Source organism: Carettochelys insculpta, chromosome 2 (genome assembly GCF_033958435.1).
Source record: "Carettochelys insculpta isolate YL-2023 chromosome 2, ASM3395843v1, whole genome shotgun sequence".
In the NCBI taxonomy this organism is placed as follows: Eukaryota; Metazoa; Chordata; order Testudines; family Carettochelyidae; genus Carettochelys; species Carettochelys insculpta.
This window is the reverse complement of record NC_134138.1, coordinates 116,303,512-116,447,690: the sequence shown is the minus strand read 5'-3', so window position 1 is coordinate 116,447,690 and position 144,179 is coordinate 116,303,512. Positions and strand designations below refer to the sequence as shown.

The following is a 144,179-nucleotide window of genomic DNA, read 5'->3' as shown; positions in this document are numbered from 1 at the left end:
GGCTTCAGACCTTGTGCCTGATTCAGCCCCCCGTATCAGTGTAACTTTGCTCCTGGCTTCACATTAAGCCCCAGCCTCAGTCATTGGGCACGGCTCCATTTCTAACCTAGGGCTGAGAATGGGGGCAAGGCTGGGAAAAGAGCTGCACCTGGCCTCAGGCCCTCTCTGGTCTCAATGCAGACCAGGTGTGGCTCTGCTCCTGGCCCGGGGCTTGGCTCCCAGCCTTGTTTTCTCCTGGGCCTCATACCCACCCTCAGCTGTGGCCTTGGTCCCCTTTCTCCTCTTTGCATTCTCTCTAGCCGCTGGAGCCATGGCTCCAGTGCCAGCCCCAGCTCTGATGGGTGGTGGGCATGGGCAGAAGTAAGGGAGTACACAGCCTTCACAAATTTGGGGACCAGTGTGTTAAACTCTCTAGCAAGTTTCTACTGGGCATGCATGAGTTGTGCTTTTTTTTTTTTAAGTCTTATAAGTTGGACAAATTGGTGTGAATTGGCACTGGAAAGGCAAAAGGTACATTCCTAACACAAGCAACAAGTTCTGTGGCACCTTATAGACTTAACAGATATTTTGGAGCATAAGCTTTCGTCATGAGTGGGGGTGAGGTTCAGAGGAGGATTTAAAGAGGGGGACTCAGTAAAGGGAAGGGCCAGAGCTGAACAAGGTCTGTTCAGTCAGGGTGGATGTTGCCCATTATTGGCAGCTAATGTGGAATTGTGAACATCAAGAGAGGAAAAAACCAAGTCAGTTCATCGGGGGTGTGGCCCATTGTCAGGTGCTAATAGGGAGGTGTGAACATCAAGAGCAGAGAAACTGCTTTTGTAATGGGCCAACCATTTTCTGTTCAATCCTTGGTTGATGGAGTCAAATTTGCAAATGAATTGCAGCTCAGAAATTTCACTTTGCATTTTATTTTTGAAATTTTTTTGTTGTAGGACTGCTACTTTTAAATCTGTTACTGAGTGTCCAGGGAGATTGAAATGTTTTCCTACAGGTTTTTGTATGTCACCATTCCTGATGTCTGATTTATGTCCATTTATTCTTCTACGTAGAGACTGTCCAGTTTGGGCAATGTAAATTGCAGTGGGGCATTGCTGGCACATGATGGCATATATTATATTAGTAGATGTGCAGATGAAAGAGCCTCTGATGGTATGGTTGACGTTAGGTCCAGTGATGATATCCCGGCGTAGATATGTGAGCAGAGTTGGCTGACAGGTTTGTTGCAGGGATTGGTTCCAGGTTTAGAGTTACTGCGTTGTGATCTATAGTTGCTGGCAAGAATTTGTTTAAGGTTGGCAGGCTGTCTGTAGAAGAGGACAGGCGTGCCTCCCAAGGTCTGTGAGAATGAAGGATCGTTGTTCAGATCACTGATGATGTGCTGGAGAGTCTTAGCTGGGAGGGCAGTATGTGGTGGTCGGTGGTATTCCTAACACAAAGGTCACCCTTTGCCAAAATTCAAGATGCTGCTCCAAAGCATGGGGGGGCGCTAAAGCTCACTAGCTGTTTTTAAACATTGTACTACAATGTACTTTCCTCTGGTTTTGTTCTTGCAAATAGATGAACTATTTTGCCAATATTTTCCAGAACAATTCAGCCTGAGGGAGATGCCTGACTTGTTAAGTTTCAGCCCCAGCAGTTAACACTGGCCAAGTATAAAAAAACTAAAACCAGGGTTTTACTGGGAAGTGTTGGTCATCTTTATATTCTAGGTGATGTTATAGTCAAAAGCCTGCAAACCCTTCTTGTTCAGTTTGAGTAGTTTGTTTCAGAATAACTTACATTAATCAGAACCAGGTGTTCAGCTAAACCAAAATAAATATTTATAAAAATGGACTAAGTGCATACCTGTAAGGGTTTGAACTGGTTTCATGAAATCCATATGTAGACGAAGCCAAAGAAACATTTGCATAGTTGTATCAGATCAGACTTTTGGTGACTCTAACTGGGCATCCTGTCTCTGGTGATACCCCACACTTCAGACACAATGAATTCCTGCTTAGTAATGCATCTGACCAACTGTGTAGTGCTTTAACTGGAAAAGAGTTTCCTTCCTGGCCTCTGTTCAAATGGTCACTTATTCCACAAACCATTAAGGATGTGTTGACTCTGCCCATGACAATGTGCCTCCCAATCTGGGCAGGTAGACTTATGAGTATGCTAGAAAGAGCACTGGCAATAGCCCAGGCTAGCTACCTCAGCTTGGTCTCAGGAAGTTGTGTGGGCTTGAGGCCATGAGTTGCTGCCCAAACTACCTCATCTAGACTGCTGTTTTTAGTTAGCATAAATGTATTGGCTACTTTGGGATGAGAAGCATTGTCCCACCAGCAGTTGTTCTGATCGTAAATTCACCCATCTCTTCCTTCACATCCTCCAGTTTAATTTTCATAAGCACTGAGATTTCTCACATGTGGTGATAGCTTGGGCTGGTTGGCTCTGAGAAGAGGTTATGTGTTTTGTAAATTATATGTAATTCAATTAATCATACCATCTTTTCATTAGACAGCCAATCAGAGGCCTGAAACCATACTGGACTAGGGAATGCTCGGGGTGAAGATTCCAAAGGGAGGAAAGTAGCTGGCCTGAGTAAATGGTAACCATTAGCTCTCCCCTTCATTTGGGAAGTTCTGACATTGTTTGCATTGTTGGAATGTTTATTTTAGATCACAGTTTGGTTCCTCTGTTTAGTGACTGCCTGATAGTTTCAACTAGCACGCTTGCTGAATCATCTTGTATATCAACATCATAGAATGGCATGTGTTCTCTGGATGATTTGGTTCCCCTGGTCTGAAAAACTGTTGGATTGGTCTTTAATACACTATTGCACACCCCAAGAGTGGCCTAATTCTCTTCCCAATTTGATTTTACATTAGTGTAACTCCACTAACTTCAGTGACTGATTTGCCAAGCTATAAAAGAGAAGAAAATCTATCCCACTGATGTTAAGAAGGCCCCTACCTTCTGTACATCTAACTGGCGCCAAAGAGCCCATTCTAAGAGAATCAAGGCAATATATTTGCCGATATGCCTTGAGGCTCTTAAAGAGGAATCATGGAATTACGGGCCTGATTGTTCAAGCCATCCACGATAGTCCTATAATCAAACATGCAGGATGAGGCCTTTTACTTGATAAATATGATAAAGATTTACATTAGAACAGAGATTCTCAACCTTTTTCTTCCTGAGCCTCCTACCCTCCCTGTCAACATGGTCTATAAATTCCGTGGCCTTCCTGTCCCACAATAACTGGTTTTCTGCACAGAAAAGCCATGGCCATCAGTAGGGTGAGGCAAGCAGGACATTTGCCTGGGGCCCCATAAATATCTAGTGCTCAGGGCTGGCTTCAGCCCCCAGTTGAAAATCAATGCATTAGGACATGCTAGAGAAAGTCAAAACATCAAATCAAAAGGAATATCTCACATGCATTTTCTTTTTCTGGTTGGAAACAACAATAAAACTTTTTATGTATTAGAGCACAACAAGGGACGAAACAGCAGAAGAACAACCAATTAAAACAATAAAACACCCCCTCATTGAGACAAGTTTTTAGGTTTAACAACTTGCCAATGTTGTATATCAGAGTTGATTGCCAAATTGTCTTCTTGTGGTAATGGGTCTTCTGTATAGCCATTAGTGGTTACAGATAGCAGATGTTAGTGCTTTGGGTCTATGAAATACAGACATACTGTATTTAAAATATACAAGCAGAACATGAAATTTCATGTTATAGATAAAAAAATGTATTCCAGGCTCATTCATTACCAATTTAAAAGGCTGATTCTGCAAACTTATGTTTTGAGTCAGCAAAATTCTGGCATAGTTAATTTAGACACATGGGTAACATCACCTTTAAGCTAGTGACCTGCCTTAAATACTTTGCTGAGTTGCAGCTTTGTTCTTCCCAAATGAGGAATGATGCTATGTTGGTGCTGTAAGTTTGCCATTCTCACTGTAAAAGAGCAAATGTCTGATTTTTTAAAAACCCTACTAATGTCATTTGTCAGTCTATAGTTATTTTAATCAGCAAGTGGTGACAAATATCTGCAAGCTCTGCCTTTAGTTACTCCGGGTACAATGTTCTTCGGCTGCTGACCACATTATATTTGTGAACATTTTTCTGAAACAGCATAAAAATGTTTTGTGCTTTTTCTACCTATTTTGAGGTCTTACCCCTTATTGTTTAACACAGATCTCACCACTTTCCTCTGTGCCATGGGAACTGTAAACAATGAATGGGATTTTCAGCTGCTAGCTTTACTTCTTGAAGCCAGGGCATTATTACATTGTTGTCTCATAAAGAGAAGTGGTTTGCGGGTAAGAAGCCATTTTTTCTTTAATAAGAGAGAAGCATTGCTATTGGTTTCTTGTTGGCAGCTGTTGGCTAAAGACTTTGCATCTTACTGGAGCTATTATGGCCATGTAACAGCTGACATCTCTTCTAGTAATTTGATTCAAAACTTGATCTCAAGTTTTCTTGGGGGTTCAAATTAAATCAGTTGTAAAAGGTACTTGTTTGGCATCTCCCATGAATTAAAGTTCAGCAGCAAAATATATGCCCCAAGAATGTATTTTCCTAAAAACATTTGACTCTTACATAACTTTTACAAAACAAAACAGCAGTCATGTAACACTTTAAAGACTAACAGGATAATTTATTAGGTGATGAGCTTCTGCGGGGCAGACCCACTTCAGATATTTCCGGATCTGAAGAAGTGGGTCTGCCCCACGAAAGCTCATCACCTACTAAATTATTTTATTAGTCTTCAAAGTGCTACAGGACTGCTGGTTTGTTTTGTGAAGATACAGACTAACTCAGCTACCTCTCTGTGACTATGTAATTTTTATTTACTCTTAAATATCAAAGTAGTTTACAAAGGAAAGAACCATTATTCTAATTTTACGGGACGGTGGGGGTGAATGAAAGGAAGGGAACTGAGGCATACAAAGGTGAGGTGGCATCTCCAAGGTCATGTGGTGCTCTAGGAACAGAACGGCACTGCATGGAATTTGTTGAAGAATATTGGAGACGCTTGTGCCCTCTGTCCGCCTTTTCTGGAATGGACAGACTTCTGCAGGAGTGTCTGCCTGCTTTATAGTTTTATGCCACTGACTCTCTGTATGCTCCTGTGCAAGTAATTGAGAACCCAAGTTTGATTTTGTTGAAATTCGATGACAAAACTTCCACAGATTTCTCAAGAAACAAGATTTCATTGTTTAACAAAAAAAAAAAAAAGTATATAATAGCTTTTTCAGAGGACTGTTGTGAAATTTAGCTAAAGCTTTACACACCTGGAAGTAAACTGATATAAAAGTGCTATTTATTATTACCATCTCCTTCATCAAACCTTCTGTACTTGTTATCAGGAGACTGCTTACTTCAGAAATGGCACAAAGTTATCTTGATTTAGCAAGTAGGCAAACAAATACCAAATTATTTAGGAAGTAGAAATTACCTTTGAAATTTGATTCCTTATATGTACCCAAAATGTTTTTTCAAATTTGGGGTTGAGATTTGCGACAGTATCAAGGTTAGTCCAAGCCGGAAAGCTGGTTTCTAGCTTGTGCCAATATCAGTTAAAATCTTTATAGCTATCGAAAGCGCAATGAACAAATCAGAGATCCTTCTGGCATCCCACCTGTCTTGTCTTTGTTGTTGGTTTAGGATCCTTCCTTTTTGTTCATATGGAAGTCAAGCAGATTTCTCCATCTCGGAGAGATGCCTTTTCAGAACATAATATGTGTCAGGTTGTTTATAAGTGACCCAATATCTTCCTTGGATTTCCTGCAGATATAATGAAGTTAAACCTATGTGACAGGGTCAGGCCAAAGAACTACTGGAGAGTGTTAAATGGGAAGTACATTAGCCCAAAATTAAATTTGTCCTTTTTCCCAGGGTAAACTAACAAGGACTAAACCTGAGCCAGCAGGATTTTTCTAGAATAAATGTGGGCAATCAGGCCAATTAAGCCACCTAAAATCAGTTAGGATGTTTCCAGATTCAACTGAGCTAAACTGTTTAGGACACCTGGAGCCAATGAAGAACCAGTTGAGACTGGTTAAAAAGGACTCCCCTTCTATTAGTGGTGAGAAGCTGGGGGAGAGAGGGTGCTGATGAAGGTGTGGGAGAGACAAGCAGGAGTAGCTACTGTGAGGAAGAGCTTGCAAATAAGGAAGGTGCTGGGGAGGACAGTGGGGAAGTGGCCCAGGGAATCATAGCTGTCCCACAGCTAATACTGGACACATTGCAGGCAGCTGCTATCACAAGGCCCCTGGGCTGGAACCCAGAGTAGAGGGTGGGTCTGGTTTCCCATTATGAACTCTCTATCCAGCACAAGAGTTAATATTGGTGAAGAGTTGTGTCCTGCTCTGAATCCCTTGAAGGGGCGGCAGAGATTATGGAGGCTGGTCTGCTCTCCTTTCCTCATGCTGGCCAGTGATGAAGGTGGCTCAAGAAATGGTAAGGTGGTGCCTTATAGAAAATATCTAAACTGAGGGCTGCTGTGAAAACTCTGAGGTGAGCTATGCATCTGAAAGCACAGGACACACATAGGCTGAGCGGGGAGTTTTTGTCTTGTAGTTTTATAAGATAGAGTCAAATTGTTTTGATTTTTGTTTTGCCTTGTGGGACACTACATTTAAGTCATGATGACTATTGCATGGCTGACTTAAATAATGAGTAGGTGGCAAGACAGAACTGGAGCATATGGGATAGGATTCACACTGTACTGAGATTTAGGCAGGAGTACATGTATCTAAAGGGGAAGAGACATACAGCTCTCAGAGAAGAGGGAGCTGGCTGCCCTACTCATGACCCTTCCTTGAGAAGAATATGTAGCTTATATAGCCTACCTTCATAGCTCAAAGGAGTTGGGTTGCAACCAGTAATGGAACAGAAGGAGAAAGGGAGGGAAAACCAGGAGTTAAAAAATGGACCCAAATATACAGTGTGTTTTGGACCTTGCTTGTGGGAACTGGTTTTAGTGCATTGGTTAGGCGAATCATGAAGTTGTCTTTATATATTCCCTCTGAGGCATTCAGACTCTTAAAAATTCTTGGCAGAATTCCAGTTTTTCTACAGAAGTCTGTTCCACTCAGCCTCTAGGATTTCAGCATGGGATTTGCTGTCAGATTTTTAGGGCCTGATTCATAACAAATTTTCACATCGTTTTTATGGGACTTTTTAAGAATTTACCCAGAGAGAGAGTCTGTATATATGCTACGTGGAGGTAGAGACAGAGCAGTTTGCCAGCTTTGTGAAGGAAAGGTACTTTCATAAAATTCTGTAATGATTTCATGCATACATTTCTGCTTCAGTACGATTCAGTACCTGCACCAAGTCCTCACTTTTTTTCTGTTTGCAATGGTCATGCTGTGCTTTAATTGCCTTGTAAAAGGGGAGGGGGAGGGAGAAGGAGAGGGAGAAATCCCTCTACAGCTGAAATGAATAAAAGCTTGCAGGCATTTTTTTTGTTGTTTTAAAGAAATTGGGCCCCTTAGTGCTGTAATTATTTGCTTCTGCTCCCTTGTTCACAAAGAGCTTTTTCATAGATAACCCAGCCCTTCATTTCTTTAAACCTCATGTCAAGTTCTGACATGGATGGCATGAACTTGCAGTCAAACATCTGCCTTGAAAAGCTGTCAGTCTTGGTTTCAAATATCACAGCTGTATGTTCATCCATCTTGTCAGAGTTCGAAAGAGCACCACTTTTCTCCTCTCTTTAAAACCCCATGCCTTGTAAATTCACTTGAATTCTTGCCTCCCTGACATGGTGCCTCAAGACACAGGCAGTACAGTATTGCGCTCTGCTCTATTTCCCAGTGTCATGGGGAAAAGAAGAAACCTGAAAGTATCAATTTTTTAAAATCCCAAACCAGCTACTGTACCTGTCACTTCAGGCGTCTGAATTTCATTAGTGCTGACAGATGTACGACAAGTCCTAATTGAGGGCTTGCACCTGCGGTACTAAAGCAACTGCTGCTTTCTGGATTGGGGAAAAGGTCCCTTTTTCAGCCTTTTCTGTTTAGAGGAACTATATTCTATTGGAAGCACATGGTGAATTGGGATTTTTAGAGCCTTAAGGGGATACAAAGCTCTGAAAATCTAGCTACCTAAGGAAGATGTCTCTCTTTTATGATGTGAAAATGTCTCTCAGCATGTAAACCTCATGCAAGACTGAGTAAAGTTGAGAAGAACCCTTGGGGCTTCTTAGGAGACTATAAAATCTTTCATTTATCCACTTAGAATATGTTCACTGGGTGTAAAACACACTTACAACCTCATACATTCTTCACCTTCTAATCTTTTGTATCTACCTGCTTTAAGATACCTGCAGATTAATCTCCTGCTCTCCAAAATGAATATAACAACTCTAACTTGCGATAATTCTACCTTGGCAATAGGAAGAGTGTTATCACACTGCAGATAATCCCACTCCCACTCATTTGCAATGTGCAGGATAGTGTCTGTAGACCAATGGTGTTACATTGAACTTATCCCACAATCTGCTCTGGAGGTGACACTGACAGAAATCTAGTATCTTATTTTGACTGTGAATTCAAATGGGTCTGGTGGCTTGTGGGTAGCAATTAAACTGGATGAGAGGGCAGTGTAAACCAAGAACGTTTTAAGCCTTCCAGTACATTACAGACCACCAGTGAGCTACTGACCATTGGGTTGTCATCCTCGCCACACCACAGACCATACATACTATCATGCTTCACAGGCAGAAATGAGGGCATGAGGGTCCCCGAAAACTGTTACTTTCCATGTACTGTAGCTGCACAAGGCATGTCCGTGATATACCAGTGTTCCTAACTTCTGCTGTAAAAATTCAGTGTTCAAAGATCTATTACAATATAATATCTTTTAAAATGTAAGAAAAATATAAATTAAATACAGGTTGAATCCCTCTAATCCAGAGCTCTCTTGTCCGGCAACATCTGTAATCCGGCATGGTTTCAGTTAGCCAGATATCCACTTATCATGAGGGTGATTAAGTTTCCTGTGGTCCCTTAAAGCTTGTTTACAGCTACCAGTCCTGGCTCTCAGTGTTCTGTGCTATTTAGCTCCAATCTACCTCTTAATGTCTTCAAAGAGCCCAGTAAGTAATGGACATAAGAATGGCCATACTGGCTCAGACCAAAGGTCCATCTAGCTCAGTATCCTGTCTGCTGACAGTGACCAATGCCAGGTGCCCCAGAGGGAGTGAACTGAACAGGTAATGATCTCTCTCTTGCTATCCATCTCCAGCTTCTGACAGAGGCTAGAGATACCATTCCTTACCCATCCTGGCTAATAGACATTAATGGACCTAATGTCCATGAATTTATCTAGCTCTTTTTTAAACCCTGTTGTAGTCTTAGCCTTAACAGCTTCCTCTGGCAAGGAATTCCACATTTTGTCTGTGTGCTGTGTGAAGAATTTCCTTTTATTTGTTTTACACCTGCCGCCCACTAATTTCGTTTGGTGTCCTCTAGTTCTTATATTATGGGAACAAGTAAATAATTTTTCCTTGTTCACTTTCTCCATACCACTCATAATTTTATATACCTCTACCATATCCCACTTTAGTCTCCTCCTTTCTAAGCTCAAAGGTCCTAGTCTCTTTAATCTCTGTCCATATGGGACCCATTCCAAAACCCTAATTGCTTTAGTTGCCTTTTTCGGAACCTTTTCTTATGTCAGTGTTTTTTTTTTTTTGAGATGAGGTGACCACAGCTGTACACAGTATTGAAGATGTGGCTGTATGATGGTTCTATGTAAGGGCAATAGGATATTCTCTCTCTTATTCTCTATCCCTTTTTTAATGATTCCTAATATCCTGTTTGCTTTTCTAACTACCGCTGCACACTGTGTGGATGTTTGCAGGGAACTATCCACGATGACTCCAAGATCTCTTTCCTGATTAGCTGTAGTTAAAATAGCCCCCATCATAATGTATGTATAGTCTGGGTTATTTTTTCCAATGGGCATTAGTTTACATTTATCCACATTAAATTTCATTTGCCATTTTCTTGCCCAATCACTCAGTTTTGTGAGATCCTTTTGAGGTTCTTCACAGTCTGCTTTGGTCTTAACTATCTTGCACAGTGTAGTGTCATGTACAGACTTTGCCGCCTCACAGTTTACCCCTTTCTACAGATCATTTATGAATAAATTGAATAAGATTGGTCCTAGGACTGACCCTTGGGGAACATCACTAGTTACCCCTCTCCATTCTGAAAAATTACCATTTATTCCTACCTCTTTCCAGTCTTTTAATCAATTCTCAGTCCATGAAAGGATCTTCTGTCTTATCCCATGACAACTTAATTTACTTAAGAGCCTTTGGTGAAGGATCTTGTCAAAGGCTTTCTGGAAATCTAAGTATACTATGCCCATGTCTACACTTGAGAGAAACTTTGAAATAGCCATGCGAATGGCCAAATCAGAGAATACTAATGAGGCACTGAAATGAGCTGATTGGAATAAGGGTATTTCAATGTTTGCAGGGTCCTTTAGAAAAGGATCCCCATGTAGATGAGCCAAGCACGAGCAAAATGCAGCACTTTCAAAGTGCTGTGGCTGGTAGCATGCTAATGAGGCACTGAATATTCATTTCAGTACCTCATTAGTGTTCTCCAATTTGGCCAGTGGTATGGCCAAGTTGAAGTTTTTCCCAAGTGTAGACGCAGCCTATATCTACTGGACCCTGTTGTCAACGTATTTGTTGGCCCCTTCGAAGAACACTAATAGATTAATAAGACATGATTTCCCTTTACGGAAACCATGTTGACTTTTGCCCAACAAATCATGTTCTTTCATGTGCCTGACAATTTTATTCTTTATTATAGTTTCAATTAGTTTGTCCACTACTGACGTTAGACTTCCTGCTCTGTAATTGCTGGGATTGCCTCTCGAGCCCCTTTTTAATATTGTATGGAAACGCTGACAATGTGCTAGACAACATTGACCTCCCACGGTCCCGCAAATTCTCTCGTCCAGCACCAGTCAGGTCCCAAGGGTGTCAGATGAGAGAGTCTCAACCTGTATGTTAGAAGTCGTATACTGTATACTAGTGTACTGTCTTTCATCCTGAAGGTAACTGGGTTTGGGGATCAGATTGTATACAGCCTTTGTGCAAATCTGCAGGAGAGGACGGTGCAACAAGTCATTTTTCTTATCCCCTTCCGCAGAAAAGGCTGATATAACGACCGCCCTTTGCATTCTGGAAGAGGCTCTAGTCATTCAAATGGGGAGGGGTGGAAGTGGGCATGAGATCTTCCTCGCTCAACAGCTTGCAAAGGTGGCTAGGAACAGGCTGCACGATCCAGTGAGGTCGTGTTATGTGAGCATTGCCCCTTTATGCGCCCAGCGTCCTTGGTACCTTGCCACTGATCTCTGCAAGCACCCTGTTTGTTACCTTTCTCAGAGGTGCCTTGCATGCTAACCCAGGGAAGCATATCTCTCTCCTGCAACTTATGCCTCCATGTCTCTCTTTGCAAATCCTCACTCCAGATAGTTTCCTGGAGTTCTGCACTTCCACATTTCTCTCCCACGCTCCTCAGTCTCTAACAGTGAAAGTCAACTAGTGGTATAAAAAATTACATTAGACGTCCCTCTGTCTGAATTTAAAAGCAGCTCTTTATATAGTTTAAACCTCCCAAAACATTGAGGCAAAGGCTAAAAAACAAACAACAAACAAACAAAAAAACCAGAAGTGTCTTCACCAGAGTTTGACCACTTTCCACTACTTCACTTATGGCACATTCCATTATTTTAACTCGTTTCCCTTAAAGCCCTTACGCCTGGAGTTCTGTGACTATATGAGAATCTGATAGGCTTTATCTTAAAAAAAAAAATGTTCCTAACTTGTGCTCTAAGAGAAAAGCTGGAAAACACAAAACTGGAAGGAAAATAAAAAGAACCAACTGTTTATTATAGTGAGTTAAGCTCATGATTTTTTGGGGCAGTGGGAGGGTTAAGGTGGGGCCTGACTCATGAGTTTTGTGTATTTGGAGTTGGCTTTCACTCTGCTGCTTGGCTATGTGTAACTCCCTTACAGTTTCTTTGTGTCAGTCTGATTCCACCTACCTTCCTTGCTTTTCTTTTGTCTTTCTTACCTGTTCTCTTTAATGTCTTTCTTGCCAAGGTCCTGTCTCCCTCTCTTTGCAGGAAAAATGTGCCCTAGGGTGAGATGCAGCATGCAACCCGTAAGGAAAATTGGTTCCCTTTTGGAAATAAGTTTGAAAATTAGGCTGATAATACAGTTATATGATTTCAACCCCAGCTAGAGAATTATTACAGGTTGAAGCTCTCTAGTCTGGCACAGGAACATCTGTGGTCTGACATGATTTTAGTTAGCCACATGTCCACTTATCATGAAGTATGCAGTGGTCCCATTAATTTGTTTACTGCCACCGGTGCTGGGTCTGTGTTTTGTGCTGTTTATGTAGCTGCAATTTACCCCTGAATGTCTTCTAAGAGCTCTGTTAGCAGTGGAAGTGCTGGTAATGCTGCTGTACAATATTGACCTTCTGTGGTTTGGCAAATTCTCTGGTTTGGCACCGGTCAGGTCCCGAGGGTGCCAGAATGGAGAGGCTCAGCCTGTACTACCATGACACATTTATTTGTGATAGTTAATATTAAGCATAGCTGAAATCCACAAGTCATATGAGGGGTAAATAAAATGAGACTAGGGGCAACAGTAGATGAATATGTGGCTGTGGAGCTCACTTGTGTAGTAATTCATCTGATTTTTATACCAAAATATTGACCCAAAACTTCTTTGAGTATAAAAGAGGTTTGGTTTGCTTTCCTCTTTGATTTATTCTTGGTCTCTTTCACTTTTGTGTGAGCCTGTTTCCATTCTGTCTTGGATCAGAAATGTTGAAATACCTAATGAAAAGCTGCTGATTTTCCGTCTTTCTAGCTCATTGGGGGTACAAAGTCTCATTAGAAAGGCTTTTGTCTGCTCAAATGAGGGACCAGATACATTGTGGCATGGTATTCCACTGAATTCAATAGATGTAGTGGATTTGGCTCTTTTTACAGGCCATGATTTTGGGATGTCTCTGTGAAGCACTGGATGAATGTCCCAATTTTGGCATGCTTTCCTTCACTGAAGGTTAACTTTTTGACTTACCTTACCTTTGGAGAAAGGAAAAAAAAGCATGCATATAGATGGGACACATTAACAAAAGTACAGTGCAGTACCCCAAAGAGACTAGACAAGATGGATCTGATCAATAAGAAAGTTGAAAAGTTACCTCCTCTTGTTTTCTTGTTCCCACTCTCTTTCCTGTGTACTGTTCAAATATGCTCCCACATGGGAAAGTAGTACTAAAGGAACTGTTTGGAAAGACAGCTGTATTTGGTATGTGAACTTTCTTCCTCCATCTCATCTACTATTCCCCTCTTCAGCAACCTCATTGATATTTGAGGATCCCTTCTCTCGTCCTTAGTTCAGATTTTCACAGAAACTCAGACTGTGATATCACTTGACCTGAGACTAGCTGTGACCCTATTCAGCATTTCCAAATTATATCTGCTAGTTTTAAAAAAGTGACCTCATCTATCTCATGCATAACTGAGGAGGGACAATGTCAGAATCATTGTCATGTAAGGTGTCATGGCACTTGACCTAGAGTGAAAGTGAAAAGCTCATGATTTTTCATTGTCAGATTGCCAGACAGTTAGGTATACTTTACTTCAAAGTGACTAATTTTGGAAGAGATATGACAAAGCCCACCTAGCAGATGCCTGACGTAGTAATATTAATTCATAATTATAAACCATCATTCATCTTAGTATAATGGAGGTACTTTGGTGTAATGGAGCTACAGCAGATTTCAGTAAGCGTTTGCCTTTTCAAGCTCTCTGTTAAAGATATCCAGACGACATAGGTGGCTCTTTTATTATTATTTTTAACAAGCTGGAGTTAAAATTATCAGCAAGGTGCTTGTTTAGAAATGTAACACATGGGTGATGGAAGTTGATGTCATGAACTGCTCAGAGGTAGGAACGGACACTTTGAAACAATAATAAGATGAGGAAAGGGTGTGAAGGGGCTTGAGAGTGAATGCAACAATCTTATGCTCGATGTGATAGAAAAGGGGGAGGCAGTGAGACAGAGACAAAGAGAGGGGAGACTTGGTCAAAAAATCAGGGAGTCTTGCTGGGACACGGAGATGAGGAGGTCTGGTTTAGCCATGTTGATCTTGAACTGATGCCTCCATCGCCATAAGAGCCGGGATCAAACTTGAGTTTGGACTGGTGGTGACAGGTGTAGAGATGCGAGGTGCATCTGTGAGCTGTCAGCTTACAGATAGTTGTAGGATTTGTGTTTGTGGATAAGGTTATTCAGAAATAAGCAGTTTCTCCCGTAAGCTGAGCCCTTTGGCTGTCTCCCAGAAGAGATTCAGGCACTGTGCAAATGGTTAGCGGAGCATCCGTAACATGCAACATGTCTTGCTATGGGTGGTGCACATCTGCCCATGCCTTGGTGTACGTAGCAAAATTTATTCTGGACCTAGATGGAAAAAATTAGAGGGAAAATGAAAATAAGGCGCTGAGGGAGAAGGAAAGAGGACCAAGAAGAGAATCCTTCAGTCTCCAACAGAAAGTTGCAGGGTCGTGTGGGAAGGTCCTCCACATCACATGCTGAAGGGGTGATTAGAGAGAAGAAAACCTGGAAAGTAGTCCTGGGCAAAAAGCATGGTGAGCTGTGTCAAAGTCAGAGGACAGCTCCAGGAAGGTGGGAATGGTATGTGTGTGTTGAGCTTTGACTAGGAAAAGTTGATTGCAGATTTAAATGAGAACAGAGTGGAATGCAAGGAGGTGAAAGCTGGATTAGAGATGGTCTAACATGTAGACCAGAAGAAAGGAACTGAAGACAGCAAAGGTAAACTGGTCATTCACTGGACTTAGAGATGAAAGGGAGATGAGATGAGAGAGTCATTGGAACAATAAGTGGGATCAAGCATGGTGTTTGCAAACTGAAGAAACTACACCATTCCTGCATTGTGAAAGGGGAGAGTGAGAAGTTAAGGAGGTTCAGGATAATATGATAACGGATCTGGGTCCCCAGCTGAATTCTGATCTAGAACAACACTGACTGAAAGCTCTATTAGCATCTCTAAATAGAGTGAACTGCTGGTTTCCATTCATGTTCAGATATCAACTCACAAATACTGCCCCCGCCCTTGCAATTTATTCGAACTGACAAACTTATTGGGGGGGGGGTGTGTTCAGAGGAGGTCAGTCTGAATGGGAATGGAACATGAACTCTCTCTCTTTGTCTATAGAGTTAATTCCTCCAGAATACATAGCAGGCATATTAACAAGATGTTATCCAAAAGATTGCAGTTGCATATGCCACACCTCCATGGGCAGTGACTTCTATGGGCCTGTGGTGCCAAGGTACCAGGAATATTCCTGGCCCAGGCCTGGCTCCACCAAAGTTCAGGTCTGGGTCTCTTCCCTATCCTCTCCTGACACCCCTGTGTGCTCACCCTCACCCAGTGCATCCCCCAGCCACATTTGCCACGCCTGGGGGATCTAAAATGGTCTAAGGGCTTCCACTAATGGCAGTGCAGCAGCACTAAAGTGGTTTTCAGCTGCTTGCTCCGCACAGCTGCTAGTCCCTGGGGGAGGGTGTGTCTGCACACCTTCTCCAACTCCTTGAGTGCCCCTGTAGCCAACAGGAAGCTGTGGGGGCAGGAGTGTGCGAAAACCCCTATCCTCCACATGGGAGCCACAGATAGAAGGGGGTTCCCAAAGTAAGTGCTGCAGCCCACATTTCCTTCACTCTGCACCCCAGCCTGTCACAGAACCTGCACTCTCCCCCTTTTGGTACCCCCCATCCCTCCACCTTTTCCAGCTCACAAACTCTCTCACAGAGCCTGCACCACTCACACCCTCCTGCACCCCCATCTCCTGCCGTAGCCCAGAGACTGTACCCAGCACTGAAACTCTATCCCAGAGCCTTAGGCAGGTATGCGGAGGGAAGAACTTTGGATGGGGAAGGGGTGTGGGCTCTGGGAGCCATCAATATTTCTGCAAACCCACCACCCCTCCACACCTCTTCTGTAGATGAATGAAGAATCTGAGCCTCCAGGTCCGTCATTCCAGCACCTTTGAGGAACACTAATTTCACTCAGAGACAAACATGAAAAAGTCAGGCATTGCTTTCAGAGCAGCACGTGCGGGTTTGTATGTGCTGCTCATGGGTAAAACTATTCTGGGTTAGTTGTTTTTCATGGTTAAGCAGGATATGAAAGTGTTTGTTTGCTGTGATTTATAGTTGGGCTGTTTATATATGTATAAAAAGACATGCTATTTCTGTAAAGCTTGATACATTTCCTCTGGGGGGAAGGTTAAATAAGCCCTATTAATTCAGTTAAATAGGAATTTAATGACAAATGAGTGAACTGGGTTCAGATTTGTGAATTCACAGGAAATCTGTCGAGGAAGGGAATGGAATGGGAGTTGTTGGTTCACCTGACACAAGGAAAAATTACTAAAATGGAATAGTCCTTCACAACTATATGCAGGTTGAACCTCTGGAACTCTCTTGCCTGTCAACATCCATAATATGGGATGATTTTAGTTAGCTGGACAACCACTTTTTATGGGAGTAGTCACATCACGGTCCCATAAAGTTTTGTTTACAGCCACCAGTCCTGGCTCTCAGTGTTCTGTGCTGTTGTTTAGCTGTAATTTACCCCTAAATGTCTTCTGAGAGTCTAGTAAGCAGTGGAAGCATTGGTAGACAATATTGACCTCCTGTGGTTCGGCAAAATCTCTCTTCCAGCCTGAGTCAGGTCCTGAGGGTGCTGGATTAGGGAGATTCAACCTGTATTATTCCTTTTTACACAGGCATGTAAGTGAAACAAATAGGAATGTTTTTGGAATGCTTTGTAGGTGTCTAGAAAACATAGACATTGTTTGTGTGACGATGGCACGGTGTCGTGTAAGGTTATGGAAGGACATCTGCGTAAGAGTTACAAGTAAGTCAGTTACGATTAAGGATAAAGCCAAAGAAAGGAGCTGTAGAAAAGGCCCAGAGAATTGCTCTTTATTTTTATAGTTTTGGTGGTTTCATAGCCCATATGATTTTACATTAAGACGTACCTTCACCATGTGATACTACAGAACTGGGAAGAAAATTTTGAACTTCATTAAGTGTTTCTTAAACACACGGCAGCTCAGCCACAGGAATTTCAAAGCCCAAAACAATAAGACCAGTGTAAACTGCTGTAATAAACTGCTTGTCAGCTGCTGATATAAAATGCTTTTTTTGGTCATTATCAAGTATAATTTTGTGTTTCATTTTGTGTAAAAACATGTGTAATCATCAGGATGTTGTTGCAGAAAAGCAGCATTGACATCTGGTAACACAAATATGCATCCCAATTTTTCCTCTTTACCCTGGCCCTGAGCTATGTAACTTACCAGCATTCATCTCAAATCAGGCTTATTAAGCAAATCTTTTTTGTTTTCTGTTGGTAGTGACCCCCAAAAATATTCCTTCATGAAGTGGCTTTTTTTCATTATTTATGTTGAAACTACACTTAACAATGAGCTATTCACGTTACAAATCTATAGCAGTTTGTCATTTTTGCAGCAGACACCGGTGAAAATCTATTTGTGGTGTCTCAGAAAGAATTATAACACAGCACTGGGAATTTGGTCATGCAAACCAAGGCCAGATAGAGTTACTCAGAACAGCTGGAATTTAATTTCAAGCAATGACCAAAAACAGTCAGTGCTTTTAGTGGGCTGAATTTAGCAGCATGTGTTTTTGAAGAAGAAGCTTTTATCAGCTTAAAGGAATGATCTTTGCAATTTCTTGTTACTGTAGCATCATGGTGTATTTATGTGACATTGTACAATTGAGCTGTGCACTGACATGGAGATGGAGTGTTCAGAACAATGATGATACCAAAATGTAAGTGCCTTCTCAATATTGGAAATAAATAAGTAAATGGAAGTATTAAGGGTCACCGTGTGAGCTCTATAACATGTGGCTATTTGGCCGGTTGAGGGTGGCTAGTTGGCTTGAACAATAAATATATTTTCAGACTAATGTGGCTAGTTTTCCATAGCAGTAGTGGCTACTGCTTCAGAATTAGTTGGACACCATGGCTATAGAAGACTGATTCTAATAGGAACTTTCTGATGTCATTAGATGGCTCTGCAAAGTTTTGGTTTGGATTATAGGAAATGTAATGTTTTGTGAGCTGCACTTCATTACGATCATATATTTATGGTAACCGAAATAGTTTTGTTATAGTTCTTTCTGTTTTTGTAGTGCAAGTGAATGTGAATTAGACAACACTTGTTGCTAATCAGAAATACAAGCTGAGCATCCTTTCTTTAGCAGAGAGAAGTTTTTTTTCCCCTCAAAGCACTCATCTGAAGGTCAAGGTGAGGCCAATTCTGAGTCCATTTTTTTTTTTTCTTAAATCTCCGCCTGCGAGTATAGAGCATCCAGTCTGTGGAACTGCAGGATTCAGGATCCAGAGAATTCTAGATACAAGCTGAAAAATATTTGAGGAATTTGAAAGCATGAGATATAGTGTTACATGTTCTGATGTTCTTCATGGAAATGAAGAGTATATCGAATACTGAGACTGAGATTGGGACTTCTGATTCTGTATATGTCAGGCAAGGGAAAACATATGATCTGCACAAGACCAGGTATATTATAAAATATCTTGATGTGGTAATCTGTAAATTAACTGATTATTCTTCTTTTAACCTCCCAATGAGGAGTGCATGAAAAATGGCATATTGACTAGCTGCATGAAGCCTAAATAAATTAGAAATTGCCTCTAGCTGTAAAAATAGGATCTGTGTTTAGAATTTTCCCAGAGTTTGGAGGCTTGGCTCAGACTCATTTTTAAAACAAAATAGAGCTGAACTCTGTATAGATTAAACAGCTGCCTGATCAGCAGCATCTCAGGCAAGGATTGTCTTTGGTGCTAACCCCCTCCATTTGTTAAACTCTTGAAGGCCTTATTTTTTATTGCATTTGTAGCCCATTTTGTGACTCTGACTCTGGATTTGCATGCATGATTTAGCCCAGTCATACAAGATGATAAATTTGTCTGCAAGGATCTGTACAGCTGTATTTATTCATGCCACATATAAGCAAATTAAAGATTTATTTCCTCTAAGATTATATAAACTTTTAAATTTAATTTCAGTGATAAAGTCAAGACATTGAACTGTGCATGAGCACTGGGCACAGTGGTACTAAATAGTGCTACAGTACATGACAGCCTCAGAATGTTGCCCTAGTCCTCTAGTTCAAAGGGTCACTATTCTCACCTTTGCCCTTGTGAACTGAAGCACGGTGTCGGAGAGATCCAGAGACTGGCTAATGGCATTTTCAAGCAATAAAATAACTAGCAATGTCAGGCTCTTGCTGGCCTTCATTGATCAAAGATAGGTTTGAATGATCCCGAGCTTTGAAAAGCTGCTTCGCCACTCTCAGCTCTGACTGGCAGCATGAACAGCATCCCCAAAGCTGTCCACACATTAGGAAAAGTGGTCTTTGATCTCTGCATAACGAATGAACTGGGTAAGGGATGTCATCCAGTTCAACATAGAGGTCTTTATCATTAATGACTGAACCCTCCCCGTGTGTCAGTGTCTGGTGGCAGTCCATACAATTGTCAAGAGCGTTTTCCTGTACTAAGGCCGTAAGTAAAAGGTATTTTTGTGGCGCTTCATTTGCCCAAACCATTCTTCAATTGATATTTGAGCAATGTCAACGAGAGCATAAAGAACTCCTTCTTGACTTTTTCTTCTGAGCTTCACAACTCCTCATTTCTGTTCTCATAACCAAACTGTCTCTTCTTCCTATGAATACGAGCATCCTTAAAGACAGGTTCGATTTCTAAGTTATCCACCATTTCCTTAGCAGCAGTGACAGCATCTTCAAATCCAATGTCTCTGTAGGCCACAATAAAATCAAAACAGTTTCTCAGCAAAGCTGTAGCAGTCATGAGCCATGTCTACACGTGCACGCTACTTCGAAGTAGCGGCACTAACTTCGAAATTAGGCGGCGAGACGTCGAAGTCGCTAGCCCCATGAGGGGATAGGAATAGCGCCCTACTTCAACGTTCAACGTCGAAGTAGGGACCGTGTAGTCGTTGCGCATCCCGCAACTTCGAAATAGCGGGGTCCGCCATGGCGACCATCAGCTGAGGGGTTGAGAGACGCTCTCTCTCGAGCCCCTGCGGGGCTCTATGGTCACCGTGGGCAGCAGCCCTTAGCCCAGGGCTTCTGGCTGCTGCTGCGGCAGCTGGGGATCCATGCTGCAGGCACAGGGTCTGCAACCAGTTGTCAGCTCCGTGTATTTTGTGTTGTTTAGTGCAACTGTGTCTGGGAGGGGCCCTTTAAGGGAGCGGCTTGCTGTTGAGTCCACCCTGTGACCCTGTCTGCAGCTGTGCCTGGCACCCTTATTTCGATGTGTGCTACTTTGGCATGTAGACGTTCCCTCGCAGCGCCTATTTTGATGTGGTGCCACGCAACGTCGAAGTTGAACATCGACGTTGCCAGCCCTGGAGGACGTGTAGACGTTACTCATCGAAATAGCGTATTTCCATGTAGGCTTCACGTGTAGACGTAGCCATGATGTCCATTTACTGAGTTTGTGATGCCTTGCTTACAACATTTACTTGGAACAGGATACTGTGCCAAACCACAGCTGAGACCAGAGATTTGAAGCCTGGATGTGGCCAGGCTTTGTACGTGTCTGATTCTGCCTTAGGCTTTACTCAGCTATACCAGTTTCATCAGGCTGTTGTATGCCTCAACCACTTCATACTTCACTGGTCTTTTGCTGTCAATGTGGCGCTAAAAGAAAGTGTCACTTGGTGACTTCATGGTCAGATTTGTAATCTGAGGATCTTCCACCTGATAACTGAAGTTGAAAACGGGGTGTATTCTTTTCAGTACTCTGTATGGAGATACTGACACTAAAGACAAAACTGCATCTGACATGACCATGTTGAGGGAATGGCAGCCAAATGCATGAAGAAAATTCTTGGATTCAGCACAAAGATCCTTGCTTAGATACCATTGTTACTTCACTTGCTGCTGCTGTTGCAGCTGCACCAGTCCTAAAGCTTTATTTTTTTCTTATTCAAAACATTCATAACCAGTTGTGTTGGCCTTTTCCAGTAGAGCTGTCTACAGACCAGAAATGGTTAAAGTGCTCCCTTCTTTGGATACAGCCATCCTCGCCAACAAATCTTACTATAAATGGCACATTTTCACTGTGGCTAATGTTGAGCGCTCAGTCCATTATTACAGCATGTTACTTTGCTTTGCTGAGCCACATAATATATTAACAAGCATCTGCCTTGCCATAAAGTCAATCAATTAATTTTGAATTGTTTGCTGTGGTAATGATCCATATCTTCTTTACCATCTAGTCAGCTTAGGTGCTCACGCGTGACATCATGGTATTTCCCAAGGAGCTCTACCAAATAGAGAAAATGACCATTATGTTCAGTGAACAGTTTACCCAATGAGCCCCAGACAGCCAAATTTATTCTTTGCAGCATAGAGGGGAATCAAGATCAGACACTTGAGCACATTTCTTTAGTGCTGGGTTTCTTCATTAATAATGGGTTTGTTTTTTTGTGACTCTGAATTTACTCTGCTTGAGTCTGGACTGAGCCTCCATGCACTTGGACTAGGTGATTAAATTGTCATGGTACTTTTCATTTTGCTTCAGAGTATGAGTTAAGTTGTGCCAGTATTTGTACCCAGGAAGCACTGACAACAATTTGGAAGGCTGGCCAAATATTTTGCAACAAAACCAGAACTTCTTGCCAGTTGATTTTGAGTAAACCAGCTCCAGATCAGTTTCTCCCCATTCTCAGACATTCTTCCACCGTGTGACTTTGAGAAGTTTCTCTTCTGCTCATTTTCGAGAAATGTTATAACTTTGATTTTTACGTGGCCTGTTCAAAATCGTAAGCTTAATATTGGCAGCCTTTATGATTGCTGGCAGTAAGGTCTGATACATTGTTTTGTGGTGTGCAATTCTCCCTGCTGCTGTTTCTGCTACTGTGTAAGGCTGATCCTTCCTTTTTTCTTTTTCTTTTTTTGTACTCCATTTAATGCAAACCACATTTTTTTTTTTTTTGCATTACCCTCATTTTCATGTGAGCAACATTTTTCTTTATCACCACTCTCTCTTATACTCCCAGAAAAATTGGATAAATCTCCATCACTTTCCTCACATTTCCATTCCTTATCTTCAGATAAACTTGCTAATTCCACAGTAATAGGACTTCCATTATTTACACTTTTCTATTCAGTTTCTTCTGCATTGAGACTGTGTCTACGACCTAAAACCAAAGCTAAGTTTTCCTGTTTTAGATATTTCCTCATCAGATTTGCCCCTTCCTGAAAAATAGATTGCCATAGACCATTTTGCTTCCAGTATCAAAGCTTCTTTAGGGGCATCTTTCATTTTCTAGAGGGGAAAACCCCAGATGGTTTTTAGGGAGGGCAAAAATCTATCTTCCTCAGTCTTATCAAGTCAAACATTATAGTTGTGTCTACACGAGCATGGCCTTTTGAAAGGCAAATCACAAATGGGGCATTTTTGAAAGTGTGTGGAGCATCTACACACCAAGTGCGCCCTTTCAAAAGGAAATCGAAAGACTGTGGTGCCCCTTTCATAGAGTGGCCCCTTTTGAAAAACAAATGTGTGCAGGTGCACTATGGCTCGGTCTTTCAAAAGAGGATCTCTCCCTGGCATTGGCCAGCTGGTGTGCAGAGACACCCTGGCTGGCAGCAGCAGAGCTCTAGGCTACCTGTGTCAAGCCACGTTTAAAGCTGCAAGGACCCAGAAACCCTGTGGCTGGAAGCTGAGAGCGTGCTGGCAGCAGGGAGAACATGAGCCAGGCACAACACGCCCTCCCATACATCCCTGCAGGCCAGATGCCCCACATGGCCAGCAATCAGCCCTCCCAAGAGCCCCAGGGCCCTCTTCAGAAGCCTTACAGGGCTCACAGGCAGTCGGGCAGTCCCTCAAATGACGGGCCCTCTCCTGGATGGACTGTTAGTTGCAGGACCTCCTCAGCCTGTGGGAGGAGGGGAACATCCTGAGAGAAATGAGCCCCAAGCACAGCAACACGGCTGCTTTTGCCCAGCTCACCAGCAGCCTCATCAACTGGGGAAAACCTGCTTGAAACCCTGAACAAATGAGAAGCAAGGTCAAGGAGTTGTGGCAGGGCTATGCCTGGCCCCGGGCCTGGGACTCCGCTGGCGACTCGGAGACAGGACCCGCATCCTGCCCCTATTACCAGGAGCTCCACAACCTCCTGGGGAGAAGCAGGAGCCAGAAGCCGAGGACCACCCCATGTGCTTGGAGATAGAGCAGGCTTCTGAGGCCTCCAGTGGGGAGGGGGATCACATAATAGACCTGCCGTCCCAAGCCTCGAGCTGGGCAATGGGCAGCCAGATGTCAGCGGGCCTCAGCGAGGGACCTTCTGGTAAGTACCTGGCAGGGCGCACCCCCCAGATTGTGGGGCGGGGGCACCACAGCTGCCAGCAGGCCTCCCACATGCCCAGTCCACCTGGGCCATGCACGACTGAGCCAGCCGTGGCTCCTAGCATGCTGCCACGGCTACTGGGAACACTCAGCACCCATCCCCATGCACAGCGCTGTGAACTGCATGTGCAGGGAGGGGGTGGGTGGGGCTGGACTGAGCCCGGGGACTGCCCCACATGGCTGGGGACCCCCACGGCATGTGCGACACCCTATGGCCGCCCGCCACTGGACAGGGGCTAATTGTCCCTGTACCAGTAACAGGGAACTGACCATCTCGTCGTCCTGTTTCCTGCAGCCAGGCTGCAGGAGGGCTGGGAGAGCCCCAACCCCTCTGTTGTCCCAGACAGCCAGCTGGGAAATGAGGAGCGGTCACCAGCAGCACCACGAGGAGCCTGGAGCAAGAGCGCACAGTGTTGGCCTGTGCCAGATGCCTCGTCCCATTGCCAGGTGAAGGTTGCAGAGAGGCACCACTGCATGGATGAGACCAACCACGCATGGTGGACTACTTGGGACACCCTGATGGGTCACCTGAGCAACAACACAGTGCTCCTGTGGGAGCACATGGGGCTCCTGGCCTGCCTGTTCCCTCCCTGCCACCCTTGCCCCCACTCGTCCCCTGGCCGAGCCCAGCCCAGCTCTGGCCCCCCTCTGAGCCTGCTGTCATTGCCCTCCATCGTCTTACCTCCCCATGTTTCCTGCCCCTTCCCAGCCCCATTGTGTATCCTGTACCAGGGTGGGAGGGGACCCCAGGGCTGATGGGGCTTGCGGCCTTCCACCCCTGACTTGAAGCAGCATCCCCCAAGGTTGAGGCCCCTTCACCCCTCCAGTTTGAGGTCCCCCCTTGCCCGAAGCCGACTTTACGTAGTTTGCCCCTGTTCCCTACTGTAAGTAGTGTTAGTTTGCTGGTTGGACACTTGACACAATTCATAGCATTTGTTAAAATTTTATTTTTGCAGCATCCCTGTGTTGTGTGCTCCTCTTGGGGAGTTGGGGTGTGTGTGTGTGTGTGTGCAGGGAGGGGAGTCGTGGTGGGGGGGACCGTGAGGTATGTCTGTGTGGGAGTTGCCTGTGTGAGGTGTCTGGGTGGGGATCACTGGGGCCCATTCATGAAGCTCTCTCAGAGGTCCTCCCAAATGCAGATCCTGTCCTCTTAGGCCTTGCAGCTTGCAACAGGGACTTGCTGCTCATAGACAGGTCTGGACTTGGCCACCCACATGTGGGGAGGAACACCTGACCCTTTTCCTCAATGTTGTGGTGGACACAGTAGGCACCCACCACCTGGAGGATGTTCTGGAGCCCAACCTCGAGCCATGTGAGCAGGCAGCACCACCACCCCTTCAGGTGCCAAAGGCCCACTCCACCACATTGTGGGCCTGGTTCAGCCTAGCAATAAAGACCTGCTGGCTGGGGTCGGGTGGCCGGTATTGGGCTGCATCAGCCAGGGCTGCAGGGGGTATGCATTGTCAGCCATCATGTAGAAGTGCATGGTCAGGTCTCCAAATCAGGAGCTCCCAGGGGAAACGTGTTCTGGTCCCCATATGGTGGCAGAGGCCAGAATTCTGGAACATGCAGACATTGTGTTCCTGGCCCACCCAGCCCATATATATATGTCCTGGATGCATCCCTCGGGTCCGTCAGCACTTGAAGCACTACCAGGTGGTAGCCTTTGCAGTTGACATAGGTCCCAGTGCTGTGTTCTGGGGTGTGGATGGGTATATGCTTCCCATCCAGGTTGCTGAAACAGTTCGGGAACCTGAGCTCTTTGAAGCCAGCAATGGACGTGTCCAGGTCCACTATACAGACTACCCTCTGGAGCAGCATCATGTTGATGGCCTTCATGACCTGCATGGGATGGAGGGCAGGCACTCCCATGGGCCAGGACCAGGCCAACTCCCTCCAGGCCTCCTCCTCAGGCCCTGTAGCCAGACAGAATCCCCCTGCTCTAGTCTATCTTGCCCCTCATAGGTGCCTCAGAGCACAAAGGAAACAGCACAGACTTAGAATGTCTGAAAGCACAGATGCGCTTATCTCAAGCCCAGTCTTTGATGCTTCAAAACATAGATGTGCTGGCTCATCATGACCCTGGATGGAAGAATGCAGATAAGAGGGCTAACAGGCCAGCTGACGACCACAGGGCCTTAAATTGCCCTTGACTGATACCGATAATTGATATGCCTACACATCGTCCCAGAAGAGGAATCTCCCGCCCATACAAAAAGAATGTCCTGTCTTAATGATTTCGTTATCTCTGTCTGACAAGTGTAAATTAAGTTGCAACTCCCTTGTAAGAACCAGCGTCACAGAGACGAACCAGTACAATTGGTACCTTTAGATAAGGAAGAATGTACGTGACCCAAGGGGTATAAAGAAGGGTCCGGCAGACCACTCTAACTGAGCTCCAATTACCTATACCTGCCAGGAGACACCCTCCTCATACTCTTTTTCCTGAGGGATTGAGTGAAAGACGCTGGCTACGCCGGAGTCGAAGGATGCAGGGGTGAGAATTATACCTGCAATATACTTTTGTGCACATTTAATAGTAAGAGCTCTTTAGGCTGAGGCATCTGGTCCTCAAATGGGTAACTTTTCACTTGTAATCTAATTGACATATCATATGTATCATCCTACTATTGTTAAGAAGATAGAGCAATACCTTATAACCATTAAGATTCTTGTTTCTGCTTTTAATAAATAGCAACCATTTAAGCTTTAAGCCTGACTCCTTCCAGTTACTGTAACTCGGCCAAACACAAAACAAAGAACCTTAGCCGTTTAGCTATATCAGCCTGGTCAGTGGTAAGGTGCAGTAAAAGCTGAGCGCTGAGTCGTGTTGCATTGACGGGGCAGACTCTTGGGGCACCCAACAGCCATCCTGGCTGCCCACTGCAAAGGGACAGTCTGTCCTAGCAGTGAAAGACTCGGGTGGATCTCTGGGGCATCTCTCAGCCATTTTGGCTGCCCGCTGCGAAGGCACTGTCGGTCCTAGCAGTCAAAGACTCAGATGTAACTAGGCTCACAGACCACTCATTACCTGGACTTTGGCTAACAGGCCCCCAAGAGCCCAGAGTCCCCAGTTCCCAGGAGTTCCCTCTCCGCCTCCCCATGGGGGATGCCTTACTTGGGCATGACTTACCTACATGAGGATAGCCCCCATGGTGGTCTTGCGCCCCCCCACCCAAATTGGTGACCCATGGACTGGGTAGCTATCCAGGGTGACCAGCTTTCACACAGTGATTACTACCCTCTTTTCCAATGGGAGGGTGGGCTTCATGCAGGTGTCCCAATGCCTCAGGGCCGGGGTGAGCCAGTGGCAGGGCTCCTACAATGTTGGCCTTCTCACCCAGAAGTTCTGGTCCTATTGTGCCTCATCCTAGTTCCCCAGCATCAAGCGCTCCCACCAATTGGAGCTGCTGGGGTGGCTCCACAGGCACCAGGGCATTTTGTGTGTGGGGGGGGGGGGCTGGCATGGTACCGGCTGGAGGGGCTCTGGAATCCTGGTGGGGAGGAATGCCCTTGGGAGGAAGTCTAGGGTGGCCATGAGGACCGTGGCCAGGTGAGCAACCACAGCCTCAGTGATGGCCAGCTCACAGAGGAGGAGCTGCAGCTGGGGGGGTCTATCCTGCCGGTGCATGGGGTCTGTTGTGCCTTGGGGAAGCTTTGCAGTCCTCAGTGTATGCAGGTTGTGGGTGCTTGGGAGGAACCCTTTAATGGCGTGGATAGCTGCAGGCCCTGGAAAGGCTTGTCATCTGTGTGACCCCATCCATGATGTTTGCTGCTCCACTCTTTTGAAAAAGCACCTCTGGCTGTGTAGACACTCTCCTTCAGAAGAGAAGATAGGAAGAGTAGTCTTTTGCTTGTGTGTGGATGTGATAAGATGAAAAAGTGGGTCGAAAAAGAAATCTGCTATTTTTGTGTGTGGACATGCTCTTTTGAAAAACACTCTTCCGTGGATATCTTCCAGATGATCGTCTTTCAAAAGCCTGGTGTAGCGTAGCTGTGGCTCATATGTTCAGCATGGAAAAAGTAGTTACCGTATTTCATCAGCTATCTTTGGCATCTCATTAAATATGTTCTTTATTACTTACACTCTGCAAGTCTTCAAGCATTCATAATTACACAATAGAACAAGATGCCCAATATTGCAGCTGGGTTTTCACTTTGTCCTTGTATCTCGCTGTCTGACTTCGAGGACATGGCTGACAACATTCCAGGAGGTTCAGGAAAAACGCACTTCTCAGAAAGTCTGGGAAGTTCCACAAGATTCTACAAAGGTCCTAACCGTCTATCTGGTTAATGAAAAATTAATCCATGTATGGAATACCTGAAACGTTTCACTTCAAACACTCTGCTTTCCATTTTGTCACTCACACCAAGAACAACACCCTGAGCCCAGGGCTGTCTCTAGGGCATATGGGTCCCTGGACAACCCCCCTCCCCTCCACAACAGGCCTGGCCCCCTTCCCCAAGCCCTACCACTGCTCCATCCCGGTCTTCTTACTTTCTGCCCTGTTCCACCCTCTCCCCTCCCCTTTGCATCCCTGTCTTGTAAACCCCTCCCTGATGCAGGGAGGCAATAGAAGTTGCCTGACCCAACCCTCCACTCACCACATTAGTGGAACCCGCAGGAAGTGGAGCAGTACAGCAGCCTGCTCCATTCTGTTATCATCTCCCAGCTGGGTAACTCCTCTTCACTGCAGCAAAGGGAATCAGAGTGACTCAGCCCAAGAGGGCTTCCCTGAGTGACACAGGGCCTGGGGAGCAGAAATGGGTTGTTCCACTGCCCACTACTGTGATGAAGGGAGATGGCAGTGGAATGGAGAAGGCTCCTATGTCGCTCTGCTTGCCATGGCTCCCATCACCACCATGTGTGCGGGGAGGCCGGGCCCAACCCCTGCCACCAGTCCACAGTCACCAGGTAATTCCGCAAGCCTCCCTGGGCCTGGCGGCCTGACCTGAATATGGAGGACCTTCCCAGCCACAGGGTGATTTGGGTGACTGCTGCTGGGGCCCCCAAAGTGCAGGGCGTAGGGCGGCTGTCCCAAGCCGTTCCATGGACGGGACAGTTCTGAGACCAGCACGCCAGGTGGTTGCCTGGATTAACTGCCTGTAAATCTGCTGACCCTGCACACAGCTCTACATAGAGGTATGGCTGCTGTGTTCATGCCAACCACAAGCTGAGCTCCAGCTGGTGTGACGTATCTAGCGCAGAGGTGGGCCAAATGCGGCTGGAAGGCTGGTTCCAGCCTATCTAACATTTCTGTCCAGCCCCCAGTGCAGAGGGGCACTCAGACAGCCTGCCTGCCTGCTGTGTGGCTCCATGCAGCTCTTGGAAGCAGGTGGCTGATGCTGCCGTGCTCCTGGTGGGACAGAGCAGCACACCATCGTGTGATGCTGTCCCATCCTGCACCATCCTCGTGGCTCCTGTTGGCTTGGTACAAACTAATGGGAGCTGGGGGTGGGAGTTTGAGGGTACACACAGTTCATGGAGACACAGGTGCTCTGTCCCACCCAGGTGTGCATGGAGAGATGGAAGCAGCAGCTGGCCACTTCTGGCAGCTGCACGGAGCCATGACAGGCAGGCAGGCTGTCTGAGTGCCCCACTTTGCTTCCAGCCAGGAGCTGCCTGTGGTAAATGCCTTGTGGCCAAAGCTTACACCTTCCACACCCCAACTTCATACACCAGGTCAGAATCTCTTCTGCACCCAAACTCCCAGAGCCACATCTCTTGCTTTCCCCAGCACCAGTCTGGAGCTTCCTCCTGCACCCAAATTCACTCCCAGGCTGTGCATCCCCTCCATTAATGTGGGAGAAATGTGTGACCCAGGATGAGCTACTAAAATTCATGGAGTGCCCCTCCTCCCCTGGAAACATTATTGCCCACTTTGATCTGGCATCTAGTGTTTAGGGGCTAAGCTAACTTGCTTCTATATTTTGTTCTTCACTGAAGTCAAATTAAGCCATTTCCTTTTCACCCCGGAGTTTTTTGTTCATTAGTTTTTGTTCACTAGTTAAAAGAAAGCTAAAAACTAAATTAACCATTTTGATATACAACACAAAAAGTTAGAGGTAGAAATATTATTGATTACTAATTAATCAATTAGAAATTGGCAGTATATCTTCAATTGACTACACCTGACTTTCTTACATCAGCAGAGTAAGTTACCGTGACCAATTTGGCATTGTAATGCAATTTGGCCTGTTTTTAAAATGATCAGTTATGTTCCCATAATTCAGAAATAAAATTCTTTGTGCATGAAGACATATTTGTGGGTGTTTCTAAAGTGGTGACTTGTAGATTTGTATTTTCACTGTCCTGGATATAGACTAATAGAAGCCTTTTTGTTAAGTAGGATAAAGGCGAACACAATATCTGCATGGATACATGACCTGAGGCCTGACATCCCAGCCTAGTCCTGGAGAATGTACAGAATTAGAAGCTTGTGTTCTCTGCAAGATTGTAGTACCTGTGAGAACATCAGGAATACAGTAATTAAAACTATATTCAGACCATGCACAGAATCAATTTTTTCTTCAAGTAAAAGCAATATATATTCAGATATTCTAATCATAAGTCCAATCATTTAAAGAGACACCATTTGTACATGAAATCATCTAAAGAGACACCATTTTATACACACACATAGGTAAACAATGGTGTCACTTTAGATGATTGAATTTATGATTACAGCTGTTGCAGAACACATTGGACCAAATTCAGCCTCAATATGAGCATGAATAAATCCATTCTTATTGATGGATTTACATCTGCTTACAGCAGTACTGCATTGCTTCCCATACTCTAGGCCAAATGATCAGATTCAGAGATTTGAAACGCTAAGGACATAAAATAACCAGGCTCTGGAGGAGTTGAACCTAAGCATTATAATATATTACTTGGTAGGTGCTATATTTCCACTCTATTTACAATGGTCAAATGAAAATGAGAGGGCTGAATGTAAAAGGGGTAGAGTAGAGGAAACCAATCTTTCATTGTTTACACACTCAAAACTTCTCCCTGAAATCAGTGGAATGAAATATTTCAGATAACCACATATTTAGACTTTTCCCTGCTTCCTTTCTGCAGGAAATGCTTCGGTTTTTATTCTGAATTCAAATGTATTCATTGAATGATACATTTGAAATACATGAGTAATATACATTAAAAGTATTGAAAAAAATAGTTATCAAACTAGTTGTTGCTGATGTTCACTCCAGCCTCACACCCACTTCCTTCTGTGCATGCAGTAATGTGTCAGGATGTTAAATCCACCCAATAAATCTGGCTGCTGGTCCAGTCTATGGACTGGAAAAGTGATCACAGTTGGTCATGGCCATGAGGGGCACTCATAAATGGAGGTATGGAGCGTCTCTTCAGTTTATCCACAGTGTATCCCAGTGCAGACCATTTCTCTTTGATACTTAGAGTGTGCCCAGGTAGCTCTGTGATTGCTCAGCTATTGAATACACTCCAGTTCCTCTTCACCTTAGCACCTACGAAAGATTTCATTCACCACAAGACCCCATCCCAAGGATATTCTGCATCCCGTGTTTGGACAGTGACGATTAGTGTTGCCAGCTTTTGTGATCTTATTGCAAGACTTGCAGCATTTGGAATTTTTCTTAAAGTTCTAGCTTTTGGAATTGTGTGAATAAACGAGCATCAAAATACTCATATAATTTTAAAAAGCAAGTTTCCAGCCCTGTTGTTTGTTGATAAAAGCCTGACAAAGTGACTTGAGTGCACCCAAATCTAACCCACCCCCATGTATTATTATTGTTAAATCTCAGACCCCCATATAAAAATAGCCACTACTACACAAACTATATTTGACAATTTCTTCGAGGAGACTAAGAGGATGCAGAAACTCAAAAGCCACTTATTTTCAGGTGATCTCATGACATGTATAGTTTGTAGCTCATGGATTTTTTCCCCTGCTGCATTTCCATAAGTATTTATCTGGGGCATAGGCAGAGAAATATGTTCTAAAATAAAATCTCAAATGTTTTAGAATTACTGTTTTGGTGAATTTCTTCGTGGGTCTTCTTAACTTAGTTACTCTTTTATTATAAAAAGAGAGGATGGCAAGGAACAACAGTGATCAAACAGCAAATAAATCATCCTAAAAACCATGTTATCTTTTTTTTCAGAAAATCAGTTGGAAGGCTGCTGTTTTAATTCTAACTAGTTATTATTATTCACTATTAGTCTTCATGGCTAAGATATCCACTTGGGGTTCACCGCAGTCTGGAACGTTAACAACACATTGCCATTTATAGGCAGTTTGTGCAGGAATGCAGCAGCGCGTGTGGATCACATCTTGTAGTAATCCAGTCAGTAAAAGGGTTAATTGTAACATTTATGCCCATGAACTAATTATCTGAAAGTGTATGCACATGGATTCCAGTTTAGTCCGTATCTAGACATGGTGTAATCATAACTAGATGCGTGCTTTACACAATATAATGAAAAACAAAGGAGTTAATTATCTCCATGTTTTCTGCAGTTCTGGTCATCACATATTAGAGTTTTCAGATAACCAGCAATTTCCCAGGCCCAGTAGGAGCATAGACCACAATATTAAAATGTTCTCTATTAGTGCAGAAAGCACTTTATATGCTCTCATATTATAGTAGTCTTAGAACATGGAGTTAATGAAAAAAGACACATTAATAAGCTGTACAAGCCTCTTTAGAACATTCATTATGCAAATGTCTTTTCTTAAATTGCCAAAATGTGTGGATTAGTATGAAAATGGCAAGGTCACTGCTTAAACCAAAATATGATATTTAGACAAATATCTTTTTTCATCCCTGTTGTTAAATATTTAAAGTGTTTCAACATTTTTGCAAGTAAGTATAAAACCCAATGAATTTTTAATTAAAAAAACAACTAAGCTCTGTTGCTAATTAACATTAAAAAAGACATAGCAGGATTATTCCGCCACTGTTTTATCTCTGCATGATGAGTAGCTTCAAATATCCTCCCTTCTCCTATTAACAGTTGGATGTCATTCGAAAACTGAGTAATAGCTGTAACTATTTTCAGCAGAAGTGTTGAAACCTTCCTTCTTGAGTTTGATGTAAAATAAAATATGCACTCTGAATTTAGGCCTTGGACTTACTCAATGGAAAGATTCCCCCCGCATCCCCAAAAGGCTGCAAATTAGCAGGAAAAGTAGCCTCTTGGGGGTGTGTGCTCTGGTTGGAGACGCATCAAAGGTCAGGACCTTCTAAACCTGGCCAACCTTTATTCTTTCAGCATCATTATTTTTGGCCAGTATATTTTCTGCGTATAATTCCATGCATACCTTGTTTCTTATTTCAGAACCAAACAGCTGTCATCACTGCTCACCCCCATCTTACTCTCTTTGGGATAATCAGCTAACCCCAGGGGGGCTCAATTTTGCTTTGTGATTGTAAGGCCATAGAAATTCACAGATACTTGCAGTAGGTGGTAGTGGCGCAATGGTATTAGTTGTTGAGTTTATCTTTATTTATCGCAGATAGATAGTCATGTTTGATTTGCGAAAAGAAAGGAGCTCTGTGGCACCTTAAAGACGATCAGATTTATTTGGGTATCAGCATTGGTGGATAAAATCCACAAAAGTTTATGCTCTGCTAAATCTGTTAGTCTTGAAGTTGGCACAGGATACCTCTTTTTAAAAAAAAAATAATTTATGTAATTATGGGAGCTGAGGCAGTTGAGAAACTGGTTGCTCTGGCTTCCCATCACCCACTCTGCTTCTCCATGTTTCTGAGCTGTCAGGGAGACCGAATGCACTGGTTCTAAGTATTGGTGGGGAAACAGAATTAGAGTGCTTAGCCTGTGCAGACCATCACAAAAGCTCTTGTCAGTTTCACAAAAGTGCAATTGATGAGTCTTCCAAGCAGGCAGCAAGGCAGCTGTCATTTTGATTTTCTAGTTTTTCAGTTTGATTTTCTTGTTTTTCATTTTTTTTTAAATGTTAACCTGAAATTTTTCTCGTGAGGAATTTTGGCTTTGCAAGAAGGGCATTTCTTTTTTTTTCCCCAGAAAAATCTTTCTAAGGAAAAAAAATTTGACCAGCTCTACTAGGTATGTGGCAGACTGTTTCAGTCCAGTGCCTTCGTATTTTTTGAGGGGTGGTGATTGAGTTGAAAATTTGTGAGGAGAGAATTCATTCCAAGTTTGTGTCTTGGTTCCATTCTTATTCACTGTTGTTTTAATGGAAACGTTGTTGTCTTTGTGAATTATGGGTTTTTTTTAGGCGCAATGGTAAAGTAAATAATGGAAGAAAGGTACAGTGAAGATTGGTGCAATAATAGTTCTTGCCATTGCATATGTTCCTTGTTTTTAGGCAAAACAAAAATTTTTAGTAATATTTGTGGGAACAATTTCAAAATGACTCCTAAACTCACTTTTTTTCTTGGAATTACCCCAGATCCCTTAATTCAGATTTGTAAAGAGCTTTACATGTCTGATGACAAGTACAAGTTGTCACCATTTTATGTTTTTTGGGTCTTTTGTTTTGTTTTTTGTTTTGTTTTGTTTTGTTTTTTGTTCTTTGGTAAATGTGACTTCTCTTGTTAATTGAAAGATGAAAGATGTCTCATTTTATGGCCTGCTTCTTCTACAATTGAATTTAATGTCATCGCTCCTTGACTTCAGCGGCAGCAATATGGAAACTCCCCCCACAGCCTGCACCCATCTTTTAACCCCTATAAGGGAATTTTTAACAATGCTGCTTGAAAATACTCTTACCGTACATATTTTAATGAAATGATTAGTAAGAAAACATTTCCAAGCAGTCATTTTCCCTTCTCTTAGTCTACAGTGTGTGTTAGTGATAAGAGCAGTGCTATTGTACTTGGTAGATAATTTACAGTAAACACATGTCCTCTTAATTACATCATAGAAACTTAAACAGATTTGTAAAACCATTAAAAAATCAATACTTAGCTTTTAGGTGATGAATTAATTAATGGAGTGTGAATGTTGAATGTCCGCTTTATCCAGCATGCACTATGACTTTTCATAGCATCATTGTCAGTAGGGAGAGCATGCCAAGTAACATGATGTTAATAGGTGAGAAGGTGCTTATGAAATGTATCAATTTCTGCTTGGCCTAGATAATATTATCGTAAAGCTTACTGTTAATCCAGGAAATGATTGGGGATGGCTAGATATTTTTTTTTCGTCTAATGAATGTATCTTGCAGTTCTTACTTGGGTAAAACTTGTATTGAGGTCACTTCGGCTTTTGCACGAGTAAGGGTTTCTTAAAGTGGAAAGATAACCCGATTAATGTTATCAACTTGATAAGGTAAAAGTGCTTGTGCCAAGTTCAAGGGCTGGCAGAGATGAAAGACATGAGAAATATGTACTGCCTCTGCAAAAAGGAATGGACCAAGTGGTTTAGACAATTGCGGTGACCTAAGAGAGAACTAGAAAAAGTAAAATTTAATTCTTTTGCCTCTACACTTCCTGATTCACTACCAGAACTGGGAGCAAAAGAGCTAAAATACTGGTTATGGGCGGTGCGGGGTGGGGGTGGGGAGGAAAGGCCATTCCCAAGTTATTTCTGAAATGATTATGACTTCATGGCAAATAGTTCACTGCAATTATTTTTGTTTTGACTTGAAATTTTAGTTGTGCTGGTTCATTGTGATTGATCACATGGTATTATTTCTGATTCCTGATTGGACCTGAGGAACCCAAAAACATTTTAGAAAAATTCAAACATGCTAGGATTTGAATTTCCATTATTATCTCAAAAAAATTCACAATGGAAGAGAATTAAAAGGTCTGATTAAAGAAAAATACTAACTGCATTACACATACTAATCTATAATTCTCTATGGCCAAAGTAAATATGGATGTGTGCATGACTCTTGCTGCTAAGTGTGCCAACAGATGCTCGTCTGACTTAATTAGCTTGGTGCCTGGGTTCTAGCAGAATTCAGAAAATTGGGTTCCTTGCTGTGGCAAATAAGGTCCCATCCTATTGATAATATAGTACCACTTCTTGTGGTGTGAGTAAGACTTCAGCTTAGTTCAGGGATGGGAAACCCTCCTTCACCTCAGTGGGCCACAGGAGCACACAGCCCACTGTGGTTTCACTTGAGGCCCCACAGCCACACCGTCTGTTCCCCCTCCCTCATGCACCTCTTGCAAACTGGGGCAACAGAACTCCTTGCTTACCTGCTCCTCCCCCTCCCTCTCAGGTGATTTGCGGCACCTCTGAAAGTGCTATGAGGGAGGGGGAGGCATAGGATGTCCATGACTATAGTGCCCCAGTGCAGGTGAGGTGCACGGGAAAGAGGGTCAGCCAGCGGTACATTGCCTGCAGCTGGAGCACCAGTGGGATGCATGTGGGCCACTGGCAAGAGGTTGCCCACCACTGGTTTAGATGGTCTGACAAAGCCAAAACCATGCACATGTAGCTTAATAACATAAGACTGACAGTTCAGAGCGGTTACTGAATACTGCAGAGGACTCTGTTGGAAGGAGAGAGTGACTATGTAGCACAAATTACAGAGTTCTGAATAGTGGCATTACATTGGTCCAATTACATATATGTGCACATGCTATATTTTTAAATGTATGTATGTGTGTATGTCTATTTGTATACAACAGATACACCACACACAGTGCATATATGAAAATACTTCACCCTCAAAGAGTTGAAAGAGCAGGTTGTTAAGATGGTTACAGCAGCTGAGAATGTCACCTACTTTAACCTGGTTGATAAATAGTGATTATGCAATATAGTTCATTAAACATCTTTGATGTTTATCATCTGGGATCTACATGCTACCTGGTTCTTTAAATGCATGGCTTTAATGTACAGTACATCTACTTCTTAAAAGATCTTTATTATTTAATTGGTAATTTAAGAGGGCTTCACTGTGTACGTGTGGTATTAATATAAATGGTGCAGAGCAGCACCAGGTGCAGTCAATTAAAAGAGCTATGAAAATACATATTTTACCACTTGGTTATATTTTGATAATGTATTCAACATGTTTATTCCAGTGTCAGAATCTCAGTAAGGAGACCCAAAAAGATGCACAGCAGATGTGTCCTTTCTGTTGATCCTCTTATCACCTACAGTCCTCTGACCTGAAGTAGGTCACTGATGTAGTTAAGGCAACCTCTCTATTCAATCATTTTTTATGTACCATGAGAAACAAGGCTAAAGAATGTTCTGGCTATGCAATGCTAAGTGTTTTATTTGTTTTTTAGGAGGCAAGCCTTGCTTTTCTCCTTTGTCTGAAATTGTCAGAATTTGACTGACCAGACAGTGAATAAAACTAAAGTGGTACATGTTTGAGTCACTTATTGTTAGTGTGGCAATGGCAAGATTGGGATGACAATATTATTTGGTTCAAAGTGATGCTGTGGCTTGAAAAACTATTTGTCTTGTTTTGAATCTCTCCTTCTCTGCACTCAGTACAATTATATTGACAGCTGGAGAGCCTTTATCATGAAGGAAGGGAAAAGAGCTGTGTTAGAGAGCAACGCAGGTGAAAGCATGATCTGAAGTCATGTTTCCTTTACAGCTAGCTGGGAGGGGGTGACACCCGCTGTGTGTCTGCGTAAATAAAGCTTGCGCCTGCTTTGCTTCAATTTGCTAGATATTCAACAGATGGAGTGGTATTTTTCTTATTGTAATCAACTTAATTTATGATCCAGCATGAGCCATGTTTGTATTAATTGTAGGGATGGCTGAAAAAGGGTTACTGATGTTTGTAATTTTGTGGGAATACAGAAAAGCAGGACTGTGCTAAATCTGCTGCCAGGGAAGGGCTCACAGTCAGCAGAGAGAACTTTGCTAAGCCTGCGCTCGACTCTCAGAAGAGGGAGTGATGGAAGGTTTTTCTGGCCACAAGGTTACATGTCCTCCCATACCTGGACTGATTTGCCAGTTCTCCCCTTACCCCAAATTGTTCAAAAAGAGAAATAAGTAGGGTTCATTAAATGCCTTTGTCTTATGCACTATCGTTAGTGCTCTGGAAGAGACAAAGACCCGCCAGTACTGAGGAAATGATCATCTGTCAGCAACTCCACTGGTCTTGTCATATTGTCTGAATGCCTGAAACAGGCCCTGGTGTCTCAGCTGAAAGGAGGTTACTGTAACATAGGATGACAATGGATGTGTTATAAGGACTTGCTGAAGGATAACTTAAAAAGTGCAGTATTGACATAGACACTTGGGAGACATTCACCCAGGATTGCTCAAAATGGGGGGAAATAATACACAATGGTCCCCTGAACTTGCCTGCCAATAAGCTGAGGAGGGCAAGAGGTGCAGGAGGAAAGAGAGACTGGTTTTCAGTCATGGTCAGCTGCCTCCTGCCGTATCTGGAAACATCCGTCCTCACTGCAATAGAACTTGTGGTTCAAGGATAGGCCTTATCAGCCACCTGAGGATCTGCAACCCCCATGGAAGACGATCATGCTCAGCAACAAGTGGTTGCCATCCTCGGTCATCAGCAGAGAGGGGCAACTCGCGGCCAGCAGGGTGGCAGCACAGAGGTGCAACAAGCAGCCCGGAAGGCGGTAGGGGAGAGGTGTAATGAGCGGTTAGCCAGGCAGTAGTGGACAAGAGATCAGATTAAATTAAGCACCTAAGCTTTTGGGTGCTTTTCAGAATTGAAATTAGTCTCCAATTATCAGACTGTTGAAAAGTTATGTCTGTATTTCATATGCCACTCAGTCTGCACCGACCTGTGTCTCCATCCTTATGTCTATACAGCTTAAACCTCTCTTGTGCAGCACCTTCAGGACCTGAATGAGAGATTTTGCCAGCTGACAGTAGGTCAATATTGTCTAGCACATTATCAAAACTTCCACTGCTTTCTGGACATTTAGAAGATATTTAGGGGTAAATTACAGATAAATAATAGCACAGAACGCTGAAAGCCAGGACTGGTGACTATAAACAATCTTTATGGGACCACAGGAAGCTTGGCCACACCCATGATAAGTGGTCATCCAGCTAACTAAACTCATGCCAGATTACAAATATTGCCAAGTAAGAGAGTTCTGGAATAGAGAAGTTCAGCCTGCATGAGACAGTTCTCTAGATACACAGGAGTGTGTCACCTTATTATCCCTCTCCATCCAGTGAGAAGACGTGCTTGAGTTTAACTATCTGTCAGCTCCCTAACACCATCAGGCTGTTTGCTGCCCAAATTGTCATTGATAGACGTATCCTTCATGAATTTATCTAATGGTTTTTGAACCCTATTATAATCTTGGTCTTCACAAGGTTGTCTGGCAAGGAGCTCCACATGTTGACTCTGTGTTGTGTGAAGAAGTACTTTCTTTTGTTTGTTTGAAACCCACTACCTATTAATTTCATTTGTGACCCCCAATTTCTTGTGTTGTTGGAAGGAATAAATAACTCTATTTACATTTCCCACACCAGTCATGATTTTCTAGATCTCCATCATATCCCCCCTTCATTGCATCTTTTTCAATCTGAAAAGTCCCAGTCTTATTAATATCTCTTCATATAGCAGCCGTCCTACACCTCAATATTTTTTTTGCCTTTTTTTGAACTTTTTTCAATTTCAGGGTATCTTTTTTGAAACAATGTGGCCCCGCTCTGTGGTATTCAAGATATGGGCTTATCATGGGTTTGTATAAAGGTAGTAACATACTCTGTCTTATTCTCTGTCCCTTTCTTAATGATTCCTATTGTTATCTTTGCTTTTTGACTTCTGCTGCACATTGAATGGCTGTTTTCAAAGACCTATCCCCAATGAGACCAAGACCTCTCTCTTGAATATTGACAGCTAATTTAGTCCTCATCATTTTCTATGTGTTGTTGGGATTATATTTTTCTGGACAGAAGGTTATATGTCGTCCTCTACCTGGACTGGTTTGCCCTGTTCTTCCCTGACCCCACATTATTCGAAAATGGACATAAGTAGGGATCATTAAATGCCAATATTCATTACTTTTCAAATTCATTTGCCATTTTTTCACAGTGGCCGTCTCTACACAGGCCACTTCCTTTGGAAGTGGCATACTAATACACGGAGCAAAAGAGGCTAATGAGGCGCGGATGCCAATTCCCTGTGCCTTATTAGCATAACATCACATGATTTGGAGTCTGGAAGAATGGTCTTGTGGACTCCAAAACGCCGTGTAAAAGCGCAGCCCCCGGTGGGGCTTCCAGAAGGAGCTCTTTCTTCTGGAGGCCCCTTCTTCCCAAAAATTTTTGGGAAGAAGGGGCCTTCGGAAGAAGCACGTCCTTCCGGAAGACCCCCCAGGGGCCGCGCTTCTACACGGCGTTTTGGAGTCCACAAGACCGTTCTTCCAGACTCCAAATCATGTGATGTTATGCTAATAAGGCACAGGGAATTGACATCCGCGCCTCATTAGCCTCTTTTGCTCCGTGTATTAGTATGCCACTTCCAAAGGAAGTGGCCCGTGTAGAAATGGCCAGTCTGTTTGGACTTAACTGTCTTAAGCAGTTTTGCCACCTCACTCTTTATCCCATTGTCCAGATCATTTATGAATATGTTGAATAGGATTAGTCCCAGTATGGACTCCTGGGGGACACCCTTTCCATTCTGAAAACTGACCATTTTTTACTACTCCTTGTTTTCTATCTTTTAATCAGTTATCAGTCCATGAAAGAATCTTTCTTCTTATCCCAAGGCAGTTTACTTCACCTGAGAGCCTTTGGTGAGGGACCTCGTCAAAAGCTTTCTGAAAAAAAATCTAAGTACGCTGTAGTCACGGGATTCCCTCTTGTCCACATGTTGACCCTCCCAAAGAATTCAAGAAAGTTGGTGAGGCATTATTTCAGAGACCCTGTTGGCTTTCCCCCAACAAACTATGTTCATTTATGTATCTGACCATTTAGTTCTTTACAATATTTTTAACCAATTTGCTTGGTGACTTACTGACCTGTAATTGCCAGGATCACCTCTAGAGCCCTTTATCCAAAATTGGTTGTGACCCCATTTTCACGAATATAATTGCGCTGAGTGATTACTTCCTTGGTGGAGAATAAAAGGGTGTCTTGTCTTTCTTGTCTTCTCCTTCTCTTTATTGTGTATACTCAGTCAAAATAACACCTTGTGACTTTCTTCCAGTGTGCTGCCTCCCTGTTGATTTCACATCCCCCATTGTCTATGTATGTAAATAGGTTTTCCATTGTGTAGGCTTACACTGCTTAATGTACATGCCGAGAGAGAGAGAGAAAATCTTTTTCACTTCTGTCCAGTTATAGAATTTAAGATGGTACTTTTACTACATATGCATAACTTCTTGCAGAGTATCCGTACATATGTTCCACACTGATATTAATGACTAGTGCTACCTTGGCTTATCATGTAAGGCCTCACGTGACATTTTGTGATATAGTAGAATTAGGATTGTCTGATGAACCCTCTGTCAGATGACATTCATGGGTCACACTTTGGTGGGGTTGTGTTGTTATACAGGCAGGAGCCAGGAGGACACAAAGGTACACGTGATTATAATGAGGTATTGTTTTATTGATAACTTGGGAGTGACTCAGCACAGTCAGGACAACTTCTATATGTACTCCATCCTTCTTCAATATAACTCCTCCAGTGCATACCAACATCAGTTAATGCCAGTTCCTTCCTGTATCGCTGCTGTTGGTTTATTGCTGGAATTTTGTACTTATTGTCAAGCAGCTTTCAAGGCACATCCACTTTTCTAAGAAGATTACTGAGGTTCTTTTGACAGAGACACGATATTTTGATATGTTACTAATGGAACAAAATTATAAAAATGAAAAATTCCAACTTTTTAAAGACAGAGCTCTTCACTGACTGGCCAATAAGCATCAGTTTGTAAATGTAGCATACAAGGATGTAATACTCTTACAAATTCTTTCAACATGCATGAGCCATTCCACTCTGAATACATGAAGTCAGATGACAGCAATGCATGGTACTTATTTCATTTTCACAAATGCACAGAAGGGGAAATTTCAGTGTTTCTGTTGTGCATACTTTTGGATGAAGACAGAGCTTGTTAATATGTATCTGTTAAAAATAACATGCGAAGGGCTTGTTTATCTGTTTCCTGTCATCACAGGCCTTTTTACTTCACCTACTGGAATCAAATGCTGACTCAGTTACATTGAAGCTCGAGCCTTAATAGAGTTGAGGAGGCTAACATCCATGCCCATGAAATACAAGGACACCAACATAAACAAATGCCAGGTTTTCAGTAAATCCGATATGGGCTGCAATGGAAGCTGCTTCCTTCTGACCATCTGGAAAAATAATACATCTGTTAGAGACAGGCAAAACTCACGTATGAAACTGGAATCATACAATATAGTGAGCAGGCCTTGAAAATGAACAAGGTTGCAGAATACAAATTTATTGTTTTATGTTCTGGGTAATTAAATTGCTCAAATAAAATCCAGGGAATTAACCTGACACAAAGGAATCAATTTACAGTACCGGTTTCTAATGGCTACAGGTGTACCTTGTCACCTGTTACAGATCATCATGCTGGAAGGAACAGTTCATTAGGAAAGAGCAGAACTTTCATATTGACATTATCAGCTTAAACTTTTTTTCTACCAATGGGCTGCAAACTCTTCACTTTTCAACCATTTTTCCACCCATCTTTATTTAAAAGCTACTATCTAAATCCTGTTCCATTTGCAGAGAATGGTTGTCATCCAGCCCGTTCCAGTTCTTCTATGCAGCGAAGACAGGCAGATCACAACAGAAGCATCTCTGCTACTGGTGAGGATGTGCCATCTGTTTCTTTATATCTGTAGTAGGAAGCTAAGCAGGCATGGATTGGGGACATTCTAGACCAAAGCTTTACCATGAAGTAGAAGGAGAAATGGGGCAGCTGTGAGCACAATCACTTTTTCTTAGTTTTAATAAAACGCTGGATCCATGTCAGAAGTAAGTAATGACTTCTTTGATTCTTCACCATTGTCAAATGACCATACACATTATCTTAGCTATTAGAGGTGACAAGTTTGTTTGCAGGGAAGAACCTCCTTAGTCAAAATCATCATCCTGTCTTTCACTGAAATGTAATGAAATATGGTTCAATCACCTTTCCATTATCTCAACTTTTCTTCCTTCCTACATATGACTTCAGATCGCCTTGAAGGGGGAAGACATGACCCATGTAGAGAAGATGACTTGCCCATGGGAGGAGGGAGCCATCTGTGAGAGATCCAGCATGCTTTCCTCTCCCAACTGAAGCATCATGCTCTTGTCTTTGGGCTTCTGGTTACCTTCTCCTCTAACTAGCAACCAATAAGTAAAGTTCCTTTTTCCTCCTAAATCCATTTGGAAATCCATGTCATCCGCACTCCATCTTGGGAGGAGACTCCATTATTCTTGTTGTTTCTTCTTTTCTGTTCTGCAGAGCCTCATTCACAACAGGAGCCCTGGAAACTTTTGTAATGACATTGCCTTGGAGACATAGTGCCAAAGAGAGTTTGAGGGAGGGCAGGGGTTCTCTAGCAGCCACAGCCACAATGAAAAGGTGAAGGCCTCCACATAGACCCCTGAGAACCCACAGGGAATGGGAAAGAGCTTAACAGCAACTCCTATCCCCCTGGCCCATCAACAAGGGGGAAATCTCCACTCTATTGTATTCTGACCTAGGGGACCACTTGAACTCTACTATGCCAGAGTCTGCTACTGGCAGTCCAACTAATGTTCTCCCAGAGCCTCTTCCTGCTGCTCTGCCACTTTCCTTGAAGCTCTTCACATCTGGTGCTTGTCCCTGGCAGCCTGGTCCACTGGCTTTAGCAGGTAGGGAGCCTTGGCTTTGTGCAGTAGACCTCCCCAAAGGAATGCCTTCATGGCATAGCACTGAGCACGGGGCTGCCTGTCTCTGCCCGTCCCCCTGCTGTGCCAAAAAGAATCCTTTTTCATGTCCCTTCTCCAATTGGAGCATTCCCCAGAAGACCTGTTGGGGTGGTACTTCCTAGGTCCAGGGTCGTTCTTGCACTCATAACTTGTGTGTTGGTTTTATGCACCCTGTGACAAGCACATACCTCAGTAACACAATCCAGTCAGCTTGGGTTGCTTTACAGCTGGTGTTGAGATTTGTGGTTTCATCAGAGGGGAAAATAAAACAGGTTACAGGGAATCTATACTGATATTTCTTCTCTGCAGTTAAGTGCTATATCTTTGGGTTAGCACCATTCTGAAAATGTTTTTCCAGGTCTGGCATTGCTCCTAATACCGCAGCCTTCATGTAAGTCTTTTGTGGTGCTGGTTCTCATTTATTTTTTGCTAGAAACTTCATGCAGCTTTTGTTCATAAAATGTTTCACCTCCGCTTGTGACCTTAAACATTAATTGTGCCAAGAAGTTGCTGAGGGGTGTGTGTGTGTGTGTGTGTGTGTGTATATATATATAAATATTTCTCTGTTGTAGAAGCATCATTCACCTGACACCTTGCTGTCTCTGTTCTGTAGTTTTAGGGGCAAAACCTCCTCAATCCTTTACACTCCTGTGTCACAGATTCTCAGCTACACTCAATTACAATTTTATGTCCCTGTGTGTTAGTTATCATTTTGGCTTTTTTCAGATCTCCTTCCCTCATTGCTGCCTTTTCAGCCTATATGCAACTTGTCTTTGATCTTTGGGAGTTGCTGGGTGAATACAGGCACAACTGCTTTAAGAGTCTATGGACTCTGGCAAACAATTCTTCCACTTGTCTGTAAGACGGCTGGTCTTATGTTGGTCTGTCTTTCTCATATAAATTTGAGAAAAAGTATCTAAAACATTTGAATGCTAGTAAACTAGTGTAGCTTATTACCCTATCATGAGACCATTTCTGACTCTTTCAATCTATTTTTAATTTCAGAGCCTAATAACTTAGTGGAAAAATCTGTTTTCCAGAAGGCTAGTAATGACGTGTTTCTTGGGATTGAATACGTCAAGATAACCAACCTTTTTACTTTTCAAACACATTAATTGCCGTCTCCCCTCATTCCCAGTATTGCTTTTTATTTTCAAGTTGAGTTTCCATTTTTGTTCTTTTTTACTGATCTTATCCAGAGTCAACAACCCAGCCCGGACACCTAATTGGTGTAAATCAGAATAGCCTAATTGATTTCAGTAGAGCTAAGCCAACTTATACTAGGTAAGGCACTCTTTTACTAGGAGAGGATCATTTACAACTGCAAAATCTACAATAGCAGACTAGGCTAGAAATAACAATCAAAGATCAGCAGGCTCGTCCTGTGATTTCTTTAGCTAACTGTGCAGTTAGGTCTTTCCACATGGGACAGCTGTAAAATCAAATCTGAGTAGTGTTGCCATTCTCCCTCATACATGCAGAAGTCATACTGCTCACACCTACCTGCCCTTCTTCCTCCTTTGAGATTGCCTTACCTCAAGACTACAGACATGCATTTTTAATCAATGTCAATTGAGTCCAGATCAGAAGTGGCTGGGATGCCCTAGATAAGCAAATGACTTCAGGATGGGAGTCCCTGTACTTGAGTTTCAGCCATGGAGTTTGTTGTCATTTTCACTTGAAATATGGACTAAGGGTTTCTCAACTGAGCAATAAGACGGAATTAACAAAATATGCATGGGCAGAAATGTGGTCAAGACTGTGTTGTTTAGTGAATTTTAGACCCAGTAGCATTGGGGTCATGAAAGAAAATATCAGTGTCAAGAGGTTTACATAGAAATCTATGACATATTTCGATGATGATTTTAAAAGTTTTCTTTACACGCCGTCAGTGGAGTAGTGGATGAAAAGTACAAATCAAATAGTGCATGTAATTTTGAATTATTTTATGCATTTTCACTTCTGGCTCTCTTCTTTGCCAGCCTCTCTCTTAAGTTTCTTTTTATTAATGGCAGACCTTCATGTTACTAATTTTTTGCATAGGAATACATGCATTGGAAAACTTGAGACATTTTATCCAGCACCAAACATCATATTAAATCCCAGCTCTGATGTGATACTTGTGAGAAAACTGGAAATGTCTCAAATCTCTTCTAAAACTGTTTTAAATTGTATGTTTACAGTATTATGTACTCCTAGCTGTTTTATAGAAGAAGTTTTTATAAGTCAGTTAAGATGAACTCAAATTTGACTCATGTACTTCCAATGCACCAGAATTATATCAGGCACAAAATCATGACTTTTACAGTCGCTTCTTTTCACTAAAGAAGAAATTCTGACACTCTTAACCTCGCTGACTTTAAAGGGACTTCTCTGGTGCTATGTTCAGCAAGATAGAGAAACAAGGTGGGTGAAGTGGTATCTTTTATTTCTCTGATTGCTGTTTGTGTGAGACAGAAGCTTTCCCACTTATACAGAGCTCTTCTTCAAGTCTGCAAAACCTACTCAGAGTGTCACAGGAAAATACAAGGTAGAACAGGTCATTTAGCATGAGTAATTATCACACATTTCAGCTGACCTTTCAAGGTGAGGTGACCTGTTAACTTCCCTCCAGTCATAGATAGGAAAGAAGGGGTGTGTGTGGGTTGTTAGTAGGTTATAGACTGTTGCAATAAGCCATAAATCCAGTGTCTCTATTAGTCCATAATTTTAGTATCAGAGTTATGAATAGAAGATCATACACATGTCTTTTTAAGGTGAAATGCAGGTTTCCTTTGAGGATGAGGCCCTATAGGCCAGATATAGAGTGATGGCTTTGTAGTAGGGTGTTTTCATCTCTTATAATTTTCCTGCCCGAGTTTGAGAGCATGGTGATTGTCTGGTTTCTCCTGCATAGTTGCTCTTGGGAACATTTGATATACCAGATGAGATACACCACAATTTGTCATAGGCATGTGGAGGACCCATGGATCTTGAAAGGTGTGCTGTATGTGTGAGGTATTGATCATTGTAACAGCGGAGATATGTCTGGATGTTTTGCAGCTGTCATTCTGGCAGGGTCTAGTGCTGTTTTGAGTCAGTGTGCGGTGAGTTTAGAGAGGTTGGGGATTGTTTGAAGTCCATGACGGGATTTATTTCACTGGTCGAATATCATTCTTTGATGAAGGCAGCTTTGAGTGTGTTAAGGGGTATATTCTTCAGCACTGGGGTGACCATACATCCCCTTTTGTCTGGGACAGTCTCCTTTTTAGGACCTGTCCTGGCTGTCCTGATTTTTTTTTGCCAAAACAAGTGGTGCTCTATTATTAAACCCTCTTGGGCCTGTGTAGAAGTAGCTGGTTTCTGGTTATTCATCTGTTCATCTGTTCCTATCAATTTGGTGTCTTTTTTTTTTTTTTCACTTCTCCCAGTGGCTAATTAAATTTTACAAATGCTTGGTACAGATCTTGAAGTTTTTGGTCTCTCTCAGTAGGAATAGAGCAAAAGTGGTTGTATCTTAGGGCTTGGCTATAAACAATGGCTCGTGTGATGTGTCCTGGATGGAAGCTGGAAGCAGGAGGGTAAGTGTTGCAGTCAGTGGGTTTCTGGTACAGAGTGGTATTGATTTGACCATCAGTGATTTGCACTGCGGCATCCAGGGAATGGATCCCTCATGGGGAATGGTCAAGGCTGAGATTTATGGTGGGGAGCAAGTTGTTGAAACCCCTGTGGAATTCTTCCAGAGTCTCTTTACTATGGGTCCAAATGATAAAGATATCATCAACGTAGCATGAATAAAGGAGGGGAAATAGGGGACGGGATCTGAGGAAACGTAGTTCTAAGTCAGCCATAAACATATTAACACGCTGTGGGGCCATGCGGGTGCCCGTAGCAGTACTGCAGATCTGGAGGTATGAAATGTCCCTGAATCGGAAATAGTTGTGGGTGAGGTCTCCTGAGTTTACCCGCTGTCAGACTATTTAGCTATTTTCACGCCACGGCCAGCTCATCAGCACAACCTTTATTCCAACTTCTCCAGGTGATCTATTCAACACCTCATTAAAAATATATGCTCAGCTCATCTTTTCTTTCACAGCTCTTCCTTTGTCAACAAATACTGTTTTCCCTCATTTCACATGTGGTCCCTCTGGTGCTCAGTGTTTGTCAATCATTACCCTTTATAATGATTTACCCTCCAATATAATTTTTGCATGCCTGTTATTATCTACCTCATCCATACTGTGTGTCACTTCAATTTTAGCCTATATTTCATTCCTGTTGAATTTTTGTCCTTGCTTATATTTAGTATTGAATACTAGTGCAAAAATGTATTACATGGAGAATACTGCCATATCTTCTGTCCTTTTTATTACCTCTATCGATATCTATATTTTTCTTGATCTAGGTTATCAGAAACATTGGCAGAACCCTTCTGTGAAAATTGTTTCTTGCTTTTAGCATTTTTTCCCAAAACATTCATAGTTTTTTCTGGAGGAACCTTAATGGAAATAATTTCAGAAACAGAGATTATAGTGCTCCTTTTATATTGGAGAAATATTTAGAATAAAGTTACCAGGCTAACAGGCAGTTCCTCCCTTTTTACTCCAAGACAAGAAAGAAAAATATGATTATATTACATCAGAAAAGTGATATTTTGACCATATTTCAGCTCACCAATATGATACTTTGGCTGCATCTCAGGTTGACATTGCAACATGCTGGACAGAGAGAGATGTATTTAGGAACCACCTGAAGACTTCTCAAGGCTGGTAGAAAGTGAAATATTTAGCTAATGTACTCTGATAGCTGGGGAATAAAATTTGTCATGCTGGCAACTAAAGGAGAATAGGGTGTTCACCATTTTTTCAAGAAAATTGAGTATTTGCCTTCAGCAGTTTCTCAGGTACCATAATTTCTTCTCAACTTAGAATAGGAACTAACTGTGGTCTAAGACATAGAGTTATGCCATCAATTGTGGCTAAATGCTTACTTTGTAATGGTAACTGCTGTGTTTCTGAAAGGTTGGGAAGAGTGGGAATAAAACTAATGGCATGTCATCAACACCGCAAAACCATGATGGGTTGGTGGTAATAAGATCCTTCCTCAACTAGAGCAATGCTGTTGAAACTCAGGGAAAGCTCTCCTGAGTAGTGGCTATGTAGCCCAATAAGGAAGGAGAGAGGCAGAAGCAACCTTTGGGAGGCAGTGCAAATACACAGCCATCAGAAATGGCCTGTTAGGATCTAATTAGGGCAAGGACAGTAGGCAGCCAATCAGGGTCAAACTGGGCCCATAGAAAAAATCTGCAGAGCTGAGGCGCATTCAGTCTAGCCCTGACCAGCAAGGGTGAAGGACTCACTAGTACCATGTGGAGAGAAGCACCTCAGAGCAGAGCTGGCCTGGCTCAGGGGAGTTGGAGTGAAGCTCCAGCCTCAGAGCTGCCAGCCTGTGGCCCTTGATGACAAAGGCCGAGAAGGTGCAAAGGTTATGGGAAAATAGCCAAGGGTATATTGAAACAAGGGGTGTGAAGGAGGGCAAAGAGAAGCTGCTGCTAGAGTCCCTGGGCCAAGACCCAAAGTAGTGGGTGGGCCTGAGTCCCCCTCTTTCCACCTATGCTGCACTTTGCTACCATGGAGCATGGCTATTATAGACTGCAGCTGAGCTGAGGGGCTAGTCTTTAGATTGCACTTGGCCACACTGGCAGATGTGAGCCTGCGGACTGCTGATGCTCTTGGAAGAGGAGAGAGCAGAGTAGTGGGCACTGCCAGAGGGCAGCTTCTTAAAGGGGACACTGCAGCCCAGAGAGTGGCATTTGGCTTACACAATGGAGACAGTAGAGTGTACCACTGGCAAGACATACCTAGGAGAGTGCCCCCTGCTGAAAAACTGAGCTAATTCCCAGAATAGATAGCAAGCAGGCAGAGCAGTGATGAGACCAGCCTGCTACAAGTGGGATTACAGCCCAGTAAAATGAATGCGACAGCCACACTTCTCTCCACCTGTTTTTTCAGACTAACATCCCTGCTTTGGTTATACTTGGAGTACATTTTAAGGTTTCCTTCACAACCATGAAGGTAACAAATCAGGAGCATCATTTCAAAATAATTTTGGGAAGGGGCCAGGTTGCCTATAGAAACAGGTGAACCATTTGAGGCAGAGTCACTCTTCCTACTTTCTGCACTGCAAAATGTCTGACCATAGCAAAGATGGCATGGCTAGGATGTCCCGATGTCCCCAGCAGCAATTTCAGCTCTATGGGGGTATGGCTACACTACAGATTTATTTTGAAATAAGATATTTAGAAACAGCTGTTTTGAAATATCTTATTTCAAAATGATGCAGCCACACACAATATATAGTTCAAAATAGCAGGTCCAGACACATCATGCGTATTTCAAAATAGTACCCCATGGACGCCATTATGGCTTATTTCAAAATAGCATTATTCCATGCCTTAACAACGCCTATTTCAACCTATTTCAAAACAGCTTATTTCAAAATAGGTGCTGTTCCTCCTGCAATGAGAGTTACCAATTTCAAAATAAAGCACCCACTATTTTGAATGTCTTTAGAAATAGTGGCTACATCTTTCGAAAGAGCCCATGGAGCACCTGCATACAAAAAGTGTTCTTTTGAAAGTAAATCGAAATAATGTGATGCTCCTTTTGAAATCACTCTTCCTTTCCAGTTTCAGGACAAGTGCCCCCTTTTGAAAGCTTCTTTCAAAAGAAAATGCGTGTAGACACTCTGCAGAGCCCTTCTTTCCAAAGAACAGTCTTAATTTTCAATCCCTAGCCTGTTCTTTAGGAGGTAGTGGAGAGGCTGTGTGTACACTTTCTTTCAAAGAAGTTCTTTTGGAAGAGATCTTCCGGAAGAGCTTCTTTTGAAAGATCTCTGTAGTGTAGATGTAGCCAGTGTGTGCATAGTTATTTTGAAATAACTCTGTAGGGTAGGTGTACCTCCAAGCCAGATCAGAGGATCTGACCCTTTATTTCCTTTGGAGCTGGAACTGAACCTGAAAAGGCAGCAAAAAACAAAACAAAACAAAACAAAACAAATAAACAAACAACTCTTCCCTCCCTATATCCCCCATTAAAATTTTTCAGTCTTCTTAGCTTTTTCAGAAATGTATCACTGGCATGAGCCCTGAAAGAGGAGACCTCTAGAACTGGAGGAAGAATAAAAGAAGTGAGTATTTGGTCACCTCCTTTATGTCACCACACTCAAAAGCCTTTTTGGAACTCACCTGGAAGTCTCCCAAGTGCCTGGGAGCTGAGGATGATATTTTGATTATAACGTGCATGTGCCTTTAAATAGATCCCTGTCACAGTTAAAAGGTGAATCCTGATGGAAAGGATGATGGACACTATTCTGACTGCATCCATCATGCCTTGAGCTGTACCTGTCTGTTTATGCATGTCATCAATGTCATAACAACAATTGTCTTCAGAGAAGCTGTGCATAATGAGTCCTTTACTATGCTGATCTGTTGAAATGGATTATTGTTTGTCAGCTTTTTAAAATGAAGTGCATTTCAATTGGCTGATAACTAAAATGCTACACTTTCGGGGCTGTTAGCCATGCCAGCATAAATAACTCATTGCTATAACTGTATCAGTGCCACAACAAAAGAAAAGGAAAAATATTGGTATAGTAAATACATATCTGCAGGACTAAATTATCTGCTTGCTTTTCCCCTACTTGCTCAGAATTGGGAGCTACAAAGTACTCTGTTGTTGCTACTGCCATCACCTCAGTCTAATAGCTCCCATTATTCATAGGAGGGCAGCTGAGGTCACTTCCATGTGCTTTTTGCAAAGAACCCTACTATTCACCCTTTATAGTCCTCTAGATTGTAAGCAGTGCCAAATGGATTAGGGAAGCAGTCTATTCCAACTGTCTGAGAGATAGATTTGACCTTGAGTTGTCCTTGTATTTTCTGGTGTGCTCTTACATACTCTGTGAGCAAGACTTTTCAGCAGCCTTACAAAAGAAAATGACATTTTTTTGTATTCTGGTTAAAACCAAAAGTCAGTTTCAACATCTGAGTGATTGTAAACAGCTTCAAATATTTATTGGAGAGGCTTGGGGCCTCGCATGCTCGGAAGTGTGATAGAGTTTTTCCTAGTAATTAGAAAGAACCCAGCCGCAGTTCAAACCTAGCGAGCTGACATAGAAATGACAGGTCCTCCTCAGCAAACTGACATTGCAGTTTGGCAATAGCTTCTTTTATTGCAGCTGCGTGCTATGTTGTTTTTCTTGTCACGGTCTTTTCAACCTTGATACTCTGATCAGTAAATATATGTATTTTGCAAGCCATGGTAACAAAACACAGTCACTTCCCCTTAGGTTCCTGATGCTTACTAGAGTGCATCAAACATTAGCTGAATTCTGCAGTATCTTCCGCTCAGTTGGAGAACATCCTGAGATCGTTGTGATCCTTGTTGCAGCTTAGCAGTGTGTTGTTCCTCTCCCTGTTTAGGGGTGGGATGGGTAAACTCCTTGCTCTACAGGAAAGGTATTAAAATAAGTCTCTTGACTGGGATCGTTAAGCTGAGGACGCTCTTTGCTCAGCTGGACAGATTTAATAATTGGGTATTAAATAGTATTGGACTTGAGAGCTTATTGGCTTCTTTTTTTAGGGTTATTTTGTATAATTTGCAAATGATGAACAGTCAATATGCAAGTTCAGGTTGTGTCTGTATACTTCCATATATGGAAGAAAGTTAGAGATTAACTCCACTCATCCCTTGCTATATGAGTGCAATTGGTTCCCAATTTTCTGGTCGTAAGCAAAAACTTATAAGAAGGGGACACTAAATTACCATTAAAATAGACGTAAAAGTCTCTGATTGGTTCCTAGTGCTCCTAATTTGGTGAAGGAGTGACAGTATGTGACGCTGCTTGTGAAATGTAAGTGAACCTTGGGTTTGGGGGTTGGGGAGGGTTAAAGGCTGGGGGCAGTTCGCAGCCGTGGGCGGGAGGGAGGGTTAAAACCTGGTGGTGGGTTGGGTCCGTGGGGTGGGAGCGTGGGCGAGGGGTTCAGGCTTCTGCAGTTTGGCTGTGCAGGGCCGGTGGGGTCGGGTGGGGTTAAGTCTGTGGCGATTTGGGTCTGTGGAGCCGGTGGGAGGGTCAGGCTGTGGTGGGTTGGAGCCACGGGGAGGGGGTTAGGCTTGTATTAGTGGGGGGAGTTCACTCCTCTAGTGAACAAAGGTAGGTATATGTGTCCCTTGTTTAAGTGAGTACTTATAAGTAAAACTCACTTGACAAGGGATGAGTGTAATATAATAAAACGAATGAGTCTCATTTTCTGCTCTGATGGTGCAAAAGGGCCTTAATGTGAGTGCAAGTACAATTTATTTTTGATTTATGGATGTTTTTACTTTCATTGCACAGCTAGTCAGATTCTTTGTCATGAGTTCTCATTTACACTAGGGGACATGAAGATCCCTTTCCAAACTGAGAATTCAGGCCACAGAATCTAACTGACTAGTTGTGCAATGGTGTTGTGTAATGGTTATGAGAGTGGGAGATTCTTCCTTGTTCTGTCTGCTGCTCAGTTTATGCCCTGAAATGTGAAAGCTCTCGTTATTTAGTGGTAAGATAGTACTGTGCTAGTTACATTATAAGCATTCTACAAAGACAGATGAGCAGATAGCTAAGCTGATACCAAAAAATGCAATGGGAATTTGTGTATTTTGTTGTACTCCTATTTAAGTCAGGGTGATGTCATTGTTACATGTGTCTTCTTGGTCAGTTTTTTTTTACAGTGTATAATTTAAAAGTTAACTTTTTTCATAAATCTAACTCACAAATCCTGTAGTTGTGACATATTAAAATATGCAGAAGAAAGCTAACAGAGAGCCTTGTGGAAGTATCAGATAACAAGTATATATTTTTATCCTCCTTCACTTTTGCCATGATCCAGCATTTTAGATACCAAAACTGACGCTTAAAGGCACTTGACACTTCGCATTCTGTCAGACTCATTCTGTTAGGTTCAGACAGCATTCACACATTATAGATTAATCAGATTAAGCTGTTACTGGTGAAGGAAGGGCGTGGCTACTGTACTGTAGTGGCGTGTAATATTTTGGTATAAGCCTGTAAATAGATGATCTTTTCAGAATAAGAGTGTCCGCAAGGGGAGTTACTCAAGAATAGCTACTTTGGTAAACTTCCAAATGTAGAGTAGCCCTAACATATCCAAATGCTATGGTGTTATATGAAAATTGAGATTTTCTGATTAATGAGGGACATCATAAGTCTCTATCTTAGAGTCCTTGGAGAGGAAATGACTTGCTCTCTATCTTTATTTGGACCAGGAGATAACATGAGTCACTGAGATTACTGCTTCCTCCTGTTGGATGAAAAGGGGATTCATATATATATTTTTAAACTGCTCTTTACCATATGTGGCCCCATATCAGCTTGCTTTGTTACTGAGCCTGGGAATTCATGCCATTTACAAATACAGACCTCAATTCAAAAAACAGGAAATGCGAGAGTACTGAAAAGGCATTTGTCTGGCAACTCGAGATGACCGTGTCATATTTAGTCATTTTAATGAACAGCCCTTGTACCATGGGAAAATTAAGGCATAATAAAAACTTTATAGTAATCTTTGGCCCCCAGAATGAATTACCGACAGTCCAGTCCCAGTGGTGACATTAAGACTGTTCTAAGATGATAAAATAAAGTTCTGTAATTTTTCCATTTTCTTATGTGGATAATGTGATAATGCTCACCTTATTCTAGCTGCACAAGTGACCTGATCCTTCGTACAAATCTGAATGTTAAATATGTTGTAAGGTAACTTTCTTGGATCATACCAATAAATCACTTTTGAGTCGGCTTTGGGCTTTAACAGCACAGATTGTCCTGGATTCCTGGTACTTTACTGTTTATTAAAAATAACAAATAATTAGCAAAATAAACCATGCAACATCAATGGATTAGCTGCATTCTTTCCCATTTGGAACTTTTTATGTAGGCTATGACCAAAGTCCTTCTCTTTTTTCTCAGCATCTATTCAGGCAAAATTTCCACTCACTCAGCAAATTCCTTCACAGACATGAGTCAACTACATGGGTACAATCAAAGTGCACATTCTCATTCACTCTGGATATTTTGGCTGAGTAAAAGATGTAGTAGGGCATCAAGGTCTGACTCTGGGTGAATGCTATTTTACCAACAATGTCACAGAATAAGACTATACTTCCAGAGAAGCAACGTATTGGTGACTACTGAGAGGAAAAACTCTCAAGATTTACCACACTCTTGTGCAAGAGGTAAATGTAATATGGAACAACTGTGTTTTTGTTACACGACAGGATAATTGACAGATGGTCATGTTGTTTTAATTATCAAACTTGTTTTTAAGGCTGTCTTCTCACTCTATGAATTCCATAAACCAGTTTAAAAAGAAAAACTGGGAAAACAAATTCTCTCATATAAACCTGTGGCTCCCCAGCATGCTAGTCAGCCGCACAACACCTGGCTCCTAGAAATGGCTTGCACCACCTCTCAGTTAATGTATTTGTGAAATTGAGAGACTAGAAATGCAAGACCCTAATTAATATCAGCAGGTATGGAAAAGAAATTTAATCAGCTGTTAGTAAGGGTGAGCTTAGAACTCACAGCTTCTCTGGTCCCCAGGTCAGTACTGCTCCTAGGGGCTCTCTCAGGCTCACTCATTCCCTTTTCTGTCAATGGATATTGCTTGGCTGGGCACAGCAACAGAACAGGGGGGCTGATTCACCCAAAATGCAGAATGGATAGCAAATCCAGCATACCTCAGAAGTTTGGCAGGGAGGAGAAATGGAGATGTCAGCTGATAGGAACTGAAAAAGAAGACCGATTTCATTCAGCTAACCATGGTATGAAATTTGGACACATGGCTGTATCACTGGTTCAATAGCACCATTGTTCCAGTTCTGATTCTGGGAGTTGCAGGGTGCCATTAAAAACACTTAAAAATCAACTTCTCCTCTGAGGTTGGGAGCACTCGGAACCTGTTAGGAGTGGCTGGACTTTGTAATATTGAGCCCTCTTTTTTTTTTTTTTTAAATTTTGTGACAGGGTGCAGCCACAGAAGACCCTTTGAAATGTTCCCACATGTGCTGATCATGCCACTGACACCACCTTCTTTTTTCTCTGGGGCTTCTCACCACCCTATCCTGATGATCCAGGTCCTCTGGCTCCCCGCCCCCCACCATACAAGGCATAGAATTAGGGTTACTGCCCCTGTTGCAGAGCAACACAAACACTGAAGTACATCATCTCTGGAAAGATGCAATTCTAGGGCACAACACCTAGGAAACTAACCCCCAAAAGGGTGTTTATTATCACAGGGATTTTGTTAAACAACATAAATTACTGGCTTATTGGCACACTTAAAGATGCCTGTACAACACCACCTGGGGCTTTTGGTGTAAACATGCTTTCGTCTGGCTTTGTATTTTTACACACATTGTACAGGTTGAACGTCTCTTTTCCAGGACTCTCTGTTCTAGCAACATCCCTAGCAGGACCAAGGCTGGGTGCTGTAACTGAGAATCAGGCTGGGTTGTTGGCAGCTGGAAGAGGAGCTGGAGGCTGGGGATGCAGTGCCCAGTGGCCAGGATTGGCAGCAGGGTCGGGGTCAGCATTGGAGCCTGGAAGGATCCTAGGGTCTGAGGGTGGCATCAAAGTCCAACACGAAGGAAGGAGGCAGGGCTGGCATCAGATCCTGGCCAAGGATGCAGAGCCTGGTGGCTGGCGGCAGGGACCTCAGCCACCAGGGCCGCTCGCTGAGGCTGGCAGCAGAGTCTGCCTGGCAACTAGGAGTGGAGACAGACTGGCAGCCAGATCCTGCAGTGGAGTTGGGACAGGGGCACAGATCCCAGAGAGGAGCCCAGCCCTGTCTGTTGATGTATCCCAGGATAGCTCAGAGTCCGTTAGCACAGGGACCTCTCCTCATCTGGCAAACTCCCTCACTCATTCAGGATCAGCTAGATCTAGCCTGTAGTATTCCTTCTTGATTGTTGGAAAAAGTACAAACAATAATAAAACAAATAGCTCTAGATGATTATATTGTCACTCTACAGAAAGATTTTATTTCATCATACGAATGACTCGACAGAAATGGTTCAGTCAAAGCACAAATTCCATTTGGATGGAGCTAGAGCTGAAAGTCACCTGCCTTGCACACAAGCTGTCTTTGGTAATGTCACTTTTGAAAACGAACAAGTTTAATTACTCCTACAAAAATGCGCGTGCTTGCAGCTACTTGATGAGGGTCTATGTTTGGAGCTAGCTAGCCTTTTACTTGCAGTGTGAATAAATTCAAAGAACAGGCTGTGACTGAGCCCTTAAGACATGAATTCTAGTCTCTTTGAGTTTGTTCAGGTGGTCTATAAATATCTCCAGAGCTGTACTGAGCTCAAATCCAATGCAGATTCAAAACTATGATGAAAAAGCCCCTGGAAGCTGAGTTGGGGAATAAAGGTGGCTTTGTTTTTCATTCCCCTTTTGCTCTTTGGAGCTGAGTTTACTTGATTACTTCATTTAGATGAGAAAAAGGGCCAATGCCGTGGGGTATGGCTGAGTGCGTCCTCTGAGGTGGCATTCCCATTTATGCAGAGGGCAGGCAAAGGGCCTACACACCATTTAAATTCAAATTAAGGCTTATTTTTAGGACTTAAGTGGTGCACACTGATTAGTTGTAGGGAAACTGATCCCTTCCCTTGCATGCCAGGTTTGATTTCATTCTGAAGAACATAGCTGAAACTAGCAGAAAGGCCTGGTTGTTAGTTTATGCATAAAGAGGCCAGGGCGAGGACTGAATTTTTTGTGAGTTAGGGCTAAAAAACAGGAAGTGGGGATAGAAATCCACAAGTGGAATAGTGGAAGGAACAGGAGGGATTTGAAATAACATCCTTTCTAGATCTTCTATGATGTATGGTTTGTATCTATCATAATGTAAGCTTTTTGGTCAATAAACAAGTACAGTATATTATAGGAATGCAAGCCTACAGGTATGCTAGTGAGTTTTTCTGACAAAACTGGTGGAACGTCCACACGCAAAAAGTAGTTTGTCGACAAAACTCTGCACTTTTGCTGGCAGTGTTCTGTGTCTCAGCCATGAGGCAAAATGCTGCTTTCAACAGATTCTTTGTTGACAAAAACAAACCTGGGGAATGATACTCTGCAGGGGTGTTTTCTCGACAGACAGTGCATCCAGAACAGTATGCAGCCCTGTCTGCTGTGCTTCCAGGTGCCTGTTTTGTCAAGAGAGCAGCTGGACAGTCTGGCTGCTCTGTAAACAGAGTGGAGCGCTCTTCCAATTGGCTTTTATATGCGGCCACACTCTGTTGACATAAGTTTTGTCTGGCAATCTCTTCCAATAGTGACTTGTGTTGCCAGATTGCTGTTGTGTAACTATAGCCCAAGAGGTGCTGCATCAGACTAATGGTTTTTAATGCTTATCTGCCTCTGAGGCTATGTTTACACTGCATGCTTAACTTGAAATAAGGTGCGCAATTTGCGCTATACAAATTGCATATCCTATTTTAAATTAATTTTGAAATAGGCTATTTCAACATTTGGCACTGTCTACACAGCACCAAATGTCCATACACTGCACTATTGTGAGGCATCCTTTACTTCTCTTGCAGCAAGGAATAGAAGGATGCTGAAATAACACACCCAATATTTCAAAAAATAAGTCAAAATACCAAGCTCATTTCATAGACGTGGAGTAGCTATCTCGGTATCCTGAAAGAGCTCACATCTTACAGTAGCTTCTCATCTACTGTACTCCTCGGGTCCTATTCTGCAGAACTGCTGCTTAGCCAGTCAGTCTCCAGCCTGTAGAAGTGCATGGAATCCTTCTGTCCCAAGTGAAGGACTTTGCACTTGTCTTTGTTGAAACTCATTAGATTGCTTTTGGCCCAATCTTCTAACTTGTCTAGGTCACTCTGGATCCTGTACCCTACATTTCAGTATATCCTATATGCTCCCTCTGGCCCTAGGTTGGTGTCATCCTCACATTCCTGTTAGCTAGTTTAGCTGGCATTGTGCCTAGCATGTGGGATTGTGGACCCTATTTCCAGGTGCCTATTTTATCTCCTCCATTCAACTTGTTTGTGTGCATTGCAGTGTTGTTCTCTGATTTTTTCTTTCTAGGTGCCCAAAAGTTAAACACCATGAAACTCAGCATGCCAATGCTTAAGTCCTTTTGTGGATCCCACCCTGAATTCTGAGTGACAGCCACTTCCCTATATTAATAACTAATATTTTATGACTGGCCAGTAGCCCCAATATGAGTTAGAGCCGACACAGAACTTAAGCTGCTGGAATGCTCCCCTTAGGTACTCCATTTCCGGCTGCAATCTATCATGATATACTCCCTAAGGGAGGTGAACCATGGCAATGTAACTCTTGCTGTGCATTTTTAATAAAGATATCTGGAGCCTGGTGTAGTTATGAATGGGTAAAAAGTGTCTGTAAGATGCTAGAATTCTTGAAGGAGACAGGTGAAATGTAATTAGCCTCCTTGAAATTTGGCCAGGCACAATGCTAACACTCCTAATTGGGAGGATAAGTAGGATGGAATCATTAATTTTGACAAGGGGCAAAAAGGAGCTCTGAGGCAAAAGGTATCACTTCTAGGAGCCTGGTGCCCCCTAATATGGTGGATCACAGGGGAAGTGATTTTTATATGCCCTCATCAGAGGGAAGGTTACCATAACGGGAGTGCCCAACTTCCTGCAGCAAATGTTTTTTTGCGGGAGGCTGGTCCAAGTCCTCATTTGCTGAGTTTGAGGCATAATGGGAGACATTCCTGTCACATTAAAATTCCACCTTTCTCACAGAAAGGGAGCCTTTTTTTTTTTAATTCCACAGGATGTTATGTTCTTTGTTGCCCTTTAGGACAGGTGGAATTTTAAAGCCCAAAATGGTAAATTGATCCATGTTTCCTGTTTGCCACCATAATTCCAAATCTCCATGGATGCAATTTTTGATGTAGTAAGCTCAGGCTAAAGGACAGCAAATAATTTGTTAGCCAATATACACAACCTGTGTTATTCGTTGTGATGCCTGAATGTAATAAATATGTATGGCCCTTTAACAAAGAGCAACAGCAGTAAATGCATCAAGCTTCAGTAGGAGCAACGAATGGTTTACAGGTTGGCACCCTGAAATATTTATTTTGTGTGATTTAAAATATTCAGATTGGAACATTTTAAGGGATACTTTTCCAAGGTATATACTTGTCCCAAATTACAGCAGCAGTAGACTTCACAGGCCAGCTACCAAGTACACATTCATGCTGTGCATATGTACTGTTCAAAAAATAAGTGCTGTTGGAACTGCAAAAAGTCACAAGTCCTTTGGAAAGAAAAGCGTAAAAAGACCAAATTAAAAACAAAAAGGGCAGGGGGGACTGAGGGGGTGGTACAACAAAAGAAACCCTGTAAGTTTTCCCTGATGGGGGAAGATTCCTTTAAAATCCATCCACAATGGAAATTAACAAAGCAAGTTATAGATGTACACCAGCTGATCAACAAAGGAAAATCTTCTACTGACTAGCCCGGTCCAGCTATAAAATAAGGTATCTCATTTGTGCTTCAACGAGTCCCTGCCCTGAGATTTATCCATCATTTATGTTGTATATTGCTTAATAATAACAGAGCTATTAGCTCAAAATTACCTAACAACCTTGCCCTTTGCAAACAGTGGACATTTAAAAATCAATCTCTGAAAAGATTAGTGGGGGATTTACTGTCTCCAAGAAAAAATAAACCATAGTAAAGGTATAATAAATAATTATAGTTTAATTATGGTGGTAGATTGCAAGAATATGTCAGCAGGTTCTGGAGAGAAAACACATATTATACTTGCCTCTCTCATGAAAATACAGTGCAGTCATTTTTGTCTTTTTCTGCCTTTTTCAGACGTGATGGATCTTAGTGTGGATCAAGACTCACAATAACACAAGTGCAAAAATAAGGCAGAGAGAAAGTGACTTGCATATGATAGCTATCGGAGCCCCCTGGCAACAACTCACTGTGTGCTGGGCATTGGGCCCCTGGTACAGAAGGAACCAGAAACCTTTACTGAGGTCAGTAGCAAAACTTCTGTGGGGGGTAATCTTGCAAGCAGTCAACTGGATCAATGAGAAAATCAGAGCTGCATGGACCCATTGACATAAATGAGAAAGTAGAGGTTCAGTTTTGTTTTGGAAGCCAAGCAAGATAGCACAACTCAGAGAGTCCCTGCTAAACCCCTTCTCTGCTCTCTGATGAGATTACTTGCAAATGCTCTGAGATAATGGTGCCCAAGCTTTTGGGCATCATGCCCTCCTTTTGATTTTTGAGAAACCTTCATGCCCCCACCTCTTCTTTACCATCAGCCAACCCCCCTTTAAAAAATTCAATTTGTAATTTGAAATAAACGCAAAAACTTTATACAAAAATGCTCCTCTCCCCCCAACTCCATCTGTATCAGCAACTGGAGACTTTACTCGGGCAGCTGCCAGCCCCCCAAAATCGTGGCCATCAATGGAGACTTCCCCCTGGAGAGCTAAAAGACCGTAGACTGTAGCCAGCACCTGAATATAGTGAGCACCAAGGGAGACCCACTACCTGTCCCTATTCACAGCGTGCCCAGGCTTGGGTCTGGGTTTGAACCTGGCAAAGTTTTAGAAAAGAAGACCCTTAGAACAAGAATTTGTTTAAGTCATGGGTGTCCAACCTTTTGGCTTGCCTGGGCCGCACTGAGTGACGAGGAATTGTCTTGGGTCGCATATAAAATATATAATATAGTTAATGTATATAAATCACATAATAATGTTAAAAGTTTACGATCTTGTGGGGCCGCATTACTAGCTGTCCAGGGCCGCATGCGGCCCGTGGGCCGCGGGTTGGACACGCCTGGTTTAAGTAGATATGGGCGCTACATTCAGTGCAATGAATCATTGAAACAGTTATGGCTTGCAGCAGCTAAAAGACCCTCGGCTACAGCCAGCACCCAAAAATTGTGGCCACTGAGGGAGACTTCCCTTGGGTGGCTAAAAGACCCACAATTACAGCCAGCACCTGAAAATCGTGACTGCCCAGGGAGACTTCCCCTGTCCGACTACAGGACCCTCACTGTGTGCAAGATGCGTGGCACCTTGTGCAGCGCATCCTTCCATTGGTTTGGGGTCAAGCCACGTGCTGCTGCTGGGTGTGGGAAAATTCCAGACTGTGTGACACCTCCAGAGGCAGGGAAGGGAGGAGATGTGGTGGTCAGGACTAAATGTAAGCGGCTGAAAAGAAGTTTCTCATCCAAGCACGACCCCCACCCCGAGACTAGCTGCCAGGGGATGATGGTGAGGGAAAGGTCCAGAATGCGTGGTGCCATGCAGGGAGGGAAGGGAGAGTAGATGTGGGGGGGAACGGAACAACATGTAAAGGGCTGAAAAGAAGTTTTTCATCGTATCATACAAGCACGACCCCCATCCACAGCCTAGCTGCCATGTGGGGTGTGGGGGTGGAGGGGGCGGGGCAGCAGCTGGCACCAGGCAGAGCAGAAAACAAAGGCAGCTAGGAAGGGTATATACAGAACCACAGACCCCACAGCCGTGCTAATAACAAACACAAAGAAGATTTTTCAGCCTCTCATGACCCTATAGCCATGAGCTTCCAGGTGCCGAATTGAAATGGTATTCCTGTTGCCAAATTCCTCTGCACCTGAGAGCAGTGGAGATGCAGGGGCCCAAGTAGAGAACTGTGGAGCACACACAGGACATCTCTGAAGCTAATCGAATTTGATTTAAGGACATCGTGCTTCCTCACTACCCTTCATTCAGAATTTTACATTTGAACTGAACACTACACTTGTCAGGTTATTACGATATGATATTGATATTATGTCAATTTTAGTGCACCATATATTGAGCTAATGGAATTTACAGTGAAGACAGACACTTGGTAAAACTGGTCTAAATTACTTAAAATCAATATTATCTCGTAGTGTAGACATAGCCTCTGTCTCCACACAGGGCGTCTGTCTATCACCTGCCTGGGCAATGCGTCAGGAAGAGAGCTTGGCTTTGGAGGAATCAGTGAATGTTGGGAGATAGAGAGTTGGTTTATTATTGATTATTAATTACTAGTCTTCTTCCCTAATACAGTTGTCCCTTGAGTTACATGAGGATTGCATTTCCACACAGCCTCACGTAACTTGAATTTCGCTTAAGTCAGGGGAGCAGCTTTTGACCCCTGGCAGAACAAACGTACTACTGTAGCTCCTTTTGAAAGGTAAGTCCAGGGTTGTGGGGGCAGCTGGGGAGGGTTAAGCCTGGCAGTGGGCTGGGGCCATGGGACAGGGGCAGGGAGATTAAGCTTGGGGTGGGTTTGGGCTGCAGGGAGGGCAGTGGGGTGAAGTTGAGCCGGAGTCATGCTTGGAGGGGGGGTTGAACTGGTGCCGGGGGGGGGTGTTGAAGCAGAGCTGCACACAGGGGGTTCGAACTGGAGCTGCAGGGGGCCAGGAGGGTTGAGCCAGGGTTGGATGGGGAGCAGGATTTTGAGTGGTGCTTAACTCATGTTAGCTGTGTCTACACGTGCACGCTACTTCGAAGTAGCGGCACTAACTTCGAAATAGCGCCCGTCGTGGCTACACGCGTCGGGCGCTATTTCGAAGTTAACTTTGACGTTAGGCAGCGAGACGTCGAAGTCGCTAACCTCATGAGGGGATCGGAATAGTGCCCTACTTCGACGTTCAACGTCGAAGTAGGGACCGTGTAGACGATCCGCGTCCTGCAACGTCGAAATTGCCGGGTCCTCCATGGCGGCCATCAGCTGGGGGGTTGAGAGATGCTCTCTCTCCAGCCCCTGCGGGGATCTATGGTCACCGTGGGCAGCAGCCCTTAGCCCAGGGCTTCTGGCTGCTGCTGCGGCAGCTGGGGATCCATGCTGCAGGCACAGGGTCTGCAACCAGTTGTAGGCTCTGTGTATCTTGTGTTGTATAGTGCAACTGTGTCTGGGAGGGGCCCTTTAAGGGAGCGGCTTGCTGTTGAGTCCGCCCTGTGACCCTGTCTGCAGCTGTGCCTGGCACCCTTATTTCGATGTGTGCTACTTTGGCGTGTAGACGTTCCCTCGCAGCGCCTATTTCGATGTGGTGCCGCGCAACGTCGAAGTTGAACATCGACGTTGCCAGCCCTGGAGGACGTGTAGACGTTATTCATCGAAATAGCCTATTTCGATGTTGCTACATCGAAATAAGCTATTTCGATGTAGGCTTCACGTGTAGCCGTAGCCGTTAAGCGCAACTCACAATCATGCATTTTGAGGGTTTACTGTACTCTAATAAATTTGTTAGTATTTAAAGTGCCACTTTTCTGTCCTTGTTTCTATATTCCTGTTCCTGTCTATTTTCCAGTTCCATTGTTATGCTATTATTTTTGATGTCTCATTCCTCTGTTCTTTTTTTAAACTTACCTTTATTGGCCCGTGTAGTTGGTTTTTCACAGCTTTCCTCCTAGCAGTATTAGTACTGATTTCCTCCAGGGACCACACCCATGTGTACTTGAGGCAGTGAGAAGTCACTTCAGGTGGAGGCAGAAGGCATCAGAAAGAACTCGGAACGTGACTACGAGGAGAGGGAGGAACCACACCAAATACTGTTGATAAGAAGCACTGGGCTGACAAAAAGGAAGTGGTTCAGCCACCCCTTTGGAAAGGGACTACATTTTATTAGGTTACATCTACACTATGAGATAACTTCAAGTTTAAGGCAGTTAGCTCAATATTACAATGTGGCTGTCTGCACTGTAAATACCGTTAGCTCAATTTAGGAAGCACTAATATTGATATTGTTGGAATCAGCTGGATGTAGCATCAATTTTGAATTCAAAAGTTTGAATAAAGGCCAGTGTGGAAGCACCATGTCTTAAAACTGAATATATTAGCCTCCAGAAATGTCTTGTATGTAAGCCACAATGCCCCACAGTGCTCTGTTCTGGCAGTTGATCTCCAGGTGTACAGGAATTAGGTAACAGGAAGACCGTGAATTTCAATTCAAGACCCGGAAACCCGTGACTGTGGGCTCATGTTTGTATGAGAGGCTGAGAAACATCTTTCTTTCTTTGCTGTTAGCGCTGTGAGTGCATTTACCCATTTCATATAGCCCCAGCACGGAATTCATGGTTCTGTCTCTACCTCTGCTAGCTGAATGCTTGCTATTTTTTCTGTGCTGCCTGATACCAGCCACTGCCCCACCGCACGATGTGGCAGCAAGGCTGTTGTGGGGATCATGTTCGCATAAGACGCTGAGAAACTTCTCAGAAGTTTACATTTGTGCAAGCCCCCCGCTCCCTTCTCCACAGGCGCCATGCAGTTGGGGTCTTTCCCACACTCACGCACATCATGTAGCTAGACCCTGACCCAATGAAAGAATGAGCCTGATGTTCAGTGCTAACCATGCTGCCAGGCACCACCATATCCTGGCTTGCGCTAGGTTAGGGCTCCACAGGCGTGAAAGATTTTTGGGGCTTCCTGCCACATGGGGAAAGTCTCCTGCAGCGGCTAAGATTTTCAGGGTATTGCTGTTGCTTGCCGAGGCTTGCAGCCACCCAGGGGAGACTACCTCATCTGGCTCCCGCACTGAAACTGCCCCCAAGGCCTCCCCAAGGACTGAGGGGACTAGCTGTTACTGGAAGGAAGTCTCCCCAGCACCTACAAATTGCTGAGCTGCGGGGAGTGGTTCAAGTGGCCCTTGAGCCATGGACCCCGCACCCCACAGCCAAAAAAAATTTTGGGGACCATATCAACTGCACATTCAATCTCCAAAATGGCAATGCAATTTGGTGAGCTCCATTCCCCATCCCCTGTGTTGGCAATGGCTGGGTAATGAAGAGGGAAGCCAAAAATCTTTTCTCCTAGCCTTTTCTGTTCTCTTTCTTCTAACTTTGGACCTCTTCACATAGGGAAGAGTGGGTTGAGGGCCAGTTGAGAATACAGACTGTGCACAGAAGCTGTGTAGTGAACTGGGAACCCAAAACCCTCCTCTCAACAGCTCTCTTTTTTTGAAAACGTTATTATCAACTCTTTCGTAAAGCTTTTCATTGTCCCTGTGTTATTTCAGGGATCAGATGTAATCAAGGGAGTGGGGATTGTCAGTGAAAGGTCAGTTAAGAAGACACACACCTGCTGATTTTTATAAAATCCTCCATAATTCAGTTACAGCTACAGTTCCAAAAAGCAATTCAGTTACAGAAGAAAGAGATTTCTGTGCATTTGGCAATCTTTGTTGATGCGCTAGTTTTCCTTCCTTCCACCATGCTTACCACTTACCACTGGAGGGGAAAGAGGATAATGCAATGTGGGAAGATGATGCCACATACCTGCGAACATACCGAGAATGCTACAGGGGTGAGGGAACTGTGGGATAGATTCCCACAATACACTGCTGCAACAGTTGATGTTTGCCAATTGAAAGTGGTAGCAAGAAGTTGACTTTGTGAGGAGCATGCGGAGAGGTGAGCATAGCCAAATTTGAATTTATAAATTCCAGCATTATAAAATTGATATTATTAAATTTGAATTCATCTTGTAGTGTAGATGTAGACCCATTTAATCATGTTTTGGTTAAACATGAGTTAATACTGGCAGAATACATTGGAAAACAGTTGGATGTCTGAAAACATACCTGTTTGTTCAGGCCAAATGTGACACCACCACACTAAATTGCTCCTGAAGGAGATACAATTGATATTCTTCTTTATGTATGGGGCACAGCCCACTCTCTAACTCCCAGAATAAAATCTACAGGGAAAGGAGACTATTTTCCGGGATTCCTGCTGATGGACAAATAGAGACAAGCAACTAGCTCTTGCTAGTCCCCCACTCTTCCTCTCGTAGGTTCTTCAGATTTTTTCCTCTTCTCAGGATCCTTTAGCACACTACTCCTCCTTCTCTCTGGTCAGCAGAGTTCTGCTACTGGCCTCCTCCTCGAGGTGCTGCAGCAGGGTCTCTAATAACGGGCAATAAAATCTGCAGTGATGGCAAAACCGTTTCTGACCACAGCCAGTCCTTTTTTATATTTCCTATGCAGAGATGAGATGGCTTTCATGATGTTTGTTTCTGTTACCACTGCTGAGACGAGATGCCATGTAATCATGAGAGAAGCTCCAAGCACAGCATGGGAAAGAGCTTTCCTCTCACCACTTCTCTTAAATTCAAGTATGTGAAACAGGATAGGATAAGAAACAAAATCCAGCACCTGAAGTGTTTCCAGGCTTCCCCATTCACATGTCCTTCTGTGAACAATGCTCATAAGTCACTGCTTCTGGCAGAATCTACTTTCTCTCAATGTTTTATGAACTTTTATGTGCTCTTGACAGTTAATCACACCACTGAGGCTTTGCCTTTATTACTTCTATGTTCACAGTTACTGATGTAATAATGTTTTTTTTAAAGTAAAATTATTGTAACCTAGATGGAGTGATTAAAACAACTGTTCTGGGAGATTAATAATTCTTAGGAAAGGGGATTGAGGGGATAATCTACTATAATTGGCAAACAGCCTCATCTGATTTAGGCATACCCAGGCAGATCCATTCCTCCTGCATCCAGCCATCTTCTCCATGTTTTACCAAAGGTGGGGTTATGTGTGGTTTCTGTTGAAAGCTAGGCACTTACTGATGGCCCTGGTTCTTGTGAGATGTGTGTGCAGAAAACAATTGAAGAGAGATGTAAAATCTGGGCTCTGAGGTTGCAAAACTTCTGAAGTGAGGCGTGTCACCTGCAGGGGTCTCTGGGCTAACTCGGTGCTGAGCACAGTGGACACCCGTGAAGATAGCACTTAGTTCACTGGATTAGGTGAAGACGTGAGCATTTACAGACATAAATGACCCTGCAGAAGAGCTCACTGAAGCGGGGAGCTCTTGGGCTAAGACAATAGCCTGTAACCACAGGCACTGACTTTCAGCTTTCCATGGGGGTGCTCAATCACTGGTCTGCCTGAGCTGCCCTCACTCCTCTTTCTACCTTGTTCCTGCTTCTTCCTGGGTCCAGTCCATCCCTCCCGCCGAGCATGGTCTGCTTCTTCCTGCTCTCCCCGGCTCCCTTCCCTGGCACTACCCATTGCTGAACAGCTGGTCAGTGGTTGGCAGGAGGCACTGGGGGAAAGAGGAGAGGGAGAAGTTGATTGGTGGAGCCACCAAACAGCGGATCAGTAGGTGGCTGGTGGGTGCTCAGCAACCCACCATATTTTTCTGTGTGAGCTCTAGCCCAGTAGCACCGGCGGAGTCAGAACCCATGCCTATAATGATATCAGAACAGAGGAAATGGCACAAGTCATTACCTTTACAGAGGAATGCCTCTGCTGTAAGGAGTCTCATGAAAGGTGAATCCCAGGTTGCTGAGCTGGACAAGAACTTTAGGGACTAACTATGGTGGGAGATAGAGCTTATTGGACAGGAAAATAACTTGCTAGTAATTATAGGCTATACATTTGAGTTTTATGTTTTTCTTTTACTTGTAACCTCACGTTTCCAAACCCTAAACTTGCTTCTACTTGAACCTGTCGAGATCCGTTAAACAAACTTCAATTTAGTTTTACTATCAAAACAAAAAGCAGTCAAGTAGCACTTTAAAGACTAGCAAAATAGTTTATTAGGTGAGCTGTTGAAAGCTCACCTAATAAACTATTTTGCTAGTCTTTAAAGTGCTACTTGACTGCTTTTTGTTTTGATAGTGTATAGACTAGCACGGCTTCCTCTCTGTTAGTTTTACTATAGATACATCCAAGTGCCTGGTACTAAGGAGAGTATTGAACTGAGGTAAACCAGTGAGTTGGGGCACCCTGCTTGGAGATGATTAGTCTATAGGGTAGATCTCCAGACAACAAGGGTCTGGGCACTCGAGTGTAACGAAATGAAGTTTGTAAAGTGCTAGCCTGAAGCAGGGAAGAGTGGAGCTCACAGAGCATAGGTGGGGAGTGTTTCTACTGGTGGGAACAGATAGGCCTCTGAGCAAGTAGTCATCATTCACCCTGGTTACATCACCTGAAAAAGTTCACACCTTGCCATGCTGCAAGTACTATCAAGATTTTGTAATGAATCTGTGATACTCTCCTTTGACACAGGAACACCAAAACCTGATTGGGTTGTGGCCACGCAGTAGCTTTTTCTTCGAGCAGCGCAACTGTCTATCAGGTGAGTGTGTGCGTCTATCCTTACCACATTGCCTAAATCTGCATTTCAGGGTCATCTTGATGGTTCAGCAAGACATTGAGGCTCTAGAGGACCAAGTCATGAAGGAGCATGAACAGTAAATGAGGCAGAGTACTGGGATGCCCTATTGCGCTGACAGCAGAGAGGGAAGGAGAACAGCCATACTGACTGCATAGAAACAGTTATGAGTCCCTGCCCATGCAGCTAAATAAATCCCTGGTTCAGGAAACACTTGAGTTCACGCTTCTGTTCATCCCTGTGTAGAAAAGGATCTAAATCACCAATTTACCTGTGTTGGCTGGGCATGCGTAATGTGAGTCATATCTGAATATGTATGCTACCTGTATGGCTCTGGCGACCCACATGAGTCACACCTGCATGCTGATTGGGTCACAAGTGGCTGTGAGCTGAGACCCACTGATTTAAACACAAGATTAAATGTGACATTAACATATGTTTAAAGCAACATGCTTATTTAAGCACCCTTCCCTTAATCAAGACTTAAGGCTTACCCATTGCCACAGAAATACAACTATATACGTGAGGTTAGCTGCCTCCAGTTACTAATCAACATTGTTTTGTGTAAAATATGCTGTTCAGAGCCAAGCACTTTAAGAAGCCATTACAAATCTGACTAAAAGCTGTACTGTGGAAAGAGACTAAGGATGCCAGCTCATGAGTTATACTCTCCTATCTGTCCATTTGAAAGCAGAACTCACTAAATTCCATGGGAGGGATTCGGGCTTAACATAGATGGGGCAAGATAACCTCACATTTCATGGAATAAGAACCACGGGGATGAAAGTTACTGTTTTATTTTTACTCAGAAATGCCAGTGACAAATGTAAATAGCAAAGTAACATTTGGTGACTGTGTATACATGTAGTGAGAAGAGCGAACTCTGGGGTCAGAGATGTTTTGGCCTCTGTGATGAAATCCTGTGCAACCTACTTGAGATGTTTAATTTTTTAAGAGATCTAAGCTCTGACATGCATTATTCCTTGTTTGTTGTAATCTTTTTGTCTTTCTCGTCTCCTTGTATTTGTCTGCTGCTTTTTCCCCCTTCTCTTTCTCTTTCTGTCTCTTACCTGCACCCCAACCCATGTCCCAGCCCTGAGCCCCCTGCTGCACCCTAACTTCCACCCAGATCCCTGTGGAAGTGGGGGTGTGGAGGGAAGTTTGCCCACTTCTGCTGCAACTGGAGTCTCCACGAGGACAAAGGAAGCATCCAGATTTGGCCCTAAATAAAACAGTAATATATGAGGATTGTTTAAGGCACAGAGAGCTTCAGTTCCTTTAGTAGAAAAGGCAAATTACATGGTGAGATTAAAAGCCTTCCTGTCCCTATTCAGTGCTCTGGAAATTATCTGGCTGTTATCTTTGAAGACTCTTGGAGATCCAGAGAGATCTCAGATGATTGGAAAAAGGCAAATGTAGTGCCCATCTTTCAAAAATGAAAGGAGGACAATCCAGGGAACTATACACCGGTCAGCCGTACCTCAATCCCTGGGAAAATAACGGAAAGGATCTTCAAGGAATCCATTTTGGAGCACTTGGAAGAGGGAAAAGTGATCAAAAGTAGCCAACATGGATTCAACAAGGGCAAGTCCTGCCTGAGTGATCTGATTAGCTTCTATGACAAGGTAACAGGCTCAGGGGACATGGGGAAATCAGTGGATGTGATATACCTTGACTTCAGCAAAGCTTTTGATATAGTCTCCCACAACATTCTTGCCCATAAGTTAAGGAAATATGGATTAGATCCTTGCACTATAAAATGGATAGAAAGCTGGCTTGATGGTCGGGTGCAACAGGTAGTGATCAATGGCTCAATATCTGGATGGCTGTTGGTTCCAAGAGATATCAATTTATAGTTGGAAATCACATGCCAAATTCAACTGGTACATTATGGATGAGTTTGGCCCGGGAAGCTAACATACAGAAGGGTCTCAACAGTCTCGAACCTAAGGTTCACGAATTCAAGTATTTGTGAGCAGCTGCTTCCCCAGGGCTCCAGGACAGAGAGCGCTGGCGGCTGCTGCTTCCAAGGGCCTGGGGCAGGAGTGCTGGCGGCCGCAGCTTCCCTAGGGTGCCAAGCAGAAGTGCTGGCAGTCTCTGGTTCCCTCAGGCTCTGTGTAGGAGCCCCAGCAGCCAGGATCCCGGCGGGAGTGGCTGCTATGCAGTACTGTACTGTATTCATGAAATTCAACATTTGTGAGGGTTCTCAGCATGGAACCCTCGCAAATTTTACCCTACTCTACTGTGTTCCTGGGCTAGTGGAGTAGAAAGTAGCTAGGCTAGGTGTTCCCAGGAAAGGAAAAGCCTAAGGGGCTTTGCAAAAAGACCTGCACTTTTGACACCCCAGAGACCTTTTTGCAGGACCAATCCAGCCTGCAGCCCTGGAGCTGCAGTCCCTAAAGCCCCTTTCTTTGTCCTGTCCTGTAGTTAATTACAAAGCTAACTGAGAAGAATTACATAGGGATTTCACAAACCTGGGCGACAGGCCAACACATTAGCAGGTGAAATTCAGTTTTGATCAATGCAAAATAACACACATTGGAAAAATATAATCTCAGCTACACATACAAAATGATGGGGGTCTGTATTAGTTATTATCACTCAGGACAGATGTTTGGTCTTGTAATAAATAGATTGGTTGGATTGTACAGAGAAATAAAGCAAATTATTTTTCTTCTGCTGCATTACTAAAATGCTAATGATCCAAACTAGACATAATGTAAGTGGTATTATTTTAGTTTTATTTGTACATTTAATATTTATACAGCCAGATTTACTCTGCTTTGCTAAGCTTTTGCTCTGGAGGCACAAGGAAGACAGGATTCAGTCAGAGCTCATCTCCTGATGTTGGGAGACTCCTCTGCTGTCACAGAGACAGTGTAGCTCTAGCACTCTATCCCTTCCAGTTCCACCATTTGAGCACACTGGGCTTTGGCTGTCCATAGATGGTGGCCATTCTCTGAAGAAGCATTGCCATCTGGTGTACATTAGAGCAGGCCTCAGGCTGCTCTAAACTCTTCTGGGTCTGGTGCAGAACAGAATCAGCCAGAAAAGTGGGGAATGTAACTGAGGTACCTCAGGGAAGGTACCTCCCTTCCCCTGTGCGAAGCAGAAGATGAAATTCTGTCCCCTAGAAGATTGAAGATGAGATGTTGAATTTATTGTAAATTTAAATATAAGGCTACCTGGACATTTTTGGAACATATTAATTTAAGGTTTTGGCTCCTAGTTGTTAATGTCATGATGGTTCTATCATTGGAAAGGTATTTAATTCAAGTAGACAGATTTCTGGATTATGTTGCTTTGCAAAAAAGCTTCAGAGAGCTCTGTTGTGTATCAAGAGAGAGAAATCGTTTCATTGGTGTTATATATACCAGTTAGGAAAAATAAATTCATATAGTATGGAAATATTTTATCATAAGCTTATCCTTATTTACCTTTGACTGACATGGAAGCTGAATGTTGAAATTTGAGGTCAACAGTTATGTAGCTTAGCCGGTAAGTAAAATAATTATTTAAAGACTTGTAACTGGGAGGTCAGGGGCTCCAGTTGATCAGGCCCTGCCTGATCACGAGAAGATGTTCTCCTTTGGGAGTAGGTGTGTGACAGAAGCTTCATCTGCCCTGCACAGACGGAGAGTCAGTGAACGCTCTCCTTTTTGTTTAGCTTCATTTGATTAAGCAATTGGAACTGTTAAGCCACGTAGAAGGAGCAGACGTTGGTGTCAATACTGGAAATGATGCATTGGATCGTACAGAGAAATAAAGCAAATTACTTCCTTGGGAGCTGTGCAGCTACCTATTCTACAGCAGCCCGCACACTTAGCTCTTCCACAGCAGCCTGCATACTTAGCTCTTCCACAGCAGCCCGCATACTTAGCTCTCAAGCTGATTACAGAGGCTTTAACATGGCACAAAAGCTGTGGAATCCTCGCCCGTACAGGGGAAGTGTGTCTGGGGGAGCAGAGGTGGTGGATGACTGGCTGGCATTTGCAGGAGATCCAGCCCTGCGCACTGGGAACGCTGCGCTCTGCAAGCTTACGGGCCTGTGTTCTACGACAGACCTCCTCCGACGTGCTCGCGTCGCTTCTTTGACGTTAGCGCTGTCGCACCTGCGCGGGTAAGAGGAGAATTGGGCCTCTAATGTTTAGTGCTGTGAATGAAACTGCTTTCTTTCATAGAAACTACGCTGTGAACAGTGGACAGATGGAATGTGCGTCTGGGATGTACGCCCAGGAGCAAAGCCTGTGCTAGAGCGCAAAAGACACGTAGGCAATTAACAGGTCATTTGGCCTGGGCTAAAGTGTAGTGATTTTGGAATTCATCCTTTTGCAGACACAGCTGGACAAGTTGGTGTAAATAAAATAAAATAAAATGAGCAGCCCTGTTACAACTTAAAGACTGACACATTTATTTATTAGGTAATGAGCTTTTGTGGGTAAATTTCATGGGTAAACTACCTGAAAATCTGAAAGCTCATTATGTAATACATTTGTTAGTTTTTAAGGTGCTACAGGACAGGTTGTTTTTGTAAAGCTACAGACTAACATGAGTACCCCTCTGAGACTATTGGGGAAATAGAACAGCAGTTATCAGGGAAGATGGGCAAAAAGCAGTTTACTTAAAACTGGCATATGTTTAAAAGCTGTGGTGGCCGGTGGTGGGGAGAATGCATAGCACAGGGATTGGCAACCTGCAGCTCTGGACCCACATGTGGCTCTTTAAGCAGTCTTTCAGGCTCTGTACGCTGCCGCCACTGACTCCTCTGCAGCTTCCTGCCCTGCCGCTACTAAAAAAGTAGAACTAAATTGAATTGTTTTAATGGCTGGCAGAGAGGCGGAAGAGCAGGGAGCAGGTGGGGGAAGTGCTGAGCCTGCAGGAGAGCTGAGGGAAGGGGTGGCTGAGTGTGCCCCTGTTGGAGCTGTGCAGCCCTGCTGTGAAGGAAGATGAGGAGGTGTGGGGGAAGGTGGTGGCCGCGGAGGAACAGTGGAAGTGTGCGGAGCTGCCCGAGCGGTGCCACCTCCTGCTGGCCAAGTGTGAGTTCATGCACCAGTCCCATGGGCACCTGCATGTCAAGCTGTACAAGCTCTTCCTCAAGAAGGGCGAGGAGCTGCCCTGTGCACAGATGGAGGAGCTCATCAGCTGAGGCAGATTAATCCTGGGGGCATGGCGGCGGGTTTGCAGGATGGCTGATGGCTGAGGTGGGTAATGCCTGGAGATGGAGGGCAGGTTTGAGGCCTGAGGGAGGTAGAGACTGGGAATGTGGGTTGATGTGAACATTGCTCCTTTCTGCTTAAAAGTCTGTCCCCAGGTGCAGTGATTTCCTTGTCCTCTTTTGCATTACAGTCCTGGGGTGAAAGTAACTTAAACCTTCTAACTGATACAAATCATTCTGTGGGCACTGTTCTTGAAATAGGGGCCACAAAAAGTAGTTCAACGCTATTTATTAAGGATTGTTTTGTATTCACATGTGCTGCAGCCCTTGAAGTACTGCTTTTGTAACTGAATTTGAAAAAAAAAAGGCTGTTCTCTCTATTTCGGTTCCAGACCCCTGGTATAACAGCACATCCCCTGTGCATAGCAGATGATAGGCACATCAGCAGTTAGTGGATAGTGGTCAAAAGACAACTCTGAAGAGGCAGCCTAGACAAGGACTGTCAGCTCTGTGAGAAGAAACAGCTTCTGCATGGCGAGAGTATTACAGGTTGAAATGCTCTAATCTGGAACTCTCCCACCTGGCAGTATCTGTGATCTGGAATGACTTTAGTTAGCTGGATGATCATTTATCCTGGGTGTGGCCAACTTTCCTGTGGTCCCACAAAGTTTGTTTACAGCACCAGTCCTGGCTCTCAGTGTTCTGCGCTGGTATTTAGTTGTAATTTACCCCTTAATGTCTTCTAAGAGCCCAGCAAAACAAACCTGCTTTGTTTTGTTGGAGTACAGTTTAACATGGCTACCTGTTGCTATTCTAAGAGCCCAGTGAGCAGGGGAAGTGTTGGAAATGTGCTAGGCAATATTGACTTCCTGTGGTCCAGCAAATTTTCTTGTCCAACACCAGTCAGGTCCCGAAGGTGCCGGATTAGAGGGGTTCAATCTGTACAGGTTTTTGATCTTTGAGATCGTTTATGATGCTACCTCCAGGACTACAAGGTGAAATAAAGTGGTATGAGAAGTTCTCGGAATAGTTTTGTGTGGAATATTCTACAATTACATTTTGTCCCCATTTTTACATATTTGAAATTATTCATTTTTGAGTATGTGTCTCATGAACATAAGAAATGGATTCAATAAAAATAATTGTCTGAAAAAAGGGTATGTAAATATATGCAAATACTAAAATTTTAAACAAATATGAATTTCCCTACAGATATATCTCACATTTCATTAGGAATATTTGGGTAGCAGTGTATAATACTATAGATATTCATTGGAATGATGCAATCCCACTCATAAAGCCAGACACCAAAGCCACACTGTTAGTATTAAAACAAATAGATTTGAAACAAGGAGATATGCATGTCTCACAGAGCTGGAAGGGACCTTTAGAGGTCATTGAGGCCAGTCCCCTGGGCACACAGCAAGCGCTATCACCCTCCCTGACAGATTTTTTAAAAAAATGTAACCTGCCACAGAACCTTGAAAGGCCCCTTCAAGGACTGACCTCACAACCCCAGAGTTTACAACGCCAATGCTCTGGAAATTGAGCTATCCCTCCCACCTGATATATAGGTTGCACTTCCGTGGTCTTTATCCTTTACAAAGTTATACCTTTGAGAAAGAGTGGAATTTATTATCTTTGGTTTAAAGAGACTACAGAACTCAAGACTGATATTCCAGTGATTAATGATGCCAAATTGACAGCCACTAAAAGTTTACAATATTAACCTAACAAGGAAATTGTAACAATGTAAGTGATATTTTTTTCTCTCAGATTAGTTCTCCAGATTTTTATCAGTAATTTTATTAAGAAATGCTGCAGTTAATAATGAGAATCCTGGACAATACTGTTTTTTTAGGAAACAGTTAGCTTAGGGTCTTGTAATGGGATACCAGGCTTTCACCTTTAGCTCATTAGTGTGAATGTAGCCATTGTTGGTGTTCATGAGAAGCTGTTACCATCTGTTGGGTGTTAGGTAACCTACACAAAATGAGCTGGTCTCAGGTTGATTCCAATGGACAGCTGTCCACATCACAGAAACCAACATGACAGATGGCATTATCTGACATTACTGCATTAGTCTCCTCAGAGGAATGATAGCCACCGGTAGCCTCATCAGACTCTCATCAAGGCGTGTCTAGGAATGGGGATTGAAAGAAGCCAAAATGATCTGAAGAAAGCAATGTCTAGTGGTGTTCAGAATCAGGAGTTCTGACTCTGATTTCATTCTTTGCCACTTATTCACTATGAGATTTTTCACATGAGGAGGGCAGTACCTCCAAGCCATAGAGTGTTTCAGTTTCTAATGTTTATGAAGTAGTTAGTGATATTTAGTGTCAAAGTGCAAGTTATTTTATCATGACAAATTCTGTAGCTATAACAGAGACTTACTCAGGCAAAATTTTCTGACTTCAATGGGATTTGAATTTGAATATGTTTTGAGTAAAGTTTGGAGTAGCTTGGCCCACAGCTGTTGCCACCATCACGTCAGTAGGGTAGTCCAGTCAAATTAGACATGAGGCACATTGGTGGGAAAGGATGGTCATTGTGCTGTTACTACTTACATTGTACTTGTCCTGTGGATAAATAAGAGAATTCATTTTAATTTTTGGTACCATGTTTCCCCTGTCAGAAGCCAAGAAGATAGGCACCTTGTAGTATGAAAGACCGCCATGTAGGCATTGTTGTCATCCGTGGCATGCCTCCAGGTGCGGGTCTGCTGGGTCCCCAGTGGTGGGGGGTGTTCTGGCCCTTCCCTCTGCTGCTGGTGGACTCCCTGACTCCTGACTGTGGATGGGGCAGCTTGCCTGGTCCTTGGATGACAAAGCTGTAGGGGTGGAAGGGAAGACAAAGATAGTATGTCAGTCCTGCACCACAGCCCTGAGGGCTGTGCCCCTGACTCCCTGTGGGCAGCAGCCCCTCTGCCCCTGCATCTAATGTCTTAGTGGCTCTGGGGGATCCTGGGCACTGAGGGGTCCCCACGTGGGTGGGACACATGCTGGGAACAGTCTGGCCCCCTCTAACCTCCTCCGCACGTGTGGCTCATGGTGCTATCCACAGGAGTGGGTGCTGAGTGTCACCTGCGGCCATTTCCCCGAACCAGGAGGTGCGTGCAGCCTTCCAGGGTGTGTCCGGATTGGGGCCAGTGTCCCTGTGGGTGGCCTGCTTCCAGTGGATGCGAGCACCATTTCCCCATGTCCTGGGGTGTGTAACACTCCAGATACTTACTGGAGGGTCCCTTGACAAGGTCCAGGAATACCCTGCTGGATGTTGCCCAGCTGGACAACTGTGAGGGCACAGCAATGACCAGCGCCACGTCACTTGAGTCACCCAAGGGTGGGTCTGGCCCTATGTCTGGCAGGGTGGTCTGTCTGGAGGGTCCCAGCTGCTTCTCCACCTCTGCCTCAGGCTCTGGCTCATCTGCTGTGAGGTTGAGGATGGTCTGCTGGAGGAGATGTCCTTGGCCCTCAGGAGGCAGTGTAGCTCCTGGTGGAAGGGGCACCTGGAGTGTCCTGGCTCTGAATGCCCAGCTGCATCCCTTTGCCAGATGTAGCCCAAACTCAGTTTTTTGGCTTAGGTGTGGACCTGCTCCTGGCTCTGGGCGGGGTGTCCCTGGGCGGCCAAGCCAGTGGCCAGCTTGGCAAAGGCGAAGGCGTTCTGTCTCTTGCCTGTCATCTCCTGGAGGACCTCCTCATCCTGCCATAGTCTGAGAAGGTCCCAGAGCTCCAGCTCAGTCCTTCTGGGGAGGTATGGAAAATTAAAAACTTGCAATGTTGTCCAGTTTTAAAAATGACGATTTTGAAATATTTTACTGAATCACACCATTTAGGGGATACCTAAACAATGTAATAAAACTGCAGAAATGTCCTTTTTCTTGCATAGCTTTAGTCTATCAACCTCAATGCGATTGAGTATAACTGAGTCTGGAGCTGTGCTCAGCAGTAAATACAGAATGTTCCGTATGTTTGGTACAGTTTAACACAATTTGTAATCCACATCCCTCCTAATTCAGGCCTCCACAAAACACGACTTCTGTTCCATGTAATGCCTCAGGTCACCCTATCCTGCTGAAATTGCCTTAGCCATGAAAAATTCCACTTTTGAAATTTCAGATATCTTGTTACCCTGTAATAATAGGTGGTATGACCAGAAAATGATGCATGGGTATATAAAATGTGTGATTTTGATGTGAGAGAGCAAAAGGAGGAGGACCCAGCATCCAGCTAGCTCCATCCTGCTTTACCTGTCACCAATGCCAGGCCTACAGAGAGGAAAAAAGGAGGGGACCTGGCTCAGTTTGGAGCTGACTAGCAGGGAGGCAGGTTGAAGTTCAGAGGTTTCTGGGCAGGAACCACAGCCTCTTTGCTGAGCAGCCCTGGGAGCAAGTAAGCACCAGCCCTCCCCTTCTGGGAAAAGGCGAGAACCTACTGAAAGGGCCCAACTAAGGGGAATCTGGACTATGGGAGCCACATCCCAATCTTCAGGACTACCTACAGAATGATTCACAGTTCTTGGGCCACGACCACAGGGGGCAAGAGACCAGTGTCACCCACCCCTCCCATTTCTGCCTGTCTACTCTGTGATCTAGCCACTAAGCTACCTAGCCTCCAGGGACCTAGACATAGTATGGGCCTTGAGAAAAGCTGGAAAGACTGTGACCTGATCTTATAGATCTCCTTCAGTAGGCTGACTTCACACAGTTCTGAGTGTTATGCCACATCTTTCTTTCTTAGTGCTGTCAGTGATGAAACTAAGGAAAAATACCTTAAAAAGGGAGCAAAAGAACAAAAGGAAGCTGAGAGAGGTTGGAGCATGGGGGAGGAATGCCCAGCCTAGAGCATGTACATTTGCACTTTAATAGTTATCCTTTAAGGGAACTGAGCACATTTTGCTGCAAAACTGGAGTAATTCCATTAACTTCAGAATAATTGCTCTGTAAAGGACCAATCTAATGTCCATTAAAGCCAATAGGAAAACTCCAATTTCCTTCAATATGCAACATATCAGGCTTTATATGAGAGAAGGACTTCAGTCAATTAGCTTAACTTTCCTCTCCGTTACACTCATGTAAATCTATCGACTGTAATGTGGGTTGCAATGAAGTACATGAGGGACGGAATCAGGCCTGTTGACTTTTAGGCAGTGGCATTGGATTTACTAACCACTGCTGCTGCAAAAAATATAAAATACACTAAGATGTATTTAACGTGCATCTGTTTGTATATAAATGCATTGATTACAACATGTCTGTGTTTTCTATTTCGTCACCAGCTATGAAAGAAGCAACTTGGTGGTTCTTGTAAACTTCAACCAAACACTTCCTTGTAATTACAATGCATATTACTGTGGCCTAAGTGAAAGGAGAATTTGCATATTTTAATCTGAAGGTTAAGAACCTCTGTCAGATTATCAGATGGGTCTAGGTCAGCAAGGAGAAATGTGAAGGAATAAAGTAATTGAAAAGGCAGCTCTCAACAAAATCACATTTGCCCATTGTCACTTAAGGTTGTCTTCGTGTCTGTCTTTAGGGGAAAGGTCTAAGAACTGAGGAGGGAAAGAATATAGTGGATTACTAAAATCCAAAGGATGATTTTCTTTTTCTTAAAACTCATGCAATTATAAATCTTTATAAATTAGACTGGGAAAAGGAGCCCAGATAGTGTATCCTCATTAGAAAACAGCAGTTGTCTCTTCAGTAGAAATATTGTCAGCAATCGCAAGGTAGATCTGAAGTTTGTCCTCAAGCATCTCAAGGATGAGTAGATACAGGGGACAAAATTACTTAACAAAATAATTTGCTGCAGCGTATCAGTAGTGAAAGCTAACAGGCAGGAAGGATTTGCAACAAAGTTAAGGCCTTTCATTTGAAATGGCTGCAGCAGCCCTTTTCCTGGGGACTTACATAAGCTCTTTGTCAGAAGTGAGAGAGAGCTGAAGGCTCTTTTCTTCCATGAATTTACTGATATGGCAAAACTTAAATGTCAATGCTAACATTTATATATGAAACCAGACACAAATTCCTGGCTTGAAATACAGGCCAGGAGAAAGTAACCTTGTGAATAATCTCTGGGTTTGTTTGCTCTGTGTGTTTGTGTGTGTTCAAATTCTTCTAGATATCATGTGTTTTCAATTGGGCCTTGCATTAGCAAGTCTATGGCAACTGCTGCAAGAAGTGAGTGGAATTTTGGTTTCAACCAGACAGATTTTAGTGAAAGCTATCATCTGGGCATATAATCTCACAAAGGAAACAGTACAACTCTACATCTTTGCAAGAAGGGGCTGTGGAAGCCAGTTCTGGATATTACGGACTGTTAGCCCTGGAAAAAAAGAGTGATATGCCTTGATTAAACTAGGGGTTGTTTCCCCCTGTGAGAAGCCTTTCCTAATCAGCATGTTTGCTTTTGCAGTACATCTTTGTGGACACTATGGCAAATCTTGCTTGAGTCAAATTGTTGAGACTCTCTCTTTTCTATTAAAGGGGAGTTTTTTGGTTTTGTTCACGTGCACTGAGGTGGCGCTAAGTTAGCTACAGCATCAGTTTGTGGTCTCTATTAACTCATGGAGACTACAGTTCTCAAAAAGTCTGCTGTTTTTTATTCACTAGATCTTCATTCATATTGTCTCTGTTTCTGCAGTCAGGGCAGAAAGATTTGTTTTTCTCAATTAATTCTTTCAAGAGCATGGTGTGAAAAGATGGAGTGGACACTCTCGGGTGGGAGCTTAAAACTTTCAGCAATAGTGCTTATGAATACTGCCACTTACTCCAAGTTAAGTGGCAATATCATTTCACATAAACACTGGGGATGTGACTAGTAATACACCAAAAAACCTAAACCGGGAGCATCTTCTAAAAGGTACATTACACTTGGGAATGGATCATCACAGAATTGGTATGTGTGGATGCCACTGTTATGAAAAATACTCCTTTGGTCAAATATAACTGAAAAAAAATTCTTACTGAATTGTGAGGATAAAACTTGAAAAACCTACGTAAGTTGCAAACTCTCCTTTTGACCTGATTTTTCCTTGAGAGACTGGGTTGCTTTTCATGGAAGTATTTACTAGCAAGGAAATCATGAAAGCTGCATCTACACTAGGGTGTTTTGTCCACAAAACTCACAGAGCCTCCACACTAAAAATGTGTTCTGCCAACAGAACTGAACATTTTTGTCGACAGCCTTCTGCCTCTCCCCCATGAGTCAGAACACCCTTCTCTACAGAATCTGTCAACAAAAAAGCCATGTGGATGCTCCAGGGGACCCTCCATCGATATATAGGGCTTTTGGGTCACCGGGCAGCTCTGTGTGCTGTGCTTCCAGTTGACCATTCTGTGAAAAGAGCGGATAAACAGAGCGATCCACTTTTGTTTGTAGCCACAATCTGTCAACAGAAGTTTTGTCAGCAGATATCTTCCAATAGTAGTGTCTAGCCATAGATCTCTGTAGTGTAGAAATAGCCAAAGTGAATGCTAAAGATTAAATTATTTTATTTATTATTAATATTTTTCACGCTTGCAATTACAGACCAAGCAAGAACAGGGATCATTATGATAGACACTGGCCAAACACCAATGATTAGTCTCTGTCCCAAAGAGTTTACAATCTAAATATTATTAAGTATTGAAAAGTCATGACATGAGTTTATGTTCAATCTAAGAAATTTATGGCCCCTTTTACAAGTTAATGTGAAGTATCTGAATAAAGAGTCTGAGCACCACATAGTGTTTGATGTGTTTATCTTTACAACCCCCTTTGGGTTTTGGAAGTACTCTTTTCCTCACTTTTTTTACAGCTGGGGAATAGAGACATAAGCTACATCTACATCGATGTAGCGACATCGAAATAAGCTATTTCAATGAATAGCATCTACATGTCCTCCAGGGCTGGTGCCGTCGACGTTCAACGTCGACGTTGGGCAGCACCACATCGAAGTAGGTGCTGCAGGGGAGCGTCTACATGCCAAAGTGGCCCACATCGAACTAAGGGTGCCAGGAACAGCTGCAGACAGGGTCACAAGGCGGACTAGCACTTCCGGGGCAACAGCTAGCCGCTCCCTTAAAGGGCCCCTCCCAGACACACACAGCCTGCACAGCACGCGGTCTGCAGAGCCACAGGCACGCACACCTCGTCGAGGCAGTATGGACCCCCGGAAGCAGCAGCAGCAGCCAGAGGTCCACACACCCGCCCCTGCAGGAGCAGTGCTTGCCCTGCTCAATGCCATGCAGGAGGCAGCTGACCGCCTTCTATTCGCAGAAGAGGAGCTGTCCCCAGGGGAGGAGGAAGCAGCCCCAGACCTTGCTGCCCTCCAACCCGCCCCCCCCCCCCCGGCCGCACATGCCGCCGGCTGTGGAGCTATCCCACGAGCACCGACTGGTGGGAGCGGCTGGTGCTCGAGGAGTGGGACAATGAGCGCTGGCTCCAGAACTTTTGCATGAGCTGGCAGACATTCCTGGAGCTCTGCCAGTGGCTCACCCCTGCACTGAGGCACCAGGACACCTCCATGCGGCGTGCCCTCACGGTTGAGAAACGGGTCAGCATCACTGTCTGGAAGCTGGCCACTCCAGACAGCTACAGATCCGTGGGGCAGCAGTTTGGTGTGGGCAAGGCCACCGTTGGGGCTGTCCTCATGGAGGTAAGATGACCCAGGGAAGGGGGAGCCTGCGGGGGGGCCCTGGGATGGAGGGCAGCCCTGGGGTGGAAGGCCAGACACACCCTGCACACCCCTCACTGGTCCTCTCCCATGTCCTTCCCCTGCAGGTCGTCTGCGCCATCAATGCCCTGCTCCTCCACAGGCTCGTGCGGCTTGGGGACCCGGATGCCGCCATCGCGGGGTTTGCCAGCCTGGGCTTCCCAAATTGCTTTGGGGCTCTGGATGGGACCCATATCCCCATCTGTGCTCCAGAGCACAGTGGAGGATGCTTCCTGAACAGGAAGGGCTACCATTTGGTGGTCTTCCAGGCCTTGGTGGACAGCCGAGGCCACTTCCTGGACATTTATGTTGAGTGGCCTGGCAGCACCCACGACGCCCGGGTGTTCAGGAATTCGGACCTGTGACACCAGCTGGAGGCGGGGACCTACATCCCCCAGCAGGAGACACCACCATACCCCTCTGCATCGTGGCAGATGCAGCATACCCGCCCTCCGGCCCTGGCTCATGTGCCCTTACACGGGCCATCTCTCAGCCAGCCAGGAGCGCTTCAACATGTGCTTGAACCATGTGCACCAGGTGGTTGAGCATAATTTTGGCCGCCTCAAAGGATGCTAGAGGTGTCTCCTCACCCGATTGGATGCAGGCCCCACCAAAATCCCCCAGGTTGTGGGTGCGTGCAGCACACTCCACAACCTGGTCGAGAGCAAGGGGGAGGCCTTCTTCCAGGGCTGGGCTGTGGAGGCTGGCAGGGCTGACGTGCAGCCACTCGCTGCCCCCAGTCACCAGGTGGACCCCGAGGGGATCTGGATCCGGCAGGCCTTGCAGGCCCATTTCGACCAGGCCGTGGGGTGAATGCTGGCAGGTCCCCCACTGCACCCCCCATCCTCCACAACCCTCCCTGCCCCCACGCCCACACCACAGAGCACCCAAGAGCACCCCCCACTACTTTTCTTGCAAATAAATGGACATGTTGTTTTTGAAACCAAAAAACAGTGAATTTTCTTATTATTAATACTAATATCTATATCTATATCTATATCTATATCTATATATATAGTAGAACAAAAGTGAGGAACTATTTACATGGGGGGACAGGTACCATAAAAGAACAGGGGTCTAACACAGACTAACTATATACAAATATATGATGGGGGATATGTACAAAGGGGGAGGGGGGGGCACGTCCTCAGCTCCGCACCCCTCTACTGTCTGGAGCCCGGGGTTGGAGGGTGCGACCCTCCCCTTGGCCTGAGCCCTGGCCAAGTCTGGGTGGGGGCCAGGCGAACCGGCAGGTATGGCTGGCGGGTGTCAGCAGGCCCCAGGTCCCCCTCGGCGGAAGGCCCCAGGGTGGCGGACAGCGGTGGGACGGCAGTCGGAGTGGCGGGTGGAGCGGCGGGCAGAGTGGCGGGCGGCGCAGCATGGGGCGGCCAGGTATTCCGCTATGTGCTCGAACGTGCGCATGAAGGCCCCCTATGCCTCCTGGCACCAGGCCAGTGCACGCTCCTGGAGCTCCAGCCGCTGCTCCTCCACCCGCAAGTGCCACTCCGACACCTCCAGCTGACGCCAGAGGGTCGCGAGCAGCTGGGGGTCCGTCGCCGTCCTCTGGTGGCTCCTCCTCTGGTGGCCTCATCCTGGGGCTGGTTGGTGCTCCACCGAGGGGCTGGCCTGCTGGGATGGCCCTGGTGGGCTCTCCGGGACCATGGACACCTCGCCGGCACTCTCCGGGCCTCCAATGGTGCAGCTGTGGAACACAGGGGGGAAGAAGAGTGGAGACGGCCGTTAGTGTGGGCCCTGACCCGTGGCCCTTGTCCCCCCACCCCTCTGCTGCTGGTTCCCCATCCCCGTCCCCGGGAGATGCTGATGCTGATGATGGGTGTCCCGTCCCGTCCCCCCCCGGGAGACCCTAGGTTTTGCTTCCCCCATCCCCAGGGATGGGGCAAGGTGCTGTCCTGCTGGGGGGCAGGGGCTGATGCACTCTTCTGAGGGACATGCCACTGCTGTCCTTGGGGCCATGGTCATCTGGTCATGTGGAGGGCCCTGGTCATGTCTGTTGTCCCCACCCCTTAACCCCGGGGGTGTGCACCAGGGGGCGTACATACCTGATGGTCCACTCCCACGATTGGGGGACACCCTCTGGGCGGATGCCCTGCTGGAGCTCCGGGATGGCAGGGTGATGTGGAGCCCCCCGTCACTGGAGGAGGATTCCCCCTCCTCCTCTTCCGGCATCCCAGGGGTGGGCTCCTTTGGGGGCCCCTGGGGTGCAGGGCTTACCTCCGGGGCGGACTCCATCTCTGGGACCTGCTGGGGCTTGTCAGCTGAGGTGTCAAGAGTGGCCAGCAGGAAGGAGGTGTACCGGGGGCCCGGGGTGGACCTGAGCTCCCTGTAAAAGGGGCAAGTGGAGGGGGTGGCCCCAGATTGGCTGGCCACATCCCAGGCCCGGGTATAACCCTGCTGCAGCTCCTTAACCTTACTCCTGATGTGGTCAGGAGTGAGGGCAGGGTGACCCCAGGCAGCCAGGCCCTCGGCCAGCCGAGCGAATGCATCCGCATTCCGCCTCTTGCTCCCCATTACCTGGAGCACCTCCTCCTCACCCCAGAGCCCCAGAAGGTCCCGGATCTCGGCCTCCATCCAGGAGGGGCCCCGCTGCCTTTTCCCAGGCTGGCTGGCTGCCTGGGAGCCCTGGCTCCCCTTGGGGGGGTGCCCTGGGGGCGCTTGGGGGGCTGGCAGGCAGCCATCGCTGCAGGGGTGGTGGACTGTGGCTGCAGAGGGTTGTGCAGGCTGGCTGCGTGGTAGTGCTACCGCCTGCACGTGCTCTCAGCTTCCTGCACAGGAACGCAGGGGGTGGGGAGCTTTAAGGGGCCACTGCACACGGCGACCATAGAGCTCAGGGGATGGAGAGAGCATCTCTCAACCCCTCAGCTGATGGCTGCCATGGCGGACCCCGCTTTTTCGATGTTGCAGGACGCGGATTGACTACGTGCCCTACTTCGACATTCAACGTTGAAGTAGGGCGCTGTTCCCATCCCCTGATGGGGATAGCAACTTCGATGTCTTGCCGCCTTACGTCGATTTCAACTTCAAAATAGCGCTTGCCACGTGTAGACGTGGTGAGCGCTATTTTGAAGCTGGCGCGGCTACTTCAAAGTAGCTGGCACATGTAGACGTGGCTATAGAGAGACAAGTGGCTTCCCAAGATCACATATGAAATGTATGATAAAACATTGATGTGATCACTGGTCTCCAAGACCTAGGCAGCTACTGAACCCTCCTGCCTCTCTCTATAAAAACAAGTCCTGTGGTACCTTATAGACTAACAGATATTTTGGTGCATAAGCTTTCATGGGCAAAGATGTGCTTCATCAGATGCAATGTAGTGGAGATTCCACAGGCAGGTCTAATTGTACAGGATCATGAAAAGGAGGGAGTCCCAGTCAAGAGGAAGGCCAGAGATGAAAAGGTCAATTCAGTCAGGGAGGATGTGGCCCACTTCCAGCAGCTGATGTGGAGGTGTGAACACTAAGAGGGGAGAAACTGCTTTTGTAGTTGGTCAGCCATTCCCAGTCTTTGTTCAATCCTTGATTGATGGTGTTAAATTTGCAAATGAATTGTAGTTTGGCAGTGTCTCTTTGTATTCTGTTTTTGAAAATTTTTTTTGTTAAAGGATGGATAATTTCAAATCTGTTACTGAGTGTCCAGGGAGATTGAAGTGTTCTCCTACAGTTTTTGTGTGTTACTATGGCTACGTCTACACGTGCACCCAACTTCGAAATAGCTTATTTCGATGTTGCGACATCGAAATAGGCTATTTCGATGAATAACGTCTACACGTCCTCCAGGGCTGGCAACGTCGATGTTCAACTTCGACGTTGCTCAGCCCAACATCGAAATAGGCACAGCGAGGGAACGTCTACACGCCAAAGTAGCACACATCGAAATAAGGGAGCCAGGCACAGCTGCAGACAGGGTCACGGGGCGGACTCAACAGCAAGTCGCTCCCTTAAAGGGCCCCTCCCAGACACACTTTCATTAAACAGTGCAAGATACACAGAGCCAACAACTAGTTGCAGATCCTGTATATGCAGCACGGACCCCCAGCTGCAGCAGCAGCAGCCAGAAGCCCTGGGCTAAGGGCTGCTGCCCACGGTGACCACAGAGCCCCGCAAGGGCTGGAGAGAGAGTATCTCTCAACCCCCCAGCTGATGGCCGCCATGGAGGACCCCACTATTTCGATGTTGCGGGACGCGGATCGTCTACACGTCCCTACTTCGATGTTGAACGTCGAAGTAGGGCGCTATTCCCATCCCCTCATGGGGTTAGCGACTTCGACGTCTCGCCGCCTAACGTCGATTTCAACTTCGAAATAGCACCTGACGCGTGTAGACGTGACGGGTGCTATTTCGAAGTTACTGCCGCTACTTCGAAGTAGCGTGCACGTGTAGACGCAGCTTATATGTGATATCTGATTTGTGTCCATTAATTCTTTTACATAGAGACTGTCTGGTTTAGCCAAAGCGTATGGCAGAAGGGCATTGCTGGCACATAATTGCATATATTACATTAGTAGATGTGCAGGCGATGAAAATTTCCTGTTTACAATTATTCTTGGAGAACTATTAGTTAAGCAGCTTTTAATCCTGTGTATCATGTTAATTTTATATCATTCTTGGTTTTTAATCAACATGTCATAGAGTACTAACTTAAATGCCTTACAGAAGTTTAAGTGTATTATGTCATACTATCAGAGTTATCAACCAAACTTGTCATCACATTTAGAAAAAAAATCAACTAAATTTGATAGGATATATTTTTCATGTTCATTTGCACTCATTGCATTCCCCTCCTTTAGTTCTTTCTGAGTGAAGTCCCATCTCAGCTGCTCCATTATCTTGCCTGGGATCAATGTCAGGCTGAGAGATCTACAGTTACTCAGGTGATCATGTTTACCCTTGAAAAAAAAAAGAAGAAGGAGGATTAGTATATCCTTCTGACAAATTTCTCAGTGCTCCAAGACTTATTGAACAGCACCATTAAGAGGTCCAGAAATCTTCTTGGCTACCTCTCTTGAAACTCTTGAATGCAAGTTATAAACACCTGAAACTATCTAACTTTAGTAATCTCTGTTTAACATCCTTCAGAGGAATGGAAAGAGTATTATCATCATCACAATATGACAGCCTATGGCTACGTCTACACTAGCCCCAAACTTCGAAGTGGCCACGCAAATGGCCATTTTGAAGTTTACTAATGAAGCGCTGAAATGCATATTCAGCGCTTCATTAGCATGTGGGCGGCCACGGCACTTCGAAATTGATGCGCCTTGCTGCCACGCGGCTCGTCCCAACAGGGTTCCTTTTCGAAAGGACCCTGCTTACTTCGAAGTCCCCTTATTCCCATCTGCTCATGGGAATAAGGGGACTTCAAAGTAGGCGGGGTCCTTTCGAAAAGGAGCCCCATCAGGACGAGACGTGCGGCGGCGAGGCGTGTCAATTTTAAAGTGCCACGGCCGCCCGCATGCTAATGAAGCACTGAATATGCATTTCAGCGCTTCATTAGTAAACTTCGAAATGGCCATTTGCGTGGCCACTTCGAAGTTTGGGGCTAGTGTAGACATGGCCCATATCATCTATTTTTCCCCAAATTTACCAACATTTCTGCCTTTTCTGCTTTATTCTCGATCATTCTACCATTTCCATCACATAATGGACCAATACCGTTGTCAGAACCCTTTATATTTGCATTTTTTTCATTCTTTACATTTTTTGTTCCTTTTGTGCGCCTGTTGTGTTAATAATAGAGAAAACATTTCTCATTAAATTATTTTTCCCCTTAGAAAATTTCGTTTCATTCTAGTGCAAGAATGTATTGTGAATTGGCTCACAGGATTAGTAATGGAGAATATCACTTTGCATATCAAGGCTGCCAATTCAAAATCAGCCCCAAGTGGTAGAGATGGGCAGATATCCACATTGCGGGAAAGTGCCATATTAAAGCATTTGTTGGCAGTTTTGCCCAGGAGTCTAAGGAGAGAAGAAATATAGCATGCCAGCTCCCCTGATTCCCAGATGATAGTTGACATTCCACCAACATGAATCAATGAAAATGTAGATTTTTTTCACATATCAGAATCTGCCTTTCCATAAGATGGTATGGCTTTTTGGGACAGTAAATGCCAGGTTTTTCTTTGGCCTATCTCATGAGAGGTCTCCACTGGGGTGAATGCAGCTCATATCAGCAAAACTACACTTCTGCCCAAGCTTGTTTTCACCCGCCACCAAGCAAAATAAGCTATAGTAATAAAGGTGCAGTTTTTTGCTGGTAGCCATGTCTACACTAGGGGCTTTTTCTGACGTCTTTATATTGGTCAGGGATTACACCTCCTTGGGTACAGATAGTGTGTTAGGAATATAGTTCTGGATACAGAGTAAATAATGGTTAATGTAGTGTTGTTAAATATTGAAGAACTTAGTCTCTTTGTAGTAGTGTTTCAGTGGGAGTACAAAGTATACATCTGTTTTTAAATTTTTCTTATTTCAGGATATTGAGCATTAGGTTTGTTTCACCGTTAAATCACTGTACAAATTAAATGGATAAAGTCACATATCACTGAATGAACAAATACAAATAAATTTCTATTTTAGAGACTAAAGCTACTCTTTTGGGTTTTGATAGTATTCCAATCAGGTCCATGTGGCTTGATGCCAGTCTTATTATGCTGCCAGTAATTAGGTTTGAAAGAATTTGATTCTTTTAAAAAAATAACTTTGAATACTGATGTATCAGAGGGGTAGCCAAGTTAGTCTGTATCTTCAAAAACAACAAGAAGTCCTGTGGCACCTTATAGACTAACAGATACTTTGGAGCATAAGCCTTGGTGGGCAAAGACCTGCTTTGTCAGATGCAGCTGGGTGATTGATCTGATGAAATGTGCCTGTCCCATGAAAGCTCATCACCGCATAAATCATTTTGTTAGTCTTTAAAGTGCTACATTTCTGCTGTTTTGTTTTTACACAAAATAAGTAGAGTATTCTTAAATCAAACTCTAATAAGTTTTCAAGCAACCTTTTTCTTACTTGCCTGTCTGCAAATGCTGATTATTGAGAGTGGGAATATTTTTTGCAGGTTTGTGTTTGGTGAAATTGACATTTGCCAACAAAAATCTAATCCTTCCAAGCCTAGCTATAGCCTACAGACTGAAGCATATTAGTGTGCATTCTCGTTCTAACCTCTTGATCATAGACTCGTGGGAAACGGAGCCATGATTAGGCATTATTAGTTTCTATTTAACATAAATTACTGTAGGCAGACGATAGTATATTAAGACATTTATAGTGTGAACCAAATGTTTACATTGCACAACTTAATTCAGCTGAAATATGTGGCTTGTGAATTTCATTTCCTGAGTATTTATGTTTAATGAATGATATTGTGGCAAAAGAAGTTTCCTAAAGCATTCTGTCACTTTAAATGTATTGTACATGTGGGGATATAGCTCATCAGGAGGATGTTAAAATGATTTCTGATCTAGCATACATTTTAAGATATTATTAGAAGAATTGATGTGTGAGAGGAATGACAAAGAGATGTATTTATTTGTTAATAACAGAACATTCCAATCAAAATGTTCCCCCATTAGCTGCTGAATTGTCTGCTGTATTTATTAAGTTATTATGGACATGCGGAATTACCCTGCTCCATGTATCACTAGCAGTACTGTGAAGTCTAGCCCTATGATTGGTTAGGGGATAGACTGTACTTCTTGCTTTGAGCATTCAAGGATGCTCAAGAAAGGACTGCGCAGCAAGGCAGCAGCGAGCTCGGAGCCTGGGCCCTTAGGGTGGGAGACAGGCTCCAGGAACAGCTTGGCTATGCGGCCTTTAGTAACTGTTGTAATCCACAAATGTGTGTGCCCCAGGCCTCAGAAATTTATGCTTTTAGCTCTGGAAGTCCCTGCTTCAGTCCTTAGTATGTCTGCCAAGTGGCAGTTGTCACACTTCAGCTACACTGAACACTGTAATTGTTATAATTGTATAACTGGGTAAAAGGAGGGAAGTGTCCTTAGCTTGGGTTATGGGATAAAGGCCAGAGAAAGTGCCTGGATGGGAGCTTAGGACAACTTACCTTTGACTGGGGACTCACCATCTTCAGAGACCCCCAACTACATCAGAACCACATTGTGTGAGATGCTGTACAGATCCACAGGAAGATACAGGCTCCATTCCAAACCTAAAATTCAATTAAAACCTAAGGCTCCATTAAAACCTAAGGCTCTGCATCTGCAATAAGCTCTACACATGGGTACTCTTTTGCTGAGCTCAATCTGGTAGGACACGTGAATGGTGGTCAGCTGAATGGTATGTGTATGTTAAAGGGATCAAATAGTTCCAATTTTTATCTATGTATATTGCCTTTTGCAGTTTTTCTTCTGTTGCCAATATCCCCACACCATCATTAAATGGCTGATCTCTTGGAGACATTGTGACGGCAGTGGGTTTGAGAAAGGCACTGAAGGAGAGAGTGTTGGGTGCCGAAAATGTTTTGAACGGCCAATGCTATGCAGTGCTATTAACAATCCTCTCTGTTTCTCTCTTTCACTCCCCACTACCTATGTGTATATGTGGTGGGTATTCAATTTATTCTGTATGTGTATTCAGGGCTTTTTTTTTTTTAACTGTAGGTGAAATAAAACACTGGAAACTAAGAGGGTTTTCTGTCTTTCATCTCCAACTCAGTGCAGTTTAGTCTGACAATGGAACAGACAATGGATATAAAGGGAAGTTGAATTACATTTTGCTCCCCTTCAGTTCAGGCCAATTTACAAAATTAAGTGTTGAAATGCAGACGTTGTAAGAATAAATTAAAATGTAGAAATTACCACTCACAGAATGTCTGCACAATTCTAATTCTAAACATTATTTAAAAGAAATAACATTCTGTGTCTAAAGATCTTTTCTTCAGAAAGGGAGGTGGAATGGTTAATTTGAATTACAAAAAAGCCTTGATAACCCCCCACACATCAATTTACCTGTGAACAAAAAAGATTCACACAGAGAAAATGGGACTTGGGACTATTTGATAAATTACTGCAGACTACTTGAATATTCCATTAGCAAAATAATAGCTCATTATGGAATCCAGAAGAATGTAGTGTAATTATGATAGCACCATCCCCCTCACTACGGGGCAAGGGGAATGCAAATGTTAGAAATGATAGCTATTTAACCAGAGCGTGGAGATAGAATCCCTCCATTTGTTTTCAGGCCTATGATCTCAGGCATTCACAAGGATTTCTCCAATGACAATGCCTTAAATTGCTGAATATGTTCCAGCTAAGCGGAAGGTCAGGCATGCAGAGGCTCTTTCCTCCCCTCCCCCCTACACACACACCAGCCAGATATTGTTTACTGTGGAAAATATTGGACCTGTACCTCATACTACCAGTGCAGTGCCATTCACTCATCAGTGTTAGAGTATACATTAGTAAAAATGCTTAAGCCCTACCTATCACATAGCTCCCAACAGTGCTGCAACTGATAAGGCTGAATCTCTCATCATTGTTAGTAAATTATAGGTTCCGTTTTGCTAGTGGGGCTGCAGTCATTTGAGCCAGGTAAGGGTTCACAGAGTCATAAATTTCAGAGTCAGAAAGCACTGTTGTGCACCCCTAGTCTGTAGACCACATGGCGTAGAATACAGGGTGAAAGGCTGGGTCCCATTTAGACTAGAGGAATTGGTTATAGCACATCATCCTCAAAAAGTGGCATATCAGAAGTATGGTTCTACATAGTTGTAAACTGTGGGACTGCTAGAAAAGGACATTTTGTGGAGTGCCTTTTTCAGTAACAGTCCTAGGAAACTTCTTCCTGAGATTAAAAAAATAAATAAATAAAAAAAATCCACGTCAACATTTTTAACTAATCAAGGGCGCCATATGCCTCTGGAGCCTTGGGAAGCTGGGATCCATCCCCTGCTCTGTCTTGACTTGGCCTCATCTCCCCAAGGCCCCAGCCACACTCCACCCTTCTCCTCCTGCCTCCCCTCTCATCATCCATCTGACAGTGGGGGTCTTCAGGCAGAGTGCAGGAGGCACTCCAAAGGCGGTTGGTTGGCCTGTTTGTGAAGGCTTAGCCTCCCCTGGACTAGGAGACTCGCCGCACAGATACATAGTGTAAACTTTAGCTGACAGACTGCGTGCGGATGGATAGTGGAATCTAAATAAAAAATGTACAATGTATAACAATTGCCCTTCTCTTGTTCCCTGGAAAAAATAGTTATATTCCTTCAAGGTGAAAAGAATTTAGCTTCATCTCTCAGGTGCCAGAATGTTAAATGTGACATTCAATAAACCACCTAGGAAATGCTAAACAGGGCTAATCAAGCCATTTAATCTTTGAAAGTTAAGAGCTGATAAAGGAGAATAAAAGGTATAATTAATAACTCTAGCTGAGAGAGTGAGGCAGAGTTAAAACAGGAGTGGGGGCAAACATCTGGTCTTTGCTTCATGCAATGCTTACCATGAAAGAAAAATTTTTCTCCTTTTTGTGAAATGTGCAAAATTTTTTGGATTGTGAGCTTCCCAATTAAAGTAGCTTTGCACCTGCAAATGTAAGACACTGTTCACATGTACCTGCAAATCAAGAGCTTCTACATGCAAATGTCTATCTCTTTTTGTGTGGGTTAACTGAGTTATAAACCATAATGTAGTGCCCACTTACGAAAATGTGGCCTTCAACAATCACTTAATAGCCTATTGAGCAGGTAAGGTTTCATAGAAAAATCTTCAGCAGCAAAATCAAAGCTCCCCTTGTCTGAGATATTCACCCCAGGTATTAGGTATTTATACAGTGCTCATTGTGATAGTATACAAGGACAGGCCTACACTGTGATAAAAGACCACCAGCATTTCTGGCCTGAGGCAACTGACCCCAGCTTGTAGATATTTGGGCATACACAAGAGCCTGGGCTCAGTGTGATATTTGATAGCCCTAGAGCCTGAGCTGAGCTCAGATACTGTTCCAGGGATACTCTTTTATTACAGTGTACACATGCCCTGAGTTTGTACAGGAAGTATGTGGCTTAGCCAGGAATTGCACACAAATCGTTGCATCTTATCCACTAACCCACCATTCCTACCAGCTTCTGTGCAGCTAAATGGGGTTAATATGATTTCACATTTCCTTGTGAACTAGTAGCTACATGTGGTTGGTTACTGGCACATACTGTCCTGATCTGCATTCTCATGTCCTAAGGAAGGTAATTTCACACCATAAGAATTATGGGAAAAAATGACTAGAAGGAAAATAAAGCCACACAGAATCCTGAGGAAGCATGTTCCTACTATTCAATTTTGGACAATTGGATTCTCAATTCTTGGTTTGAAGGGCTATCTCTGCAAAGTGGGCAAATTGAATCCAGAGAACCTCAGGGAGGGTGACTACTAGGCATCTCCCCTATCTCCTACAGTTACCTGCAAAGCAGAGATTGCATAGGAGATAGTGCAGATGAGGATTATCTTCATGAAATGTTACCCACATTGATAACTGGTAAAATCAGTGAAATTAGATTTGATTTTTTGTCAAAATTAATTAACTAAACATTTTAAAACACGTTTCTTCATGTTTGTTCATGTGTGGGTTGGGAGAGAGTAGAATCTGACAGGAAACTTCTGTGCACAGCTGTGTGGGGTATGGATTTGTTGTGTTTTGGGGGGAAATTTGTGATTTTGAAGTTTGTTCTATTCCAGAATGAAAACAGTGTTCAAACTACCTCCCCAATTTGAAATGCTGGAAAAAAATCTTCCTCTGCCGATCAAAATATTATATTTTGACAAAATCAAAGTATTTTTGTTCCAATTTCAGCTCTTTGGGGAAGAAAAGTTTATAATTTAAAAAAAAAATTGAAACAACGGTATTTCAAAATGGATAACAAAATCATTTTAGTTCAAAAGACTGAAAAGGAATATTTGGACCTAATCCAAGCGTTTTTTTTTATTTTTTTTCTCCAAAAGAATTTTCAATAATGTTAACAAACTTCTGCAAAATATTTCACTTTCAAGATATTGGCATCTTCCAGAAAAATTTTTGACTAGCTCTAAGTTTGCGTTTCAAAGCAAGAAGCATATAGCAAAAAACATATCCAATAATGTATTTATAAATTGTAAGGGTCCTACTATAAACAAAATTCTTAGCAGAGCTAAGAGGAGCAGTGGCACTTTCTCTGTGTTGTTACAAAGGTTATTACATTATTATTTCAATATGTTCTATATCATGATGATATAGTTTTGAAAAACATCCCAGAGCTATGATGGGAATGGGATACATGTGACTTCTCCAAACCTTTGTGGAAAAAAATGTCCGTCTACTCCTTTCACTTATCAAACAAGTTGTCAGAAGTAACTTCAGCAAAAGAACTGGTTCCCGGTAGCAGTATTGGTAATGAGGAGTCAGGAATGATGGTGATTGGCAAAGAGGTTAGCTTACAATAAAAATGACTCAGGAGAGCATCTCAGAGAGAAGGCTATTCACCACTAAGCCATAAATTCCATTTCCTTGCTGTTAAAAACTCTGTTGGTCAGCATTCAGCTGTTTGGCCAGTGCTGGAAGGGAGAGCATAGCATGTCCCATCCACAGAAAGACACATTGATTCCAGTGGGCTTTTATTTATAGGCCTATGCGACAGTCTTGGACTCTGTCTGTCCTAACGTATGAATTCCAGTTGATGCTATGAAGAATTACCATAAAACGGGCTAAGTTGTGAGTGCCTCCTTTACCCCGCTGCAAACTCCATTTTGAATGTGCAGCCTTTAGCCTTCTCTGTTGTTGATCTGCCTCCATGCTGGGCTGAAAGTCCAAAGACTGGTGGCAGAAGAATTACAAAAGCCATCCCTTGATGGTCAATGCTCTCACGCAGAAATGGACTAGTTGTAAACAACAGACTGGCTTCCCAACCAGCAGAACTGGTTTAGCAGGGAGAGGTTGGCGTGGTAATGAAGTCACCTGACAGGATTCTGTGGATCACCTTGATGCTGGAGTTTGATGAACAGGGCTAAAAGTTATAAAAAGGGAGGAGGTGATCTGTCTGGGGATCCTGTGTTGGTCAGTTTGTCTCCAGGCCAGGAAGAGATAGGAGTATCCCAGCATGCAGGCATCTGCAAAGGCAGGGACCCTTGCCTGCTTTCCTGAACCCAGATGATTTCTTAAGGGGAGAGTGAGCTTGTGAGGGGCATTGTGGTTACAGCAGCTATTGTTTTCTAAATGATATGTGCTTCCTTGACCTTGGTATGGTTAAGTAAAAAGTGCAAATGTGTTGGGCTTCTGTGTAAAGAGTGTGAGTATGTCATTTACTTCACAAATTACACATGCCTCCTGGAAGAATTACAGTCTCATATCTCATATCTTTCTGACATTTTCTGGGACAGGGTGTACTTAAGCAACTCAGGTATCTTCACCCTTAGTCCTGGTGACCTAAGGCTGGTGAGCTGAGGAGCACCATTTCCATAAAAGGATAACTGTTTGTATCAGTGCTCATGAAATGCTCCGGAGACACCAAAGGAGGAAGCAATATTGCAGCCTGCTAAGACCTAGCACTGCCTAAGCCACGGGTCTGAGGTTCCAGAGTTTTGGATTACCTTCACAGCAGTCTGGTGGATGTTCAGCCCATCACCTGACTTAGCTAGAATTTACTTTATATTGTGTCATTGGTAATTCCAACTACCCTAAGCTTAATAGCAATGATAACTGAATTTTTAAAAAAAGTCTTTCAGACCCTCAGACAAATACAACTAAAACTGATTGGAATTTTCCAGTGAAACTCTTTCTTACATGAAAATGTCAATTAAGTGAAACTGAAACTAACAAAAAATGTATTCCTCTTATCTCAACACATGATGTAGACAAGAGAGGGACCGACCTAGCCAGCCAACCAACAGCCCACCCAGATTAGTCCAGTGGTTAAGGAATTCATTTGATATGTGGGAGGGACAGGCTTTTCTTCCTGCTGTGCTTGACTAAGATCAGGATTGAAACCTGTGTCTTATAAATCCCCTTCCAATGCGGAACAAGAACTGCAAAAGGTAATTCTTGGTTTTTTTTTCAGTCAGCTGTCTCATTCGTCAGATTGTCATTAGCTCCTGTGTAGTCATTGTATACGTTGGTGGGTAGGAAGCACATGCCTCTTCATTTAATCAATTAAACTATTATTTTAGCCTCACACAACTATTGGGAACTTGGACCACTACCTTAGACAACTGTTTCCACTCTTTGTGAGGGATGTTCAAACTAGTTTGGGTAAACAGGGAACCCTGCCCTTTTCCTGAACCTTACCCAGAACTTGAATCCACTGTTCAAAAAAAGTTTGGTTAACTTTCTCTTCCCATTTATTACTGCATGCCTACATAGTTGAGAGATCCGCTTGGCCCAGATGTGAAAATGTTGAAATACTGCATGAAAGGATATTGCTTCGCTAGCACAGAGATTTGTGTCCACATTTGGAATCTTCTCAGAGAGCATCAGAGCAGATTTTTCTACTCAAAAATCAGGCTGTAAACTGTGCCAGCCACAGGGGAACATTCGTCTACTTGTATGACAAAAGTTAGAAAAAGTTGAGTTTCGGTCTGGTCTCCTCCACATACCTGATGATCCTTATGGAGACCAGCATTCCTGCATTCTAGTTCAGAGAAATTATTTGTTACCCATCAGAAGATAATCACATGGCTCACCTATACTGCTTTATTTTCTCAGATTAGCTATAGCCATTCCCCCTTTCAAATGGAGTTAAGAGTGCAACACCCTTTCCCCTGCACACACTTCCTATTTTGTGCTCTGGGGGATCACTTTTATATTCACCACCAAAGACTACTTCCAACTCAGATCCCCTTCCAGTGCAGAACAAGATGTAAAATGTAATTCAAGAGGCAATATGGAGCTGACTTAGGCTATCCCCTGACTTTCCCCACCCCAGCAACTAATGTAGGGGTCTATGCACCTCAAATATCCTAGCCTAAAGAGCAGCCCACTTGTGCCTGTGGATGGCTGCTCCATGTTACAACTGACCCTATCAGCAACTGTATGTATGTACCCACCTATTTCAGGTTGTCACACTTGGCATGGCTCCACTGCTTCTACCAGTGCTACCTCAGCTACACTGCTATTTATGAACACACTAGCTTGACACTGAGAGTAGCTCACATGAGCGTACACAAACAGAGAATCACTCCAGCGCAGAGCTTCCTTAGACTAACTTGGGATCTCAGTTTACATGACTGTTTTGTTCCTTTGAGAGCTTGATCTATGGAAACTGATTGGATCCAAACCATCTCCGTGGTGTAAACCGGTGGAAGTGAATGACCCTGAATTTCCTCCTTGAATTGGGTTTGTTTAGTTTGGAAAAAGAGAAGGCTGAGTGGGGGCATGATCACGGCTTTCAAGCGTCTAAAAGGATGTGACAAGAAGGGAGAAAAATTATTTTCCTTAGCCTTTGATGATAGGACAAGAAGTAATGAGCTTAAATTGCAACAAGGGGAGTGTAGGTTGAATATTAGAAAAAAAAAGCCTGTCAGGTTGGTTAAGTACTGGGATAAATTGCCTAGGGCAGTTGTAGAATCGCCATCACTGGAGATATTTAAGAACAGGTTGGATAAATATCTAACAGGGATAGTCCAGATGGTGCTTGGTCCTGCCGTAAGGGCAAGGAGCTGGACTTGATGACCTCTTGAGGTCCCTTCCCATTCTAGTATTTTATGAATCAGTCATCTTACATCTGGAATCAATTTGTCCCACCTGGTTTTGTCAGAGCAAAATATCTGATTTCTTTTCCAGTCCTGGCTAATGGCCAACAGGGGCTATGTCAGAAGGTGTTCAGTAGAAGCACGTCCCACCAGTACCAAAGAACAAGAACAGAGCTTTAGATTTAAAGGTTGTAAGCCCAAGTTTTAGTATATGACTACTGCCTTGGTCCTTACCCCTCACATTTGGGCCTGCCCATAGGCTGAAATGATATGCCTGGTTTATTCTCTGATAGAACACATGGGCTTTTTATTGTTGGTTAAATGTTTCTTGTTTTTCGTTTCTTTATAGCAGTTGCTCCTGTATTATCCTGACTTTGTTTTTTGTATCTTTGTGTCTACACATGCACAAAAATTCGAAAGAACTGGACCTTTTTCGAAAGAGCGGGAGGAGTGTCCACACGTGTAAACCCAGCTTTCAAAAGAAAATCGAAAGAACCGGGTGCAGACTTCGAAATCTGAACCCCAATCCCGTATCAGGAAGATCGCTCCCTTTCGAAATACTAAATCGAAAGAGTACACGTGTAGACGCGCCACAGCCCGCTCTTCCGAAATACAGGTCCACCATGGCACTGGTTAGCTGGAGCGCGGGCTGCTGCAGCCAGCAGCAGTGGGGCTGTATGGTCCCTGTGTTGAGCTGCCTCAAAGCTGCATGGATGCAGGAAACCCATGGCATGAAGCTGAGTGTGTGCTAGGAGCAGCCCCCCCTCCACGTGCTCCAGCTGCATACTCCAGCACCAGCATGGCCAGCAGCCACCCCTCCCCCATGAGCCTCATGGCTCCCCCCAAGCCTCCGTAGGGCTCCCAGGGGGGTGGAAGAAAAAAGGGCCCCCTCAGGGACGGAGCGGGAGCTGTGGGACCTCCTTGGGCTCTGGAAGGACGAGGAGGTCCTGCACCAGATGGGGGTCAAGCGGTGCAATGCCGCTGCCTTGGGCTGCCTGGCGCAGGGCCTCCAGACCAGGTAAGCTTCAAGGTAAAAGAGCTGCACCAGGGCTATGCCTTTCCTCGCCCCACTCCCATAGCATCAAGTGCTCCCACTAGTCGGTGCTTCTGGCGTGCATCCAGAGGCATTGGGGAGCCTGGTTGTGCCCCGGGAGGGGGGAGCCCTGTGGCCCTGGTGGGACCGCCCCACCGCCCAATGAGATCGGGTGCAGCTGCGGCGAGGGTGCACAGCACTGCCAGCAGGGCATCCATGCTGAGGGCGTCCTCCTGTAGGAGCTGTCACCGGGCCTCCATGGTGGGCACAAGTGGGCTCTGCCTGGCTGGGAGAGGCTGGGCAGCACTCGGCTCAAGTGGAAGGGAGCGTGGAGGGAAGGACACTTTAAAGGAAGCAGCTGGCGGAGGCCCTGGAAGGGCTTGTCGGCCAGGGGACCCCGTCCACAGCATTTCTTGCCTCCTTTCTTTCGAAAGAGGGCTTGGAGATGTGTGGACGCTCTCTTTCGAAAGACCTCAACGGCACTTCAAAAGAGCGGATCAAAGTGCCAGTCCAAAAAATGGCAGCGGGTGCTCCCTGTCGATGGCTGCTATTTCGACCGCCGAACTTCGATTTTCGCCCTTTCAAAAGGGCGCTCATGTGTAGACACAGCTTCTCTGCTTGCTGTCTCTGCTCGCTCCACTTCTTTCATCCGTCCCCTTTGCTGTCCTCCTCCCACCTCTCGCCACTTGGCCACTTTCTCCCTATTGCTCATAGGTGTCAAGTCGTATAGGGCCGTGGTGCCCCAGCGACAGGAAACTTCCTGGCCTGGAACCAGTCTCCACCAAAACTTGCTGCCTGCTGCCGATGCCCGCTTCATCCCCTGGCCCACCTGCTGACCTGCACACTCCCCCTGCTTGTCTCCTAGCCCCACCTGCTGTCCCCAAGGTGACTTAAAAAGCCACTGCCAGCAGCGCTGCCAGGCTGGAGTGGCTTCTGGTGTCTTGCTCTCTATAGCTGCCAGCATGTGTGTCCCTGTAGCCTGGGGTGGTGGGGAGGGGTTGCCTATGCTGTTTCCAGCAGCTGGGGCAGCACACGGCATGCAGACATTGGGCCGCAGGGACACATATGCTGGCAGCTGCAGTGAACGAGCAGCAGGAAGCTGCTCTAGCCCCACTGCACCACTTGTGGTAGCCCCCAGGGCATTTTAAGTTACCCCAGGGTAGCACGTGGGACTGCGGGATGTGTGGGGGCAGCAGGCAGGCAGTAGTAACCGGAGACCTCCATCCCTGCAGGAGCTACGGCCAGAGGGGTGGGAGTCCTGGGTGAGCACGGCACCCCCTGCATCTCCTCCCCCACACCTCTTTGTGTATACCACTCCCTCCAGAGCTCGGTCCCTTTGCCCCACCCCCTGTCCTGTCCCCGAACTCCCTCCCATAGGCTATACCTAGGATCCCCAAGCCCAGACCCTGCACCCAGGCTCCATCCCAAAGCTTGCATGCCTCAACCCTCCCTGCATCACATTCTCTTCCACAGCCTGTATCCTGCACCCCAAGTCTCCAACTCCATCTCAGAGCCTGCAACCCAGATCCACCCTTGCAACCAGGCCCCCTGAGCCTCATCCCTCCGGCCCCTAACTCCAGCCCAGAGCCTGCACTCTATACTCAAACTCCCTCCTTCCCCCACCCAAACTCCTTCTCAGGGCCTGAGGCAGGTTGCAGGGAGAAGCGTGGGGCTAGCAGGCTCTGGGAGTCTGTGCAAACTAACATTTCTGCAATCCTCAGGCCCCTGCAACAACAGGAGCCGGCAGCTATAGACGTCTTCTCGCATCTAATGATTTTAGATGCTGAATGTGTCTCTACCAGCAGATTTCTAATGTGCTGGTGGTGCTCCATAAGTCCTCTTATACCTAAGGAAAGTCCTTCTGGGTTAGTGGAGCCCAGTGGGGGCAGCACCCTATATCGTCTCAAGGGAGTAACCATGCATGATGTCTGCTTGGGACCATGTACTAGAAGGTAGGACTCAACCCTGCATATCTGCTTTAATGCTAGCTCTCTAATCTCATGCTCACTAGCCATTTTTCTCCAGAGCCTATTCTAGCAATCCAACATCAAAACAGGCTCTAATCAGCAGTGACCTGGTTCTTTCACTCTCAGGCGTAGCTCTCAGAGCTCTCAGGGGCAAAATCAAAGCTGAGGGAAGCTTTGTTGGCTTGTTTTAGTTGTAAATTCTTCGATCCTGCCAGATCTTTGCAAGGAACATCAGACGGGACTGAAGTACTGCCAGCCTGAAACAGATCTCTCAGGAACTGCCTCGCTTCTCATCTATCACATCGCCCTGACGAGTGAAGTGAGCCACCTGCTCCAGGACCGCGCGCTCTCTCAGTGCCCTGCTGCAGCAAAGTACCCACTGGAAAGCTGCTCTCTGGTATTGCTGGAAGGGTTGGAATAACGCAGTATATCCCCAGCCAAAGAAATTCGGGTGTGACAATGGGAAGATAGCAACAGGCACACTGCATAGGATCCATTGAGTCCATGATCCTGGCTATGACAGTGGTGTGAACCAGCTACTCCAGAGGAAGGTGCAAGAAAGCAGGCTTGCCTTTAAAGCAAGACAAGCAAGGCAGTTTGCCTTGGACTTCATGCCCTCAGGGCCCTGTGTTCCAATCCACTGTCAGCATGCTGCTGTGAGCCCCACCCACTGTTCAGGCCTGCTGCTGGCGTGCCGCCTTGGACCCCACAAACTATTTGATCGGGCCTGAGCCAATGGTTATAAAAAAATCTGCCCATAGAGAAAGTTTTTTTCCTAGCCTCAGTTGGGGCTTAGTTTATACCCTTGAGCATGAGTTTATATAATCTTAACCTGCTTTAATAATTTCTAATGTAATGATGGATGTTCTTATTACACATACAAATGTCTAAGCCATTTTTGAAGCCTATTAAGCCCTCAACTACAATGACACCTGGTGGCAGTGAGTTTCATAGTGTGTGTATGCTTTATCATTTTTTTTAAAAACCTTTTATCTATTTCAATGCGATTGCTTTTCAGTTTCATGCAATGTCCTCTTGTTCTTGTATTATGACATGATAAACAATAGCACTTCATTGTTTTCTGTTAAGCAATTTGTTATTTTGTGTATTACTCTATAGTCTCCTCTGTCAGCGACAGAAACCCAATCATTTCAATGTTCTCAGCTTGTATTGGGGTTCTTTTCAACAGGGCAAGGTGCTACTTTTGATAACTGGTGAAATCCCACCCCAGCATCTTGGAATCTTATCAAAACTTAGGAACAATTTACTTAGATTAAAAGCCTTTTGGGACATGGATTGCTTCTTTTGTAATTTGTATGGGTACACAGCCCAGCAAAATGTGGTATGGACGCTGATGCTACCACAGCTTCAGTAATAAGTCTTCCAAAGTTTCTTCCATTTCACTGTCCCAATTACCAAAACTTCCATCCAGAATTCCCCTCCCTAAACTCTAATTACCTGTGGCTCTTGACTTCTTCTCCAAAGGTCTCCTATTCCTCTTCTATAACCTCCAACAGGAATTGTTAGGATTTTTAAGCATCCTTCCTTTGATATCTCCCTACACACTACCATCAGGAAGGTTTCCTTGTTAGGATCCCTGCTCTTATGGTTTCTAGCCAAGCTCCTCCATCCATTCAAATAAGTTCTCAAAATTAGGGTTGAAGCAGTGATTCTGGGGAGATAAACATTACTGGTAATGCTTGTGTAACCCACAAATGTACTGGGTGCAGTTCGCTGTCCCATGTAATGGCACTTAGACCCATTACAGAGAGAAAGTGTGACTCTCCTTCATGGCCTCAGCTGACAGCCTGCTGGCTTTTAACTCAACCTGTAGAGTATGTTTTCCCCAACTGGGTGGGTATGTGCCCTGGGAAGGTGTGAAGAAATTCAGAGGGGGGGTCAAGACAACCCAGCTCCCCCCAAAGTCACAAAGTCATTCCCCCACCCAAAGAAAAAGGTGGCCCTTGCTTCCGGCTCTCAGTCCCTCCCATTTCACGTGGACAGCCCAGTGTAGCCACTATAAAAAGCAGGCAGCCAATGAAGGCCCACATCCAGCTAGATGCCTCCTGCAAAGGTGAGTGAGTGTAGGCTGTGGGGGAGAAGGAGGAGGAGGATGGGGTTAGAAGAGGGGCTGGCAGTGCCTGGCTTTGTGGGGGGGGCCTCAGGCAGGTGGCTCACAGGTGGTTGGGGTGGCTGGCCTGTGGTAAAAAAGAGGAGTGGGCATGAGCATTTCTCAAAAATCAAAACATGATAGCAAAATGTTTGGGAACCATTGCTGTAGAGGCTTATGCACTGAGCTTCAGAGGTCCCAGGTTTGAGTCTGTCAGTTGGTGATTACACTTGCATAACCTGGAGCTTGTGATGAGAAAAAAAATTATACAAAATGGCACTCCACAATGAAAAATTCCCTCTGTGCACTCCACAGTAGGAACAATTCAGATGTATCTTTTATAGGGGTAGATCAATTATGACATGAGTGATGAGAAGGGGAAAAACTCACAACAATGATCTGTAAAAATGAAAGTAAATACGTAACAGTACAGAGGTATCTTGTAGTGTTTGCTTTACACACAAAGTACAAGTTGTCTTGCTCCCACAGTTTTTTCAGAATTGGGGTGATGATTTGGGTCTAACAGCTTCTAGTGTATCCTCTTAGAGTGAGATGGCCATTTCAAAAGCCAGTCAAAGACTATTATTGATTGCTTTCCACCCTTTAAATAGACTTTATCAAGGAGGGGAAGTCTTGGTTCCATTCTCCCCATCTCAATGGAATACCAATTTTAAGATGGATTCTGGTACTATGTGACGTGGTCCCATGTCTTTGTACGACCAGCCCTAGTGTGGGCTTATAGGAAAAATAAATCCATTTATAGATTATTGTCTTGAGCATCAGGCCATAAAGTTCCTTAAGTACCATGAATGGCTTTCACTAAAAGGCCTATAACTAGTAAGGAGGTTTGAATTTCATATTTTAACTTCACATACAAGAACGCAAATGGACGAAGTTACTTGCCCTGTTTTGACTGAAGCATATTCAAGTTATGCAGATTCATATTAAAAGGTTTTCCCTAAAAATATGGGGAGGGGGAGCCTCACAATGGCTTAAGCTGTTATATTCTGATTGGATACATTGGCTATATTCAATGGCTTGTATTTGTAGTATGTAGAGCAGGGGTGGGTAAATTTTTTAACCTGAGAACCACATTGAGGTTCCAACATTGTATGGCGGGCTGGACAGGGAAGGCTATGGAAGCTATGTCTCCCCAAACAGATAGATGTGGCCCAGCCTCTGCCCCATCCAAACCCTCTGCTCCCTACCTCCTGAATACCCCCTGGAACCTCGGTCCCTAGCCAGTGCACCCTCCCCTGGAATCACTCTACCATGTGAAAGCCTATGTCAATGAGAAATCCAAGAACAATGCTGACCTATGGGCTGACCTGACAAACTGAGGAGTATATCTTCAACCAAAGGAGATTGTACTGTGGGTGTAGACCTTTCAGAATGCTTTCTTTTTGCTCACCATCATCCGTGTCTTAAGTGGGATCAGCTTCAGCCAACTGTTTGTCCGCTACAAGCTAATCGTCTCCAATCACTGGGCCATGTTGGTGGCAGTTGTGAGGTCATACATGGTGAAGAATAGGGTGAACTATGTCTGTTATCTCTATGTTACTGGCATTTGCGTCACTGTAGTCTGTAGTTCATTTACTAGCGATATATAGATGCTGAAACTGAACCGAGAGAGAGAACTGACTCTTGTGGAATTCCACAAGTGAGTTTTTTTAGTGGTGATGGTATAGTTTCCCTTCTACTTCCATCCGAGTCAAGAAGGACTCAGACATTAACCTGGAGTCCCTGCCACTCCTCTTATGTGAGACAGCAGTATGTCATTTCTGGCAACGTGAATGCTGCAGAGAGGTCCAGGAGGCCGAAAATGGTTGTCTGTGATGGTTGTCTGCCATCGACAGGACAAGATTGTTCATCAGTGCCTATAAGACACGTTCAGTTCCATGTCCTATGTTGAATCCAGGTTGTGTTAGGTCGAGACTGTTAGCTTCAATTAGATGAGTTAATAGCTGGCCTTTGGTGATCTTCTCCATGAACTCACTCCAGAATGGGAGTTTTGCAAGTGGAGATATCAATGTATTCATGGTGGGTTTGTTTTGTTTGTTAGATTGCTGAGTGTTTTAAAGAAGAAAGGAAGAGTTCTCCTCTGGAGGATGCATTGGTTATTTTGGTCAGGACTGGTACTACTTGTTCATGACTCTTACAAGCCAGGAAGGGCATGGGCCTTTGGTTCATATTTCTTTAGGGTGCCCAGAATGTATTGATGAGGGAACGTAGTGAACTCTGGTACTCTATGTGATTATACGGTTGGTAAGTACAGGTGGAGCAAATCCATGTGCTTCCTGAATGTACATGATCTTTACAGTGAAGTAAGTGTGACCAAAAGCACCTCTGTATTTACACCCTACATGCTATTGTAATAATCCTTCTACAAAATGTGACTTATGAGGTATCATTTGAAAAGTGATTGACTTGCTGGTGAAAAACATATAGCAACAACACATTTAAACTTATATATTCCGTGTGTGTGATAATGTTAGCACATGTTCAGATCCACACAGCCCTGACTTGGCAAAACTTGTTGATTAGGTTTATCCTAAATAAAGGGATCTGTGTTTGCCTCAGTTCACATATAAACAGCATCCTGGAGATAACAAGGCTGGGTCCACATGATGCTCCTCCCAGTGCCATTGCTGGCAGAACTATGCAAAATGAGCTTCTCAGGTTTGCAAATGGTGTGACATTTGCATACTCTCGATGCTCATTATCATAGGCCCATGAGAATTCAGCATTGGCAGAATGGGATGGAGGCAATACGGAGGCTGTGTGGATGTACCTCTGCTGGCTAACCCCCCTCTGTCGCCAGTCCCTTAGGAACCAATCCTTTGTGCCATCCTTTCTTCAAGGGCAACTATAACATTTCCTTCTGAACCATGATAGTCTGTCATTTTAACATGTTGTTAAATGCTAAACATAATATTATTTGCCTTCGTAGATTCTTGGGGAGGTGGGGGAGTCTGCAGACCCCGCTGAAGTCTGCAGCATCTGGAGCAAAACGTTTTACATGTTAAAAAAACACTAATTTTAAAAATGAGGAGCTACCTGTCACAAAGTTGAGCAGCAGTGATGGATGCTTTACACAATGGTAGCACCCGCTGAGCTGGGCTCCATAAGTGAAACACGGACCCTACTTACCCAGGCTTTCTCCAACAAGCTTAAAATCTGAATAGACACAACAGAAGAGCATGGAGATGTGAAAGTGACTTGCCCAAAATCATCTGACAGGCCAGACAGTGTCATAAATGGAATCCAGATCTCCTGAGTCCCTATCTACTGGCCTGTCTACTGCCCAACAATGCATCTGAGATTTTTTTAGGATTAAAATGTTCTGCTGATCCTATATAAGTTGTTCAAGTATTATTATTATTATTACCCATTTTATAGATAAGTAATCTAAGCTACAGGGAGATGAAGAGGCTTGACAAGGTCAACATTAAGAGGAGAATTAAAAAATAATAACATTAAGGGTTCCTGGTATTCTCAATTCTAATTGGTCATTTCTCTTTTACCCATGGGAAACTAACATAACTGTGAATCATAAAGCCAAGTGCATTGTCTGGATGTTTGGGGTCACATTTAATGTAATGGAAGAAGAGTCTCAGAGGGGTAGCCATGTTAGTCTGTAACTTCTCAGAAAACAAGCAGTCCTGTAGCACACAGGTTTTTTGTAATGGAAGAAGTTTACAGTAGTTTCTGGTAGGCTTCTTTCAGAGAACAAAGAAAAAGTGCAGGGAGGGGGGACTCTAACTTGGCAGTTTAACTTTTACATTAACATGTAATGCTGGGTATATCCACAGGCAGCTGCCTGAGTACCATTTAAGCTGGGTGCTGAACTAGGTGCAGACATTGACAGGCAGTAGTTAAGCTGCTCTTATCTTTTTCTCCCCATGTCACTGATAATGATACTGTAATTCTCTGCAAACTGTGGTCCTTTCGCTATGTTTTGACAGCATGGCTGTTATTCCAGTGGTCTGTGTTATTCTCTGACTATGTCATTTCTGCTAGAGACATTATGCTCCTTATATTCTATTTGCTATCCTTAAAAGTAACCTTTTTCCTTATAACTTCTGACAGTTTTGTATTACCAATATATATATTTTATTCTGATAAAACACAAGGGTTCATATCCTCACCTGGTGTAAGTCAGTGTGTCTCTATTGAAGTCATTGGAACTATGCTGACTTGTATCAACTGAAGATCTGTATCCTATTTTCTAAATAGTGGAAACTATGGAAAAATATCATTTTCCCCTGCAAGGTATTACACTTAGGCTGGGTCTATACTTGCCCCCAACTTCGAAGGGGGCATGTTAATTAGGGTGATGGGAGATTACTAATGAAGCGCTGCAGTGAATGTGCAGCACTTCATTAGGCTAATTCTCCTCCACAGCAACTTCTGGGGAGTAAAGGCACTTGGAAGTAGCGCGGGCACTTTGAAGTGCTCACGGCTACACACATGCTGGCGCTTCAAAGTTTGCAGTCCTCGGAGATTTGCAAAATCTTGCAGAGACCAAAAGAAGTCAGCATCACCAGATATTACACTCAAAATATGTCCCACAAACTGATAGCTTATTTGGTTTAAATGTCTGCAGATTTCTTGGTCTACAATTATGTGGACAGAAATCCCAAAGTACTTGGTTTTTATGCAAATTTCACTCGGTCATTAGCAGATCTCTTGGGAAGCCAAACTTTACTTCTGTGACATTTTCCTGGTAAGTTCCCCAAATCCTCTCAACAGCTTCAAAAATCTCAGGAATGGTCCATAGTAATCAAGGGTCAGATTTTACTACACTAGACCCTCCGACTTACCTGGAGGTTCTGTTCTTGTGCAACCCCGCATAAGTAAAATTTCACATAACTTGAGGGGAGCCAGGAAACTGTCTCCTGTGGGTGGCTGGCAGCCAAAAGCCTGGCTATGGGCTGCCTGCTACTCACAGAAGAGGGGAAGCTGACCAGAGCTGCTGCAGTTTGGGAAGCATGGAAGGTGGGGGAGGGGCAGCCCACAATGCAGCTTTGACCAGAACTGGTCCCTCAAACCTCTGGAGCCAGGGGCTTCAGAAAGGCTCCCATTAATGTGGTGCAGGGACTAGACTTACCCCAGTGACAACTAGCCCCTGAAAATGTTTGCCGCCTTTGGAGTCTTCACTGCACGCAAGCCAGGACATGCTGCTGTCTGGAAACATGTTCTGCACTGCACCACAGGCACATGTTTTTATTGGATAGGGGACTAGCCACGTGATGTGGTTGGGTCGGAGGATAGATCCTGACTGCATGGGGAAGGGAGTCTGCCCCCATACAAACATGACCGGCAGAAAAGAAGTTTCTTGGACTCTCATACAAGCATGACCTCCACAGTCTAGCCACCACGTGGTGTGTTGTGGCAGGGGCTGGCCCACTGCATGGTGCTGGGGTGGGTGAGGTAGGGACTAGACCCCCACCTTCCAGGCACCTGTGGGGGAGCGGGGTCTCTACGTACAAATGTGACGTGCTGAAAAAAAAATCTCAGCCTCTCCTGCTATCTCCTGTGCAGGGAAGAAGCCTTCACTCTGAGCAGGACATGATGCCCCACTGTCTCATGTTCTGCTCTTTGGTCCTCACAGCCAAGCCGCCAGATGCTGTGTTGGAGAGGGGGCTAATCCACAACATGCACTGAGATCCTGGCTCTCCTGATGGCTCCATGCTGGTGTTCTTTAAAGTAGCAAGATGCAATTGCCATACTGAACATAAAGAAATGAATTCAAAATGCCGGGCTTCCCATTTCATACTTCCTTCTCACCTGGCGTTATGACTTGAAAGGACACCTCCGGGGCATTGTGAGACTGTTTTCTGGAACTCACAAAATCGATTTGAACCTTGCTTAAGCTACACTGTCTTAACTTGACATTGTTAATTCAATTTTTCAAGTAACTTTATTGGGAAGTCAGCAGTACAGACGTCGGCTTTCCAGCTGATTAGAATTGACTTGTTTAGCGGTGGGGTGCAGATGGAGAGTTTTTAAAATTGACCATAGTACCTTAAACTTGACTTTATCTTCCAGTGTGGACTAGGCCTTACATGAGCACAAACTTGGAGTAACTGAATCATGTAAACTGCATAAAATAAGTGGGTGTAGCAAAGTGAGGAGAGGCCCCACTGCACAGATGTTTTAAACTTTTTAACTTTTTCATTTCTCAAAAGGAGAGATGAAATAAAAGCAGTCGAGAAAGCGCGAACCCTCCTGACTGCTGGAAAGGGGTGCGTTTCAGACTTTGAAATATAAAACTGAATTGCTCTTCCCTGATTGTTTTCAGATGGACAAGGGGCACAAAATATCCTGCATATTCTTGGCTCCCAGGAAGATTAAGAAAGTGAGCCACTGAGGTGAAGGAAAAGAAGAGAGGTGCCCAGGGAGGTAGGGAAAAGGGAGGGAGAGGTTCTGTGGGAGCCAAGAATTCAAGATATGAGGGAAAGGAAGAAGGAGAGAGTTGCAGGAGAACTGAAAGAAGGGTGACGTAATCTGAAGATTTTAGAAATGAAACAGGTCTGCTCCGGCGGCTGCTGGTGCGGGAACTGGCCTACTGTCTGCCTCGGATGACATTAGATAGGAAAAAGCAAGTCAACTGCTGGAAACGAAGGAAAGATTATCAGGCTATGTAGTCTTCCCCAAAACCATATCATTAGAAAGCATACTGGTGGGTGGCATGGGATATGCTGAGGTCTATGAGAACAGAGGTGTAGGTCCTTGTTAGAGATTTTGGGAAGGGCGGGGAGCGGGGCCTGAAGTCAGATCTGTCAGGATGGGTGGGAGCTGGAAGGGACAGCAACAGATGGTAGAGGGTAGGGAGTGTTGATAACAGGGACAATCCCTGAGAAGGAGAGATAGGGACACAGTGAGGCTGGGGAGAAAGGAGTGGACGACTCTTCAAGCAATATAGCACATGTCCCCTCAAAACCTAGGATCATGGGTGGCTTGTGAACCTCTGTCTGGGAGAGGCTAGCCCCAGTCCCCACCCCTTTTCTGGCTTTTCCTACTTTTTGAATGCTTGGCTTTGCAACCTTAATATTCTATTAGCATAGTTCTTTTGGATGTAATGCTCACCCATAACACCTTCTACTGAGGTACTTGTAACTATCCATAGCTCACGCTACTCATACCTATAACATCTATTCATCATTTCTAAGCAATTTATAAACAGACGTTTAAGCTAAAATGCTACCTGAAAAAATCTGTCCATGAATTTCTTCAAGAAAATATCATGATCTTTGCAATTTTTCAGTCTCAAGGACAATACTTAATAGCTCCTATCTTCCAAAGCCAGCAACCATTAAGTACAGCAAACAAATTATAAAGCCAGTTTTAGCATCATTTGTCTAGTTGGTCAGAAGTCTCTTCTCTCATTTCCGCGTTTAGAAAAGCTCAGCCCATGGGAATGAATGTTCTGACCTTTTTCACCTCTCATAGCTAGCACACTCACTCAAGATAATCAATGATTATATAGAACCCTTGCTGAAATTAGCTGAGCAGCCTTAAAATAGTTTTATTTACACAGAAAATAGAACTGATGTGGTGTTTTTCTTTTCCTGTCTCAAGATAAATTGAATGTCTTCTGTAAGTCTCTCACTTCAGGTAGTTTTGTAATCCCAGCCAGGGCCAGGTGACCTGTGGTATTGTAAACCTTATCTAAATAGGCTTTCCAAGCTGACACTTCATTAATTACCATTTTGGAGAAATTGGGTTGCTTAAGATTGCAAGGAACTGGAATATCGCAGTCAAATCCAGTACTAAGAGTTTATTTTCGTACTATACTTGCTACTACTGCTCTTTGTCAGCTTACAAACTTTCTTCAAGTCTGTGCTCTGTAAGTTCTGTTTTAGCCCCTATAATGTTAGCAAGATATTAATACATGTATGAGGAACAGCAGTCAGTGTAATTATAGTAGCAAAGTGATAAACACATAGCCATTTTGCTTAGTAATATTATGTATTTAACAGGCTTATTTGTTTAACAGCTCTGGCTTTAACTGTATTTTGCCATTCGGGATTTTAGACTTGCAACAATCATAGCTCTCTGATCAATATTATTTTAGTAAGAGTGCACACATTATTAAATATTTATACAAAACCTATTTTCCCAACAGCAAAAGTTGTCTAATATTCAGAATTTCTCTTTTTCTAATGGTGCTGGAGAGAGTCATTGAGTGCCTGAGACATTGTGATGGCATTTCCTTATATGCCAAGATCCCACACAATTGTTAACATAGCTGCCTTCCTCAAATATGTACAAGACAATGGACAACCATCAGTTAATGATCCCCAAAACATTGCCAAATTCATGCATTTCATCTTCACATATTAGTATTTAAATTCAACAATTGCTTTATCCAGACCATTGGACTAGCCAGGTGTACTAGGAAGGCACTTCACAGTATGCCAGCCTCTTCGTGGGACATCTTGAAGAATTTTGACAAATGCCCCAGGAACCCCATGATACGAGAGACAGCTCTGTTGATTTCATCCTCTCGACAGATGACTTAAACTCCCTCAGAGATTTTCACCACAAATTTAGCGCCTGCCACCTGTTTCATTAAACCCTTTCTGGAACATGCCCACCTTAGCATCAGCTTCATGGGCACCATCAGCAATGTCAATGGAGGAACTCTGCAAACATCCATATACATGAACCCTATGGATTGCCACACCGATCTTCATGGAGCCAGTCTTCTTTTTCTTTCATATAGCTTGGGTAGATAGCAATGATCACAACTGTATATTTAGATTCAATAGCCATCAAGTTGCTGCAGCAGTGGGTTGGGGAATGTCCTTCAGAGCCTAGGCAAAAGAACGAAGGAGATGCTGAGTTATATGATATGATACACACCATCATTTGTCCCTGGTGACTAAAATTGCATAAAAATATTTACCTCACTTTCTTTTTAAAAAAGACTTGTTCGCATCTCCCACGAGATAGCCTGATGTGATTCAATCTTCACATGTCTCTCCGACCTATAACAAAACCTGGTGGTTCCTTGGTCAGGTCAAGAGTGTCAGAGTCCTAATATGGCTCTATAGAGGGACACATGATTATAACGTTGTCTTTGCTGGGTTCTGCAGCCCATTGTGCAATGTAATTCTTGTGTTTGCATTAATATGATTGAGAAAGCCAGATGTCCGGTGTGGTAAACCCGGTGGTAGACCCTTACCTGGAAGCTTCCGGAGCCTTCTAGAAGGACAGTATACTGGGTCTATTTGGAGACCAGGGAGTGGGCGGGCACAGCCCACCCATGACTAAAAGGCCCCTCTTAATAGAAGAGGGATCCCTTTAAAAAAAAACCATGGCCCCAACAGAGTGCAGGGGACAACTGAAGAAAAAACAGGGATGGGAGTGGAGGTCAAAGGTTTAAAATGAGGGAACCAGAAGGGGACACCGAGCAGAGAACCCTGGACAGTGCCCACTGCCCCTCAAAGGTGTTGAGAGAGCCAGTGGACACCGCCCAAAGGAACTCTGCCCGGATTCGTGAGTGGAGAGCGGAGCGGAAATAGGCCCCACAGTCGCAGGCTTCCCACCCCCGGCCAGCCTCCTCTCCCGAGTGTTATAAATGGCTACCTTGGCCATAGCCAGGAGGAGACTGATGAGGAGGTCCCGCGACTTAGTGGGGCCACGGATGGGGTGTGCTAGAATGAGGAGGTGCGGGGAGAAGTGCAGCCAGAACCTCAGCAAGAGGTTCTGGAGGAGCTGGAAGAGGGGCTGCAACCTGGAGCACTCAATGTAAATGTGCGCCAGGGTCTCCCTCGTGCCACAAAAGAAACAGGTATCCAGGAGGGGGGTGAACTGCACCAGGTACATTCCCGTGCTCACCGCCCCATGCAGGATTCTCCAGCTGATGTCCCTGGTGGGCCGCGGGACCAGGGACGAATAAAGGCTGGCCCACCGGGGCTCCCCGCCCTCCGAAGATGGTAGAAGGTCCCGCCACTTGTGGTCTGGGCGGGACATGAGGGTGGGATAGTGGAGCATGTGAAGCATGAGTGTGTACAGATGATGTCTGGGCACGGTTTGAAAGGGGACCGGCTGCAAGGTGTGCAGCCGGCTGGGATGATGCAGGGGATGGGGGCGGGAAGGCTCATGGAGCCGGGGGCCCACGGAGAGATCTGGAGGGCCAGGAGTGAGAACGGGGAGGGGTGCACCCTCTCGCAAGACCCGGAGCAGGTAGACGTGAGCAGCGGGTGGCAAGGCAGCCTTCACCTCCTTGAGTACACGCTGGGGAGATTGTAGGGTGGAGAGCCCCATGCACCAGGTGAGCGCCAGGGCCTCCATCTAGTCTCCCCGGCCGTAGTCCAGGAGGTCTCCGACCCTGGTGATTCCACCGAGGACCAGCCTCCGGCACACCACGGGGGACTCCGCTGCCTGCACACGGAGGTATGGGTTGTGTAGCAGGGGCTCCGCGGGGAGGTCTTCCCCCGTGGCAGCCCCTAAAGACCTGGAGACTGAGAGCAGCTGCCAGGTGCGGAGGAGGTCCTGGTGGAAGGCCAGCAGCTCCGAGAGGTCTCGTGGATGTCCTCTCAAAGGCAAATAAAAGGAGCTGCCGGTCATATCGGAGCCCTCGTAAGCGATGGAGGAAAGCATGCGCCAGTGTGCTCCACGCTGGACTATCTGCACTATTGCTGTTAAGGAGTCCCTGCAGGGCCTGGAGGCGGAAGACATGGACCTGAGTGCGTAGGCAGGTCAGACCCTGCCCTCCCTCCTCCGGGGGGAGATGAAGAACCTCTGCAGGGACCCAGTGCAGTCCTGGCCAAAAGAACTCCAGAACTACCTTCTGGAGGGCAGCCAGGAAACCCGGGGGTGGGACAAGGGTGTTGAGAGCATGGACAAGACTAGTTGATTAAGCATCAGTGCCCTCCCCCGTAGGGAGAGGCACTGGAGCAGCCCCGCCCACCTCCGCAACCGCTCAGCCACCCTGCCCTCTAAACCCTGCCAGTTTTCCGGCGGAGAGGGATGCGTGGCAGATAGAAAGACACCTAGATAGGATAGCGGACCTGCGTTCCACCGAATGGCCTGAAGCGTGGGTGGGAGGTGGCCCGCCTGCCACCCAGCCCCAACCACCAGGCCAGAGCTCTTGACCCAGTTGACCCGGGCAGAGGAGGCTGCCGAGTAAATAGCTTGGCAGGCCTCCAACCGCACCAGGTCTCCCGGGTCCTGGACCACAAGGAGTACGTCGTCGGCATACGCTGACAGAACCAGCTGCAGCTCTGGCTCACGGAGCACCAACCCCGTCAACCTTCGTCGAAGGAGATGGAGGAAGGGCTCAATGGCCAGAGTGTAGAGCTGGCCCGAAAGCGGGCAGCCTTGACTCACCCCTCGCCCGAAGCTGACCGGAGCGGTCAGGATCCAGTTGAGCTTGACCAAACACTCTGAGGCAGTGTACAGCACCCGGAGAAACCCGATGAAACAGGGTCCGAAGCTGAAAGCCTGCAGAGTGCCCAGGAGATACCCGTGGTCCACCCTGTCGAATGCCTTCTCCTGATCCAGGGACAGGAGGGCGAATGACAGACCATCCCTACACCCGAGCTCCAAGAGATCCCGGACCATTTAGAAGTTGTCAAAAATGGTGCGGCCCGGGATGGTGTAGGTCTGGTCAGGGTGGACCATGGATATCAAGCGACGGGAGATGGCTTTAGCGATAATCTTGTAGTCCGTGCTGAGGAGCAAGATGGGATGCCAGTTCCGAAGGTCGCGGGGATTCCCCTTTTTGGGCAGCAGGGTGAGGACGGCCTGCCTGCATGACAGGGGGCAGACCCCGCTTTGCAAGGACTCGGCCCAGACGCTGAGCAGGTCTGGACCGAGGATGTCCCAAAACACGCGGTAGAACTCCATGGTCAGCCTGTCCATGCCCGGGGACTTGTTGGTGGGCATGAGACAGAGGGCTTCCAAGAGCTCAGCCAGAGTGAGAGGGAGCTCTAGCCGGTCCCGGTCGCCCGTGCTGACCGAAGGGAGTTGTTCCCAAAGCACTCTGCAGGTGTTGGCATTGGTCAGATCTGGGGAGAAAAGGGTGGCGTAGAAGGCACGAGCCCTCTTGTGCATCTCCGCCAGATCCGTAAGAGGGGTGCCATCCTCCGCAAGGAGGCAGAGGATATGTTTCTTGGCACCCCTCTTTTTCTCCAGGGCATAGAAGAAGCGGGAGCCGCGGTCCATCTCCTGAAGGAGCTGGATCCACGATCTCACAAAGGCCCCCTGTGCCCGAAGGGTGTCGAGGGCCCTGAGCTCGTCCCGCTTCTCCCGGCACGTGCCGCAGAGGGATGGATCTCCAGGGCTGGCGGCCAGACACCTCTCCAGCTCAAGAACCTCCTGCTCCAGCTGTCCTATCAATGCATCCCGCCACCAGCTGGCCCCCTGGGTATAGTCACGGCAGAAGAGCCACGTGCGCACCTTTCCCAGATCCCACCACTGCTGCGCCAAGGAAAAGGCACACTGTTGCCCACGCCAGGCCAGCCAGAACTCCTGGAAGGATGCCATGAAGCCCACATCCTCCAGCAGCTTGTTATTAAAATGCCAGTAGGCTGACCCCCGCTTCCCTGGAGAGAGAGAAGCCTTCATGGCCACTAATTGGTGGTCTGAGAAGGGGGCCGGCCGCACGCTGGAGGAGTGGAAGCGCGAGAGATGGTGGCGAGAGATGTAGATGGGGTCCAACCGGGAGTGCATGGATTTGTGGCCCACCACCCGGACATAGGTAAAGACGGTGTCCTTATCCGGGTGGTGGCTGCGCCAGACGTCCACCAGGGAGCGATGATTGATAAGCTCCCCAAGGACGTCCGCAGCGGCCGGGCACTGCTCCGTCCCCGTATGGTCCCATTCCTTGAGGGTGCAGTTGAAATCCCCGCCGAGGACCAGGCACTCGTGAGGATTGATGGAGTCAAGGAAGGCCGCTGCCTGCTGGAAGAAGGATGTTCTCTCCGGGCTGGGTGTTGGGGCGTAGACATTGACGAGGTGGAGGGGCAGCCCCTCCACCCATACCCGGAGACACAGCAGGCGGCCTGGCACGACCTCGACACTCCCCAGCACCTCGGGCTGCAGGTCTGGGGAGAACAGGGTCGCCACCCCGGCCCGATGGGCCAAGAGGTGACTAAGGTGGACCCCATCTCCCCACTCCAGCTGCCAGCTGGCTTCGGCGGCCGGAGTAGTGTGGGACTCCTGGAGGAAGGTGACCGAGTACCCCCCCTCTCGGAGGAAGGAGAGCACCCGGCACCTGCGGAGACCCGACCCACAGCCCCTGGTGTTCAAGGTGGCAAAGATGATCGGCGGCATTTAGAGGGCTGGGGAGGATCCTCGCCAGAGGGAACGCCAGCGGTCCCCCTGGGGCCGTGCAGCAAGCCGTGACTGATGCCATAGGTGATCAGGGCATCACGGAAACCACAGGCCCGTTGGTAGGCTGTGGTGTCCCTCCCCCCGGTCCCCTTGCCCTCCTTCAGAAGGGCCCTCACGGACTCAGTGATGAGATGGACGTCACCCGAGCGCTGGAGGGCGAGAGCTACTTTGTTCTTGGAGCCGCGAACATCCTCCAAGAACTCGCGCATCTCGTCCAACAGAGCATGGGGTGCCGAGGCCTTGGGGTCCTGAGTGCCCCTCGGCCTCGTATCCTTTTGGGCTCCGCGGCTGGCAGGGAAGGTCATGCAGTGGCTGGGGCTTGGTTTTGGGAGGACTAGGGGTTGCAGAGGGAGAGCAGCCCTAGAGGTGCTGAGAGAGGGCAAGACAAAGGGGGCCTCCTGAGGGATTGCGGCCTTGGGAGCAGTTATGAGCAGACGAGGATTGGGGGAGGTACCGGAAGAATGGGGATGGGGGCAAAGGTGATGACTGTATCGGGGGGAGGGTGAGTGTCATGGAGAGAAGGGGAAGGCGGAGGGTGAGGGGGCGGGGGAGAGGGAGGAGGAGGAGGGGGACGAGGAGAGTCTGGAGGGGGTTGGGGCACAGTTTCTGGGACGGGACTTTGACTGGAAGAGGGGGTGGAAGTGGGGGTATGAATAAGAGGTGTGTGGGGAGGAGGGGCTTTTCCAGGAGGCAAGAGGGGAGCGGGGGATAAGGGCGAGGTGCCATTGCGTCTAACAGCAGGCACCAGTGAGGTGGAGGGGTCGGCGTTGGGGTTTTCGATACCGGGGGGCGGGCAGGATACAAGGGGAACACAAATCCCTCCGGGCTATCTGGGGGCAGGACAGCTACAGCTGGGAGGTGATCCTCAGCTGGGGGGGCGGTCGCACCCTGTGACATCCCAGAACAAGGGAGGATAATGGTTGAGGAATTGCTGGCAGGTGGGGAGAGAGAAGGTGAGGGGGGCGGCTGGGTGTTGGTGGTTGGCCTATAGGCCTCTAGCAGCAGACCCCCTATGTCCAGAGCAGCTGGCGTAAGGCCTAGGGCCTCGACCTCCTGCGAGAGGAGGGTGAGGCTGAGGCTTATCTCCTCCGGGCACCCCACGACAGTGGTCTGGGCAGCGGCTGGAGGGGTGTCGGAGGAGGGCACGGGCTCAGGACAAACCCCCTCTGCCCCTTTGGGCTTGGGCTCCGGGACAGGAGGGGCAATATTCTTCATTGCCGCCACGGCAGCCTCAGTCACCCCTGGCAGATGGTCAGTAGCCAGGGCTTCAGCAGATGGATCAGGGCTGGTGGCTCTTTTTAATGCTTTGCGTGGCACATCCACCCCGTCCTCCGACAGGGTGGAGTGCCAGACGCGTGCACTTCTTTTCTTGCTCTTCCCCCTTACCAATACCCAGTCCTCCAGAAAGGTGGGCTCAGTGGTAGAGGAGGAAGGACCAGGGGACGGAGGCAACGAGGAGGGAGGGAAGGAGAAGGAGGACGGGACAGCGAGGGAGAGGGACGGTCCGCCCTGGGGTGGGCCCTGTCCGGGTCCTGCCGCCAGCCCTACCTCCCTCTCCTCCACAGACCTGGCTTGAATGCCCGCTTGGGCGCTGGCGCCTGCTTCTTCTTGCCCCTCACCATGTGCCTGGGCATCCTCCGACACCCAAGCGGCGATGGTTCCGTCCGGGGTGGGAAGAGGAGGGGCTGTCCCAGGGCCTGTCACGGTTGGGGTGTTGTCGGTCATGTGGCTGGCACCCCCCGGGTCGGAGGAGGTCCCGGGCTCTTCTCTTTCGTGCCGGGCCAGGGGACAATCCCTCCGGACATGCCCTGCCGCCCAACACACGAAGCACCGGGCCTCCCCCAAGGTGTAAAAGACCCAGTACTGGGCCCCTTGATGTGGCACCAGTATAGTCCCCTCCTGGGCCACCCCACCCTGTGCTGCCGGTGGTGCCAGTTGGCTTCACGCCTGCCGGCGGAAGAAGAGCACGTGCCATAGGGCAGGGTCTTTGCAGCCAAGAGGGAGGGGACTCAGAACCGACAAGGGTCGGCCCAGGGAGGTGAGGAAAGACAGAAGGACAGAATTGGGAGGGACAGAGGAGAAAACCACCCACACGCCCAGGTCCTCCAGCGGCTCCAGGGGCACATAAATGCCCCCGACTGCCAAGCCCCTCTCCACCACCTCCTGTGCAGCGGCCTCCGACGCCAGGAAGAAGACGATCTTCCCGAACATTTGAGAGGCCACCACCACGGTCGTGGGCCCCACCACCCGCGCTAACGCCTGCACATAGGTCTCGACATGGGGCGAGGCCGACACCACGAGGCAGCGGACTCCGTGCCTCCTGGTGAGGGCGGGCAAGGGGCCGCAACCATCGGGGATGGTATTCCGAGTGGAGGTGGAAGGAGCAGGGTGCAAGGCGGCCGCCGCCACCTGGGCATACGACCTGGGGGCTGGGGGATCCGAGCCCTCAGAATCAGTGGTGGGAGCAGGGGGGAGGGAAAGAGGGGCTGCAGCAGGTGCATCAGCAGCTGGGATGGAGGGCCCAGCTATGGGAAGTTTGGCCTTCCGGGCAGGGCTCTTGCCCTTTTTGGTCCCCTGGCCCTTCCTGCCCTTTTGGGGGGGGGGGGTGGATTAGGGGCGGGGTCACCGGAGGAGGATGCCGTGGCGGGGACAGCAGGAGCCCCGGAGCCCATGCCCGCGCCCTCAACCGTCACAGAGTTCCCGGCAGCCCTGGACGAGTCGGCTGCTGCTGCAGAGGTGGAAGGAGTGACAGTGGAGGGGAAGGGGGGGAAGGGGGGCATCTATGGACAACCCCCCAGTGAGCGGGGAGGCCATTTTATAAGGTATGAGGATTCGTGAAAAAATGGGAGTGGGGCCTTTAACTAGCGGGGGAGGGGAGAGGGGAAAAAGAAAGAGAAAATGAAAATGGCTGCCCCTCCCCTACCAGCCAGGCTGAGGACCTGGACAGGCAGGAGTGGGGCAGGAGGATAAAAAAAAAAACAAAAGAAAAGAAAGGGAAGGCAAAAAGGCCACAACTCCCAGCACAAGAGGATAAGATGGCTCCTGTTTCTGCACTGGGGTGTGGGGGGAATTCAAGATGTGTATATATATGTGTGTGTGGGGAGGGGAGTGCAAGGAAGGAGGAGGGGCTCAGGCACCTAAGAAAAGAAGTGGGGGGGATTTGTGGGCACAAAGGGGAGGGAGAAGAGGGGGAAGAAAGGGGGTGGCAGAGCCAACCAGAAAGGGGCGGGGCAGGGGTATAAAGGGAGGGATGTGCCCACAGGTGCCTGAGGGGTGGGCCCACAGCAGCTGCTGCACAGCCTCACAGAAACAGAGGAAGGAGGAAGGAGCAGATGGTGAGGGTGGGGCCCAGATGGAGAGGGCCCCAGCGGCAGCTGGGTTGGGGGGGGCAGTGAAGGAGGCAGTGGCTGCAGGGGTGGGGCAAGGACCACACCCTAACACCCCACCCCCAACTACACAGCCACCCCTGTGGAGCCCCGGTGGAGAGGGACCCCCACCCCAAACTCACCCCCCCTCAGCCACTCCACAGCAAGCTGTGGAGGGAAAGCCCGGCCACCGCCCAAGAAAGCCCCTTACCTCCTCGGAAGCAGCGAGGATGCAGCAGCCAGTAGATGGAAAGAGTGGGCCCAAATGGAGGGCCAGAAAATTCCCTCCCCCAGAAGGTGGAAAAAAAAGGGGGGGAAGGGTACCCCCTTCCCTGCCAAGAGGCAGGGCAGCAAGAGTCCCCCCACACACCACACACCCAGCAGCTCCAGAGGGAAACTAGCCAGGAAGGGTGGAGTGAGGGGAGGAAAGAAGCAACCTGCCCAAGGCAGGGAAAGGGAAGCTGGCCTGAGAAAGGGGCCAAAAGACAGTCCCAGAGGGGGCTGAAGCAGCCAAAGGCTGCCTGTCCCCCAGTACTCACCTCCAAACTGCAGGGCTCCCTAGGTGGGATCCCCGCAGCCTGGAGGACAGAGCGTTTCTGTTCGCTGTCCAGGCCCAGACCTTCATTGGTCAGATAGGCCCTGTGCTCCCTGTAAAAGGCTCCCCATCTTAGCGGGGGGGAAGGTTTTGGGAGGTGCACCAGAGGAGCAGGAGCACAGCGAAAAGGTATCACGGGGAAGTGGTGGGCAAAGTGGCCCAGGGTGAGGTTACTACTTTGGGGCAGGGGTAAAGGTCCTGCCGGTTGCCTCTTGTTCTCATAGAGACCCTGGGCCAGAGTCCAGGGTAGAGGGTGGGTCTGGACTCCCCTCACCCTTCCCCCGAGGGATCACTTTACTGGAGCAGGTGTGGGCCTGCAAAGGGACTGGTATTATTCTCCCTGTACTGGTCCTGCCTATGATGAGGATGGCTCGCTAAGTGGAAACCCCTGCCTCTGGAAGGGCCTGGGCAAAAGGGGGGCCTCTGTGAGTCTCTGAGGCAGCACAGATCTGCCAGGAAGCGCAGGGACCCACAGAGGCTGACACGGGACTTTGTCACACCGGATATGACATTCTATACTTCAGAGGAACACACTGTAACCCCCATATTCTTCATCTCGACATAATTGTGATATTGCAAGTAAAGCATACAATGTGAATTCTCAGGGGAAAGGCTATGATCTTCTGATGCACGTTGCTCCATCAAAATACATATATCAATAATGCTTATGAAATTATAAGAACTGTGTTGCATGGCTCTCACTGAAATATGCTGTTAGTTTAGAACGTGTCTAGATACTAGCCACCCAGAGACAATGATAAGGGAGGTAACCAATGTCCAGGGAGGTGCTGACCAGACATCACCAGTCATTGTCCAGCAGAGGAGTTACAGGTCAATAACTCACAGAAGCTACACCAGAGGTATTGCTTGACCTGCGTGATGCAGCAATGCCTACTAGACGTGCCTGGATTTGTGTGCTCCAAGCACATGGGTAAGGTTATTAAATCACCCTGTGTGATTCAAAAACGTATCTGGAATGATTGGGTGTGGGGCAGTACATGCAGTTGTGCTGAGTGATAAACAGGGCCTGGAGTGGTTTGCTGCTTGTCACTGGTAAAGCATTGTGAGAGGCAACCCAGAATAGTGAGTTAAAGAAGCAGTTCCATAGTCCCAGGCTGCACTTGGGGGAATCTTGTCACACTGGGCAATTCTTCTAATCTTTCAATAGCAGCAGAAGCCAGATGACTGGAGTTGATTAGAACATCCCGCATGCTGTGTACATGGCATTGGTAAGTAGGGTGTCCAGGAGTTCAGTGTGACTGCTGTGAGACCACACTGGTGCATTGTATTTTGCCACAGAATCTGCAGGTAGTTGTTGCAGTTTTTAAGGCCCATGGACTAGAGTCCCATGATGTTCCAGTGAATTTCCTGACATGAGACCTGAGCATATTGTGGGTGCTTTCAAGGGGTTCTTGAAAGGCCAATATCTGGTCCAGTGTAACACTGAGATATTTTGGGTTAGCCTTTTGGCTGACATTCACACTACAGAACTGTACATCATGTTTGGTATTAGCCATAGGGTTCAGATGGAAAGGAATTACCACGGATTTGTTTTGGGGTTAGACCTCAGTTTCCAGAGTTAGAAATAATGAGCAATTGTGCTAATATCTCAGGCTAAGATGCAGACAGTGGTGTGTAGGTTTGTTTGCTGAACAGTTAGGGCACTGCCATCCACATAAGCAACACACCAGGAAATCTGTTATCTATAGTTGGACACTCTGACACCACAAATATGCTTTGAGGAGAAAGTCTGGGATATATAGCTTAATAAAGCCACCTTCACCAAACAAGGCAGAGAAGTAGACTGCATCATGGAATAGGCCACCACCTGAATACCCTCAAGAGAACCTGTTTCAGTATGGAAGTGAAATAGTCTCTTTAGGAAATATGCTAACTGCTGATGTTAAACTATCTTTGACCTTTGTTTAGCTGGAACATGATGAGTGCCTTTTCCAGATCCAGCGAAGAGCTCTGTGTACCTTTACAGTTTGTCACTCTCAGCAACAGAAGCTGGTCCACTAAAAGATACTACCTCCCTCACTGTGTCTCATTGAAACTTGCTTTGTCAAGCTCTTGTGCCGTGTTCTATCATATAAAACTTGGGAGTAAGTGCCACTTCTCAAGGTCATGGTACCAGAGCATTTTTGTTAGTCTCATGACCTTATTAAATAGAAAGGAAATAAAATAAAGTAGTAGTTTGTACTGCAACTGAATAAAAAAAGTCAGCACTAACAGCTGGTGAGCATTTTCCTTTCTTCGAAATGCTAATACTGTCTCACCATTAAACTTTGGGTAAACCAGTCTCCAATGCAAGCTGCATATTCTATGTAAATTCAGTGCAAACATTAAAACATATTTTCCCTCCAGTTCTGGAGCTCAGATCACTGCCCTCAGGTAAGTCTTCTTATATGTACATGCACACATGCTTGCAAAACAATATTCAGAATGCACACTCCTAGAAAACAGGGCAGATCCTTAGCTGATATAAACTGTAAGATGTAAGGAGTTAATTCTGAATATTACCTTTGGGTTGCCAGCTCTCAGGATTTTCTTTGCTGATTTCTCTGAAATCCTCAGTCATGCAATCATGTAATTATATGAACAGCTCAGCTTTCATTAAAAATAAAGTAAGATTCTAGCCCTCATGGGTAAAGAGAACTTGAAAAAACGAACTCAACTCAATATCCAGAAAAATAACAAAAAGAATCCAACAATTATTTATTTATGTATTTATTTAAATCTCACAATTTTTAAGTCTATCCCACAATTCTTAAGTCAATCTCATGGTTTGTAGGGATTTGACTCGTTACTTTTGATCACTGAGGGTCGGCAGTACTGTGATTTTTCACCTTTCAGCAGCTCTGTTGGTTCCTATGCTTGGATCTCTTTGAAACATCCTCCAAGCTCAGTGGAACTGTTTTCAGAATGCTTCCCTTTATGAACACTGATGGGTGAGGAGACAACGAGCTCCAGAACAGGGGAGTCTTATGTGTGAGATCTCAAATCCTTGGTGAACAGTTTGCTCCAGCTCCTAGTATAAAAACATTACAGTCTAACTGTTGCCTGACCATGAATTATTCTGACAATGTTTAACCTGAAGATAAGAAACCACTATCAACCTGTCACATTTCCCCCACTAACGAGTTCAGCATCAGTTTAAAAGGAAGTGCAACTCATGAAGCAATGGCTCCATCTCATAAATTATAGGTATCCGGCATTCATTACAAGGACAGGAACAGTACAAGAGCATGGGATTCTTTATTATGCATTCTGACAGTGACAGAAAAACACCACTCTGCAGTGTTTAATCTACCATCACTTGTTTATTCTCTTTCACATCCACCACAGTTTTGAAATGTGGGGTGATGCATGTTGCTGCTATCTGCAATTAGCACAAGTATTTATTTAAAGCCTAAAAAGCAGGAAAGAGGTTGTCTGTGATGGCCCCTCTAATCACCCAGCCAATGGAAACTGGGACTGTCTTGGACAGCTTGGGCCTATCTATCCAAATAAAACTTGTTCCTTTGGGTGAAGGTCTTGTTGTGTCTGTAATGACGTACACAGTCACTTCTGGAAGTGAAACCTTGTAACTAGATCTGTCGTGTTGGATATCAACAGTATATGGCCCCAGAATACAAGCTGTGCCTGTATCTTCCTCTGATGATAAAAATGAAAGAGAAGTCTGATACTCTAAAAGGTGGGCTAATCTAGATCGCTGATGCTTCTAAATGTGACAACAGAAACCTGGTTGCTCTCATGAAGCAGAGTGATTTAATGGCTACAGCAGGGCATGGGCTGAAGGATTCCTACCTTCTATTCTCAGGTTTGTATTTGGCTTGGGTAAGTCATTTGTACTTCACTTTCCTCATTTATAAACCGAGTAGGCAAACGTTAACTCACAGAGCTTTTGTGAGGCTTATTTACATAGTCAGATTCTGGCTTTCCCCTTGCACGAGGGTGCAAAGAGATGGGGAAAGGAGATGCAGGGAATTTCTCCTCACCTTGCTGAATCCCATGCTCTAAAGGTTAGAATGCTGGCAACATTTGTTGACTACCTTTATTATATCATCAGAAAGCTATGTGATCAGTAGTACATTACAGCAGCTGGAGCAGGCAGAAGGCAGCAACCACTGAATGCCTACATAGGAAATCATATCAACACTGCCCAGGTCAACATTTATTGTTAAATAATGTTTTAAAAAGCTGAAACTCTAATCTGGAGAGAAGGAGTGAGATACTGGATGCATTTTAATTCATCACCTAAGTCCTACTGAAACTCAACAGCTCTCTATCTCTGTGTCTACATGTGCATTCCCCCTTTGCAAGAGGACTGAAAAAAGGGAAATCGGAAATGCAAATGAGGGACCAATTTTCATAGCTCATGCTTTATTTGCATAATCTCTTCTCAGAAGAAATTCTTTCAAAAGAGAAAAAAGCAGTGTATGTGGGGCTTTTTTTGAAAATAAACCCCATCTTTGAAAGCACCCTTCTTCCTAAAAAATTATTGCCAAATATTTGTGGGTAGCTTTCTGACCTGCCTAGCCCTTTTGGTGCAACCTGTGTTGACCTGCAGCTGGAATAATTGAGCAGCTGTTACTATTTTTGCACACAGAGAAATAATAAGGTGAATATTTTGAGCCTTTCATTCTGTAATACTTGACCTACAGCTAAATTGACTCCTGAACTGTGAAACATTTTAATTTGAATTGCTATAATTGGACTTAACTGTTTCCATTTCTAGTCGGACTGTTTGGTTTCCCTTCTGATCTTTCACTGGTAAAGGCTGGTAAGGGACAGTTCTGACTTAAAGTGCTTTGTCTTGTGAATTAATTCAGAAAATAAAGGGCGAAGAAAGTGCCCACTTGCAAAAGGAAAATAGAAAATGATTTGTCTTGGTCAGTATTCAGCGTATGTGTTGAAAGTGGAGAGAAGGTGCCACAGGAGTGATTGTGTTAGGCCAGTGTTTCCCAAACTGTGTCTAAGGCTGACGACCTCAGGGGCTAAAGCCCTGTGCTTTACCACATGAGCTAAAAGCCAGATGGCTCTCAGCCATGGCTGTAGAGCAGAGACTTCATTTTCCCTTGTCAGTGGTCTCAGTGCCGCTGGGGTTACACATGGAACACTGGCATTTCGCATGATGTGACATGGTGTTCTATGAAAAAAAATGGATGCTAGCAATATTTTTCCTGATAAAATATTAAATATAAAATGTGTGTATCAGAATTACTAAGCCCTTTGAATAGTATTTTGATTGTAGGTATATTAATATTTATAACACGTTCATAATAGTATAATTATTATTTATGCAACTTGTTCCAAAACAGTCAGAGTCAATTTGAATAGTTTTGGCATGAATTATGTTCAGAAAAATCACGAGGCTGCAACTGAAATGATGATCCAACTTTCCTGCATCATTCCTAATATTAAGTGGATTTGTGATTTTAAAAAAAAGTTCAAAACCATTCTTCCCATTAAAAAACTGCCAAATGCTAATTATTTTTATTTTCCAATAGTTTTCTGTAAAAATAACGTTTATAAAACCACAACATTTAAAAATATTTTTCCATACCTAATTTGTTTTGCATTTCTTTTTCATAAAAATGTTTTTTAAGCTTTAAGGAAGGAGAGTCCTTTTTTTTTTTTGAACAATGGTGTCCTTTTTATTTTTGTACAAAAGAACAATATGACCCAAACTTGTTTTGGCTGTTATATTGATGTTTTGTTTTGGGTTTGTTCTTAAAATTATGCTTAATTATAGGGTAGCTAACTGCCCTCGTATCAGAAGGACACTAGTTGTTCATTCAGATAATTTTCTCTTCTCTTTTTTTTTTTTCAAAATAAAAGACTTCAAAAAGAAAAACAGCTAGCTCTTTTAAATCAACTTTTGAGCATTACGTGCAGCAAATTTTTAGTATGAAACCCTCCATGTCATTCCACTCCCCCCATCAGCATACACGTGTTCCATCAATGTATTCCAAGCCCAAAAGTGTTTCATGGCCAAATTAGTTTGGGAAGCACTGTGTTAAGCTGTCACTTTTTGAAAATCTGGGCTCAGATCTGGGAGCCTCATAGTTTCAATACACACTACATAGCGGAAATGCAGATACATCATAAAATAAAAGTGGAGTCTTAGCATAAAAATATCAGACTTTTGCATCTGCAGTATTCTGTGTAACCACTGTCAACCAGGTCCAATTTTTGCTTTTTCATTAAACCTAGGGAACCCACTGGCTTCACTGCAAATGGGAGCAGAGGGTAGCCTACTGTAACTCTTAGGCTGGTTCTACACATGCCCCTTCCCCCAGAAGGGACACGGTAATGAGCAGCCCAGAAAATGCTAATGAGGCACAGATGTAAATTTCCCGTTCCTCATTAGCATATGGCCACGTGATTCGGTGTCCGGAAGAAGCTCTTCTGGGCTTCAATATAGCCATGTTGACTCACGTCTCACGGGGATCTCCCAAAAGGAAACCCGCCTTCCGGAAACCCCTTATTCTTCAAAATTTTGAGGGGGTTTCCTTCTGGGAGATCCCCACGGGCCACAAGTCTACATGGCTATTTTGGAGACTCTGAATCATGGGGCCATATAATAATGAGGCATGGGAAATTTACATCTGCTCCTCATTAGCATTTTCTGGAGGAAGGGGCATGTATAGAAGGGGCCTTAGTGACATTATCAGTCATATTCATGAAGACTAAAGCTAATGTGTGGGAATATATAAACATCTATGTTGGAATCAGCTCTACTTTAATAGTTCTTTTTGAATCTCAGTGATTTAAATTTATTCCTGGAATTGGCAAATTAGCAAACTCCTCTAATTCCAGAATTGTTTTTTTTTCCTCCAAAGAACCATGCTACATCTACACTACAGCTTTCTTTTGAAGAAAGATCTTCCAGACGATCACCTTTTGAAAGAGTGCGTCTACAGGCAAAGCAGTGGATTGAGCATTCCAGCTGCTCTTTTGAAAGGGGGCATCCACACAGCTCTGGGTAATCTGTTGAAGAAATGGGCCAGGAAACACCATGGATGGGGTTGCATGACTGCCAAGCTCCCTTAAAGGGCCCCTCCTAAGCACTCTTGCCCTGCACACACTAGCTGCGTCTACACGTGCACGCTACTTCGAAGTAGCGGCACCAACTTCGACGTTAGGCGGCGAGACGTCGAAGTCGCTAACCTCATGAGGAGATAGGAATAGCGCCCTACTTCGACGTTCAACGTCGAAGTAGGGACCGTGTAGACGATCCGCGTCCCGCAACGTCGAAATTGCTGGGTCCTCCATGGCGGCCATCAGCTGGGGGGTTGAGAGATGCTCTCTCTCCAGCCCCTGTGCGGCTCTATGGTCACCGTGGGCAGCAGCCCTTAGCCCAGGGCTTCTGGCTGCTTCTGCGGCAGCTGGGGATCTATGCTGCAGGCACAGGGTCTGCAACCAGTTGTCAGCTCTGTGTATCTTGTGTTGTTTAGTGCAACTGTGTCTGAGAGGGGCCCTTTAAGGGAGCGGCTGGCTGTTGAGTCCGCCCTGTGACCCTGTCTGCAGCTGTGCCTGGCATCCCTATTTCGATGTGTGCTACTTTGACGTGTAGACGTTCCCTCGCTGCGCCTATTTCGATGTTGGGCTGAGCAACGTCGAAGTTGAACATCGACGTTGCCAGCCCTGGAGGACGTGTAGACGTTATTCATCGAAATAGACTATTTCGATGTCGCAACATCGAAATAAGCTATTTCGATGTTGGCTGCACGTGTAGGCGTAGCCACTGAGGGCTGCCTTGCCACAGACAGCACAGCAGACCAGGTGCAGGGATCAGATGCCCATTCTACAGGCACGTGGATCCCCAGCAGCTCCCCAGTGGGGAATTCCTGGAGGCCATTGTCCGCAGTGCACCTTGCTGTCCTCCAGCACCTCTGGGTGGGGGGGGCACCTAGCCAGGGTCCTGAAGGCCTCCACCACAGGGCATTGTCCATACCTCCTTCCCAGAGTGATCCAGTGCCTTTGGAGCGATCCCACAAGCTCCGAGTGGTAGGACTGGCTCATCATGGGGGAGTGGAACGATGACCACTGGCTCCAGAACTTCCATATGATTAAGCAGACATTTCTGGAGCAGTGCCACTGGCTGGCCCCCACCCTCCAGCACCAGGCACCAGCATGCAGCCTGTTCTGCCCTGGGAGAAGTGGGTCACCATCACAATCTGAAAGCTGGCCACCCTGGACAGCCACCAGTCTGTGGGGCATGAGTTCGGGATGGGAAAGGCAACTGTCGGGGCTGTCTTCATGGAGGTAAGGCATGCTCAGGTCACACACCCGATGTGGGGGAGGAGGCTCCTGGGCAAGGGGCACTCTTGGGGACCAGGGAGGGGGCCTGGAGGGGATTGGGGAGGGGTGTGCTCAGGGTGCGCTCTGCCCCCATACCAGGCATGTGGCTGGCAGTGCTGTCCACAGGAAGGGATGCTGAGTTATCTGTGTGGCCCTCTCTGTGGCCTGGGGTGTGAGGGGCCATCTGGGGTGTGTCTAGACTGAGTGGCTGTGTGCCCAACCCCCTGGTGGCTGTGGCGGAGGCAGGCGCTCCTTCCCCAGGCCCTAGGGCGTCTGAAATGCTCAGTATCTACGTGGGCGTCCCTTGAGGAAGTCAGGGGAGGGCCTGATAGGGGAAGTGCCTGGCTCGAAGACCCAGACAGGAGGGCGATGATGACTGTCCATTCACTGGAGCCATTGTCATCAGTGGAGGGTTCCAGCTTCTGCTCCAGCTCCAGCTTCTGGGGTGGTCAGGCCCGAGGGTCCTGGTTGGTCCTCCCACTGTGGCTCAGGCTCCGGCTCAGACCCCATAGTGTTGAGAACCACTACCGGGGGGCTGCCTCCTTCACCCTGAGGTGGTGGTCCAGCACCTCACAGTGAGGTCAGCTGGTGGGCGCTGCACCTGAGTGGTCAGCCATGTCCCTAGGCCTGCAGTATGCCTGCTTCATTTCCTTGACCTTCAACCTCACCTGATCTGTGCAGCGGGGGGTGCCCCTCAGGCAGTGAGGCCAGTGGCTGGTGCGTTTTGGCACTGACCGGTGGTCTGCAGCCGGATCTCCTCATCCCCCCACAGGCTGAGGAGGGCCCACATCTCTGGCTTCAACCAAGACACAGCCCTCGTTTTGGTGCCCTGGCTGGGCTCCTGTGATCCCTCCCACAGCTCTGTGGTGGGCCCCTACGGGGCATGGGACGCCTGGCCGTGTAGAGTTCAGGTGCCTCAGTTGGCTTCAGGAAAGGCTGGAGGGCGTGCTGCTGTGGGCTCATGGCTGTGGTGCAGCTAGCATGCTCTCAGCTTCCTCCCAGGGGGTTTCTGTGTCCCTATGGCTTTAAGGTGTCTGGATGCAGGGAGCATGGAGCTCCACTCATGCTTGTCAGGGTGTCTCCATGCACCAGCTGGCTGGTGCCATGGAGGAGTGCTTTTCCAAAAGAGCAGCCAGCAGAGCATTCACACACCTTTTCTTTCACAAGGGTCTTTCGAAACAAGGCATGCTTCCTGAAATGGGAGGGGAAGAGCACTTTCGAAAGGAGCACTGCGTTCTTTCGCAAGTACTTTAGAAAAAAATGCATTTTGTATATAGATGCTCCACAGGATGTTTCAAAAGAGACCCTTCTTCCGAAAAATATTTCAAAAGGACTTGCTAGTGTAGACATGGCCTCAGTGTTTATCTCCTGCCATCAAGTTTGATTTATTTGCAACTAGTAGCACAGCAATACTATGCTAATGCAGGTTGATCCTCTCGATTCTGGCATCCTTGGGACTTGATCGGTGCCAAACAAAAGAATTTGCCACATTAGGGGATGTCAATATTGTGTATTACGAATACTTCCCCTGAGAGCCAGGACTGGTGGTTGTAAACAAACTTTATGGGACCATGGGAAACTTGGCCACGCCCACGATAAGTGGTCATCTAGCTAACTAAAATAATGCCGGATTATGGATGTTGCTGGATGAAAGTGCCAGACTAAAGAGATTAAACTCCCATGAGGCACTGTTGAAGAATATCCCACTCAAAATAGTGTTTGGTCTTTGGCCCAAATATTTCAGTTTTCAAATGTTTGGGATGCAGTAAAAAATTTCTAGAGAAAGCAGCACATTTCATGAAAAAATGTGTTTTGCCAAAAAAATCCAATTCTCATAGAAAAAAATGTTGACCAGTCCTAGTGCCAGTAAGATGGTGCACAGGATTGTACGATATGGTTCCTGTGTCTTCTGAGACAAATAAAACTTGTTCTTGTGATGTCCTTTGAATAGTTTCATTCAGGCAGGTCTTTATAGTCTCTCTTAGCACTAATCCTATGCACAGATCTCTGTGGTATGTTTTTTCTCATTCACAGAACTAATTCTTTTGCAGACGTGTATGAAACAATCACCTGAACCTAAGTGCTTTAAGTAAAACCACACTGTGAATAGGTAAGTAGTACTACCCCCAATTTACATATGGGTCAACTAATACAGTTCATTGGAAAATGGAACTATTTCAAAATTTGTTTTCATTCTATACTAGGCTAAAACATTGAAATTTCAAAAAACTTGTGGGACGAAAATTCCAAAAACTTCAAAGAAATTGAAGCATTGATACTTATGCAGTTGTAATTTTTTGAATAGTTGTAATATTTTTAGCTTATCGGAAAGAAATGTTTCAGCATTATTGAAATGGAATGAGAAATTTTCTATCTTACATTTTGACACTTTACCACTGAAAATTTGTCAAAACTGATACATTCCCATGAAATGCATTTTTCTGCAGTCAACTTGCATTTTTTTTAAACTTCCTCCATTAACTAAGGCATAGAGAGACTAAATGACTTGACCAAGTTTACAAAGAAAGTTTATTGCAGAGCCAGGAATGGAAAACAGACTCTTTGAATCCCATTTCCTTGTCCTAATCAATTTACCACAGGGGTATTTAAATAAATCTATTACACATGAAAATCTTTGTGAATTACGCATCAGAGACTTACAACAGCCTGAAACTGATTAGAATTACAATAGCATTTTTAAAATTACAGTGTGTTTATCTTTTTAAAAAATTCTGATGTTTCTTTTAAGAAGCTCGAATCAGACCAGCCTCAGGCATATGAACATATTCCTATGTGCAGCATTATTGATAAAGGATTACATTTCAAATGCCTAGTCCCATTTATGTAAGCCAAATCTTGGGATTTGATTTAAGCAGCAAAACTAAATGCAACACAGAGCATCTAAGACTAATGTATTTTTATGTGACAGCCTTGGAGAGAAAATTTAAATTATTAGAGAAGACTTCTATTTTGAAATGAAAGAAAGATTTTTCCTTTTTTATGTTGAAGCTACACTTTGATGTGGCTGAGAAGTGGTGTATGCATTGACAGAGAGTGAACCAGGTACAGCACACAACTGAAAAATCGTATGCGATATTTATAGTAATGTTTAAAAATGTCGAAGCAAACTCTAAAGAATGGATTAAGGCTTATTTTCCCCCTTCTCTCTGTTATTGACTTCCTCCTCATCATTTCTGTATTTGATAGGCTAGGGAAAAAATAAAGCTGTGCAATTTCAATAGTGAATTTTATGCAGATTGAGTATTTATAATAGCTATTGGAAGTTCAGACACCAGCACTGTGGGCACCCAGGGCTGAAGCAGGTTCCCTATCACATTCTGCTCTGCACATCTTCTGGAACTGACTCTCAAGTCCTTGTGGCCTCTAGGCACAGGGAGGTTCCATGTGCTGCCCCTGCCCTGAATGCTGGCCCTGCAGCTCCCATTGGCCAGGGGCTGTGCTCAAAGGGAGCTGTGAATGTGGTGTCTGTGGGTGTGAGCGCACAGGGAACCTTGTGGCCACTTCCTGGGAAGCACAGTAAGTGCTGCCAGGACCCCAATCCCCTGCCCTAGCCTGGAGTGGCCTCCTATGCTGGATTCTATGCCCTACACTCTTCCCCCTCACCTCAACTCCCTACCCCAGGCTAGAGACCCTAGTGTGCTCCAAACCCTCATCCTCAGCCCCACGCCAGAGCTTGCACCTTCAGCAGGAGCTCTTATTCCAGTGGCATAGCCGGGGTGAGAAACTTAGGTGGGCATAGACTTTGGATGTGTGAGCACTGGCAAGGAGGGTGAGAAGCAGGAGGGACAGGAGCTGCCCCTCTCCACCATCTCCAGCTGGTTCTGTGGAGCACAATGGCTGCTGTGGACAGGGCCTTGGAAGGACCCTGAGTGGGACCCAGATCCAGGTGACAACAGCTCCCATCCTACCACCTCCACTCTCCAGCAGAGTGGGACAAGCCCCTGCACCCCAACTCCCTCTCCCAGGAGCATGAGGCAGAGAATGGAAAGTGTTGGACCTGGAGTAGAGCCCAGGCTGGTGGGTTGGGACTGGATGCTAAGTGGCTATGTCCCACCCAGGATCATCAATGGCCATGCCCCTTCCTCAGCCCCTTCCTATATCCCAAACCTTGTGCTAGTCCAGTGAAAGCAAGTGAGGGTGGGGGAGAATGAGCAACAGAGGGAGGGAAATGGGAAAGCAGGGGACAGGGCCTTGGAAAGGAGCAGGGCAAGGATGTTCAATTTTGATTAGAAAGTTGGCAACCCTAGCTGGGGTTTTGTTCATACCCTGTCACAACACCTATCATGTTCAAGACAATGAATTTGGTATGCAAGGTAGTAGATATTTTTAGTTTACCTTGAGGTTCCTTTTTTAAAAATATATATTTTCAAAATATGCTGTTTTCTGAAAACCTGTTTTTGCAGAGTTGGATTTTGGTGGAATATTGTATTCCCACCTATGGACACTTTCTCTTAAGACTGCAAATATCAAACCAAGTTGCATTAATTTTTTTCTCTGAAAGGATTTAGATAACTCAAACAGACCAAAGAGGAAATTTTAGAATAATGAAACTTGAAGATAGTAAAATTACTCTGGGCATAGTGTTGAGTGTCAGAATTTTGCTTGTTTTTACTGTACCTTGTGGAGAGGCAGTAGTCAAATTTTACCCAAAATATTTTTGCTGGAAGTGTTTAATTTTCCTACTTGGCTTAATTATACTCCAGCTAATTGAATGTGGTTCAAGTTGAGCCCTAGCTATCTCTTGTATCTGTGTATCTATACCTATTTTAATGACATTTTATGGTGCCTGTCATCTTAATATCAAGGCATCTTCACGTATTTAAAGAGAAAAATGTTATTAGTCTCATTTTCTTCCTTCCCAGCCTTCAGACTTCAGTTCATTTTGTGTGTGGAGAACCAAGTGTTAAAAAAAATGCACATGAGCTCCAAAATCAAGGTGCGGTTTCTCTAAACGTTTTGACTTTCTTTCAAGGCTACTTCTATTGGTCAGCCATTTCAACTGTCACAGGAAGCCATAGTTGCAATGGGAAGGTGATCTCTCACCATTAGTTCCAAGCTCATGGGGGATCTTTGGTATCAGGCAGAGAGATGGGGCTTGATTCCCTTCTGCTTTGAATAGCAAATTGTAGAGAGGAAAAATAACACACTGCCATGTCAGAAGGTGAGAGCTCTCGCCTAGCAAAAGTATGAAGTCTTCTGCTGGGCAGCAGAGCCTCAGTTTTCTGAGTTTATCTAGGCAAACAGTGCCTCATCCCTCTGGCACGTGAGCATGTGTCCTGCACACTACGGCTTTTGAAATGCTAGCAACAGCAGCTTGACTGTGTGAGCCAAAATGAAAAAAATGGCTTCTTCTGGTAAAGCCATCAGAAATTGTACCAAGCTTGTCTCAGCTGGAAGTGACTCTCTGCATCTTACAGTTTCATAAGAATTGTTTTCTGGTGCAAAGGTTATAAAATATCTGGAAAAATAATGAGACGTCCTATGGCACCTTATTAAACTAACAGATTTTTTGGAGCATAAGCATTGGCCAATGCATCTGATGAAGCGGGTTTTTGCCCACGAAAGCTTACGCTCCAAAGAATCTGTTAGTCTATAAGGTGCCACAGGACTTCTCATTGGTTTTGCAGATACAGACTAACACAGCTACCCCCGCTGATAAAATAGCTGCCTTAGCAGGTATAATAGAAAATCAAATGAGAACACCTATCATTTGTTAAAATGAGCTGCACTACTGCTATCTTATTGAACTCAGATGTCGTGTATTCACATCTATTGTTCATTTCAGGTATGATTTCAAGTTACCAAAGGTTTATTTGGTAGAAATTACTGTAAAAAAATCAAAATATAACCAAAACAAGCATCCAGGGCACAAAGATATTTCCTTAAGCTGCTGGGCACTCAGCTGCTGCTATAGAGGTCTCTTAATTGTGAAAGGATAAAAGATTGTATGCAGTCATCTTATCTACACTTTACACAAAAGGAATAAGAATTCCAAAAACTGATATATTAATGATTTCAGCTCTCTTTCCCATCTGATATTGCACTCCACTGATACAGATGCAGAACCAGCAAACAGCATGCTAGAGAAAGAGAAAAGGCTGTTTTTAGTGCTTTTAGCAATGTGACCTTAGGTATTGATTTATAGCCTGCTGCAGCGCTCCAGTGCAAAAGGGAACTGTGGTAATTAAGTTAGTATCTGCACTTTCTAAAATAGTGCTGAGTTGCAACAAAGAGAGACCCTTTATTTTTCCTCTCTGTCTTTCAGTGAATGCAGATGCAGGCGCTGACCTCTGACCCTTCTCAGCTTCCCCCAGCTGCAGCTGTTATTTTTCTCTCTGTGTGCCTTTAGGTGCTGATAGACTGAGTAAGATTCATTATTTTGTGTGTGTGTTTGACTTTCTTTTCAAACTAGCACTGGCGCAAATTTCTAGTCAGTATCTGATTTTAAAAAAAAATTCGGAGTACTTACTGGGATAGATAGAAAAGCAGGCAACAAATAAAGACTAGACAGAAAATTCAGCAGGGCAAGTAGCGGTGAAAGGGGTCTGATTGTAAAACCAAAACTTCCCACATCTCAGTAACATGCATTATTCCAAAATTCATATGAGATAATAGAACAAACACAATGGGGGATCTTTTTTATATTCCAGTATGGTCATTAGAGAAACAGGGCCACACAAGGTAATAAAACTGAATACCTTGAGGTAAGCATGTAAATGAGATGCTAATATATGCAAATTAACACGCTTTGTTCAGTGCCCATAAAACTACTAAACACAGCTAATTAAAGGTAGGTAAGTTGCTGAATTTTATACTTCATGCTGTTATGAGCGAGGTAGTGTACTATCAATGATAATTACAGCATGTTTGCCTTGAGGGAATGCATCAAATGTGCTAATTTTTTCCCTTAGCAATTTTGTCTGTTTCAGCGGAAGTAATCACCTTTTCACTTCGTCACTGATGGGCTGAATCTGAGCGAGGCGTGTGACATTCAAAACAAAACAAAATTACAACCAACTCTGCAAATACTTAGTACTGAATTAGTTCTTACTTCTGTCAATATGGGCCCCATCAGCAAGAAACTTAACTAAATGCTTGACTTCATGGGGACTTACTCATGCACTTAAAATTTAGCATGTGCTTGAGTGCTTTGCTGAATCAGGGTGTAGGTCCAGCACTAACTGTTTGCAGCATTCTGTCCTCATTGATTAGGGGCAAAATCTAGCTTGCCTTACTTATGACAGTTTCTGTGAGTTAAGCAAGTGAGTTTTTGGCCCTATCCATATTTTGAATACACTTCGATCAGCTGCCTTAAGAAATATATGTCAAGCCTGATGAATGCACACACTTAAGCACCAATAGTAACAGAGAGGGAGCCGTGCTAGTCTATGTACTGTCAAAACAAAAAAGCAGTCAAGTAGCACTTTAAAGACTAACAAAATAATTTATTAGGTGAGCTTTTGTGGGACAGACAGACTGGGTCACCTAATAAAGTATTTTGGTAGTCTTTAAAGTGCTACTTGACTGCTTTTTTTCGATACTTAAGCCTGAGGTTGCTTTCACAAATAGGTCTCAATGTGTTTTCAGTGTAATCGTGGGCTTTTGGGAGAGAGGCATTTACATTAGAAGGAGATGGGCCCTAATTATTAAATGACCAAATTCTGCCTGGTGCAGGACCTATGGAGAAGCAAAACAGGCTTTATACCTGTCTTCTCCCAGTGGTAGCTACAGGATGATTCAACCTCTGATACAAATTAAAGCAGCCCCAGGACTGTTTTAATCCCCACCCAGCTACTCACAGCTTCAGTGCACTTGTTCTGTTGTCTGGGGATCACCAGACAGCAATGGTGTTCTGAATATGCTCCTGTGACCAGGCAGGTCCCTTACATACTGTGAGGCAGGATGACGGCGAGCTGGCTAAGCCAGCATCACAAGCATCTGAGGATTCTCCCACACGGGGGACTTTAGAGCCTCAGACTCCTGTGCTGGGGACTTAGTAGCCCTCTGAGGCCATAAACAGGGCCTGGGATGTGGTTCATGAGTTTTAATGTTTTAACTCTAGACACTTTATTTCTTCGGGCTTGTCTATACTCCTGGAGTTCAATTTCATGCATCTGGTGAAAGACACGCAAAATCAATCTCTCTGGGGTTGGCAGTTGACCCCCTGCACACCTCGCTATCGCAAGGAGTGAGGGAGGTCAGCGTGAGAAACGCTTCCATTCACCTTCCTTAGTGAAGACCGTCACAAAAGTTGATTTCTGATACATCGATTCCAGCTATGCTATTGCTGTAGCTAGACTTGTGTATCTGAAATTGACTTTCAGGTCTAGTGTAGACCTGGCCTTAGTGTTCTGAATTGTAACACGTGTTTGTGGGGTACTGTTGAAGTCTGACTTGCCAGAAGTTCTGGCTTGTCCTCCAGCTTCTGAGCTCTTGAAAGTCTAATCAAGCCAGAAGCTATGAGATAATGCGAAAGGCTCCACCTTTCTGTGATGCTGTTTGCATGGATGGGTTCTCCTTCAGATTCCTTCAGGATGATTTGAGCCTAGCCCTTCCCTATTTTTAAGCTCAGTGCTACTTTCCCCAGCCAGTCCGAGCACCTGCCCATCCTGCTGCTGCTTTTCTGCCTCTAAGGAATGGTTCTGCTTTGCTTCATGTGGGGTTTGAGAGCCTTTGCAGTAAATATGGCAGAGCTGTAACACTCCTTTTAAAAAGAAGTCTCTTTCATCCCTGCTAGAGAATGTGGTTTACATAGGGCATTATTCCCTCTTAAAAGCAATGGAGTAGCATGGTGACGCATGTGATGTATACCTTAATGAGCTGGGCAGAAAAGGGCTCATTCCAGTTTGCTTGGTCCTTCGCTATGCTGTCAATGATGGCTTATGGCTCAAACTGAGCAAAGCTTCTAAGCACATGCAAAACCTACCCTGTCCAGCAAAGCAGTTCAGCACATGCTTAAATTCAGGTGAAATTAAAATTATGACCAGTGTTGAGCTCATGCTTAAATGATTTGCTTCATAGGGATGGACTGCTGTGTGAGGGTTAGTGGAGGGGAAGAAAGCAAGTGGGTATCCTTGGAGGGAGAAGAGAGAGGTTGACAGAAAACAGCAAAGAATCTGAGAGGGACATAAGAGAAATTGGGGGCCAGAGTCGACAAAGAAAAATATCAAGAGGTAAGAGACCTATGGGGGGTGTAACATGCTAAAAAGAGTGAGGCTAATGGACAGAAAGAAAATCACAGAGAAATGTGCAAAACATTTGAACTAGTTGAGAAAAGTATATTGAAGGAAAGATTCTAAAGGCAGAGCTGTGTTTTCAGTTGCTGTGATCTGGAGTGTCAGTAGAAATCCACAAACAGTATCTTTCAAGCTCGCAACTGCTATGCCGGGATTACAAAATTACCCTCATTCCACTTGGCCACTTGCCCTTCACAGTGGTAAACTGTCACATCCAGAATTAGTGCCTGTGAGAGAGAGACCACGGTTTTCAGAACTGCTGATTCAGCATGTGATCAGGGCAGGGTTGCAGGAAGCTGATGTAAATTAGTTGTAGCAACAAGGCGTCTTAACAACTTACACACTGTACAGCATGCTCTTTCATATCCAGCATGCTATCATCCGGAACCCTCAAATAACCAGCATTTTAACCATAAGTTAACTTTAATTTTGTTTTCCATATGTACAGTGAAAACAAATGCAAATACAGTCTAAGTTTAGAGCATGCAGTACTACTGCTGTTGGTAAATAAAGTACTCTGTGTACATTTGTGCTTGTTTCTTAGTATGTAATCTTGTTTTTCTTCAGCGTTATGCATTGCTAGGTATACCTCCCTATTATCCAGAATAGTTGAATATCTGACAACCTCCTGGTCCCAGGACTGATGGATAAGAAAGAGTTTGCTGTATTTTGATAGGAAAGACAAGAGCAGGAAACATGAGTTTACTGTAACCCCATTTCATAAAATATCGCAGGACCCCTTCTTTTGCATTGTCTCCTGAAAGAGTCACTCCGATCAGACCTCCCCGAAGCTAGCTTTATCACAGGTAAACTTGAATAAGAACACTCTCCTTCCCCTCTCCTTTCTCACTTCCTCACATTGAACTGGTACCTTGAGACATTCCAGAAGTCTCTAGCAAGACTGCAGCCATTAATTTGCACAAGACCCCTGCATGTAGCTGATAGCTTGGACAGACGACTGCACCCCTAGAACTGACAGGCCTTATTATTTGTCTTCTGACCTTTGGCCCGGGGAAGTCAGACACATACCTTGAGGAGGGGGAGTTGGGTTGGCTGGCCAAAGTAAAAGGTCCTTTTGCACAAAAGAGATTTTTGCAAATGTAAAAAATACCTAAATGCCATAGTGCACCCTCCTTGATCTAGACCTTATTCATTTTTCAAGGGAGGAGGAGAGAGTTGGTGAGAGAGAATGCTGCTTTTGGCAGAGGACAACTGGCTGCTTTATGGCTTTGCCTCAATGTGTGTTTAAAAAACATCCAAGAGTCTGGCACAAGGAGGATTTTTTCCCACTTGTTTTACTCCTAAACATTCTTGAAAAGCTTTAATGGAATATAAAGGATAGCTTTGATCAGGCAAACCTATTCAGCCTGGAGCTTGTGGGTAATACCTACCTCTGACCGTATTCAGCCAATTTTTTTTTAAAAAAACTTCTAATCTAAATTCAAATTTGCTGTAATTTGTGTAGAATAAAGAGAGATGTCTCAAGCATAATTGCATCTGTTGTATCAAATTGGCTCCATCCAGGCAGCTGCAGAGGCAAGAAGGAATATTGTAAACTGGTTTCCTCAAATAACTATAAATATAGCAGAAGTATGAATATATTTACTTTGTATACACTTGTCCCAGGCAACTGGCAAAAGATGCAGTGCTTGAGTTCCTTCCAGATAGGCATTCAAACATGTGCATGCTTATCTCAACTTTGTTGGGACAATCCAAGCTTCCTGAGTCTGCAGAATTTTGCTGGAGATTTCACAATTATGAGCTTTCTTATGAGATTTGTATTTTCGTTCAGCCCCTGCTTCCCCGCTCCCAAAATCAGAATAGCCTTTTTCATAGTACTCTTTGATTAGCTCAGCTGTAACTTACAAGTTGCAGACCCATTGATTTATTCTACCTTAGTGTCTTTGGAATGCATTAAAACATTGAAACAACCATTAATTTAGACTCAGAGAGCTTGCCTCCAGAGCCAATGTTCACAGTTATGGGGTTTTGGATTCAGGATTTTCAGTTGGGCCAACATTTAATTCACACATTTGGGGTATTAATTCTGCAGTACTTCGAAAAGAGGCTTCTCTTGAAGACCACATAAATCTTTAGGTACTGCAAAATGTAGCATCCCCTTATTTTCCTGAGGTAGTTGCAGTCCTGTGGCTTAGATGTCAACTATTTTGTGCAGATGTCACCGGTTTCTCTCTGCCAAGGTACAATTTTAGGTTTGAATCTATTGGTTTTTAAAATCTTGGATATTTGAGGCTCTGATTCTTTCTGTGTGCACCATCCCAGGAACTGAGCTCAACTAGAATGCTTGATGTTAAAAATTCTAGACATGAATGTAAAAGAACTAGAGGTAGGGCATTGTCAGTGGAGCATTCTTGATTATGGCACTCACTTCCCATTTTAGAGGCCAAAATTGTTGACTTTTAGAGAATGAACTAAGGTTCTTCCTTTTACCTCTTTATGCTGTGAACAACTGAGTTTTACTTTACTGAGGATAGTTTAATTATGATTATAGTCAATTGTTGCTTGCAATAACTGTGACCCCAAGTTCTCTTGACACCAGTTGGCACAAGGCATAAGGGTTTTGTGGAAAGGCCATGAAGAAATCACTGGAGCTAGGGAGAATAGTTTGCTAAATGCATGTAAGGTGTCTGTAGAAAGCCAGTAGCTTGCTGGACATTATACTCATAGGCTATGTCTACACTAGCCAAAAACTTCGAAATGGCCATGCAAATAACATCCATAGTGAAATGGATGGATGCTATTTAAAAAGGTATATATCTATAAAGACTGTTCTTGAGGTACATAAGTTGACAGGTTACCAGAACATGCTAAACAAGTTCTTTTCAGGTAGGGAGTAATAAAATTTTCTCTGGATGGTCATTGGGTATGTTCTTATTTACAGTGCACAGCCTGGTCTACACTAAAAAATTAGATCAATTTATCATCTACGCCATTGACACAAAGTGTCTACACTAAAGCAGGTCAGCTTTAGTCTTTTAAGTATAGATATACTCTCAGTCTATGTGCATTACTGAGCCTAATGAAAATGAGGAAAGTATGAATTGCATAAACTGTACAGGGAAAAAACCCCAAAATAATGAGGGTACTTCCTATTTACAAATAAAGACAATAGATTTGGGGGATATAACGGGAGGTACTGAGGTAAACCTGAGATCATTTACTGAGGAGACAAACTGAGAACATAGTTGATTTCATGAAAAAGGGACTGAAGAACCGGTGCCTGAAAAACACATCTACACTACTGTAAGACGTGATAGTAACTAGTTAAGTCCAGGTTTTAAAATGCATGATATGGTTTTATTTTTGCACATGGCCATTTGTTTCCATGTTTCTACCTACTATTAGTGAAATCCCTCCTCTTTATTAAATAGATTTCTATTTGTTTTCAGCATAAACATATCGAAGTGCTGTGTGTTAAATGGAATTGTGATCTTAGGCTGAAAGTGACTCGCTTGTGAGTACTATTTGTTTGGCAGCAGCTAACTTGTGATTTCCAATTCAAGTGGATTAGGGATTGGCCATTCCAGAGGCATGCTTGGATGGCTTGGGGGTTGGAATGTGCCAATCGGTAACACGAAGAGAGAGAAAGTGGGGCCAGTTTACACCTTGAGAGGAATGGTCAACTTCAAAATGGCCAGTGTGGTTGGGGAGGTGATTCACAGCAGGTACAGACAAAGAATGCTTCCTTATGCTAATAGCAAATGGTAGAGAGGTACCTCTGAACCCTGGCTACCACCAGGAAGTATCACAGTGCTCTTTCCCTTTAAGGCCACTGTATTGGTGTAACCTGAGAGTCCAGTTAAGAATATTAGAAAAGCCATAATGGGTCAGACCACAGGTCTGTCTAGCCCAGTATCCTGTCTTACAACAATGACCAATGCCAGGTACTTCAGAAGGAATCATCAGAGCTAGTAATCATCCAGTGATCTATCTCCTGTTGCCCATTCCCAGCTTCTGGCAAAGAGAGGACAGAGGCATCCTCCCTTCCCATCTTAGCTAGTAGTCACTGATTGACTTATCCTCCCTGAACTTATCTAGGTTTTTTTAACCCTGTTATAATCTTGGATCAAAACACTTTCTGCTAAAGAGTTACACAGGTTGTCTGCAAGCTGTGTGACACAATACTTCCTTTGGTTTGTTTGTTTTTAAACAGTGCTTAATTTCATTTGGTGAGCCCTCTTTCTTCTGTTATGTGAAGGTGTAAATAAATACTCTCACCACATCACCTGTGATTTTGTACACCTCAATCATATCCTCCATCAGTAGTCTCTTTTCCAAATTGAAAAGTTGCAATCTTATTGATATTTCCTCATATGTAAGCTGTTCTGCGCCCCGAATAATTTTTGTTGCCCTTCTGTACCTTTTCCAATTTCAATAAATTGAGATAGGGCAACCACATGTATATTTACTATTCAAGATGGAAGCATATCACAAATTTATGTAGCGGCAATATGGCATTTTCTTTCTTACTAGCTATTCCTTTCCTAATGAGTCCCACCATTCCTTTTTGCTTTTTTGACTGCTGCTGCATTCAGAGTGGATGTTTTCATTGAACTCTTCACAGTGACCCCAAGATCTCTTTCTTGAGTGCTAATACTTAATTTAGATCTTACCATTAGCTCAGGAAGTTAGTCACAGTGATGGAGTTCTGATAATAAAAGTACATTAATTGCATAATCTAAAGCCCAATGAAGTTAAAAAAAGACTCCCATTGACTTCTTAAACCTCAAAAGTCTGATTGTCCACCATTAAAATCAAAGGGAGATTTTCTATTGAGTTCAACTAAAGCAGGACCTTGATGGATCTTTGTGTATAGATTTACTCCCACAGTGTATTGCTAGTGTTGGATGTTATTTTTTTACTCCACAGCACTCACAGGCTCTGTAATGGGAGGATGATACCCATTTCAAAGAACATAAAGAAAGAAAGAAAGAAAGAAAGAAAGAAGGAAAATCGCACATATGCCCTAGTTCTGCACCCTTCCAGCTTTAAGCTGTTGTGACCTCACTGAGCACGAGTCTGCCCCCCCCCCCTTTTTTTTTTTCCTAATCTTTCTGAAAGGAGTCTTGTTTGCTTGCTGGCCCTTACACACCAAGGCACTGTTGTGTTACTTAAAATTGTAAATTATGTCTGTTTAAGAAAATGTCAGTGTTTTTTAAAACAGAATAACAGAGCTGGAAAAGTCTTGGCTGTGCTGTTTGTTACCAAAGTTGCATGCAAGCAGAATGATGCATTCATCATTATGAGCAGATTCAAGGAGGCTAATGACTACTACACAATACAGCTTCAGTTCTTTCAAGTAACATGATAGCTGCTCCTATTCTTGCCAGCAAGATTATCTGATCAATGTTAATGCTCGTAAACTAACATACAGGGGCATCATGACTACAGCACTGCACTTAAAATTAAAACTTAAAAAAAAATCCCTATTAATTAAATTGATCTTTCTGACACAAATAGGTAAATATTGCCTTAGCTGGGTAATGGATTTTTTTTTCATTTTTGGCAGTGGGTACGTCTATATTTTTGTTCTGATTGTATTGATTATTCCCAAATGGCTTTGTGGTATGGCTCTTCAGCATTAATATGGGATACGTTGCTATCAGCTGACTTGTGAAAAGCTGATCTTGTGATTACATTACGGCTACGTCTACACGTGCAGCCAACATCGAAATAGTCTATTTCGATGAATAACGTCTACACGTCCTCCAGGGCCGGCAACGTCGATGTTCAACTTCGACGTTGCTCAGCCCAACATCGAAATAGGCGCAGCAAGGGAACGTCTACACGTCAAAGTAGCACACATCGAAATAGGGATGCCAGGCACAGCTGCAGACAGGGTCACAGGGCGGACTCAACAGCCAGCCGCTCCCTTAAAGGGCCCCTCCCAGACACAGTTGCACTAAACAACACAAGATACACAGAGCTGACAACTGGTTGCAGACCCTGTGCCTGCAGCATAGATCCCCAGCTGCCGCAGAAGCAGCCAGAAGCCCTGGGCTAAGGGCTGCTGCCCACGGTGACCATAGAGCCGCACAGGGGCTGGAGAGAGAG

At 45.0% G+C, this 144,179-nt stretch overlaps 1 long non-coding RNA gene across 2 annotated transcripts; it reads left to right on the top strand.

The window, feature by feature from the left end:
- The first annotated feature begins 62,536 nt into the window (after nt 1-62,536).
- On the top strand, nt 62,537-101,578 carry LOC142008643 (uncharacterized). Of its 2 annotated transcripts, XR_012644196.1 has the most exons (4): nt 62,537-62,656; nt 66,450-66,577; nt 68,484-68,553; nt 101,309-101,578. It is a non-coding gene; the product is annotated as an uncharacterized LOC142008643 (long non-coding RNA). The 2 variants fall into 2 exon arrangements; XR_012644195.1 differs by lacking the exon at nt 101,309-101,578 and having other exon boundaries at nt 68,484-68,636.
- Nucleotides 101,579-144,179: the final 42,601 nt, after the last annotated feature.